Below are 112345 nucleotides of genomic sequence, written 5' to 3' on the forward strand. Positions count from 1 at the left end.
ATTTTTCATTATTCTACTCTGATTTAATTGGTAATAAATTCATTTCCCCAAGTTGAGTCTGTTTTGCCCATGCCAGTAGCTGATGAGTGATCTTTCCCTGTCCTTATCTGAACCCACACACTTTCCATTATATTCTCTTACCTCTTCCAACTGAGGAGGCGAATAATAGAGTAGCTTTGGTGGGTACATGGCATCCACCCACAGTTAACCCACTATACAGGTCAAGACAAAGCTGTGGGACATGTATGAGTGTGGCTTCACCATGTAACCCTCTAGTTGAGGTGAGCCATCTATTTCAGTTCAACTATTACTACATCAAGCTGAGAAGGGGAAAGGCCTAAGAGACCCTCCACCAGTCTTTAACAATAAAAGACACTTGTGCAAGTGACTGTCACTAGGGAACAGACTGAGGTAATAGGTTTTCTCCAGGAATAGGGAAGAATTTTGAATAGAAAGGTCCAGATACAATTTCGTTCTTGATGTATCTGAACCCCAAACAGTGGAGGATTCACATCTGAGCCAGGGGGATGTCTTCAGAGTCTTGCTTATGGAAAGGAGGAAAAGGGGTTTCCATCATCTCCTAGTTTAAAGTTGGTAGTAACTCTTTCAGCCAAACATTCTACACTGTGGGCTACGGATTCTGCTTCTCTGCTGAGCCTTACTATGTGTGTTTGACAGTGTAGGCTATGTCCTGTAAGGCTTCAGCTGACTCTTAAGGCAGAAGACTGGGAGAAACACTCATGACCTAAATCAGCAGACTCACTAGCCTCTGAGATAAAGCTCTGTTAAGAAAAAGTCCAGCAGGGATGGAGAACACCTAATAGTGTTTCCACAGACATTATTGTTTGCTAAGATACAGTCTGACTTGATGAGTTACTACCACTTCCATTGTGCAAAGAAATAGCCAAGCAGACTCTTTTAGAAGTGGATGCAATTCCAGTGGCTCCACTGAGATGAAACCTCCCTACCCCAGACTGGAATTTGACCAAGAGCGTGAGACACTGGCACGTGTCCTACAAAGACAAGACTCAGCAGCATCAAATCTGTGGCTGCCCCATCCCAAGTGTTCAAGGCCAGTTTGGAGAGGGCTTTGAGCGACCTGGTCTAGTGGGAGGTGTCCCTGCCCATGGCAGGGGGGTTGGAACTGCATGATCTTTATGGTCCCTTCAAACCAAAACCAGTCCATGATTCTATGAAATTGTTCAGTCAAACCTATGATAAGCACCTGATCGAAGTCATGCATGCTTAAAAAAAATCCCTTGAAAGAATGTTCCCCAACAGGTAGACAGTGCAGTAATGAAGGCAAGTATTTCCCTCAAATTATGCCAGAGGAGAAGTTAATTACTGAGGGAATGAGGGAAGAAAAGGATCTCCACCTCCTGCAATCTGAGAGTACTGTGCTATTTTTGCCTCTTGAAATCTAATTTCCATGAAACATTTCTGCAGAGTGCATATTTTCTGAACATGAATCCCTTAGCAGCCTTACTAATATAAATGCTGTAATTCCAGAAAGAGACAGTGCCCTGCTCCAAAGGCCTTTGACTGGGAAAGACGATTTCAAAGGGACCTGCAGCTCACGCCATGGCATTGTAAGTAACCACTGCCCAAGTGGGAGTCAGACTGACAGAGGGAGACCTAAAATCCCCACAGGCAGGTGGTGGGGAGGGCGTGTATTATCTCTAGTGGCATAGGGTTATAAATATAATATATAAAATATAATTACAACTCCACTTTGATTTTAATGTTCTCTGCCAACTCATCCTGATGGCAGATTCTGGTGTAACACAGTGAACAGCATTTGCTTGTTTCATTAGCCGGTTTCATTCAGTGGAGTTTACAATAATAATGACGTAATCTGCAGAGCATTTCTGCAAGTATCTGTATGCTTTGAGCACTGCCACTTGAACGTTCCCTGCTTCTTCAACTCCTCTTCAATATCATTTTTATCCTATCTGCACCACTCTTCTGACCTCCTGCCACCCAGCAGATTTCAGACAAACACTTGTGCTTTTCCCAACTAACCTCACATTCAGAAGAACAAATGTTTCAGATTGGCATGCTGAGACAGGGTCAGCCACTGTGAAGCATCTGTCTGAAATCACTGTGAACATTACCCTGGCAATGGGCTGAAATCCTGTCCCTGGGAAGTGGGAGTCAGGCTCAGCGTCTGCTCTGGAGACCACCACAACAGTATCACCAGCCGCAGGAGCTCTGTGGCTGCTGCTGTGGGAGACACTGCCTCCCACCCCAGTGTATCTATGGAGTGGGCTGGCTCACAGATGCCCTGGCTTTGCCCCAGGAAGATTGCTGCTAGATATCTGCAGTGAAGAACAAAACTCCCAGGGGTTTTATCATTGCCACTGAAGATGGAGAGAGATGCATGGCAGAACCCTGCTTCTAGTGCTGGTTTGGGGGGTGGGACTTGAACTCGTGAGCCTGTCCCACATCATCAGCCTGTGGTGCCATCCCATGCCTTCTGCCTTGGGAACGGAAAGAAAGCCAGCATAAGGGGACTGGTAGGGGATTGAGAACTTATTTGCTCATCACCCCATCATCCCTCGTTGTTTCTATGCAGCACTACATGAGGTTTGGACCTGTCAGCATTAGCCAGTCCTCTCCCCACAGGTGGAAGCCTTTTTCAAAGCATGCACAATATAGCAAGGGCTATGGTCAGGGTGCCAGTTCCCACAGTGGGCATTCATGCCTCAATCTCTGAAGAGCCATTGGCCAAAGGAGGAAGGAAGGAAAGCCCTTTCTATTGCTCCTGCAAGAGCAAGAAGAAAACAAAATTTGGTGCTGCCTTTTCTCTGAAGTTGATGTTAACCTTGGCATGAGCAACCACCCAAAACTCAGGGTCCTGCAGTTGTCTCCATTCTTAGGGGAAGCTGTGGCAGTCTTCTATGTCTTTGATGGATCCCTAATCATTGAAAAGTCTGGTTTTCCTGGATACCAGAAGACTCAAACAACAGGAGAGTACCCTCCGCTCAGAGCCTTGACTGAGAAGTCCCCCACCTCTGGCACTTCTTTTAGTGCCAGGCTCTCAGCACCTGTGATGCTGAAGACTTTCTCTGCTGCCTCCATTCCCAGTTTCTGCAGGCTTCCTGCTCTCCTCTCCCAGGCACATAAACTGCTCTTGCTCACACTGTGCCCTGAGCATGGCCCCCGTTTTAGTCAGTGACCACTGTTATTTTAGCTCTTCGATGTGAAGAGCTCTTGCCCTCTCTGTAAAGCTCTTGGAAAAAAACATCTTATGATCCTTATGCCATAAGGAAATCTGAAATATTACATACATTACACTAATGCCTCAGAGGCTCATTTACAGCCCTATTATAACTGCTCAGTGGTAACCTGGACATACATAGCAGCATGACTGTCATCATGGGCTATAATGTGCTGACCTTTGCAAACACAGCAGTTTTCACTCTCCCTGAAGCATAAACCAACAGCCTCTGCACAGAACAAACTCAGAGGCAGTGTTCATTACTGTACCCCAGAGCAATGCCTCTTTTCTCCTTTGGGATCTGGGTAGGGAAGACGTGCAATAAAAGGAATTACCCATCTGGATTCATCTGGTTTGTGGGCCATGTCTTCAGAAGCATTCCCCTACCAGGCTGTGCCAGCAATGTGCTACCTGATTCTACCTCACTCACATCCAGGCCCTTTGCATGCCCCGTCAACCAGCCATGGCTCAGGCTCTTGGTAGCACAGAACATTCCCGGGTCCACAAATAGCCCTCAGCATGCGACACCACTTCCTCTCTTCAGGAACAAATAACTCAGTGTGTGGATTCAAAGTGGGACACTTGAAGACTCTTCAGCGACTCCGCACATTGCAGGACCGAGCCCAGCAGCTCTGACTCACAAGTAAGACGGTGCAGCAGGTCTTGCATGTAGATGGCTGCCTTGCTCCTCTCTGGGAGGTCCCTGACCCCACTGCAGATAACTTAGGTGGACCTAAGGTGGGTCCTGGACCAACATATTTTGCACACCAAAGCACAGAAACGAAATGGCCATTAGAGCATAAATTGAGTGGAATCCTCAATGGAGAGAACTTCAGTGGAGGGTAGGAAAGGGAACCAGCTGTCCTGAGAGCACTGTGTCTTCATTCACAGGTCAGAGCCCTCACTGAGAGCAGGGTCAAAGGGATAGTGAGGTGCCCATGAGCCACAAAAAACAACACTTTTTAAACTCTTCGTGTGTTACATTTTCACAGTGCAATTTCTTGTAAACAATCCTATTTAGAGGCATAAATTGTAAAGTACCAGGGGAAGGCTGTTGGGAACGAGAATTTTTAAATTTCAATGGGCTTTGAAAGCAGAGTTTCTGCTTAAGACAAGCTCACACCTTTCCTGCAGGGAAAGTTGTATTAGAATGAAATCCAGTTGGGGTGAAAATGCACTCAAACCCAGAAACCCAGCTCTCAGCCTCAAAACTACCCACAGAAGTACTTTTGATTTCCCTTTCATTATTTTTATCTCAGCTGTTAACATTCTGCTGGTACCTCCATTTACATCTGAACTGGACATGTCCCTTCACTTAATTCTGTCTGCAGAAACAAAAGAAATACTCTTTCTCTTGGCAAATATAGGTAAAAGCAGAGTGCAGGTGCTCCTTGCAGATAAGGTAAAAAAGCAACTCCAAGTATTAGCAACAACTTATGAATTTTTAGTAGCTGAGTACCAGAAACCTGGTATATGAATACATAATTCATATTTGTCTTTATTCAAGCACAAAAATCTGGGTTCAGAGACAGGTTAAGTGACGGGATTTCCCTATTGTAAGAAAAGACTGCACTGAGGTTATGTTCAGGTCTATCGGACATGAGCATCTGATTTGTTTTGAGTTACAAGATCAAACAGTATCAAAGGAGGTGCCCATCTGGGGACTAGCATCTGAATTCCGGCTATGGCAAGAGGCCACAACAAGAACAGACTCATTTCTAAAAAGGTATAAACATGATTGCTCTGAATCACCCAACACCTTGACCAAGGCAACAAGACACACTAGGGTACAGGCATACCACAGACATCAGCCAAATCACACACATCCAGTGCAGAGGAGTAGGACCAAAACCACCCTGGTCCTCTATCCCACCTCCTCTCCATCAGATAAGACAAACCACGACATCCTCAGTTTCACCAGCACTGCTTCACTACGTGTCATGAGGTTTCTTCCCACCCTGGCAGCAGGTACTGCAAGGGGGCAAGCCAGACCCTGGCCCCTCATGCCTGAGCTCTTCCCACAGCACCAGTGTGGGTTTCCACTTCCCATATTGTTTGATGTCCAAGCATGGCAGGCCACACAGAGCTGACAGCTCACATGGTCTTATGCCTATTGTCTTATCCCTATAGTTTTATCACTTTTCTTCTGGGAACAGGCCAGGTTTCCAGAAATGATGGTGCTTTGGAAACCTGGCTCTCAAACCCAACGTGCCTGTTTCCCAGGTCTGGAGGACGGTGGGGGCCAGAGATGCTCTTTGGGTGGTTTGGGGGATATGAAAGTATTGTGTGAAGATGTCTGCTTCAAAATGACTACTCAGGGCAACTACGAAAGTTGCCCCATGGACAACTAGAGCACTGGTTCCTAAAGGCACGTGGCGAGGGATTTTTAAAACTGATTAGGTACAGATAAGTGTTTTACATTTGTGTGAGCCTCACACAGTGAATTACAGCTTCCCAGATCTTTTATGTGTTGCAGTCGAATTTCTTTTTTGATATTAAGGACTGCATTCTTTTCCTTTGTAATATATTTTTAAGAGTGACAAGAGATCGATAAAAACATGTAATTTAGGGATCTATAAAACCCACATAATTTAGCTTCATATATCATGCTTTAATAAAAGAAGACATACTGGTCAGCTGGTTTGCACGCAGGTATATGTATCTATGTCTCTGGTTCGGTTTATATTAGGCTTTGTACTTTTAAGCTCCAACAGCTATTTAACACTTGATTAGGAAAACCAAAATACAATTAAAATATAGCAATGTGAATCTCTTCTCCTCAGCTGCAATGGAAAATAACAGCCTGCCCCCGTTTTTTGCATGAGAAAGAAAGAAAAGGAAGTGTTAAACATAGAATCATAAATCACTCCCTATCCCTTGCATTTTTTATGGGCATTTGTTGCAGTTGCACAAATGAGCAGTGTTTTTCTATAGACTTTCCTCTGTAGGCCTGGATGACTGTGACAGACAGTCAGCAGCCAGCCTCATTTATAAATAACTTCTGGCTACTTAATGTGACCCTGCCTGGAAAGCGGAAAGCTGTGAAGCAGAGAGCCCTGATGCTCTCCACGGGGATCTCATTCCCCGCATAAAGAACAGAGCTACCAGCTAGACAGAGAGCTCAGAGCTGCCCAGCTGCTTGACAGCGACTCTGTGTATGGAATCAACCAGCCACACGAATCTGTCCCTTGATCACAGCCACAGTCACACCAGGCCAGTGGAAGAATCGAGGAGACAACTCTCCTTCTGTGAGAGTGAGTGGCAAGCTGCTGAATCACTCTGGCAGGCAGGAGTCAGCATGTCTAGGGGAAGGGAAAGTCAATGTCTCCTGAAGGGAATATTAATAATGAAAACCAAAGCAAGGACATTCAGGACTCAAACAGATCTTTACATTTTGTAAAAAAAAAACATTCCAAGAGTGGCTCCATGCACAAATTAATATTTCAGGAACCATAAAACAATATTCATTTTATATTTATGATACAACATTATTCATCCACTAGGGTTTCAAAGTGTTTTACAGCCGTGCACCAAGAAGGCATCTCGTTTGCTGTGAAATACAGACATCTTGTCACGGGACTCGTTGACAGGACCATCTAGGGCACAAGGGAAAAACAGCTGCCATCAAGGAAATCTGACAGAGCTCTGCCTTGCTGCTCCTCTTTTGCAAGTCTAGGATGAGCCCATGTACCTGCAGGAGCTGGGCTTAGGGAAACAAGGGGAAAAATTAGGTAGAGGAGCCACAGTTGAATAGAGAAGTTTTAGACAAGTTCTTATTGAAACCTGACTGGTCCAATGCAGGTAAATAAAGATGTAATAACATGCAAAACAGATCTTATCTTCCTTCCCCTCAGTCAGGTGGCAGAAGAAACTATAAATGTCTGTCAGAAGCAAATTCCTGTTTTGGAACTCAGAGCAAATCCTCAGGAGCCACCACCACTGCAGTAAGAAAACCACTATGGAGGAGATCCTCTCCCTGCTGGGGATCATCCCATCCTCAGAAATTGGAGGGGGGGGGCTTCCATTTCTTCTTCTCTCCACCCCTGACGGCCTTCCCCCAGCACAAGAAAAGGGATGCAAAATTAACCCTTTGTTTACTGGGGACACCCGCTATTCACCAGCCCATATATATATATATCCACGCCTTCCATAGACTGAGTTTATGTGAACAGTCAATTCAATCACTAACAACCGGTAACACCCTTCAGAAGAAAAAATGTCGAATGCAACACCTCTGCCACCAAACTAAATAATCCTGTATACATAAATATTCTTGAAATACAGAATTTGTATCAGAAGCAACAGAAGTTGTGATACAGGATGTGCTTTCTTGCAGTCTGATGTAGATTAAAAGTCAAATAATGCACTCTCAGAGACAGACACAGCCCCAAATCCAACTTTCCTCTCAAATAGAAGTACAATAAATAAAACGGGTGGCCAAAACAATCTACATAACTCCAAGCAATGCCACATATTTGTATTTTTCTTGTATTTAGGTATATCTGTGTCCATACACACGTACATAGGCATGAGAACAAAGATATGTTTACTCGGGGACGGCGCTTACTTTTGGTCTGTCTATGGAGACTGAGTATTTCTAAAATAACCATTAGAACTCAAGAGAGAAGGGAAAGGGAAAAAAACATTTAATTTTCATTTGGAAAAGGCTTCTGCTTATTGATAGGACTTCTTTTTGCTATGAAGTTGGCCAGGAAAAAGGAAAGAAAATGGTAGCTGCAGCTTGCTCAGCACAAATGCAAGCATAATTTGGTGGAAATGTATGTTAACGGGCATCTGAATCTGTTGATTCAGAGCATGGCAAAGAGCACACAACCTCCTATAGCTCTCTGATAAAACAAGGGTAACCAACATGTGCCACTGGAGGGTTTTCAACTGAGGTACACAACGAGCCCTTCTAGCTGTGTGTGGTACCCCAGACACCACTTGTAGCTGCTTGAGACAGACTTCAGAGTCCCCTAGGACAGCAAGCCAAGTGCTAGCACTGTTTTACAACCAGGGGAAGGATGCACCACAGAAGGAGTCGCCTTGTTAAAAGCTCTCAGCTGGACCCTGCCAGTGATCAGCAACCTGCTCTCCCAAATCCCACCTTCCCCAGTCTAAGCACTGCCATAGGCTTGCTGTCCCCCTCATGCCTGAAACTGCTCCTAATTTTATCGCACTGCTTCTATCTTTAAACATATACTCAACATACTCTTAAAGAAAGTTTCCCCCTACGCCTCTGTGTACACTGGGGTACCAATCACGTGGGTGCTATGTAGATGCTTGCAGGGTACAGCGGAGTATTTGGTGTAAAAATATCGAAGAGTTCAAAGGGGAGCTAGAAATCTATAAGATGAGCAAACCAGGGTAAGAGGCTAATTCAACAGAGCTTAGCTGGGACTGTGCAAGCAGCAGGGAGGCATTCCAGCTGTATCTGAGCTCCCAGCAAGATCACCTATTTAGTGGTATCATCTCACCCTAGAAAATTTCCATTGGCTACTCATGCCTCAAAACTTAACATTGTTCCCAGCTTCGTAGGAAAACAGTAAAATTGCAGGTGACAATTAACATGTACAGTAAAACTTCCATAGATGAGGAAAGGGATTGTGAGGGGTCTAGCCTGTATTTCAGTCCCAGTCCCATTCCCAGAACCTCTAGTAAATTACCGGAACAAGCATTTTCCAGCTCAGCGCTGTGATGCTCAGTTACCTGGGTGCTTGCATTTGTCATGACACACACATACCCAGGCACATTCTGGAAGGTGGGTCTTTCAATTCAGACAAGAAAATCTTTTAAAAGCAACCCACTCTTATAAAATAATAGCTCTCTGCCAGTGAATGTAAGCCAAGAACTCTGGGGACAGTGAACGCCTTAACGTTCATTTAACATTTGTCTTCTATTAAAATCCCTGATCACCCCATGGACTTAATCTTCCCAGCCATAAAAGGAGCCAACAGTATTTACTTACCTGGTTTGTGGCTAGAGATGTCTGCAGTAAAGGACTTGCAGAATGAAGTAATGAATGAAGAAAACCTTCTTGTCTGCCACAGTGCTCACCATCTGTGGGAGGACATAGTGTGAATATCATGTTGAGCAGCTGAGGTATCTGATAGACTGGTTTATACAGACAACTATGTAAATCACAAGCATAAGGCCACTGCTGAAAGGCTCTCCAGGTCAACTGGACATCGCTGTGCTGTCCCATTGGGACAAAAGGATGAGGTGGATGGGATGTGGTTGTGGGAAGAGGCCCTCTCTGCAGCACCAGCATGTCTGGGAGAAGGCTTGACACGGCAAGGCAGGGGAGCAGAAGTTATGCTGAAGAACAAGTCACTCTCCTATCTCAACACTATTGTCTACACCATGAAAAAAGTCTCCATTCCAGATTCCCTGATCAAGTTGCAGCACAACCATCATAATCCAACCACTAAGCATCTCTACCCATGCCTGCTCTCAGCTGATGCCTCTTGCAGGACAGCGATGTCCCTCCTGTGTCTCCCAAGGTAAGGGCAGGGAGCAGCACACACGAGGGCAGGGAGCAGATCTGTGCTGCTCCCCTGATGATCAAAGAGCCAATTAAGGACTGCCTTTCAGTGCTGCAACTCAAGCAAAAAATCAAAAGGCCGCACTTCACTCTATCTAATTGCCTTTTCCTTCCACGATGCTTGGCCATCAGCAAATACAGGAATAAAACATTATAACAGACAGCTCAGATATATCCAAGCAGTTCTCTGCTCTGGTGTCTGGTCAGTACTCAAATCCTTTTGCTCTTCTCTCTGTTTAACATGTCACACAGCCCACACACACAACCCCTTACCCTTTTTTAGGGCACAGAACCTCATGCACCCTCATCCTCCCCTGCCTCACTGCTCCTGAGCCTGGTCCACATGGCCGTCAACACAGGAGACAGGCAGCACCGCTGCTGGGCTTACTGGAATCTCCCTATCAAGCACATGACAAGCACAGCTCAGCTAATTCGTGCCCCTGCGGAGCATCCAGTGCCATCTGCTGAGCATTTATGTACTCTTCAGAGGATGGAGAAGGCTGTGTAGGATGAGCTGGGATCACAGGTAGGTCTGGTGTGGGACTGACCTCAGGCAGGGTCAGATGGCACTGCAGAACTCATCACAAACACAAATCCCCACACAGAGTTTCTGGTTACCAAACAAATAATTACTGTGTCCCTTTAGGATGTGTATAGCATGTGCCAGCACAATTACCACACGTGGAGCAGAAAGGGACGGTGCCATAAAACAAGAGTCAGTAATAAAAATTATCCCAGGAGGGAAGGCAGCGAGGGAGAGACCTTAGCTCCTCTTCTTCTTTTTTTTCCTTTCCCCATGTTTAGTCCCTTTCAGTTTCTCTCCCTCAGCTTCTTCCATTGTTTTTTCAATCACTGCACCATTTTTTCCACAGTCAAATATTTTCAGTGTTCTCAGTTCTTGACGGGTGCAGGCTTCTCCTTCTGCCAGGCAGGGACAGAAATGCTGGAGGGCAGAAGCACAGCCCCTTTCAAGTCGGTCACCCATGAAGGCAGCTCCAGATGACCCACAAGCTCCACGAATGCAGCCCCGTCTTGAAGCTTAATGCTCTTGTAAGGCTGCTTATGGTAATAGAACTCAGCGTTCACTATGAATAATCACAGATTTTATTTATAGTGACAAAATGAGAGGCCCTTTTATGCAATATTCACTTGGGTTACCTAGGTCAATAGCAGCCTAGTCACAATGACTCATACTGGAGAATTCAATATTTTAAACATAGCCCAGTTTCAGTCTGAGCTTGGCTTGCCTTCACTAACTGCCTTGATCTCATTTTCCTCCTTCCCTACCCAAAAGAGACTATAGTACTCAAAGTATTCCATGAGGTACAGCACCTGGTTCTTCTTATGCTCTCAGGCATGAGTCAGGGATCAAAGACACAGAAAGGGGTGCTCATGATGTCTTTTGGAAGAGTTTTGCCCAGTGATCTATAGAAAACAGAAGCACATGTGTAGGATGGGGCACTGCAGAGGCTCCCAGCTATGGTACCAGGACACCATCCCTGAAGGATCAGGTTGTTGCTGCTTTTATAGTAAAACCACTTGAGGACCCAGGCAGCTGAGTGATTCATGCAAGGTCATCAGAAAACCAAACAGAAGATCTGGGGACAGAGTTGTGAAGCTCTGAGTACAAGATCCCACCAGGAAACTGCCTGCAAGCTTTTACAGTTCAGACAACTGAAGAGTGATGCTGAAGCTTTTTGCCCCCCCCTTGACATGTAATGAATAACCTGTTCCTTTGGTCCAGGCACATGGTCCCACTTTTCCAGTGCAGCTTCAAAGAGGATGTGCGAAAGCATCCCCCACTAGAGGTATAAGGTGGTACAAGGGTTACCCTAAAGCAAAGGCGGGAATAAAAGTGTCAGCTAAACTGCATCATTTGGACTGGAGGACTTCCCTCATCAGGGACCTGGGAGCTCTGCCATGAAAAGCTCAGGCAAGCCATCAGAGAGGATTTTAGCTCTGTACAGTCAAAATCCCTAAAAACAACTGCAGTGAACTGCTGTGCACCGGTGTGCCCCCAGTCCTGGGAAGATCCACCCAGCCTTGTCCCATTATGTAGGAACAGAGAAAAGTCACTGCACAAATCCACCAGAAATAGTGGGAAAGGAGGAATGTAGTGGGGACACAATTTTTTATTATTAGAAATTACTTTATAAGCTTTCATGCAAGGATAAGCTCCCTTATTTTTAGCTTATGGGGTTAACTTGGGCTCTCACTGAACACGTGGACCCAAACCATGGGCCCGAAACACCTGACAAGTCAGGACAGATTAGGAACAGCCCTGTTGGAGTCCGCAGTGCCTCGAGGACCGCTGGAAGGCAGTTCAGACTCTGGCTCTGGCTGCCTCACATTGTGTTGGGGTATCGATTGACCCCTGCACTGCCAACACACTGCACTCTGGCACAACAGGCAACAGGGCCGTGTCCGCCCCAGGGGGTGGTGTGTGCTCTGCAACTGGCTTTTAAACATGCCATTCAAAAAGCTGCCTGAGAGCATGCAGCATGCAAGCCACCACCGCTTTTCACACAATCATAATTTCAGGGTGTCTTTCATTTTTCCCCCAGTAAAACTGGCCAGAAGAGAAACTACTGAGACAAGAACTGAATTGCTCTGATGGAAGTCTTTGCTGTTTAGAAGGCGCATTATTGGGACAATGGACTTAATAAAGTGATGCTTGTTTACATGACTTTTCCATTAGCAGAGGAGAATTTGTGGGAGGTGCAAACTTCCAGACATTCAATTTGAGCTCTTTCATGAAACATTTTAACTAAAGCAAAAGGGTGATTTACCACCTAAGCTTATTGCTCAGTAAAAGTAGATGAGAACATTTTAGGTGCAAGCAAGAGATCAAGCCTACACTTTCTTTTTACACATTGCAGTACTTAACAACACATGCAAACTTCTCTGTGTTGTTACCCAGATACAAACCCAGGCCGCAGTCACTATTTCCAGGAGGTCCGTGACAGCCCTACTAAGTCTGCTCATGGAAGGAAAGGCTTCACTCAGCAGTCTCTAGTTACAGGGCTGGTCCTTCAAAGGCAGCAGCATCTGTGTTGGTGAAGGCATCATGGCTGTATGCCACATGGCATCTTCGGCCTGAGCAATGCAATCTCTTTTACTAAAACGAAAACAAACCAAAAAACCCAAATGTTCATCTAAAAACTCAGGTAATCCCTCCACTATCCAGCAGAGCTTCTCCAGCAGGGAGATGTAAAAGGACTAGCCATTTACCCTGCAACCAAAACGTTGCTTACTTCTAAAAGAGCAACAACTCCCTACGTCTGTCCTAATGTGGGCAAGGTACTGTGAAAACAAAACTTTGTTAGAAGACTTGAACAACAACCTGTTACCCACCGTGTGAGACTCAAAGGGATTTATCATGCTCTCTTCTTGTCCAGCCAAACCTGTTTGGCTGCTGAGTAAGGACAGCTCTTTGCAATTTTTGAGTGGATGCGATAGCAGGAAACAGCTCTCTCCTACACTGAGAGCACTCACCTTACCGGGCATGACGGCTATCATTGCAGGAAAGGGTACATAAAACAAGACGAAATTGTAGCTCACCATACTGATAAACATGTTGACATGCTAGTGTGCTTTAGAGGAGTGCAATTGGAAACAGAGGTCGGAGCTGGTCAGGATGCTACCCCGTCTATCAGTATGAGAAGGCACTCATAGCCACCATGCTGCCACGTGGAAGCATCACTTGCTCTAAGTTGATTATTGATCCTCCATATAGCTGCTTCTTCTGCAATTAAGTCTCTAGACAGCATAGGGGAGAAAAATAACTTAGGAAACAAAAAGTATCAATAGCTGCTGCTGAAGCTCTGAATTGCTTTATAGATTCAGGATGCTGAAACAAACACCACATGCTTCCCTTGTAGAGAAACTATATTCTTACACAAAAAAAACACCTGGGAGTTAGATTACTTCAAATGGAGTTATGAAAGGAAGGAAGGAATTCATACCCTGGAGTTTAGCCTTTGAATGTATCTTTATAAATAACAAGTTCTGTTGTGGATATACTGGATACAGCAGTCCATGGCTGACTCTGCTCTCCTAGGAAGGGCAAACATGCTCTGCTCTAGCACCAACATGCATTTCAGATGGTCTGAGCAAAAGACCTGAGGCCTCTCAGTTTCCCTCTGCTGTAACTCACTTCTAATGATAAATTTGCACTGCTTCATCCCCAGGATGAAAAAGTGTGCATTTCTATCCTCAAAGCCCCTGCTTTTCCATACCAGCAGGCCAGCAGCAGTAATAGCTGCCATTAGCTAATAGCATTTGAAGCATCTTTATGGATCAGCTGTGAATTTGTCCATGACATCCATATATAACATAGAAGAAAGGAGCTCCCTGCACATGAATTTAAAAGAAAAAATAAATAATGTAGGAAATAAATCCAACCTTGGAGGCAAACCAAATACAAGAAAAATAAGTGATTAGATGACATCAGCATGGCCAGTGCAGTTCTCAGTTTTGAAGGACCTGGTGACTGCACGGTTCTTACATTTGGCATTATAAAGTAGAGAAATTCTGCCACAGGAAAAAAAAACAACCTTAATGCAGTTAAGATGTCCTCAGAGTAAATGAATGGATAACTTGATTTGTCCTGATGGATGGATAGACATTGTCATGGTTCACTTCATCTGACAGGACTAAGACTCATACATGGTACAAATTGATTCAGAAAAGAGAAGACTGCCGCGTGCTATTAATGCTATATTTGATCTTAATAACTATGTACTATAAACAGATTCTGGTGCATGGCTGCTTCAAGGGAAAAAATAGAGAAGCCCAGCAAGAATTAAAAATTCTCCTGGTCCTGCTCCCCTTCACTTTGAAGGGTGGGAATAATCAAGTTAATTCTTGTCCTGCTTTCCCCCTTTTGTTCTCTCCATCTACCCCATTACCACTGCACTTGGTGCTCTTAAAGGATTTCCTAAGGCAAAGGAAGGAAGGAACTAAACCCCTGCTGCTTGTGGCTTCCTGATGTTGAATCTAAACACTCTGAAGCTTAATTCTCCTTCCACCCTGTTTAGAGGAGGAATTCTGGTTTAGTTTAACCTGCTGTCATGCAAGACAAGCAGAGCTTTAGGATTCCTACACGCTCTGGCCACTTGTCCCAGTGGCATTGCCTGGGCATACAGAATGGCTGCATCTCCAGGGAATTTCAACAAGCGGTATCACTGAAGGGTAAATGCAAAGCAGTTAACCCTCCTCTCGAACACAAAACTTTGTAAAGCGGGAACATGGGCGGTGGTAATGTGGCGGCCAAGGTGACATCCTCCGCTCCCTCACCCAATGCACAGCACAGCACAGCAAAGGCTGGAAAACACATTCCCCAAGTTCCACTGGTAGGCACTCCACCTGCGGAGGAGAAGCATCCAGCCTGGCACACAAAGCCATGCCCTGTGTCCGAGCAGAGAGGGCTCTGCCCCTGGCCCTGCCCAGCACTTGCCATCCAAGGTGATCCTGGATGTGTCACTGCCTGTCCCTTTGCCAGCAGTACAGCAGCCTCCCATGAGAAATGAGGGGAAAAAAGACCTATTTGTTTACATGGGATCAGTCAATGGATGTTTGCCTTTTTTTTTTTCGCTCCATGAATAGCCCTTATTTCTTCTTGGGCGCTTCCTGCCAATGAGAGCAAAGGAGAAGGGAAACAAGATACAATCAGTGTGTTAGCAAAATTCACCCTTTGCCATCAGAAAACCCCTAAAGAGTTCGCTTTTTCTTCCATTACCCTTCTAAAGCAAACAATTGAATGTAATCCACCAGAGAGTGTGATTCATCATAAAAATCTCTCTGTCTAATCAGAATGCCCCAAAAGATTTTTGTCGTCTTATAATTATGTTTTAGCAGCGCTCCTTCCCAGCTTAAATGAACCAAGGCAAGAAATCCCTTGGAGTCCCACAGCCCGTTATCTGATGGGCAGCCTCAGTCCCAGGTCACAAAGCAGAAGTTAAAATTGATTTCATTACTGTCAAGGGCAACCTGTCTGATACCAGGTTATCGCACTTCTTCCCACCTCCTTCCGCTCTCCTCATCCCAGCACTTGTGGGCATAGGCACACGTGTGCTTACACACACTTAGCCCAATTTCCTTATCCATGTGGCGTATCTCCAGCAGATTTGGACACCTATACAGGTAGAGGCTGTGAGCTGAGTATATTTACTGAGAAAAATATTTAGCTGTAGCACAGTGAGCTGGAAGGAGAGGGAATCGGAAGGACATAATGAAGAAACCTGCAGCAAATTAAAAGGTAGAGTGGGTAAGCAAAGAAGAAAGAGCCCTTAACAAAAATGCACGGCAAATGGAGAAATGCAAAAGATTGTTTCTATGGCAATGTAAGTAAGACTGCAAAACTGCTGTCTGCGAGCAAACGTATTTAAAACAACACATGATGTAACTGAGGTAACGGTCTGTGTCGCTAATGGCAAAGCGATTTAGCAGCGCTGCGTCTCCAGCGACCTCCACCCCTTCACCACCAGTTGCAATGCGAAAGCACTGCCCTGCATTGTGGTGTCAGGGACCTTCTGCGGGCAGCGGTGTCCCCCCTCAGCGGCCATGGCCACGCAGCTCAGGCTGCAGGGCTGTCCCTCCCCACTAACACAGGAGGCCCCAAGGAGCAGAGCAGCCGATCCTTGCCAAGAAAAGCCGCTCTGCCCCGCTCCTGCTTGCCTCCAGCACTGCCCTGGAAGCCCACAGGGCTCCCAGCCACGCTGAGGTACTGAGGGTGTCAACATGGCAGCTTCAGCAAGGCCTCTCTGTCCTCTCACTCCACCGACTCCACCACTAGCACAGGGCCAGCCTGAGTGGGACCTGCGCTCCTCTCAGGAATAACCCGTGGCCTCCTGGCTGCTAACAGGTTTTCGGCAGAAAGGTGTGAATGTGGGGAAGGAGGGGACCTGGAAAGGGCTCAGCTGGAGCAAGGAGAGGGAAAGAGCTGCCATGTGCCCTTTTAGATGCTTTAAATCACAGACCATAAGAGAAGGCAGGGGACAAGATGGGGAAGGCAGTGATGCTCACGGTGGGGTTTCTCAGGCAGACAAGGCATTGAGGTGACTGTAGGAATGGACAAGAGTGAGGTCTGGGCTTGGCTGACAGCAGGTCCTGGGCATTTCTATGTAACGACATCTGCTCCATCGCTACCTTCGCTGCAGCACTGCTCTGCACAGGCAGGCAAGGGAAACAAGTCTCCCCACACACAGATCAGTCTCACGGCTTGACCCAGCCATGATGCCTTGAATGCTCCCTTCCTGAGCAGGTTTGAGCACATCTTAGACAGATGCTGAATCCCGAATTGAGCTGTGTTATGGGGTTTGCTCCTCTATAGCTCTTGGTGTCCCATGTCTCAGCCAGACCACTGCCTGCACCCTGCCTCTGGAAAGGGAAGATGTGCCAGGGCAAGCAGGGACAGGCACTCAAGCTAGCCCCAGTACAGACACTAACTGCCTCCCCTCTCACAGCACTAGTGCCATCAGTTCACCAGCGACCTGTTGAGCCCTCCCTGCAGCTTGCCTTAGATTGTTGACAAAAGCTTGTTAAGACCTTCAAGCTGTGAGCACATAATGTACTGTAAAATAAAACATTACTTTGTATGTGGTAAATTAGAATTAATTTTTAGGTCAAATAGACTGAAATAAAAGCTTAAAATAGAAGGGAAATGAACTCAAGTGCAGGCTGATGAGGCTGTTCTTAATCTGCTGCAAGGAAGGCAAGATTATCAAGAAGAGAAATCAGTGTTTCCTTTACATGTCCTTTCACAACGACCCTGGCTGCATTCTTCTGAAGACACACAAGTTTCCAAACCAGGATGCAAATAAGAAGTCATTCAGACATTTACCTCCATGCTCTGGGAGGCAGGTGGCACATGCCAGCAGCCCCAGCCCTCCCAGCCTGGTACACCAGCCCCTCTCAGTGACCCTCAGCGAGCCATCTGTGTTGTATCAGCATCAGAAGCAACAGGCAGAAGATGACAGGTGCACTTGTCTAAATTAAACGATGCTGAGTGGTTCTTAAGTGAAGGACTCCCAGTGTAAGATGTAAATTGAAGTGCAAAGAGATTGCTTCAACATACATTCTTACCAGTTTTGCTGCTAGATGCCCCTCTTTCAAGCCATGTGGCGTTTCAGTTCCCTAAACTTTATTATGCCTTATTTATTTCCATTTTGTGAACAGTAAAAGCAGTAACCTAGCACCTCAGGCACTGGGATGAGGCTTTGGAGAGTTGGGTCTGGCTTGGCACTGAACGTACAACCATGGTAATACCTTTATTGAAAAACCAAGGATGGTAAGTCCATGCTGCAACTAAATCCAGGGTATAAGAGCCTCATTGAGGCCCGTTGAGTGCTGAGGGCTTACACTGCTACATGCATTGCCTTTGAATCAAGCTCGGCTTAATTTTTTAACAGAAGCTTATTTACTCTTAGCGCTTTTCCATGTGCTATGCCACTGCCATTTACCAACACACAGTTGGTGTCAGATGTATTTCTCTGCTGTCAACCTGATTAAAACACTAGTGAATGAGGCCCTTTCCCTACAATCAGCCACCTTTGTTCCCCCCAGAAAAAGCTGTATCTGGATGTGGTTTCCACTGTATTAACCAAGTGCTACAGAGCTTTCCCATGGCAGCCCCTTTCTCCAAGAATGTTGCGTGGACATCACCTAGCTGTTTCATTCTGGCTGTCCCCTTTCTGCTAGGTATGGGAGCGTGCCCATGACCAGAAATTAATTACATGTGCAAGGAAGTGAAGCCAGGCTGGTGCCTGAAAAACTCTCAGCTTGTCATAACCTGCTCTTATTTCTCAGTGATCCAGAATTCACTTCATCCATACTCTTCCCTCCCACTTTAAAAGGCAAAGCTATCCTCAGCCTACTGCTAGGATAGGCTGAAAGACATATTTCCTGTTTACAACAAACACTCCAAATTCTCTTTTCTTCTCCCTTCAAGTTCAGGGTTTGTTTTGGTGGTTGAGGGGGGGGGGGGTCTTGTAAAAATGGTCCTTGTGGAAGCAGCCTGACAGCCCTGCTGGCTGAAATCTGCTGTTTATCCACAGAGAGGGAACGTTTTGTGCCGCCGAAGCTTTCTTATTCTCATCACCTACATGCTGCTAGTCTGCTTTGAAGAAGCACCTCTAGGGGTGAAAGCATACTTCTGTCTCTAAGCTAAATTCAATCCCCGATCTCTTTGCAGAGACTAACAACAAGGGAAACATTTGGCATGATTGATGGGAGCCAAATGAATAATTCATGGCAGATCATTTATTTTGATGAATTTTAGCCTCTTTTTCTGTTTGCAAATTGTCTGCAAGTAGCTTATGAACATCTCAAACGTATATGGCATTTGAAATTAACTGCTGGATACTTTCCGCAAAAAACTCCTAGCCTGTAGATTGCTCATGAGCCATTCAGCAGAAGCATTCCAAATTCCAGATTCTAGCCATGTCGATTAGCTTTGATTGCTCTCGAGAGCCGGAAGCTCATCCATGATGCTGGTATAAATGTGGAGGAACTTCACAGGCTGTGCTGGGACGATTCCAGGTTGACTTAGGTGTTACCAGCCTCAGAAGCTGCCCAGAAAAATATTTCTGTTCCCCAAGCAGGTAGGCAACATTTAAAATGAGGTGTCCTCAGTGACTGGGAGAGGAGAAAGTAGAAAATCATTTTATGCTTACATATTTTTCCATGAATCATAGAATGTTTTGTTCCAGTAACTCTCCCTGACAGTAAACATCTGTATCTTTAACATGCCTGGCTATCAGTCAGAAACCTGTCATTTTTACCTGATGCATTTCCCATCAGTTACCATGACATTCCCACTTCAAAAAATCCATTTGCTAAAGCAAACGCAGGACCAAGCTCACCATTAGGCTGTCTCAGCTCCACGCCAGCTTTGCTCCACCTAAGTCAGCGTCATAAAACCCATGGGATGCAACAGAGGACTGTAGCAAGGGGAAGTAGCTTTTGTTTTTATATTTTAATGACAGTCTTGTAGTAAAGCAGACCAAGAGAGGGCTTCTGTTGACAGAGTGCTATTTTGGGGAAGCAGAAGAAAGATCTCTCATTGAGCTAGATAAATCTGGATACATGCTCATTGAGCTAGATAAATCTGGATACATGCCCATTTTGTGAACACTTAAGTGATGTTCATCTGAGCCTAGTGGTCCTTGTGCTGAATTCTTGCTGGTTTTCTACGGACTGCTACATCTATCTTACAGAAGGCCTTAAATGGCCGAGCAGCTGGGAAAGCCTCTCAGTCTGTCACTCTAATCACGTGGAGTACATCCGAACAAACAGCCCAGCAGCAAAGGGCCAAGTCACCTGCCCCAGACCCACGGCTGTCAGCTAAGCAGGCAGATAACTGCCTATCTCAAAGCTGAAAATCTGACTAAAAATCCTCTCTGATCAGGTTCTCCAGCTTCAGCAAGACCGCAGCTGCTCAGGACACACTACTGCAAACGTCAGGGAACAACCCATCTGAGGTCTGACAGCTAGATGTTGGTTTTCTCCACACTACTCTGGCTGCGGAACAGGAAACTCTTCATCAGCATTAAGGAGCAGTTCATGCTGCTCCTTCTTTACCTTTCCACACCTCTACTCCTGAAACCAAGACCTGCTCCCAGCCTCTCAGCCCTTTTCCCATTTGCCACAGCCATGCTTTGCTGTATCATGCTTGTTTTCTAGCTCCAGTCCTGGTTTTCATCAGAAACCCAGGGACAGATGAAGAGGCAGGGTGACAAACACAAGCACCCTTCACTGCAACACCAACAGAGGCAGAGGAAGGTGCTGTGCCAGGGTGGGAGATGGCATTTCCTTGGGGCAGAGCATAAATTGTGTGGCACTCCCAGCCCACCCTACATTGGTGGCAGTCAGCCTTTTGCTGAAATACTTGCAAGCTCGTCACTGCTGAAGTCTTTTTGGCAGCCAAGTCTATATTTAAGACTCTAATCACAACCGCACATGTTGTAAAATCACCCTAAAAACCAATTAGCTTTTATCTAAGCTTATGTTCAAGGGGCAATTCAAGATGTGGGAGCTGGCACCAGCTCAGGGTCTGAGCCTGTGTCTCTTTGCCATGCATGCCATAAAAACAGTGGATGGCATGCTTAAAAGAGAACAAAATTATATATAATGGGAAATTAAGAGGAAGAACCATGGAACAGCCTTCATAAATTAGGTGGACAGGCAGGCTGTATTATATGTACATGTGTATGTAATCCAGTGGAATGAACTGCTGTGAAAATGCTTATTTCACTGAAGAGTCTTTGGGTGTTTTATTACTCACTAGTTTTATTTCATCAACGGGGGGAACTAGGGGGTGGGTTCTGTTCGTTTTGAGAAAAGTGCAGGAGGGAAAAATAAACCATTCCAGCTCATATAATTTCTGTAGAAGGAAAGGGATGGTGTGGGAGAAGGAGGCATTTGTCAGGGTTCGTATCCAGATCCATCACCAAGGTATTCTGTGAGTCTGTTCAAACACATTAGCTGTGTTACAGACGTCTACCATAATGTCATTGCGGAGGGCAGCCATACCTCAGGCCATAGGCTGATCTACAGCAAGGTCTACATCTAAGGTCCAGCAGAAAGAAAAAAATTCCCTCTGGAATTGAACTCCAGAGAAGTCTACATCTTGGCTTGAAAGATTCAGCACTCACCATGCTGGGAGGCACAGAGTTTGACTCAATGGCTCTTTGATCTCTTCTGGTCCTGTAATTGCACACTGTGAGTTTCTCAGCAACTGGACATTACTTTCCATGCAATCCTCTCTACAAAAATAATCTCTTTATTGGTCTGTAGTCCCCACTGGTCATATTTCATAACCCAAGTCCCCAGTGCTTCTCAGTGACTCCTGGTGCACTGAAAGTGAACCATAAAGCAGCTAGTGTTTGAACAGCTGCCAGGAAGTGCTCCTACTTGCAAGGATACTGGCTTGCTTTCCCAGGCAGTGGGTGCTTCATCTTTAAAATCAATCTGATGCATTGGCACAAGCCCAGGGAGTGTTAGTCCATCTGCTGCCTAACTCCCGGTTTGTTTGCAGAGCCTTGCCGTCAGCTGTTCAAATGCCTCTTTTTTCCCCTCCAAGGAATTTCCCTTTTTTTCCCCCTAGCCTCCACGAGGATCCCAATAATCCCCACTTTACTTTCTCTCTCTTAATCACCCTCCAGAAAGCTATGGAAAGAAGCTTAGGAGCACACAGTGCAATTAACACTACTTCTTATTTATCTGGCACAGCAAGCACTGTACCATGGAGTAGGTGAAGCAGGAGAAGCTCAGGTTTCCGAGGCAGTGTTTGGTACTATCAATCCCCGAGCTGAACACCATTTCTCTGTGGGGCTAGAGAATGGGATCCTACTTCCCACACTTTCCTCCCACCTATTGCAGAAATAAATCACTGCTGGTAAGAGACCAGTAGAAGACCCCATCAGTCACCTGCTGCCTCATGGTGGTCTCAGACAAACTCCTACTGCTTTGGCACTTCTAGCACAAACATAGCTAGTGCAATGAGCAAGGAGGTCTGGAACTATGAGGAAGTTAACGCTGCTGGTGGATGCAGTAATGTGTTCTGTGGCTGCTAACCCCCACTCTGAGGGGATATGCTTTTCACAGCCCAGTGAGTAGCTGGAGACCCACGAGGAGGGGCCTTCCAAGCCTCAGCCCTCTACAAAGGCTGTTAAACTGCATAACAAGTTCAGTGCCAAGCCTGCCACAACAAAATTCAGAAAGGCATCCACCACGTAGCACCTGGCTGAACCCAACTTTCTGCTGGAGGGATGGGGCTCTGCACCACACTTGACACACTGTCTCCATCCCTACCCTTCTTCATCACCTTCTGAATCTTACGAGAAGACCATGTCCCAGTCAGGTAAGATTTAGGGCTGTTCAATCTTTTGTGTGGAGCCCAAGCTAGCTGTACATGGCCTTGCTTGTTCCTGCCTGACCCTTTGCAATAATCCTTTGGGAAGAGCAGCAGCCAACCTCCTCCTGTTCTCAGTGCAGGGCAGAGGTAACCACCAGCATGGACAGGCACTGCCTGCAACCCACAGGAGAACCACTTGAGGATGGGACCATTTTCTCTTTGGGGCTTCCCAAGGTCACTGAACACCCACCCTGGGACAGGGGGAGAGATGGGATAAGCTTTAACAGCATCCAATTCCTCTGTCTGTCCGTAACCCCTGCCTCCCGCTCACGCTGTGAGCAAGCCGTACGACACAGTGTTTCTGCCCTGGCTTGCAGTGGTCCTGCTGCCCCAGCCCTGAACAAAGACTCCCATTCAGCCTGGACTGTGCAGTGGTTTAAAGCTACAGATAAACATCTACCATTGTTGCCAGTACTGCAGCCCAAAGAAATTAAATGCAAATTGCCTTTGTTCCCGAGCACAGACCCCCATTTCTCCAGCCCTAGGAGCCTAACAAGCACCCTCTGTGCTTCCCATTTGTTCTTCATGTATCACCTGCTTGTCAGATAATACCCAGCAAGGCTGCGGGATTTAGTCTTGGTCGCAGCCTGCTCGTGTGCAACAGCATAAAGATAATCTTTTAGGGCTGTAGCTAAGCATATATCTTGTGCAGTGGGATGTATTTCAAAATGAAAACATCAAAGATCAGGCAGCAGGTCAGCAGGCAACACAGCTAAAGTACAGCAGGCTTCCCACTCATAAGGGAAAGATACCACCGCTTCGAAGCCTGGCCATCCACAACTCCTCCACAGCTGGGGCAACAGCAATACCTTGCCTCCAAATCTCAATGCAAGAAATCCTATTCCTCCAGCCATTGTCCCTTGTATCCAGGAATAAGAGGATAAAACTGAGCCAATGAAAGTCAGGCTTGAGATCAAAGAAAAATTTCCATGACATTAATCTTTAAAGGTAGGAAATAACTTCCTGAGGATACTGAGAAAGCTCCAGTGTTTGGGCTGCTCTATCCTATAACAGAAGAAAACAAACAGCATGAAAAAAAACCAAACAGCCAAACCCCAAAACAACCCAACTTTCTGACAGTACAGGTGATACACCATATAATTTAATGAGCTTGGTTTGCCAAGACGCTTCTAATGTATCAGAGACATCCATCTTGTGAGTCCTCTGAATATACACATCCCTGGACGCTCCCAGAGCTCCACTATGATCAACCCAATTTCCTGCAAGCGCAGTCTGAACCCTGCCTACTGCAGCTCTGTCTCCTTCTTGTGGTTGAATCACAAATACTGCCGAGACAGTTCAGCCTCTTGATAAGGAGATGGGTCCCCCAGCTCACAGTTCTGACACTTGATTAGCTGCTACAGCTCAAGAAGACACTGCTTATCTGCCAAGCTGCAGTGGCAGACTGCATACATACTTAGCCTGTCACAAAAGTGAGCTAAAAATGTGTTTGCTTAAATCTTTTTCATTGCAGCTTACGCAAATGCACTTTACTTCATGTTTGGTCACAGCGCGCTTGCCTGAGCCTCCAGCTCATAGCAGGTTGTGTATTTAGATCCACACATCCTAGGTTCAAACCTAGATGATGATGATGATGCCTAAGGCCATGACGTTAGATCAACACAGGACACAGATCTGCACAGAGCTGGCAGTAAGACTAAGGTTTGTATTTTGTATCAGGCTTATCACCACCTGATCAGCTCTATCCACTAGCAGCCTTCACTTACCTCTCTAAAGTAACAGCATTCAGGTCACCAGCTTTGCAATTTGTGAGCAGAAAAATCTCTGATTTAGAATAGATGAAGCTCTAATTGGCTGATGCATAAAATTAGAAGCTTTATTTTAAATAGCCAAATATGGGTTTCCCCCCACATTTAGAAATCTTCATCATCTGCACATTATTTCACCAGCTTCCTCAAACACACATAGATATTTGCTCTCCCAACACACCAAGGGAAAACTCCATTTCCATGAGTCAGTTCCTGGTAGAGAACATAGAGAGCTGGATAGTCCTCTGCCAAGTGGAAACGATTAAAACCACAAATCAGCTAAAACCATATGGCAACAAAACATTGGTGCTTCTCCCGCTCCCTATAAGGGCAGGGCAGAGTTTTTGCAGATGTCGAGAAGCTTTCCCTGGCCCACAAAAAGCAGATTAGCGCATTTAATCAACTCTTAGCTGCGGAAATACCCGACCCAAGACAGGAGGAGCAAAAGGATCAACACAGTAGCAGGGCTTCACACAAACGGCACATGAAGTGTCATCAGACTGACAAGTGGCAGGGCTTATGATTTTCATACTGCTGCAGAAGCTAGAGAAAGTGAAGGCATTGCAGAAAATGCACGTTGAAAACAAGAGTTGAAACAAGTTGAAACATTTAGAGCAGTAAAGTGGTCTGCTATAGAAGCTGACTTCCCCTCAAGCGGTCTTACGTACTACATTCACGTCTCAGACCAGTTTAACATCTCAGAAGCCTGAGAATTATGGACATAGTCACCATATCTGACTGAGAGAATATTTCACACCCAGTACTGAGCTGCAGCTTTGCTTTGCTTTTAACAATCACAATAATAGCCTGTATTTTGGGAACCCAAGGAATGCTGTACAACAGGCAAGAATTATTTCTGTAATCACTAGACAAACAGAGGAAGTGCACGAAGGGGTGAAATACTGCAGATGCTGGGATACAGCATTTAGTTAGCAAGGAGGATAAGCAGCCTGACAAGAATGACCCTGGCAGCACCAAGAATTAGAACCTAGGCAAGATGAAGAGCCATGAACCTAGGTATCCACAAAAGCTGAGCACAAAGCCACCTCAACCTTTGATCAGTCAAAGAACAATGGAGAACATTACCTTTAATAAAGGCTACAACGCAAGGAGCCTACACTTACTACATCCCAGGTTAAAGTTCTATTGCTAACCAGCCACAGTTGGGTAAGGCCCATTTCCAGTGGTAAACACCTTGACAGGGAAGAGTAGCGTACCTTGTGGGAACCCAAAGCAAGGAGAATGGAACCACCCACACTATAACACACACCACACGGTCTTTAAGACCTGCTTTTCAAAGCTCTAGAAACCCACCATTCCAGCTAATACCTGTCAACTGCAAGAAATTAAGTTTCATTGTGGCCTTGATCACCTGCAGCCTACATAGGCCTCAAAAGAAAAGGAAGAAGGGGCTATCACAGCACTGCTTTTTTGTCTTAACCTATCTCATTTTGCATTTATTACAAGAGACAGCACCCTAGCTGTCTTTTGTAATAAAATAAATACATTCTTGAAGTACTATAAATAGAAAGCAGGGCAGACTTTGCTTAGAACTGGGTTTCACTGGGGATCTCTACTCTGCTGTCTTCCTGCATGCTTTCACTTGAACTTTTCCTACTAGCTTTGAAACAACAGCCCAAACCAGACTTGCATCTGAACCTGTTCCAAAAGGATGGACTCCTAAACTGTCTGGTTCCCAAACAACAGGTTGGTATCATTGCACCTAAAGGTAATGAAGCTTAGTGGCTCACCTCATTTCAACCTTTCAAACAGGATGAAAGCTCAGTTCAAGCTACAGAGAGGAAAATGCATCACAAGCCCTGCAACCATAAACTTCATTTTGCTGCAATCCAGTTTCCCTTCCTCCTTTCTCGCTCTTGCTGCAGAGCCTGAACAAGTCCCATTTTTGTGCTGAAGCCCAAGGCACATCTTTGCCATCAGAGGTTTGACTGCAGTGTTTCTGCAATTCTTTGGCCAGCTTTAATCAAGGTAGCTGGGATGGCAGTACCTCCAGTGCCAGGATAATCAGGACTAAAGGGAAGTCAGCACCCCACCCAAGGCAATTCCCAGCCATTCTGACTTTTGAGCTTTGGCACCATTTGCCAACAACCAGTTTTCCTGGTGCTGGTGCTGTGAGTGCCTGCATCTGCAGGACAGCCCTACCACTGGGCAGGGTGGGAGGTTTGCAATGGGGCTGAGCTCTACTCAGAGTGTGCAGGACCAGCAGTGCTCTGGAACTTCAAGGGCAACTCTGTGCATCCCCTTCAGGTACTAATTTGACTTTCACCAGCCATATTTGCTCAGCCTGTGTGCCAAGGACCGCTGCCCAACAGTAGAGACCAGAGAGTGCAGGAGTGTTAGCTTCTCTGCAACTTGGTATTTGATATTTAAACCATCTTCCCCAGTAGCTTGGGATATTGGATCAGGCTCAGAGCTGCAGGGTCTAAGGTGAGACTACAGCTCTGCTGTCCTCATGCTGCTGTAGGGAAAGTGGCGGAGTGGGATTGATAAAGCAAGCCTATGTGCTTTGGTTAAACCACCTGAAGCTCTTCCACCTGAGTGCTGTGAGAAGCGACTGCCAGTGGTGGTGGTGGTGTAGGCACTGCTCTCATCACAGCAAATAAACTCTGGTCACTTCTCAATGCATGTGTTCATCTCCCCCATCCCCTTCATAGCCTGCAGGCAGTCTGTGGCAAACTCTACAGAGCCAAAGGTGTCAAGAGGAAGAGTTGAGCTTCTGTGACAAGCACGCAGGTGGTTAGGAAGGATCCTTCTATTCCTATGACCCCCTCCTGTCACAAACACTTCTATTTTAAGTCAAGGTTTTCTCCCTTCAAGATCTTGGGCTAGGTTAGCTTTTCCACTAAAAGAGGATGCTGACAAACACCTTCCTGGTCTGACAAAGTCTGAGGGAAGCTGTGGGGGTGTCAAAGCCACATTAACTGAAAGAGTTCTTTAAAATATACATATAATATTTGCTCCGTTTGGCAAACCGCTTTCCATCACAGTGGTACAGGCAGGCTACTTGAGCTTTCAATTAGGAACTAAGAGGTATAAGAAAAGGGCTGATTCTCCATGCTTTAATAAAATCTACATTTCAGACTCAGAGCATTCATCCTGTATGCCATCAGCTGTAACATTTTACTTCCTTACTGCTGTATGGAACTCAGTAACGTAGCTATTTACAGCTCACTGCAAATCTGTGTTGCTGGAGAACAGGTCCTACCTATGCTGGGGGGGGAGTTGTTACAACCTCCTCCACCGCATTAAAGAGCCCTCCCAACACGTCATCTGTTGCCCTGCAGAAGTATTTGCATACCAGAATTGAAAGCCACCCCTCAATCTCCTTTCTGAAGGCTACAGTTCATATACAGTGGCTAGCTTCCCACTTTAAATAAATTATATGTATTTGCAAGCTTAACCAATAAAATATTAATAGATTGTATTATAATTAACATTAGTGGTATTAGCCTTGTTGTTCTTTTCCTGACGTTGGTTTAATAACACTGCTGAGATGCTCTACTTAAAGCATGGATAGAACACAACTCCTGCCCCTGAAGAGCTTAATGTCAAAAATTTGCCTTTGCAGAAGATATGTTGGAATTACCCCCAGGTTATTGGATTTGCTACAGCAGTAACTATATTAAGCTCAATGGACTGTGATGGAATACACAAGAGGTATGGCCATATGATCTAGTAGTCCCTCCTGGTCTTAAGCCTGTGAATCTAAATAAACAAGACAGAATGAAGACAGAGGTGAAATCACTTAGCAAACAGCAGAGCCTAAGATGCAAATCCCCAAATTCACAGTGCAGCATCCCCATCCCAGCCATTAAGCCACTAACCAAGCCTCAGAGCTTTTCTGGGCCATGTCCTCATTGAAAGAAAACATTTTGTGTCCTTCCACCAACATTTACTGTGAGAGTAGGAGCAAAACAGTATACATATGGTAACAGATACACCGTATGTGTGTTTGTGTGTGCTTTGAGGGAACAACAGACAATGCTTGAAGGGTAAAGATGGGGAAGGAAAGCAAAATTTCATTCACTTTGGATTACAGCTTTCAGTGCCTTAAACCCCCAACAAAGTTATTCATTACCTTCTTCCACCTCCTGGCTCCTGCAACTTACCCACTCTGAAATACTCTGCTAGATTATCCTGGTTCTCATAAAAACACCTAAGATATCAAAAGCATAAGTGAAAGTCAAACCTTCATATAGGCTTTCTGCACCTTGTAATTCCAAACTATTTTCATGTTCTCCTCTCCCGCAGGTCCCATTCACCCATGAGCTCCTGTTTTGCATGTGTGTGTTCTAGCATATATGTTGCATAGCTGAGCAATTACACACAGGTTAGGGTGGAAGGAGGAACAACGGCTGCACAGCTGCCACCTGGAGCAGCAGGGGTAGGTGGAGTTACACCTGGAATGAAATCCCTCCTCTCCTTTCACAGTGCAGCCTCGTTTACCTCAGACTCTTATTCTTCTCATCATCCCTGTTCTCTTTCATGTCTTTGCTATTAAAGTTATTAGGAAAATTATTCATTCAATTGCTTGTAGAACCTGCCCAAAGATAAATACATTCAGCTTAATAAACCTTGTTAGCAGGAAGGAAAGGGAGAATGCCTAATTAATGTATGACTGATTATAAAGAGCTTTCAAGATGGAAAGTGCCATGAGCTCTAGGGGCACATTTCTGCCCTCTGAAGTCCCTAGGAATCATGTTCAGAAGCTAATTCCAAACATTACTGCTACTACAGTGTGGCAGGGGAAAACATGCATGTACCACAACAACTCCTCAACACCGTGGATCTGCATAGAGAGATTAACGCATCTTCCAGATACTGCCTGTGTTAAGATAACACAGCTCCCTATTCTCCTCCAAAAACAGGAACAGAGGAGTGCCAGGAGGAGTAATTTAACACCATTCACCCATGCTCTGTGGATACATGGCCCAGCTGTAACAGAGCTACACTTACCTAGAAATAACAGATTGAAACTTCACACCTTGGAAGCACAATACTACCATTTCTTACCACTCACGCTAATGGGTTTTCCCCAACTCTTGCTATGCTAATAACCTCCCCTCAGACATGAGCTGCTGGGACAGTCCCCTTGATAATAGACAGAATACAACAGTTCTGGTGATGCTTTTAGAAAAATAGCACCTTAGGGCAGAAGTGGTGGCAGAAATACCATGATGGATGAATGATAATCCCTAGCTATTGCAGGGAAAGGCCAGGCTGGTCAAAGATTTCCAGCTGGTGAAGTTTCCACGGCTCAGGAACAAAAGTATTTCTCCTCATCTAGACAATACAGCAAAGGCTGAGATCATAGAATCATAGAATAGTTAGGGTTGGAAAGGACCTTGAGATCAAGTTCCAATCTCCCTGCCGTGGGCAGGGACACCTTACACTAAACCATGTCACCCAGGGCTCTGTCCAACCTGGCCTTGAACACCACCAGGGATGGAGCATACACAACTGCCCTGGGCAACCCATTCCAGTGCCTCAACATCCTAACAGGAAAGAACTTCCCCCTTATATCCAATCTAAACTTCCCCTGTTTAAGTTTGAACCTGTTACCCCTTGTCCTACCACTACAGTCCCTAATGAAGAGTCCCTCCCCAGCATCCCTGTAGCCCCCCTTCAGATACTGGAAGGCTGCTATGAGGTCTCCATGCAGCCTTCTCTTCTCCAGGCTGAACAGCCCCAACTTTCTCAGCCGATCTTCATACGGGAGGTGCTCCAGTCCCCTGATCATCCTTGTGGCCCTCCTCCGGGCTTGTTCCAACAGTTCCATGTCCTTTTTATGTTGAGGACACCAGAGCTGCACACAATACTCCAAGTGAGGTCTCATGAGAGCAGAGTAAAGGGGCAGGATCACCTCCTTCGACCTGCTGGTCACGCTCCTTTTGATGCAGCCCAGGATACGGTTGGCTTTCGGGGCTGCAACTACACACTGAAGCCGGCTCATGTTCATTTTCTCATCGACCAGCACCCCCAAGTCCTTCTCCGCAGGGCTGCTCTGAATCTCTTCTCTGCCCAACCTGTAGCTGTGACTGGGATTGCCCAGACCCAGGTTTAGGACCTTGCACCTGGCATGGTTAAACTTCATGAGGTTGGCATCAGCCCACCTCACAAGCGTGTCAAGGTCCCTCTGGATGGCATTCCTTCCCTCCAGCGTATCAACCGAACCACACAGCTTGGTGTCATCGGCAAACTTGCTGAGGGCACACTCAATCCCAGATCTGAAGAACAGATTTGCCTCTTTCCTGCCATAGGAAATCTGCCTTTACAGCAAAGGAAAAAAAGTCGCTTAGGAAGTCTCTTAGATGTCGCTGCACAAACAAAATATGAGCTGCTAATAACAGGTTTCTTATGCACATTGCCTCTGCATGTGGTAGCAGGAGGCACATACTCTCGGCTCTCATTATGGGCTTAGGTTATGAAAACTTTCATGGACTGTTTTAAAACGTCACTCTGCAGAAATCAGGTACTAGCAGCTCACATTTGCATAGCTGTCTCCTGAAAACACTGAGCAGTCCCGACATATCCTGGAAAAGCAAGTAAAGCACACACTAAAACAATAGCGAGTTTCACATGCGTCTGGTGGGAAGATAAAAGGGGATGAAATTATGCTGTTAGTCTATATGTTTTCTGGTTATCACTTGTGATATTTGGAATAAACCAAACAATGCTGCATCACTCATCTCAGTAGCAGTTAAAACAAATAACTAAATAAAATCTCAGTTCACCTCGGTACCCACAGAGCATTAAACATTCTGTAAAGCTCACAAATCCCTTACGAGAAAGACTCATGTCTGTGCCAGAGCCCAAGGCAGGTAAGGCCTCAACAAGCAAAGCACAAAGGTGACCTGCAGGAGATGCAGGAACAAAGCCACACCAAAGCTCTGAGCTTTACTCCCAGCCTCTGGTGCTCAGGATCATCTGCCCCCACAGGCCTTGTGAACAGGAACAAGCAGAAACACACTTGTGTACGCGCACACCGAGCTACGCTCAAGTGGCAATGTGTTTTGCCAGGCTAAAATCGGCATCTGTTTGTTCTAGCATCTCTTCTCACGTGGTAAGCACTGATGGCTACTTTCCCTGACAACTACTCACTGGATGAGGAGTAACAAATCAGCCTTCCCTCCATAAGTTAATACGCTGTCCCATAAAGCTGAGTCTTTTTTGCTCAGGCCATGTAATTTACTGGCAGCAGAAGCTGATCAAATTGTCATTTATGGATTTGTCTGTTTGTGACCCCACATGAAAACTGGATTTTTTGGTAACATGGTCATTTACTCTTCCTCTCTTTTCCTGGGATAGCAACAAAACCCAGACCCAACCATCCCACTCGCTGAGGTTACTGAAGGGAACTCCCACATACTGCTCTAAAACCGGCATGGAAAACTAAACACAGATCAATCACTTCTTCCTGCAGTGTTGTTGCTTCTCCCACCCACCGTCTCTCGCACCTGGCAGCGTGTTAGGACAGCGAGTGCCTGCTCACAGTTCACACTGCTGCACACATGCAGGCCCGCCACTGAAAGAGGTTTCTAGGGGCTTTTAAGATGCACTGGAAGTGCACTTAAGTGCAACTTAAGCAAGGGGTGTTTAAGATGCACTGGAAACCAGGAACAGCCTGGTTTTCAAAGTTGCCCTGCTGTCAGCTACCAAGAGCTTCTTTACCTCTTTTAAGCTTCCTATTCCTACTCAAAATCAGATCATCAACAAAGTCATCTCATCAGCGAAGAGCCTTGGCAAGTCGGATTACATTGCAGACCTCCATTCCTACTCTTTTTCTTCTCTCCTTTCCTGCAGCAGAAGCAGCTCATGGTCTTAATCCTTAGGACAACAATGTTCAGCTTTGTGCGTGTTCCTGAGAAGCCCCTGTGAAAGCCTGCAGAACCAAACCCTCAAATGGAGGCTGCAGAAATTAAAGCTGAAATGGCACTACAGTGACTTCCCTGCTGGAAGAGCTGATCAGCTGTGGAACTTCTCCCTCCAAGAAGCAATTCTGAGCCTAACTGCCACAAAAAGTAATCAAACCAACAACTGCTTCAGGGCAGAAGTTGGTCTCCACCAGTCTTAAAAGAGGAGCCCAGAACAACGTGTCAGAATAAGACTTTTCTGACGCAAACTACTCTACACCTAGAAAGGACCAAGCAGCCACTGCTAGAAAGTCACTGCAGGCCTGTACCTCTTGCCGCTCTACGCTTGCATTAAAGATGCCTACAAAAGACAAAATGGATTTTGCCATTTTCATTCATTGCCATCTTTAGAAATAGGTACAAAAGTCAGCATGCTTCTTTGTGAGGAAAGGGATGGCAGTACAGTGTAGGCATCTGGAGTACCTTCATTTATTCTTCCCAAATCGTCTTGCAGACGTGTCAAGGTGTTACCTAAAGGGCTATCCTAGACTAAAAGCTCTGGGAAGGTCACAGGGACATACTTTCTTTCACAAACTTTCCAGGCTTTAAAGTCACAAACAAAACCCAAAGAAACCCTTTCACACTTAAAAAAAAAAAAGGAGGTGAATACAAATCAGCAGTGCTCCATAGCAAGTCAGGTTTCACTTCCACTTGGCTGTGACTTCAATCTCACAGGGTTGGTATAACAACAGGAGCATCTTCCTTTTTGGAAGCTTTAACCATATGCAGAGTACTTCACTGATCACAGAGCAGCAGATGCCAGCCCTGCCGGCAATGATACGGTGGCACTTCTGTATGTTTCTGATGGAAAACTTCAAGCAGTAGTTTCGCTGAGAAAAAAAAAGGAATCACTTCTCTATGCTTGCAAACACTGTTCAGGACACAAATGCAGTTCTCCACCTGCATGGCCAGAATCTGCTTCAAGTAGAAAAACAATTGCTGTAGCTTAAGGCAAGTGTCCTTACAAGTGTGCAACATGCAAAGATTACAGAATCCCACTATAGCTTATACTATAACTTAGAGTCACAGATAGATTTACTAGGTTGGAAGGGACCTCAATGCTCATCTGGTCCAACTTTCCTTGGCAAAAGCATGATCTAGACAAGATGTTCCATCAAATCTTGAAAGTGTCCAGTGTTGGGGAATCCACTGCTTCCCTGGGGAGATTATTCCAATGGCTGATTGATCTCACTGTGAATAATTTTCTTGTGTCCAGCCGGAATTTCCCCAGGACTAATTTGTGCCCTTTATCCCTCATCTTTTGCATATGACTCCCTGTGAAGAGGGAATCTCCATCTCCTTTGTGGCCACCCTTTAAATACCACAACACAGTGATAAGGTCTCCCCTAAGCCTTTTCTCAAGGCTGAACAAATCCATTTCTCTCAGCCTTTCCACACATGGCAGGCTTACCAGTCCTCTGATCATCTTTGTGAACCTTCTCTGGACCCTCCCCAGCCTATCCCCATCTTTTTGCATAGCAGGAACCAAAACCAAACACAGCTATTTCAAGTGTGGCCTGACAAGCGCTGAGTAGAGCAGTATGATTTACTTTATCTCTGCTGGTGATGCCCTTGCTGAAACCAGCATCCCTTTGGCCTTCTTTGTGCAACAGCACACTGTTTACTCATGCTGAGCTTGTTGTCTACCAGAACCCCAGGTCCCTTTCCACAGAGCTTCTGCCTAGCTAAGTAAAACCCTGTAACATGTGCAGGGATTATGTTTTCCCAGGTGCAAGACCTTATATTTGTCCTTGTTGAACTTCACAAGGTTGTTAGCCCACTCTTCCAGCCTATCCAGGTATTCCTGCGAGGTGGCTCTCACTTCCAAAGTGCCCACTTCCCCACCCGATTTGTATCATCAGCAAACTATTACCACTGTAGATATTTAATGGTTTGGTAATAATGACATAGGGAGCTCTCAAAGTACTCCTTTATTCATGCTATTATGTTTTAACCCATATAGGAAGCTATGGAAGGAGCCTTCTGTTATCCAGCAGCCCTGGACCCACATCAAGAAGTATACAAATAGGAAGTTCCTGATCTATTTCAAAGTCGAAGGGAAGTACTCAGTACATTGTCTCCTGCCAGCAGATATGAATAGGAAAAATAACTTCTTTCTAACCTAGTAAATCATCTCTGCTATCTTACATCATCATCTTTTCTTGCATTTCTATCCACAGCAGCAGATAAGTCAAACATCAAGCCTCACCCCCAGATAAGTAGAAAAAATCAGCTGATTTTCACAGCAACTATACAAAACCAAGGGACAAATAAACCCAACATGATCTCTGCCAGCCATGACTGCTCTTCTTGCCCATCCTGTCTCTCATTTTATATTTGAGCCAGTTTTGGCACAGCAGACTTGGGCACTGCCACTACACGAATAACACAGGCTGAGACACAGGCTGAGCCTGTGCAGCACAGCCAGCACAGGACCAGCACAGGACCTTGATATCCCAGCCTGTGAGCTCTGCCTACAGGAGGTATGGCTGCTAGCACAGCAGCAGCCAGAGAAGCCCTCGGAAGAGATGCACTTATATCAACAGCTGGAAGTCTGGCCAAGCCTGTGTGCAGGACTGTGCACGACTCGAGTGAAACAAAGGTCTCGATGCTGTCCCTTAGCCTTGAGACGGTGCTTCCTCCAAACCTTTTACCTTCCCGGTGCTCAGAGCTCTTGAACGAACCCAACCCAGAAGGGACTCCTAAATGGATTTCAGAGAGTGCTTTTGAACCCTTGCAGGATGTCGCCATCGTGTGACCAAAGAGGAGCACTGCACCCATGTTGGAATGGACTCCATCAAACAAAGCATGCTTTCTCAGCAGCTGGTCCTCTGCCAGTGACTTAATTTATTCTAGCTAAAAAAAAAACCCAGAGCAGTTCTTGGACAAAGCCCTAGGATTAGCAAGTGAAACACAGCCTTCCTTTTAACCCCTTTGTAACTTCTACATAGAAACGCTGCTTTGTGTTCCAGAGCTCTGCTGCTTAGCCTGGAGAAGGAGGAGGGAGGCCTGGGGGCAAGTGGCAGTTGCACAGCATATTTGGAATAAAGGTTTAATTGTGGCAGGGTTTCAAGTTTTCATTCATTCAAGCACTGTGTCTCTGTTACAGTAGGAGTCTGTTATTTCCATTACCCCCCTTCAGTTACTCGTTTTCATTTCCAAGCCAAGAAGTTAATACTGATAGAACTTTTAAAGTTTGCATTAATGAAATAAAACTCATACCAACTCAAAGAGTCTACCTCCTTTACAGCAATGAGTAAGCTGTTATTTACTCGGTGGTCTACACTCAGAAGCTTTTGAGCTATGTGTGTGGCTTGCAACCATATGGCTTGACACTTAAGACACCAGAAATGCTACCTCACTTCCTTCCTCCCCCGCTCCAAACCTAGCACTCCGTTTTATACTGTTCTTTCCAGATCATCTCCCAGTGCTCATAACCTTCCTTCCTGCCTTCCTTTTACTACACTATTAACTGCCTTCACCCTGGAGACCCTCTCCCTTTGTTGCCCATTGGGCTGCACCCAGTTTACACACATTTCCTTTCTGAGACCCGCTTCTCTGTCCCACTGCCTGGTGGGGCAGCAGTAACTGCCCTTCCCAACACTGGCCCACATCAGCTTTTCAACTTTGAAATAAAATACAGAAATGGCACAGTGGTGTACAGGGTCCAGCTTGGATGGAGTTACCTTCTTTGCAGTAGCCCACCTGGTGCTGTGCTTTGCATTTGCATCTAAAACAGTATTGGTAACATACCACTCTTGGGGCTACTTCTGAACAGCGCTTGCACAGTGTCAAAGCTTCCTCTCCAAGCTTACTGTTCAGGATGTAAGGAGGATCATCTCCAGTCCAAAGGATGAAGTTTAGCCAGCGCAGGAGGCTCCAAATGGCAAAGCTGGAGGAGGTGAGCAAGCAGAGGTAGCTGCCCCAGGGCAAGGACTGCCCAGGAGCCACCCAGGACCTGATGTTCCAGCCTAGCCATGGTCCCAGTGGAGGTCTGTAATGTGCCAGAAGTGTCCTGCCAAGGCCACAGCCAGCAGGACAGTGCAAAAGGACCATGTAGGGCTTTATGTTAGACAGCAGCTGCCAAGCTAAGCTATGCCATGCTCCTGCCCCAGATGCCCCAAGGTCCAGCTCCACTTGCCTCCTTGTAGCTAGCACAGCCTGGCTCACTTCCCTCCCCTGTGCCATGTGGAGTCTTCTGCCTGAGCCAAACCTCATCCTTTGTACCTTGCTATGAGGCAGATGGAACCACTAAATGTGTAAGCCACAGTCCAGTCTCCTTTACCCATGTGCTACCTATAGATTAAAGCAGACATCACGTGAGAGTACTGAGCTCTTTCTAGTTGTGTACAAATGTGAATATTGTTTTACCACTCACTTAAGAGTTTACATCTTTAGTCTCTATCGTTTTCAAGGAACTACTGTAGTTTAGCTAATGAAAGGGAGCTGTTTGATAAAGCTTCTTACAGGCTCAAATGTGATTAATTTACCACAGTTTATTAAATTACTGTCAGCTGAGCTGCAGTAAGTCCCAGGGCTTGCTCTTAAAGTGAATGCAAAACAAGCAGCCTCAACTTAGATCAAAAAAGTCTCAGATAGGTCTTGGTAATTAACAGGCTAAAAACGTACACTGAAAGTGACCACAGCCCAAACGACTTAAGTGCAATTGCTTAATGACAGTCAATCGACCAGAGTTCGAAGCAGTCAGTCTTTTTGATTATCATGAGATCACAGGATAATACAGTTGGGGAGGAAATTCAATAGGTCAGACCAGGTTGCCCAGGGCTACACTGAAGAGCAAAACCAAACAAGCAAAGAGATACAAGCTTTCAAATGTTTTACTGTATTTGCACAGTTCTGCACAGTAACCTACTGCACAGATTTCTTCAGTAACATAATGTAAAACAACAGGTACAAAAATAAGCACTTTGAGTGCTTTAATCTTGCTTACTATGGAAGAGAGAGCAGGAGTTATAACCCGCAGTGGCTTTTACACCAGACTATTGCTTCCAGAGGAAAAAGCACCATGGATGTGCTAAAGCCTAAAGCCTGACATCTGGTACCAGGCTGCAGCAAGCTCCCCAGGGCTCCCAGCAAGTTCACTGGGGGCCAGCATAGGTACAGCAGGACCAGATCTAAAGCACATCCACCCTCCCCGCTCCCCTCTTTCCCATTTGAAGGCTAGCTGTACAGTGATACATGCAATCCATATTTAGAGGACCCTCTTCATACTTGATCTCACTAGTCATCCCAAACCAAATGACAACTGAGGATTTTCTGAGCACTGCAAGATCAATTCACAACTGAAGCACCAGGCAGGAACTGTCATGCAGTGTACTTTTCCTCCCCGTGTTTTCTTGCTTTGTGGTAGTGGTTGTAATCATTATACAGATCCTTAAAGACCTCCCTTACACCTGCTGGTAGTGACGTATTTAAGAACTTGATGTCCCGTTCAATGCAAAGGTCAAGGATGTGATATATCCCTTCTGTGAGATGTTTCTTCACAGCTGGGTGCAAAGTCACCTACGAGAAGAACAAAACTGCATTACGCTTGAAGACAAAAAGGCAAGGAAAACACTCTTTCCACAGTGAGTAGAGATGGAACGCTGACAACATGTCATCCAGTGCATCAGACCATCTGGAACAGCCCACTAGATAAAATCTGAGACTTTGATGCAGTATTTTCCTGATCTTTGCAAACATGTTTTGCAGAACAAACGTGCTCCTTAAAATAGGACCCACAGAAGTGCTGCTACTACACACATCAGTACTGATCATCTTGGAATCACATGAAATCCCTTCAGCAGAAGAACTGTAATTAAAAAAAAAATCCAAAATACTTGTGCTGAATTACACAGTTCAGTAGATTCTGTATGTCTCATACTAGCTGTATGCTCCTAAGTCTCAGTTTCAGATGAGCTGTTCCTTTAGGCTACATTGAATAGTTAATCAATTTTAACTTATCACTTAACAACTTGTTATTTATCTAACAATTTATAACTCAGGACTTCAATGTACAAGCCTTAATAAAAGGAACACTCAAGAAGCTCAGGAGATGTGCACTTCCTTGATCTGCTTTAACATCAGGAAGCAGGTACTTTCCTGAAGTCATACAGAGAGTTGAAGGAATACAACGAATGACTCAGGACTCAGTGCCCTGCTCCTGTCATTACCCCTGCCCAACCCAAAAACCAGCAGAACCACCACTACAACCAGGAACATCAACACTGACTGTGGAGTCCTCTGGTGCTCCAGGCTAACTGAAATCTCTCCTGTGCTCACAAATCACTTGCTAAATACTTCACTGCCTGAAACAGTGCTGGCCTCCAGCATCATCACATTATTTTTGCCACAGATCCATGTCTTATCTTCTTTGAATCCCAAAATTCACTTTATGCCTCCAGACCTAAGCCTCTGCACTCCAGGCCTAATGAAAATTACATAAAAAGCTGTCATTAAAATTCAGACTTCTTTCTTCCTGAGGCAACTAATAAACTTTGTGCTAATGAAGTGCACTCCTAATCACTGTGACAGACTCGTGCTCTCTTCCTGCCCTAAATGTAAAACAGCTAGTATACATTTTATTAGACCTGCTAACATAGCTGAGAAAAACATATAGCAGGCATTAAGGCACATAAGCGTTTCTTTGGATCTGTGACCCTGAAGAGTTTGCACGTCCAAAAGGTTGTCTTTTTTCCCCTCTGTGTCATTTGATCTATTGGCTGGTTATAGCAGATGTTATTTCTCCCTACATCATGTACTAATTTAACAGAACAGTTGAGCTTCACAACTCCCAGTGAATGCACTGGGCTGTGATCTCCCCTCCTAAGACAGAGAAATGACTGCAGAGAACAAGGACAGGAAAACCCACAGCTATTGACAAGATGGACCAGATGTCCCACTTGGGATAAGCAGATACCTCAGAGCTGCAGTTAATGGAGCTGCATCCCTCACTTCACAAATTAATCTGGACCCATGCCTTATTTGTGCCCTTCTTGCTTTGCCGTGCAGTTTCTATAAACACCCTCCAATACCACTACGGGAAGCAGAACCACAGAGTTAAACAGCTGCCACTATTGGCTGGCAGTTAATTATGCTAGTAAGTGTTTTATGGTCTATATAGTTAGCACAACCAATTTGTCAAGCATTACAGAGCTCTTGATGTGAGACATTAAAAATGTGAAGAGGTATTTCACTATTGCTGAATTAAGCAACAGTTCATAGACAACAAGGGAAAAGCATTGTCAACAGTATGAAAGAGGCTACAGATGCCACCCAAGCCAGCAAGGAGTCTTTCTAGATTAACACAAAATAATTCACAAGGATTTTTTATTTCCTGGTGTAAAGAGGAAGTACTGAGGGAACTGTTACTCAACTACTTCAGGAGTAAGCGACTGTTTAGGCCAGCAGCTTTCACCAGTTTTAGCTTGCACACCCTTAAAAGGGTTCCAGTAAGTGTGCAGATCCCCATATACAGACTTAAACCTAACAACATGTTTTTCATAGTTACCTTTGATGGACCCCGAGGGTTTTCAGACCACAGGCTTAAAGCCACTGATCTGGACTCAGACAAGATGAATGGCTGAAAGAGTTTTTCTCTCCCTCTGCACCACAACATGAAAGACGCGTAGTGCCCCTCTTAAGACAGGCATGCTGAGGCCTCTCCTTCCTCTGAAATCCATCAATTCTCACTAGTCTAATTAGCAAATAAATCATCACCTACTTGTGATCTATCTATTCTGTCAGGCAAAAAACTGTCACAGCATCTGGTGGCTCACCACACCAATTCCCCTCTCTAAGCCCAGCGGTTCCATGCGTACATTACTGATCTGTGGTTCCAGCTATCATCCATCACCTCCATTTCCCACTGAAAGCATCGCACAAAACTTTCCTGGAAGTCTCATGAGACTTTGCACTCCTGCTAATACTGAGGTAAGTGTCCTTTCAACCTGAAAAGGTCATCTGACAATCTGAGTCAGGCGTTCTGACTTACATTCAGCAATGAAAAGATTACAGAGTTCAGAGACAGTTAAATAGAGCAGAAGTAGCCTTAACAGTAATTTGTCCCTAGTATTTCCTGAATTACTATGTTTACTACGTAAACACTAACCAACTTATTTGGAATGCTAAATAACATGGCTGAAACCTGATATATCCCAGGTTATGTCAGGCAATAGGCTAAGGCAATAGAGAAGACAGCCAAGTTTAAGCTCAGTAACAACCCTCATGGTTAGTTACACAGGTTATACCGTAAGCTTTCAGAAACACAGCACCAGTTAGGACATTTTTGTGGTAAAAGAGCCTAAAAACAGAAACCGAATTCCTTTCTGTATCTCAGCCCATGCCCAGGCCAGAGCCCCAGATAACCAATTTGCAGTACTTGCAACACAAAGCAGCATTCAAACTCTGGTGAAATCTAAATCCATTAGGCTGAACAGAACAACAATTTGAACTTAGGTCTGAACGTGAGAAGCTACTGACCTGTCTCTGGCATCTGTAATAGCAGGGATAGCTGTTTTTAGTAAGGACTGGAATGATAACTTTGGTTCCAAATGAGAATTACTGAGAAGGTTACAACTGTCCAGGTTGGGAACATTTTCTTCCATCCACTTACTCATTTAGACTGGATTAAAAGGCATTTTCCAAGAAAAGTTTTCTCCATTACTTTGTCAGATGGAGCCCTAACTGCTGTAAGTCCTGGACAACTGAGACTAGCTGGCAGAACCTAACCACTAGATGAAGACAAAGGAAAGCAGTACTGTAAATAGGCATTGCATTGTTTTGCCTTAGAAGAAACACAGCTCACACCTTTAGAGACTTTTCCGGAGCTGGGTAAAAAAGATTCTCAGGAACTCTTGCTCAAAATAAGAGTCTCAGTCAAACCTGTATCCCCATGAGACATAGCAACATTTTTCACTTCACAGATTTATAAAACTTAACACAATTGCCTCTGGAACAGGAACTCCAAAGCTGGCACAACACCATGGCACTTTTGAGATGAATGAGAACATGTTACCTTCTGCAATTCAGTCACATACTGAGCCACAATGAAAGCAGAAAACACAGTGAAGTCCTCCATTTCTGCAGCAATATGAGTATACATCCGTTCCACCAAGTGTGCACACCTCAGTATAACTTCAAACTCATCTGTGTTGCCTGAAACAGAAAGAGAATTGCAGCCTGGTATTTGAGGCTTAAAAAAAAACCTAGGAAAATAACCCAAAGAATCACCCAGTCTTACATGATTCTTGAACTACACGAAGCCAACACCAATATGCCCACTTTATCTTCTTTTCTTATCAAGCTACAGCTGAGAGGCCCTCACACCTCCACAACACACCATATGGATCTCTTACAATGGTTATTTTGTAAGAGCACACTGAGTCCAACTCCACATGCAGCGCAAGGCAAAAAGTACGTTATAAATGCTGAAGTGCTAAAAACAGCAGCTATGGTCCCTTCCATGATTTAGTCCTAACCTAGCTCTGTGGAGGAGAGAACAAAGAGACAGGAAAATTGCATTCTCTATCTACAGAAAATCAGAAGACATATCTTAGAATGTCTGCTAAGACACTCTTAGAAACAACATAGTAAGAAAGATCTATAGTAACAGAGCTCTATTATGTGGAATATAGCAGCAGAAGCCACTTTCATGTGATCCTTTGTGAAAACAGAACAATCTTGCAAGGACAAACAGCACTTTTTTCAACCTGAGGATGCCACATACCCATAAGTTTCCCATGACCCTTGCCTTATGTAAACATATTGCAGAAACAAGCAAATTCTCAAAGTCTGGCACCAATCTTTCCTTCATTTCGAACACACAGACATATCATTTAATCCCAACTGATGCTTCAGATATGTGTAATGTTCTGGCTTTATGCTTAGCACAATGGTGACAGTTCACGTCTGGAGTAAACATAGTTCCAGTCTCAGGAGACTCCATTTAGTAGGACTGACCTGGGGCTATAATTAAGGCAATATTAGCATGTACCACTAGAGTTCACAGCCACCATGCTTTCAGGCACACAGGTTGATAGGAAGAGCACAGCAAGCCTTACCAGTTCCTGTCTACTTACCAGCCAGGCAGTGCAGAATACCTTACTCATCAAAAGCAGTGCTGTCTGAATGCAGCTCCACAGAAGTTACCTTCATAAGCCCACAATACTACAAACCTCAACCTCAATTTTACATAAAGGACAGAGAGGGCTAACAGTTTCAGTGCCACAGCCAAGTTTTGAGGACTTTGCTTCTGGTGTCAGACTGCCCTGTTCTGCATCTCCTCTTCTAGAACATATATAAATTACAGTGTGTATATATAATGGAAAAGTAGAAAAGATATGGTACCTCTGTCTCCTTTCTGACGTCCTTCATGCATGACAGAAACAACCAGACGATGGAAGCTGTTCAGAAAAGATGGTGCTGCTTTCAACAGCACCTGCAAAGACACAAAATAAAAACATCTGAGATTATGTAGATTAGATATAAGGAGGAAATTCTTTCCTGTTAGGGTGATGAGGCACTGGAACAGGTTGCCCAGGAAGGTTGTGAATGCTCCATCCCTGGCAGTGTTCAAGGTCAGGTTGGACGAGGCCTTGGGTGATGTGGTTTAGAGCGAGGTCTCCCTGGCCATGGCAGGGGGGTTGGAACTTGATGATCTTAAGGTCCTTTCCAACCCCAACTATTCTATGATTCTATTCTATGATTCTATGTAGTAAACAGAGCGGAGAGGGTAGAGGTATGCCACTCCATAGTCTGAGGGAGATGAACTCCTGTGAAGGAAACTATATAGCTTATAGAGCTGTCAGGAGCAGGGACGATCTTTTCATTCGCATCCACACAGTATCTCGCACATGAGAATCCTGGAATAGAACTGCAGTCCTGGCCATATGCAAATATAAATAACAAGTAAACGTTATATTAGAGTTACTTCATTTCTCCAAAGCAACATTTGACTCAGTACCCTAATGTCTAGGGAACTTGCTCTTGCTGGTAGAGACCCTGTGCAGCCAGATTCACAGAACACAGGGTCCAGTAACACTAGATTACTGCATGAAAACAGCCTGGCTAGACAGCTTTCTACCACAGGGTTTTTGTAAGGCCATTTTAGCAATATGTACTGCTTTGCTTTTTAGAATTTGACATTTCTCCATCTTTCACTTTCTTCACTCTCAGTCCTAATATAAATGCACGAGGCCCCTTTCCTTTTTTCTTCTACCTCTGCCTACATATTCCATGTATTCCTGGTATGACTTCACTTTCCTATGCCAGAAGGCTGACAAGAACACCAGGATGGTACAATGCTTGAAGGTCACCAACTTCTAACATGTCTAAGCCCTGTTTTCAAAGAACTGCAGAATCTTGATCTCCAGTGAGAATGAGATACTAAAGCCTGAGCCATCTGTGCTTCCAGAAATCCATCATTAAAAAAGGGAAAGTTTTCTTCTAATCTAGCATCAGATATTGGTAAGCAATCTGCTGCCAAAGACCAATAATGCAGGCATAAATCAAAGCAGGAGAGCAACTGAAATTATGTGATATTCAGATTCTCAGCCTTTTAAACGACAGCTGATACAAAGCGCTTTCAAACTATCAGGACAAATTTCAAAACCACTGTTAAAAGAAATTCGTCATCACAGGCCCCTGTGCTAGTTCTTTCTACGTTTTCCCCCTCCTCCCACCCCGTCACAGATATACCTTTGGGTGACATTGCACAATAGAGAAGAGCACTTCATGGACTCCCAGGAAGACACCACGATAGTCTTCTGTCTTCAGATGATCGAGAGGGACCGTTAGGAGAATGCTGAATGCCAATGCCACATGGTGTGGATTTATGAGAACCCCTTCTCCTTGCCTCAGCAGAGCTGCTACAGTCTCTAGAACAGGTATGACTATGGTGGAAAACAGTGACTGGTCCTGACAGGCCTCTTTGGTTTGCATCTACAAGACAAGAAAAAGGTAAGGAGGAGCGTATTAGCCACCTGTGACTAATACTCACAGACCAGAAAGCCACTGTGCTCTGACTTGAGTCCATGGAACTAGACTGGTGCAAGCTGGACTGGCAGGCAGAGTTTGCACTTTAACCATTTCCATGCAACTGCACCCTGGGTGAGGGTGACTATGATGCATTTCAAGTGAGCATTGATGAGAGTGTGGAACTGGAACTACTCCCCAGTCCCCTGACAACCAGGACCTCTTTGCACCTCCTCACATGAATGTACTGATGCTGTTCTCTCTTTTACACATAAGCAGAAAGTGCATGCTCATGAGTCCCAGGCATTGCAAGGCAAAGCTCAAATAAATTCTGGTCTATAGACACCATCACCACAAGAGAAGAAAAGCTCTGTCACTAAGTTTGCATGTTGTACACATGAAGGACAGGAAACTTGGGTTTGGTTACTTTCAGTTTCATCTCCCCTTCATAATTCAGTGAATTTATATTATTTTTTTAATATGAGTACTCTTTTCTTCTTGTTTTGCTGCTGTTGGCTCCTACTGTGACATGCGGCTGACAGTTACCTTCTCCTTTGGCCAAGAAGAAGGACAGGAAACTCAGACTTTATCCTCTGCAGCCTAAAACGTTTCTCCCAAGCTCCAGATTACATGGTGCAGTCCCAGAGAATTAACGATAGTAAAAAGGGATGACCTACACACTGCACTATGGGAGCAGATTTACTTAAGGAAGGAGGAGAGAAAAAGGCTAGACCAAAAACAAAAGTGCAGGTGAATCTGGTGTGGATTTGGTTAGTATCATAACATTTTTGCTCCTGTATGCCTCTGTGCATGTTAGATGTAACCACTACAGACTCCAACAAATAAAAGTGATAGGTAATGAAGTTATAATAATGAGATACTTACAGCTAAAGCTGTGATTATCTGTGGGCTGGCAAACCAGAAAGCTTTCTCTTTGTCTCCACTTAATGGGCAGCTGAGCAACAATTTGGTTAGCGTAACAGCTGACAATACTTCCTGCAGAAAGCAGATTGATAATCAGTCACAGGTACAAGATGCACTGGCTCCTTTCAAGTACACAAGAGCTCTTCCAAGGGCAGTGGCAATTTTGAGCATTATCAGAGGCTTGACACATGCAAGTCCTCCCACCAGCACATCACTTTGGAAACTGTGAAGCAAGCAGCAGCTCAACAAAATTCAATATGCTGAGCGGCACTGGCCCAAATGTACTGCATGCTACTTTTGCTTTAGAATCCACTTACTGTACAAATAGGCTTAACTGATTTTGAAGAAAGGAAAGCCTTCAGCTGCCACTGGGTAACAGGGGGTAGCAAAAGAAATACAGGGACACCAGTACACTACACACTAAGAAAGCTGCATTTAGCCGCAGGGCTTTTTTTTTACTTGCTGATTGATAAAAGAAACATATTACAAACTACACTCAGGTGGCAGGAATTACATTCACAGTACATGAATTCCAGACAGACTCGGATATAGACATGTCTATTTCAGGCATATTCGTGTCTACCTTTAACAAATAAGAGCCAGATAAAGCACTAAGCTTAATCCAAGTTTCATTCTCAAGTCACCAAGCTTTCTATGGAGAATACAACTGGCTTTTTTGCCAAAAGTGTTCCATATGTCACCACAGCTGCTTACGCTGCTCTGGAAAAAGGCATAGTATGTAATAAGCTACTGAATGGTATCTAGTTATTACAGATTAAAAGTCTTTATAGAGACAAATACCAAAAGCACTGGTGCAGTTTTGGTTTTACTTAAGAATGCCAGTATTTCTGCAAGTGCCTTTAACCCTGTAAAGAGCCACAGGCAAACACTGGTTAAACTCACTGGCTGCTAGGATCTGTTGAGCAAGAACTCACATCAGCAAGTATTAAAAAAGAATGCTCCATCCCTGGCAGTGTTCAAGGCCAGACTGGACAGAGCCTTGGGTGACATGGTTTAGTGTGAGGTGTCCTTGCCCATGGCAGGGGGGGTGGAACTAGATGATCTTAAGGTCCTTTCCAGCCCTAACTATTCTATGATTCTATAAGAATCCAGCATGGCATTTAGCATCACAGCTATGTGACCTCTGCTGACAATACACAGAATTAACAGTGCCGAGTCCTTAAGCTGGACAGAAAGTTTTCCAGCCAGTTTCCATGATCTTTCCACCTCTCTCAATTTACAGAGGAAAAAAAATATATAATTTTTTAGGGTGGTGAGACACTGGCACAGGTTGCCTAAAGAAGGGGTACATGCCCCATCCCTGGCAGTGTTGAAGGCCAGGTTGAACATAGCCTTGAACAACCTGGTCTAGTGGAAGGTGTCCCTGCCCATGGCAGGGGGTTGGAACTACATGATCTCTAAGGTCTTTTCCAACCCAAACCATTCTATGATTCTATGTCCAAAACGTATCTTGCCCCAGTCATCAAGCCATAGCCATGAAAATTAATTTGACCTAACCACTGAACATGAAGCAGGAAGAGGGAAACATATTTATCAGATGTCATTCAGCCAAGGAAGTTTTTTTCAAGATACAGACAACTGAGGAAAGAAGTTGACAATAAACTAAACTCATGCCTTACTTTAGCCCTCTGTTGCCAAACGTTCCTCATTTCAAGTCCCTGAAGCACCAGCCTCATTATGGTATAAAACTCCTCATCAGAGCAGTTTCCCAGCAGCTGGACAAGCACCTCTGTCAGCTCCATCTCCATACTTTGGATCACCTGGGTTGTGATTGCAGGACCTGCATATTCGAGAGGCATAAACATGTCTTAATCAATTGCCAAGACAAGGACTTCCACAGGTAAAACCAGAGTGAACTGAACCTCAGAATAGCTCTGTGAATACCTTTTTAACACTCAACTGCATACAGGGCCCCATGCTTTCCCTTTACCTCTGTCCCCACAAATGCAGTTACCTGCTATTGTCAAGTATTTCTTACCCTAGGGTTTGCAAAGCAGTCACCATACCAATCGCAAGCCTTCACTAGTATGGAAACACTGCAACAAAGCATGTTCACAAGCCAACAGAGTAGGCTAAACAAGGCACAAGGCTTTACTACAGATCCTGCCAGAAAACCATGACATGTCACAAAAGCATTAAGCTGACGAGTTTAGCTCTCTGCTGATCATAAGTCACACTCCCCACCTACTCAATTATTACTATGTAGACAGTCCTAGATGAACATATCTTAAATGATTCTGAAGGTTTGTTTTTAAGTTCCACAAGTATCCATAGGTAATGCCAAAAGTGCTCTTCAACAGCAATCTGTATTTCACCTTATTAAACACTTATTCATCAGAATTTCTTACAGCTCTTTACAGTGAATAATTATGTCTCCAGGCTAAAGCACTTTACCAGTTTTCACTAATAATGTGAAGCACACGATAAGACAGGAGAAGAGTCAGCAGAAAAATTACAGCAATTGATACATCCTCCTGGTCTCTAGTTCTAATGTGAAATCCTGGCTCTTAGTACCCCCACTGGACCCCACAAAATGCTGAACGATCAGAATGCAGGCCACGGAAGAGACAGACTAAGCCTCTGTCTATGAGTTTCAGCTCAAACTCAGCTGTGCTAATTCAAGGTCAGATTTTCCATGGAGAGCTGTGCTTTGTTCCTAACTACCTAATACCAATATAACATTGACATTATGACTGTAGTTCACTTGAGCAGCAGCTTCCAAAGTGGGGTATGCACACGCGAGGGTGTGCACAAGATAATCCATTAAGATGCATGAACTATAAATGAAATATCCTTCATAAATAAAATGAAATGTAAAAATGGTATTTATTTCATTTTTATCTCGTGCATGCTTTGTAACGCATCTGGCATACTAGTAGTGTAGCACATGCATGTAATTTACAAATAAACATACACTGAGGCTGCATGCTCATGTCATTTTTGGAGAGCATTGCACTAGAGCATGTTAGCAGTAAGCTTGACAAATTCCAACTGTCTGAAGAAGTCGAAGAGAACAGTTATGCCTGTGCTGTGTTCAGTTCACCTCTTGTTCTGAACAACAAACGTAAAGGAGCCATTAAGTCACACAGCTGGCAAGAGAAGTTTTACATGTAATTTCTAGCCTTGGCTCTTCATCTGAATGGGATAAAGGCACTGATCAGCCAATCTCCCACAGCCTTTATCAGAATTATGGGTATTCAGCGCCCTTAAGTAGGCAACTTCCATTGTCCTACAACCTTGTCTTATCGGATACAAAAAACAGATGAGTATTTTAATGTAAGGTCCTCCAAGATCCTCAGATAAGCCATACCAGATCTGCCTTGGTCCATATCAGCTGCTTCAGTGGTGCCTACTATATTGACTCCACGAGTAGGACACTGCACCTTCAGCCCTACATGCAGAAGCGTTACCATGTTCCCGTTACTGTCAAAATGCTCTACAGGGATGAGCAACACAGGACCTGAATTTATTAAGATGTTTACATCTTCCGGAGGATCATTACCGAATTAGATGGTGGCTGTGGTCCAGGTACCACAACATTGTCTCCTTGAAAATTTTCCTGTTATGCATTTATAAAAGGATAGCCTACTGCTTTAGCATAAGTAAATCAATACAGACTTTTGGAAAGCTCTATGGTTTCCTAAATGGCTTTTAACTCGCCTCTGCACTGCAACATTAGCAAAGGAAGTGGAGGAAAGGAATTTTCATACCAGTGAGAAGCTTTTTTATAGCAAAAGCAACGGTGACGGCAGTTTCTTTTCCAGGATACAGCTCTGGCAGTGAGCAGAAGACTGTCAGGAACTGCAACGAAAACTGAAGGAACTGCAGATTATCCCCTGCACATGACAGCTCTTTCAGAATCTGCGAGTAAAACTCTCGGTACAGTTTAATACGGGGTTGCTCTAAAAACCCACTGGGCTCCTTCTGCCAGCCCTGGACAGCATGGCTCAGATCTGCTTTAAGAAGAGTAGTGACAGATGGTATGAATGCTACAGGCAAAGGCTGGTTTGGGGTGTTCCTCTGAAGCCCTTCTTCAACAGTTCTGACCATGTGCAGAACTACTGGCTCCAACAGAGCAGAGAGCACATCCGCAGAGTGTGGCTTTTTTTCTGGCAGCTGCTGAAGGTAGAGCGTGACGACATGACACAGTGTGGTGAATGCCATGAGCAGTAACTGCCCAGCTGCAGGATTCCCATTTCTCCTGCCTTTGCTTTGGGCTGCATCAATGTCCGGCTTGCAGCTCTCCAGGAAAGACATGAACTTTTCCAAGTTGAGTCTCACGCTTTGCCTTCTTTCAATAATCATCTGAAGGAAGTTTTCCAAAAAGGCCTGGACTTCCTGGAGATACTGTGCCCAAACAGGAGCAGTCAAGACATCAGTGAAGAATTTGCTAGCTGTAAGCTGGGAGGTCATGACAGCCTCAAGAACATCGCTGGCATGTAACACCTTAAGAACAGAGTTGACGTTCCTGCCATCTTGCAGGCACCTCAGAAGGTGGAAGCAGGTGCTTAAAAACTTCAGCAGTAACGGCTTGCTGCAAGAAATTCTAGCCCTGGTATTGGCCAGCAGGGACAGCAGCACCAGAAAACACCGGGTACAGTCAGAGGGAAGAAGACTGTCTAGTTTCAGAAGAGAAGCAACTTCCAGGAAACCCAAGAAGCTCTCTAGGTGGCTTTCTTTCAGGATGACAGGGCGGCCGTTTTGTGCTAACAATACTATACACTGGGCAACCTTCTCCAGTGTCTTCCAAGACAAGCTGACCTCATCCTTCAGCAGTTTGTTTTCTAACGGTGCTTCCAACAGGTCAACAGGTCTGCAGCCAGACAGGATTTCCTCATGCCAAGGGATGTCACCTGCAGACAGCTGTTGAAGTGGCAGATCTACTGAATCCCTGGCAGCAGTGGACAACACCCTAGTGAACTGATGAATAAGACTGGTCATAAAAGCACAGTGCAGGACCTTCATTTCTGGGAGAAAGGAGCTATGCATCAAACCAAGAGATACCTTTCCAATGCTGATGGAAGGCTCCTCATCTGTGGCAGCTTCCTGAGCTTTGGCCAATACTAATGTCTCTAGAAGCAAATCTGCAATGTACTCTACATCTTTCAAGGATATATATGGCAACAGGATAGTCAGGTTGGATACAATAAGGTGCCAGTGTGCTGTGGGGTAGGTGAGATCATTTATTGCGATGATATCTCCATCCCATGGTTCAAATTCTCCCCTGCTCATGCTGGATCTCCCGGACTCCAGGATGAAAGCTGCAGCATGCTGCAAGGCCTGTAGGTCAGCTTTGTTCTGCATTAAGATCATCTTCATTTTCTGAAGCGTCAGCAGTTCTAAACAGTGTTTACTAGTGGAAGTAAAACTATTTGCAAGTTCCATTACTCTGTCCCAGCACTGCTCCTCCACACCAGGGAAGAGAGCTGAAATGCCCCGGTGCCCTGCAGCAGGTTCAGTAACAGCATCAGCACTTCCAGCTCCTGGAGATACATACTTACTGCAGCTAATACCAAACAAAGTGTCTACTTCAACCCAAGTGTAAATAAGGAGGAGAGCGGAATCACTAGCCTTTCTTAGCCAAAGGTCTGACTTCTCTTCCTCTCTCCTGTGAGCCTGCAGCAGCTCCATCAGTGGCTGAATGACTCCCTTCTGTATCTTTGCCAACAGACTCTGAGTGCGAAGGACCACAGGGGAAGGAGTGATATCATCTAGGCTTCTCATGTTGAACAGAAAAGCATGCAGCACCGAGCACACTGACAGCAACTTCAAGGATATGTCAACTGACCCTTCAACAGCAGGAATGATAAGGGTCTGGCATTTCTCCACGAAGAGACACAAAATGTCCAGAATCTGGTTGGGTGGCAGTTCAAGGAGGCACTCACGAAGCTTTACTGTCAGGCCAGCAGAGAAGACAGGCAGCCTCAGTTCATCAACTGCTGGCTGGCAGATGACTGTCAGCACCTCCTCAAAGAGCCGTGGGAACTGTCGCAGCTTGGAATAAGTCTGAAACATGGTGTTGATGAGAGTCTCCTGGGGCTTCTTTGTACGTAGCTCAGAGACCTTTGCATCAATCCAAGCTGAGGCCACTAAGTCATCCAGGTCTGGCTCTAATATAAGGTGGTTTAATGATATCAAGAGTTTGAGACACCTGAACCAAGCAGGGATGGAAGCCTGGGAGTGCCTCATCAACATCTGTGCTAGCTTACGGTAAAACCCAAACTGTACCTCCTTGTGCCGGATACGGTCACTGGCAATGTTATAGATATCATTGCTAAGCACCAAGCTCAGAAGCTGTTCCAAAGCAAGCAGCTCTGTGCTCCAGTCCACAAGGGAGAGTGTATCCTCCCTGATGCTCTCCTGCAAGCCAGAGAGCCTGAGACAGCCAAAAAGCCTGCTGAACATGTGGAAACACACAAGGTGGTTTTCTGCCTTACAGTATGAGTCCAGAAACAGCTTATATAGCAATGACACTGACCCAGCCACAACAGCTCCATGGAGGGCAGGTTCACAAAAGTCACTGCCCAGCTTGGTCTGCACTGTGTTGACTGGTAGCAAAAGATTTTTCAAAGCTCCTTTCTTCTTCTCCTGGAGCTCCTGTTCTGGCAGCAGCTCCTCTTTGTAGGATGAGAAAAGCTCAGGCTGGAATAACCCAGCCTGCAGCAAAGTTTCTACCTGGTTTCGGATTTCCCTGTTCAGGTGCTGACGCACGTGGTTGTCATCTGCTTGTGTCCAGCTCCTCGCAGTCATCAAGTGCCTCAGGAGCAGACATGGCTGCAGCAAGTGACTTGTCACATGCCCAAACACACGATTTGGGTTAGTTTGCTGCCTCTGGATCAGGAGGTACTGAGCAAAGGTAAGATGGAGGACGCTGAACAACTGGGAGCCCACAGCATCGTCAGAAGCCAGCTGCTGACATGCCAGCTTGGAGAGGTTGCTGAGGAGATCAACCAAGAGCTCGCATTTTGCTGTGTAAATGATGGAGAGAGAAGGAGTAGAAAGGATGCCACTGGAGCAACTCAGCACTGTGTCAATGTTTTGCTGTGTTTTTTGAGAACAGGCCTCTGATAACCTCTTATTTATGACCTGCAGATTAGGAAGAAAGAAAAACCAAACAGTCACTTCTGCACACAAAGATAAAGCTCATCATAATGAACCAACACCACCTTCTGTGAGCTACCACAACTGATGCTGGGTTTCTCACATCATAGGTCTCAAACTAGAAGCTCCTCTGGTCACAACTGTGCCCCTGCATTTGTTTGTACCACAGGATGAATGAGAAAGCCCTCCTTCAGTATCAGTGCTGCTGGCAACAGCCTAAGATTATCTACACTTGATCCTAATAACTGATCTTGTGGAAAGGGAGTAAGAAGAAAAACTAGAAATTTCCTCCCTTTTTGCAAGGCCCTCAAACTTCTGTTCCAAACAACGAAACCCACACACAACACACATCCCACCTTTGATACAGGAAGCTTATTCAGTAAGAATGCCCATGACTAAATAATCATTTTTATATTTTAAAAAGAGAGAGCTTCCTATGCTGATGTGTGGAACGCGAAGGACTGCTCTTTCTCCCCTCTGAGGGTAAAGAACAGATATAAAGAATTAATGTTTACTTAAACTTGCATTTCCCTTCCTTTTCTCAATCTTTGTGTTGATTTACCTTTGATCCCCTTTACTCCCTTTTCTCACCTCCAGATAATCTTGTCAGCAAACAAATTCAGTAGCAATTTACAAATCTACTTCTATTCCAGAGTTAAAAACCTCATTTGTCTCCTTAAACCTTGTAGTGGATGTTTCATCTCCTCAACTCAAGCCCCCCTGGATTAAAAGACATCCTCAAATTCTTTGCACTGGATGCTTTACCACCTCTGTTCTTGGTCTTTAGGGTACTTTGGTCTGTCACCTTCAGCCAGACAGGTGTTCACCCTCAGACCATGTTTAAATTTGGCACATTCTCTATGTAACATCTCTGAAGCACAGATTTCATCCAACCAATTCCCTGTACCTCACAACTCAATTTCTGCAGATAAAGCCAATCTTCTCCCTCTTTCTTCCACATCATCACAACTAAAAGCGTCATTTTCCCAGTCATTTTCACTGTCTTTACAAGTTATTTCTGTATCCAGGAAGCTGAATAAGAAGCTACACTTTCTGGTTCAGTTCTAAACTGTAACTGAAGTCTCCCCTATGCACTTTCATCTGAGGCTATAATAATGCTATGATTAAGATCAATAATGATTCAGTGCCACCACTGCTCAGAGTCATCATAAGAAGTAGCAGGGTCTGCTGGACAGCACGTCACAGTGCACAAGTATTCAAGCCCAACACACTGATGAGCCTCACTGTGAGGGAAAACAGTCTCTCTCCCTAAGACTTCCAGGCTAAACAGCAATATAAGCACCAAATAATATAGAAGAGCAACATATGGAACTAAGCCTACTGAAATACTTAGACCAGTTCACTGAAGAAGTTAAAGACATAGAGGAGAATTATTCTTATACCACTTTGCCAGTTTTTGCCTTACTGCTGCACAAATACAAACTGTATTGCAGAACAGAAACAGAGAAGTTTTCAGTAGAGGTCCTAAAAGCCATCAGATTAATTATTATATATTTCATGTAATGCCTGACACTGTGAGGAAGAGTCCTACACTGTAGAAAATACAAACATCTATCTAGCACTTAACAAACATCCCCAGTTTTAGTTACCTGTGCAATTGAAAAACTGAGACCAATTGTCTTCCCACTCTTTAAGAGATTCTGTAGCCTTTTACTGTGGATAACGCTGTCCAGATAAGCCCAGAGTTTCTCAACAACTTCATCTTCCAGTTCAAGTTTCTTATTGTAGCATGAAACCAACACATGGCTTACCCAATCGAGTAATACCTGTTAATAAAAGGGAAAAGAAATAATCTTTAATAACCCCCATGTGAAAATAAGACAAAAGTAACACCTCTTCACAATTATACACCTGTGCCTTGAGAACTGCTCTGCACCCAAGCAGGACAGGCTCTGAACAAGCACAGAAGTTCACTCTTGTAGGCTGCAGTTCTTAAGAGCCTTCATTCTAAATCCACTGTTGGCCTTGTATCAACTCAAAACAGCTCTCAAGAGACAACATCCTAAGGCCCCTTCATCAGGGCATAATTCTGACAGCCAATACTGATTAACCAATACAGTCTTTTAAATAAAAACATAAAGAATCAGATGATTTTCACTTTCTGACAATTGGTATTCTTTTCACATTCCCCCTCTTCTTATGTTTAAATTCACTACCTAGAAATTCAGGCCTAGGAATTTAGCTATGTGCAAAATGGAAAAGGCTGAAACATGCTAATTTAAATTACTGATTTAAAAATATAATTATGGTGTACGTTTAATATTCCAAGTAACTGAAATAACAAAAGACGGGTCTCTGATGGTGAACAAGACCCCACAAAACTGCTAGGGTGGTGGAGCAGCACACGACACCCCTCCCTCGGGGAAACACTGAACAGACCCTCAGGAAACAGGCTCAAACAAACAGTTTGAGGGGACAGGGTGGGTTCCAAGCAAAGGACACCAAACCACCTCCCAATAAGCAGCCCATGAATCCACAGCACACTCTACACATACACAACAGGTTCAGAACACCACAAAACACATGTCTACTGGCAGTCAGTTCTCCCACCCTGAAGTTTTGTTCTTAACCATGACCAGAAGCATCAGACATCGGACTAGAGCATCCCGTACGGGATATAATAACCAGTGTTAATGACAGCTGTGAAGACAGTGGTTTTTCAGCTATCCCAGAGACACAATTCATGCACTACCCTCTCTATAAGAAAGATTTTCTCCCTGCCCTAATGCAGACCTTCCTGCTGAAACTACTTGAACAATGATGTTATGAAAACATTTTGTACCACCACACAAATCAAGAGACACCACATCACAGCCATACTGGCATAACTACCGAGGGAGGGTCAAGAGCTAGGCCTGGATTCTATGAATTAATTCACGCTCAACAGCAATTAACTACTGGGAATTTTTGGGTTTTCCCTTCCGCCGCTTACCATTAAGAGCACTAACCTGTTCTTTATTAGGTAGAACACACTGGTGGGAAACCCACGCAAACCGCGCTAGCTTGAGTTTATCCTCCCAAGAAGTCTTGGCACTTTTCAGCTTCAGGTAAATCCCGGAGTAGATGGCTGCCATAGGGGCCGGCACGGCAGAGGCTGCGAGTCACGCCTGAAACACACCTCACATGAGAAGGCAGCACATCGGACGGGCGGCCCTGCAACCCCAGCCCCTTGCTCACGGCCTGACCACCTCGACCGCCTCTCCCTGGGCAGGGCGGCGCAGGCCCCGCACACCCTCCCCACCGGCGCACACTTCCTCCCTCACCCCAGACCCCGGCTCCCCTCACCGGAATACCAGCACGGCGCGGCCCTCACCGTGCCGCCGGGCGCACGCCACACGCTCTCCCCGCCTCCCCTCCACCCCGGTGACCTCTGTCCCCGCCAGGCAGCCACAGCCGATCGCCGATCGCGGAAGGCGGTGTGTGGGGCGCCCGCACCCATTGGCGGCTGGAGGGCGCCTGCGCGCGGGGCGGCCTCAGTCCCGCTCCCCCCTCTCCGCGCCCGCCAGCGGCGGCGTGTGTCAGCCAGCCATGGAGCGGCCGCCGTCAGCCGCCGCCGGCCTCCGGGCACCGCCGGCCGCGCCAGCGCCACCACCACCACCGGCACGCAGGGGAGGCGGCGGCGCGCCCGCCGGCAGCGCCTGGCGCCGCTGGGCGCAGTGACAGCGCCCCCCAGGTCTCGCCGGACCCTGCCTCCCGCCGCCGCCGCCGGCGATGCTCAGTGAGTGGCAGCGGGCGGGCAGCGGGGACGGCTCAGGGCCACGGCCACTGCGGGATCGGGGTGAGGGAAAGCGAGGGGGGGCAGTGCCGGCTGGCTGGCGGCGGGAGCGGGCCCCGAGAGTCCCGCCGGACCGCCTCGTGGCGGAGGCCCGCAGGCCCGGCCCGGCCCGGCCGGCAGCTCCCGGGAGGCAGGCGGGCCCTGGGAGGAGGCCTTGGGCAGGGGCGCGGCTCTGGGGACAGCCCCGGGTGGGGACGAGGTTGGACTGCTGCGGTGCGCCCCGGGGGTCGCGAGGTGGACTTTTCTCTTGATACCCTCGTCTTTCCTTGGGCAGTGCACGGGGTTGGTTGGCAGCTGCTTATCGCACCGCGCGTCCCCTTCCCTTTTCCCTGCTTCTCCGTATTCGTGTTTTCATCCCGGTAGGGGAAGAGTTTCGCTGTCGCGGCCCCTCCGCGAACCCTCCGCCGCTCCCCATCCGCAGCGCTGACCGGGCGGCGGCAGCAGCGGTCGCGGCAGCCCCTGGAATGGGTGAGAGGCACCGCGGGGCCCATGGCCTTGGCCCCTGCCCACCCGGTGGTCCCCGGGCCCGAGCTTCTGGTCCGGCAGCTGCATCCGAGGAGGCAGGGTCAGGCAGTGGTCAGATCTGCGGGCAGGAGGAGCGCAGGGGATGAAGGCTTTACCCATGGGTGAAGCGCACTGCTTGGCTCTGTCTGCAGGGGGGAGTTAGAAAATACGTTGTGGAATTGGAAAAGCTTAACCCCGACCTGGGCCAAACACAAATGGATGCAGGCTCTTGTAATATCACAGCTGTTTTCTCTCTGCCTCTGCATGTGAATGTCACTGCTTTGGAAGAAGCCTTCTCCCTGGTCCCTGCTGTCTGTAGCACTTTCCCTATTTTCCACCACCACACCGCGTCTCCTTGTCATCTTGTCGTGTTTGGTTGCCTGTGTTTCTGAACTGCAGCCGCTGCATGCATGATGTCCCTTGGCTCGAGGTTCGTGGTTGTCCTCCTTTCAGTTTACCCTTGTTTTATTTATTTTGAAGTCTTGTATATTTTAGCTTAACCTAACGTCACAGCGTGATTTAGTGTTGTCAGTATTCCCCAAGTTTCACCTGTCATGGTGAGGGTGAAGTACCATCTGTCCACAGCTGAGGCTTGAGACACAGTTCTCAGTAGAGAATACTCAAAATGTGCTTCTGTGTGATGTTTTATTGGTTTATTGTTTCAAGATTGCTTGTCCTCGGTTCTTCTCTGATGCTGTCTGGTCTTTCCCCACTCTATTGGAAGTAAGACACTGCTGTCCCAGTGTCAGGACAGGAATGCAGAGCCCTTAAAACAGCATTTCCAAGACTAGTTTTCAAGTTCTTTGCTGTATGTCTGTACTGGTAATGTTTCAAGCCCATGGAATCTGCCTCAACCTATACCCGAGGTGTAGCATAGGCAGGAAATGAATTTCCAGAGCTAATTTCCCACATCTTTAGGAAAGAGGAACTTGTGATGTGTTGTGTATGGTCAGGTGCTGCTCAGGGTTTCTTCTGTGGTTTTGGTTCCTCAAAAAAAAAATTAACCTAATATCCTTTTTCATTTGTGCTTCAGTTTGTGACACTGCAGAAGATGCTGCATTGGAGCTGTGCAGATCCCCAGTGTGATCTTTCTTCTCTCTTCCCTTAAGTATTTTGCTTATCAGTAAAAATAGTTAATGGCATTAGTATTTATTGTCCTCTCTGGCTGTTTGAGAAGAATGAGGCAGCTGGGACTTTTGACCAGTTGCTTCAAGCTTTCTGCAGGCATGGACACGGAATGCTGGATTCAGTTTGTTTCATATATGAGAGATTATCTTCAGTGATGAGAGCTAGAGTTTTATATTAATTGGAGGCTTGCCCTTTTTTGCATTTAAATTCTGCATCTTTGACCTGTTGTGAACTGGCTCAGCTTGAACCCAGCTAAAGGCATTTTGGCAGGCCGTCCTTATGTTTATGGTATATACTAATTTTGAGGGCTTGATAAAGAATATTTGTAGGAATGCTGCTTTTACTCCTCTTGCGCTTTTCATGAATGTTTTCCCTGCCTCTGTAACATAGCTCTTTGTGAAGTTCACGGTGAAATATATAGGCAAAGTGAATGAAGAAACAAGTACCTGAAATGAAAGTAGGGGTGATGGTGTGTCTGATGCTAACGGGCGTTTCTTGGTGAAGATGAATTTCCTGTAAGGTAGTTCCTGTTCTGTCACCTGGGAATAGGGAAGGAGATACTGCTTGTAACACCTACTACTGTGACTGCCAGGAGTACACAAGGTATGTGAAGGGAGCAAGAAACTGTACAGATGGCATAAAGCAGCTGCAGACGCCACCTTGCTAGACTTAGCTAAAGAAACTGGGGCTTCCCTGTTATCCCTAAAGCTCTGAAAAAGCTCGCATTTAAATCATCTGCCAGCAACTGCTCCTTTCACAGGCCATTCTCTCTTGCTGCTAAAATGTCAGATCCTGCTGTTAAAATTTGCAGTCACTGCCTTTTTTTCCTACCATTTAAAATTTACCATTTTCTCTGTTCATCATCTGTTTGTTCAGCAGCTTAAAAAGGCTGATCTCAATGCTGCCCTTGTTTGTCACTGTCATTTCAAAGGGCCCTCTGGAGTTCTGCATCTTTCACATGCCAGTTTTCGGTTTCTCTGATCCATTATGAGTTTATGAAGAATTACCTGTACTCACCAAATCTAACCTGGTGCAAACTGATCCCATAACTGAAGCAAAACAAAAGAATGGGCAAGGGTATTTCTTGATGCTCTCTCTTTGCAATTAAACCACAGACTTGAGACGAATGTGCTCAGTTCTGACTGACTAAACCACTTCAGAAACATTTAGATTAATCTGTTCTGTGCCATTTGGGGAGTGAATTTCTTTTGGATTATAAATCAGATGAACCAATCTAGATGCAAATTCTCCAAAACAGTTTCTGGACTTGAAATCTATGAGATATCACCTATGCATCTATGAAAGCATCTCAAATATAATTATGTTGCTACCCGAACCTAAACTGTACAGCAGAGTGCATGCAGAGGTGGACTTGGGCAAGTCACTTGCACCGGAGTCCATGCTGCTGGCTGAAATGCAGAATGGAATGTAATACATTGTGAAGCTTAGTTAAGGGTGTTTTCTAGGTGGGTACTAAGATGCTGGTACATTCCTGTACCTTTCTTCATGATCTTCATTAAAGTTCTATCTTCCCTACAGTTTTGTGCAGCAGAAGTGTTGTATTTGAGGCAGTTTAAGAGTCAGATGCAATTTGTTTAATTGCAAGGAAAATGAAAAAGAGGTTTGGTTTTGGAGTGGAAAAAGTTGTGGTTGAAACTCATTTTAATAGGTCTCCTTGGAAATGCTTTGAAAACTCCACTTTGCTGATGTCCCTTCACCACAGTTATTTCACCTGTGAGAAAAAATGGAAATCTTAAGGTTTTTGCAAAAGCATGAGGGTGTGCAATGTCATGTATCTGTTTCCAGTAACTTTTGCTCAAACTTTGCATCCCTGTCTGCTTGGAACTTCACAGAGGGCTTATTGTTCTACCAACTGGGATAAGCACTAAAATGTGCATGGATATTCAAAAAGACTTCACTTGCAATCATTTTTAATGCTGTGATTTTGTGGGAAATACAGTTCATGTAACGGGAAAAGGGCATCCTTTTCTGTGTCTCTGAGAAGTTGTGTTTCATCAGATTTTAGCTACTCAAACCAGAAAGCATGCGCACTTGTGGAACACATGCAACTCACTGGTAGTGGAGCCGTACTGTGTAGATTCAGGCTTTATCTGATACTCTGATAGAATAAAAACATTCCTTAGTTATACTTTATTTAAAGCCTTTTAGGTTGTCTAAACCTATGTGTAAAATCAATGGCTATTGCAATGTAGTGGTGGTGGTCAGGGACTACTCAAATTGCAAGGGAGTGATTGCCTTCATCGTGGTGACGTTTATTACAAGCCACAGGCTAAAAGCATTGGGCTTTCAGTTTTGAGATATTACTACTAAGTGGTGTCTGTGAGGACTTTTATAGGAGGGAATTCTAGATAGATGGGGGCAGGTGAAAAAGGCAAAAGGCTCTGCTTTTGGTTTAATTTCCGTTTACTTTTTTTTTTTTTCTTGGGGATTTACCTGACTGAAGTGCAGTTGGGTTTTCGGTTGGTCAAGCAGAGGAGTCAGACAATGACTGAAGAACACCAGAACAGCCACTGTAAAAATGCAAGGAGAAACACTCCTTTTTCATGAGCTGTTTTTAACAAAACAAATGCTGCAGCTCACCACTGCACTTTTAGTCCAGAGTCCTCAAAAGTGTTTTTGATTCCTTGGTCACAGTAGTGGAAATAGGCAGCAAAATATCTTCAGGGATTTGATTCAAAGTATTTAGTTACACCTCAGTACTGAGAGGCAAATGCATAAAAGGTTTTTCTCTTATTTCAGTAATGAAGTTGTTTGACTTCAGCAATGAAAATACTGAGCTGTTTGTTTTCTATCAGTTTATCTTAGCGTATGGAGCATGTTTATTTTAGCATATACCTACCCAGCAAGAGCCTCATGATCTGTTTCTTTTCTCTTGAGGTCATGAAACGCGTACGCACAGAACAGATTCAGATGGCAGTGTCCTGCTACCTCAAGCGCCGTCAGTATGTGGACTCAGAAGGTCCCCTAAAACAAGGGCTGAGGCTGTGTCAGACTGCTGAAGAGATGGCAGCTAATCTCACAGGTGAGGCTGTTGTATTTTCCACACATGGTTCTTTGCAGAGTTGTGACAAGTGTGAGTATGTACATTGCTAACTGTGTGAATTTGTCTGCATACATGGACAGCTCTCCTTTTGAAATAAATTTCCCAGTGTGAAGTTGGAGTGAGATAGGAACTTTTGAACAATAAAAATATATATGAGAGTGTAACAATGTGAGATTTCTGGTTAGTGAAACAGCAAGCTGAAATGGGGTATAGGAAGGGCATATGTCAGTGTAGTGGAAGATGCTTATGTTGTATCCCAAAGAACATGAAGTCTAGTGAGTAGTGGTGCGTCGGGATGAAGGTGAGAAGAGCCTAGATGAGGAATTAAGTGGAAGCATGAAAATCTGTTGTACTTTTGTACTCCAGGAGGGCTATGGCATATGAAATGGCAGTGATACAGACTGATTTCTTTCTCTGCTCTGTCCTGGGAAAAAAAAAAAAACAACAAACAAAACATCCTTCAGCGGGTGAGACAGTTTATTTCCCTCCATGCCCTTCTTCCTCTTTCTTAAAGGCTTTGGAACCCTGCTATACTACTTGCTTTTCAAATTGTGTCTGCAACAGTCTTCATAGTAATTATTTTGGTTACAGCAAACTATATTATTGCTTGAGCTTGTACAAATATTGAAAGGATGCAAGCAACGTAGAGGTTATAAAGATTAAATTTAATTGTAAAACTGAGAAAATACTGGGCTGACCTTTGGGTGAAAATACGAGGAGGAAATGCTTTTGTAACAAAATTCTTAGATTGTGACAGCATCCCAGGCTAAGAGTGATGGAGACCTTAGTTACTGGTGGTACAACTTGATTTGACAAAGCATTAGTTGCTGTATAACTCTGCTTGTAACTAGGTAAGACTGGATGCCAAAATAGCAATTCCCGCCTCTATATTTTGCCATAGTTATAATCCAAAGATGAGTGACTGGTGAGTAAATGTCTAGGCTGACTTTCTCAGGGGCCTGAAGGAAATTGGGTAATATTTTGTTGTTACAAGTGACTTACATTTTAGTACTTTTCATTTCCTTGCTGTTTTCAGAGTAACTATCGGAAGTTTGTTGTAACTCCCTGAAATAATGGGGGAGGAATGAAACCAAAGTAAAATGTGAAATTATTTTTGATGGGAGATTCTATGGGAGAGGTGGGTAGAAGGGTCAGTGTTGAAATGGGACCAGAACTTGGGGTGAACCATGCTAGGAAGGAACAGAAGTGTCTGAAATAGGAGAGATAAATTGGATTTCAAGCCCTTGCGTTTGCATATGGCATCATCCAGGAAAAAAAAATGTTTCAGGAAAGAGTGTGAATGAGTGTCTGATTGGGTTTTGTCTTTTTACTAATCTTCCACCAAATGTTATTACTAAATTTCTTACTAGTCTGTGTGCTCGTGCCAGTGCAAGGGTTTTGTGGCTGGTGATTCAGAGCTTAGTCATCAGTTTTCATTAGAACTGAAAATGGACTGTTCTCATGTATTTAGCTGCATATGACTTGTCAAACATGCTCATAGTAAGCTGTCAGTAAGTATACTGCAGTTCCATGAATAACTGTTGAAAAAGAAAATCCCAGTTTATACTTACTCTGAAAACAGAGTCTGAAAATGCTTTCTGCTGCAGTCATGTTAGTTTTGCAGATTGATTGAAAACTGACCAGATTCTAAAGCCTTCATTGCTTTATTTCAGGGAAATAAAAGGCCATCGTATTTTTGTTTTTCTTTGCTTTTACAATAGGTGACATTGAAAACTGTCACTAAACATTGTTGAGTTACTGTATGTGCATGCATGCAGTCTACTTTTCTCATGCTGAATATTGATTACACTACATTTCAATTCCAAATAGCAGTGGTTTTTACTTCAGCTATTAAGTAATACCAGTATGTGAGGCTCAAGTTCTTACTGGCTTTGGGTTTCTGAAGCAGCCAGGCTGTAGAAAGCAAGTACACTGTATCTCTATCTTTCAACAGGTTGTATTTGTTTATTTCTAAACTGATTAGAGAGAAGATAGGGTATTGGTGCTGGAATCTATTTGTTCTTTCCCACGAGTGGATGATGAACACAGTCCTCTGTTTCCAGAGGTGAATTCAGCTTGCCCTGGAGAGTTGGTAAACATTCCTCCTGTATTTCCATAAGCTCCAGGAAGACAAAGTGTCTTACCAGACAGAGTGAAAGAGAAAGGGGAGAATAGCAACAGGCTGCCTGTACACCATGTGCTGATCTCTTTCTAATTAGCAGCACTGAGATGAGCTGGAGGCTGGCCTATCTCTCTTTAGCATGCGAACATTTGATGATGTTGTTTATAGACTTCCAGGGCTGTCAGAGTTGTACCTCTGTGCATGAGCCAAGTGCTGGAACAAAAAGCGATCAATTGGGAGTAGGAAGGCAAAGAGCGAGGATGTAAAGCATTGGGGGGGCAGGGGAGACTGAAAGAAGTTGAAGTGAGAGTAATGAAAACAGGTTTTGTGGAGGGGAGAATACTTACAGATTTTTAAAATGTAGGAAAGGGAATCAGTGAAATTCTTTGCCTTTTCATGCTTTTAAAAGAGCAGACAAACATATGGGTTATCATTTTGTAACTTGTGTTTAATCACTAGTATTTGTATATGCTGAGGTTATGTTGGTGGGTTCTGTAAACTTGCACAAAGTCCTCTGTTGGATTCTGAGCGGTTAGCAGGAGAGCAAAGGTTTCGTGCTGGAGAAGCCAGTTCCCTTTCTAAATAGTTCAAAACCACTTTTACCAGCACTGATACTGATTCTGAAAATGATTTTAACACCATTGCAGGAGACCTTAACAACTGGAGACCTTAACGAGCTGCCCTATAACCAAAAATACTCAAGGAGGAGGACATCTTCTGATTAAAAATTACTGTGTGTTTGCTTAGAGATTCAGTGTGTTTTCACCACCACCTCTGGAGACTAGAAAATGATAATGATTGTCATTTGTTGTAATTAACAATGACTGGGACAAGGAATTTGAAACTCTGAAGCAGTGCCACTGCAGACCTCCTTTCCATGATTACTGATGGGCCCTGCTGTAAAAGAAACTTCGTTTTGGAGGATTGGAGGTTGCTTTCCTCATCTTTTCTGAGTGCAGAGTAGTAAAGCCACTGAGTATCTTGTAGAACTGTTAAGTGATCTGTGATGGTGTTACTCTGAATTTCTTGGGAAACTTAAAAGTATATTCTTGGGGAAGCAGATGAGTAGCTGAGAGTTTTATGTTTGTTTGGCTTTTTTTAAGTTTTCAATATACTTTCTCATTCACGATCTGTCTAGGTACTTAATGCCATGTTTAGATGCTTCAGACTATGCCATCCCTGGACACTTTGAGAGGTGAAATGTTATCTCATGGCTGCATTACCTTGGATCTCATGAGCAGCTTTGTTTCCGGACACACATGCAAAACTCCTTAAATCCCTATTTAATTGTTACTCATTTTATTTCACAGTCCAATCTGAATCTGGTTGTGCCAACGTGGTGTCTGCAGCTCCCTGCCTGGCAGAGCCACAGCAATATGAAGTACAATTTGGACGATTACGCAATTTTCTCACAGGTAAATACCAGGAAGCAAAGGAAAGTAGATGTTTGGGGGCTTTTTTGTCATTTCAATGAGTAAAGGACAATATAATAAAATTTAAAATCATGTCTCTAACAATCTTGAGTTCTAGTTTACAGATTTCAATTAATGCAATTAAAAATGTTTATTTTTGTTATTGTTGTCTGAGTGCTTGAGTACCTTTGGCTTTTGTAGATAGCTGACTGTTTGCCCTTTCTTATTCAAACATTTGGTCTTTGTAGATCTGCACGTACAGGACAAGAAGGAAGATTAGAGTGCTTTATGTGAAAGGCAGGTAATTTAGAAATGAGTGTGCTTTTCTGCTGTCTCATAGTGTAGGTTTTTAATTTTATTCATAATCGACTTATTTTTATGATGGTCTAGATTTTAAAGGGAGAATGTTCCCTTAAATCTGGAGGTATATGATAGAAAGTAAAAAAAAACTTCTGTAGTGTGATGCAGAAGACAATCATTATTTTTCTTTTTTTATATATATAATTTTTTAATAATAATAAAACCAGAGGTACTCCTGGGAATGTCCTTATTTTTTCTAATAGTCCTAAATGTGTGAAGAAGAAAGCAGATAAGGTTTTTACATAATAGCCCCAAGGAAAGTGAGGTTGCCACTTCACCGGCCTTTGGGCACATCTACGTTTGTCCAGTGTAGGGATTTGATCCCAGTGTGCATAATGCTGTGATTAATGTTCCTGACAGTTGTTGAAGGGAAAGGGAAGAAGGGAGGACAGAGGCAGAAAATACTGAAGTCTTAGCCTTGCCTCCTTGAGCACTTCAACACCACTGCACTTTAGTACTGGAGGTAAATCCTTATGAGGAAGTGCTAGGCATGGTTTTGGTGTTCACATTGAGTGTTTTCATGGTTTTTGTCTGTGTTGCTCAGATTTCTTAACACACATGAACTGCTTCTGTTTCTGCAAGGGAGTAACCTCCCAGCCAGCCACAAGGCACAGCGGGACACTTCCCATCTCTGTGATGCCTGAGGAGTGGGAAGGGGACTAGGACCACTGAATAAACTAGGAATTCTTCTAGAAGTTTCTAGTTTAACAGGCTGCTCAAAGCAGGGCAAAATCACGGTTTGATCAGATTGCTCAAGGCCTTGTCCAGCCACATTCTGAAAATCAGAAAGTGCAAAGATTGTTCTGCACCTCTGGGCCCCAGCTGCAGGGCTGAGTGATTTGGTATTTCCCTTGCAGCAGCTTGCCTGTTGTCATCCTTTCACTGAGCACCTCTGAAAAGAGGCTGGCTCCTTTTCCTCCAAAATGTCCCACTGGGTACTGCAGGCAGCAGCTGGATAGCCCCTTATTCTTCTCCAGGCTAGACAGACCCAGCGCCTGTAACCTCACTTCTGTTTTCCTGGGTGAACGTTTTCTTCATTCCTGTTTCTGCTGACTACCCATCTGTACTCTGTTTTCCCCCACTGCAGAGTAAGGTCCTTTCCCATGTTACATTTCTAGGAAAAAGTACCTGCTGGCTGCTTACAGCTTTTACTGCTCAAGGACCACTGATTTCACTGGTTTTGGCTCAGTTTCAGTGGGACAGAAAGGAAAATGATGCCTAAGTGTGCAGATACGTAAATACACCACACACACTCTGTAGTTACTCATCTAGAAATGGAAGAGAAGCATGGCATGGACCAGAGAAAGTCTGGAGGAGTGCTCAACAGGAGAGGAAAAATAACCTAACGAAAGGGGGAAGAAATAACCTAATGAAAGGGGGAAGAAATCTTGCCTTGGTGGTGGCAGGAGGGAAGTACAAGTTGAAAAGCAGCGATACTGTTTGAAAACCAGCAGTGGTGTTTGAGGATCAGCAGTGCCTGTTTTGTTCCAGTAATCTGGACCATGTGGTCCTCTGGTAACTCGTTGTTGTGGCCCTGTATGTTGCCATGGTGTTCTGTGGCAGTGCTCTACTCCTTACAGCAGCAGCCAGCTGAATGTGGGAGGGAAACAGCCCCAAGAAGCTGATGACAGATTAGTCTCTGGAAGGTACAGCACAGCCTCACAGGGAGTTTGTTACACTGTGTACTAGGAATTACTGCTGGGGTTTGCACATGAGCAGGCACAGAAATAAAACAAGAGCACACAGCTTATTGCAGTACATTTTGCAAACTAGCTTCCTTAATCCTCGGACAAATCAGTTCCATCCAAAGCACCACATGCAAGTTTTACTGAAGTTGAAAGGGGGGATAAAAGCCACCAAAGTTCAGGCCCACACAAGCCAAGTAAATAATTTTGTTAAATACTATTTTAAATATAATGAGTAAATTTTAAAGTCCACTTATTGCAATAAACAGAGCACATAGTTTTCCTTCTTAAATAAATGGGGAAATTTCAGTTCTCATGTATTTTATAAGGTGGTATTTTAATAGCTGGCCTGTGCCTAAAAAGGGGTTTGAAATCTCTGCATTTTGTTCCGAGAAGGTCCCTCACTGACTTGTGAATCTCTGTTCAGATCTGTAGTAGGTATTGTGTATCCCGTTTAGGTTGCAGAAGAGCTTTACTTGGATGCACCAACAAAAGTCTCCTCTTGTTTGCTCTCTGATGCCACTGTCAAGGTTTCTTGCAGTAGTTGTCCTTGGTCTGTTTTATTCACAGAAGAAAATGATTGAGAAATCATTCACAGTTTGTTGCTGTTTTTTATACAGATTCAGATTCTCAGCACAGCCATGAAGTGATGCCTCTTCTGTATCCCCTCTTTGTCTACCTCCATCTGAACATGGTCCAGAATGGCCTAAAAAGCACAGTGGACAGTTTTTACAGCCGCTTCCATGGCATGTTCTTGCAGAATGCCAGCCAGAAGGATATCATTGAGCAGTTGCAGACTACCATGACTATTCAAGATATCCTGTCCAACTTGAAGCTCCGGGCTTTTCTGGACAACAAGTACGTCATCCGCCTTCAAGAGGACAGCTACAACTACCTTCTTCGCTACCTCCAAAGTGACAACAACAATGCCCTGTGCAAAGTCCTGACCTTGCACATCCACCTGGATGTGCAGCCCGCCAAGAGGACTGACTACCAGCTCTATGCAGGCGGGAGCTCCTCACGCAACGAGAGCAACGGCCTGGAACCCAGCGATGTGCCAGCTTCCATTCTGCAGAATGAGGCAGCGCTGGATTTACTGCAGGACAGCATCAAACGTGTCAAGGATGGGCCCCCTTCCCTAACGACCATCTGTTTCTATGCCTTCTATAACACAGAGCAGTTGCTGAACACTGCAGAGATTTCACCAAATAGCAAGCTGCTGGCTGCTGGGTTTGATAATTCGTGTGTGAAGCTGTGGAGCCTACGTTCCAGGAAGCTAAAATCTGAGCCCCACCTCGTTGATGTGTCCCGCATCCGTCTGGCTTGTGACATCCTGGATGAGGAGGTCTGGATACCTTTCCCTGTTCCCCCTGCCTCCACCCCTTTTTGCTTTAGGCATGCATTGCGGAATATCTTGTCTCCAGGGACTCTGAGGCTGTTCCACAAACTTTCTGCCTTGACACACAAAATTTATAGCCTACTCTTGTCCTTGTTCTTTCCTGTGGTGTTTGTAAATGGTGCAGTGAGTTTGTGTTCGGGTCATAGTTTGCTAGTCCGAGGTGCCAATTTCCCAGCTGTCCTTGAACAGATGGCAGTACACAGGCAGCCCTGTAAGGGGAAGGCTTCCTTCCCTGAGGAGCAAAGAGCCTTCTTGTGGCTGGGAAGATGAAACAAGGACATGCGGGCAGTAAAAACACACTGGTGAATGAAAACTAGAAAGAAAGCAGCTCAGAACAACCAGTCAGAAGGGTGGAGAGATGCAGGAAGCAGAAAATAAAGACAAAGTAAGGAAAGAGCCAAAGGGGGCTGGTCTGAGGCCTGAGGAAGAAGGGATGCCTAAGTGCAAAACTGAATTTCAGTTATGACCTTACCCAGAGGTGAAGAGTTAGCATTGAAGAATTATGCAAAATTTCTCTGTCAGGGAATCTGCAGTGTAGAAACTGCAGAGGCTTCCCACTCTGGAGTGCTGGAGACAAAGGCTTTGTGTGCCTTCACATGCCAGGCTAGATGGCATCTTCTAGTTTACTGGGATGTTTTTTTCCCCTTCTAGTCACACCCTTCCTCCCCTCTTGCCGTAGCTGCCCACGTAGCATCTTATATCTGGTTAGAGATCAGAATTTGTGAGTCTTCCTTTGTTTAATCACACCCTTGGAGGGGGGGGAGTGGTGTAACATCCTTTTTTCCACTGTTTTTCTTCTCACAAAAAATACCTAGTGGCAGGGTTCTGTTTGTTTTGGAAGAATATGGAGAGCTTGCAGGATGGAGACTTATATGGTTAGGGATTCCTTTGTTAGTCAGCTTGAGAAGGAGAGGCAGGCATCCAGGTGAGATAGCTGACTGCTCCCCAGGTTAACCCTTTCTGCAGAGTGAGCAGGTAGGTGGGTCAGACTAGCCCAAGATAGAACTATGGACTTGTTTTCATTATAAGCTGCAAGAGTGCACAGGACACGTGACTGTGTATTGCCTGCCATGGAAACCAAATGTCAATAACTGAAACAGAGGAGAACTTCTCTGGTAAACCAGCAGGTCACCTCCTCTGGCTCCAGACTACAGAAAAGCAAGATACTTGCCAGGTTATCAGGAGTGCCTATTAGCTTTTTTTTTGGCTCATAGACAGATACTTGCATATTGTATGTGCATTATGAAACAGCCGTGGAAGCTTGAGTACAAATGGCTCCTTTGTTGGCTGTTTCAATATTTTGTGTATCCAGCAGTATTTGTCACAGATCTAAACCCAAAAACTGGTCAAAGACCAGCACAGATCAAAGTCATCATTGCCCTGAATAACTTCCACTACCGACAAAACAAATAGTGACCTGATCAGGAGTTCTGAGTTAAGGGAGGATACCAGCCTGAACAGACTGCTTGTTACATCTCCCAAATGCCTGTTAACCACAAAGAAAATGAATTCCAGTATCTGGGAGTCCTAAGTGAAAATACACAGGGACCCACAGGTGGGAACAGACCAGCACCTGCTTGGGTTCCCCAGGAAATGGAAGCCACAGATACCAAGACAGACCAAACAAGACCATCCTTGCCAGGCTGCAGTCATCATTCATGCAGCTCAGTCAAACAGGGCCTGTGTTTCAGAGTGTCACTGCAGTCTGATCAGCAACAATTCACAGCGATAAACCTGATGAAAACTGACAAAAACCAGAAATTCTGAATGTGCTTTGATACTGCTTCAGTGTATTCTCTCAATCTGTGAGGATATTAAGCTTGGCTGGGTTTTGTAAGGTTTCTTTTGGTAGATTTCTGTATTGTTTAAATAGCTTTGCATACTGTATTTAAATAGTAGTGCCTGAAATAATCTTCAGCTCAATTTCTGATTTGCTGCAAGCAAATAGGTCCTTTCTATGAAGATACAGAAGTCTAAAACTGTGCTAGTTTCAGTAGATCTTGTTCAGAGTGGCAGTAAAGCTACACTATTGGGTTTAATATCTCTTTGTGTGTTTATATATGTGTGTATATATATAAAAATGAGGTTGAGACTTGGCAAAAGTGTTAGAAAATAACTTTTTTTTGCTAGTCCATGTAAAGTCAGTGTCCCTAAGGTTAAAATTATTTACTTGGTCTAGATTGATGAATTTTGCTCAGTGTGATGCTCCAGTGTACTTCACCAACGTTGTCTTGCTTTCTGGGGTAGGAGAGGCTTACTATTTCGGGATAAAGTAAATCCATTTTCTTTATAGTAGCATCTCACAAATGCCACTTCATAGTCTCTCTTACTTAAGGTCCAACAATTTTACAGCTATGCAAGTGGATGTATTGTTTGTCTCTGCCGTTTTGCCATGCTCATTGCTGGTACTACGTACATCAACATCAGAAAATACTGCTTATTCCAAGCTGCAAGAGTGGCAGTCTGTAAGTTTTGTGAAGATGAAAGACTTGACCACATTCAGCTCTGCTTCTAAGATTCTGCTTTTAAGTGGCAGTGGTCCTTCAGGTGGTAATGGGCAGGGATGATGCTGCCACCTTGGTGAAGGTCAGATGGAATTCTGGAAGGAGTAGTAAGAAATGTCCTGTAAAGAGAGCCTTATCTGCTCCCTTATCTTTTCCTGCTAGGAAGCTCCCTGCTATAGGCAGTTAAGGGACCTTTCCTCTTGGCATCTTAAAAGCACTGCAGGATGAGATGATGAAACGCAGGAAACCTGTTACTAGTTAGAAAAAGGGAGGGGACAGGGTGGGATTTCTTGGTGTCTTTCAGGGGGGGTTGAGGTTATTTTTGCTTTTTGAGGCTTGCTCGTTCCCTTGAGGCATGCTCCGGATGGAAGATCAAGGTAACTTTTGTTAGCGGGACAGCGTTTGCTGCTCACAAGGTTAAATGTATCGGCAGTAGATTTTTCTGGGTCCAAGTGACTGTCATGCAAAATCCATTACTGATTTAAGTAATAGCTGAGGCAGTCTCTCCATAGGTATATAATTGGAATGTATCCTGTGTAACAAAACATTCCAACATTTTTAGTCTTTTCAGTTTCTTAATAATGTCATTTTTGCAAGTCTTGTGCTTGCTCAGGAAGGCTTCCTGTTCACTGTTATTTTTTAGCTCACTTTAGTAGTGTTGGTAGGTTTTCCAGTTCTGTTTTATTACTTAAAATCTGTCCTAATAGTTCTTATTTTCAAAATGGGTAGTTCAGATAATAAAAGGTAGCTTTTAGTGTGTGTGTAGGTTATTGATTAAAAGGGGCTTATATAGCTTAAATTTCTTGTCCATTCCAAGGAAATAGAAATCATTTATGCTAACCTGGAGCTGCAATGACTTCAAAAGCAGCTAATGGATATCTGGGTAGTGCCCAGTGGTATGTTATATCCTGGAAGCATACATAGTGTGTGAAATGGAAATCATGAAAAAATGTTAGGAAGAGAGATTTTCTGCCTTCCTGCTGATTCATAACGCAGGTTGTAACCTTTCTGTAGCTGCTGCAGATACAAATCTACATGGTAGTAGCTGTGGGATGAAAGGAATAGTGTGCTTGATCTGACAAAGAAATGAGGCTTGGTTCTGTTAGGCAGTAATTCAGTGCCTGCACTTCCAGCTGCTTTGTTAATCTGGTCAGCAGACTGACTGCTGTAGGGAGGAAATGGAAAAATGCAGTGACTCAGAAGCATTGTAGGTATACTGTTTTCAGTGAGCTGTAACAGCAGTGTGCAGTTGATGTGTTAAGTGTGTGTCAAACAGAAGTCAAAGACAAGATTTATTACACTATGACCCTATAGGAGTTTGGTTTTGAATGTTGCAGAGGCATTGCGAAATAAGCTGCTGCTGTAATGTAAGAAAAGAAGAATAGGTACTTGTAAAAGAGAAAGAATATGTGCTTGCACACAGCCCAAGTAGTCCTGTATGAATCTGAAGGCAAAAAAATAAGTATGTGGACTTGCAGAATTTACAGAAGCTGTAGTACATTATAGGTAACTTGAATGGGCTTCCACTGGTAACCTGTGTGAAGTCTTATGGCCATAATTAAATAGTATAAAATGCTGCAGGTATCAGCCTCTCCCTTTAATGTGGTATCATAACCTAGAGATGCTGTGGATTCCAGCAAGCAATGCTCTATCTGAGGTAGAAAAAGCAATTTGAATGAGAATGGGGCTTTGCATGCTAGAGCCTGCAATTCCTCTGCCTCACCTCCATAGCACAGATGAAGTTGGCTCCCAGCCACACCATAAAACTCCCATGGGCACTGACTGCTCTGAAGAGAATTAGCATTGCTAAACATGGCTTGCTGCATACTACTGAACATGCAGTTGAGATGGAAAAAGGTAGTGAGCTAGCTAAGCTCACCTCTGATGGGAGATTTGAAACCACTGGAGAAGGGCTTCCAGCATTGTTGTTAAGTCTGAAGCAGAACTGTCTGTGGGTCGTGAGGTCAGAGGAATGAGAGACTTCATGTCAGCCAAGACAGCTGCTCAGGACACATTGAGTTCTGCTGGTCGCCAGCAGTCCTGCAGCCCTAGGGAACCGAGTTTCCTCTCGGGGCAGGAAGTGCTCCTTCTGCAGGAAACAGGCCAGTTTGTGATGATAGATGTTAAAGGGGCTGCTCACAAACAAAAGGGTGTCACGTTGAGTTTGATGAGCAGAGGTTGTCCATGGAGGAATGTTACTGATTCAGTGCTGAGGAAAAGCGTCTCCCTGACAGCCCTGAGGAAGGGTGGTCTCACGCGCAGATGCACTCCAAGCCATAGTTATCTTGCACTCTGTCAGTGAGACCCCAGCTTGTCAGGCAAGGGCACCCTGAGGTTTGTTGGAATTTGTGCAATTTGTAGCCTTTGAACATCAAGAGGTGCTACTTGGGTAGAATTTCAGAGGCTCTTATGCTCCATCAGGAGATTCCTTTAGCACAGCTTACTGAACAGTCTTAAAATGTGAACGCTTTTACTTGCTGACTATCTGCCCTGGTACTTGAACTGGAGAATTACAGGATAAAAAGGTTTCCAGTGCCATCCTTTTTGTGGTTATTCATCTTCTCCTAACCCAAAATAGATCCTTTGACCTAAATAAGCTGCCTATATTTGCTGTTCTTGAAAGCTGTTGAAGGGTGAGGATGTAAAAGCATCCTGGTGGAGCGTGCATACAGAAATAGATACTAAAGCCTTACTGGTTTCTGTTCACATGTGGAGCTAAGAAAGAACATCCAGCAGATAGCTTGTCAAGCATGCTTGGCTTTTCCATCTCCTACCTTTTGTTTAAGACATCTGTGTTTCTTTTTCTCTACTGCGAGATTCACTTCCAATAATGACCACACCAAAAGAGCACGTGCCAAGATCTGTTTCAACATCTTACCCAAATGCTTAGTAGAGAGCAGACAGGGAATAAGCATATGCTTTGAGCAAATGGGAAAATGACATTAAATACTTTTTTCCCTATTTGCATACAAACCCAGGTTAAGGTGCCTTCTGCAGTGAGCATAAGGCTACCCAAAATAAAGGTAAAAGCTTTATATAAAATCTTACCTCACTATCTCTTCACCATTAGCTTACATGTAACGAATGCATTTGTGTCTCAGAATGTGCCATGTCTAAAATAACTTCTTCTGTTTTAAAACCCGCCTGTTTTCCTCATGGTGGTTCCTGTATTTGTTAAGCAGATAAACATGCTTTCCTTTCTTGTTTCTTTTTCTCCTGCTCGACCAGGAGGAAGAAGATGACAGCGCAGGCACAGAAATGAAGATCCTGAGAGGACACTGTGGACCTGTGTATAGCACGAGGTTTCTTTCTGACAGTTCAGGACTCTTATCTTGCTCTGAGGACATGTCCATCAGATACTGGGACCTGGGAAGTTTTACAAACACTGTGCTGTACCAAGGACATGCCTATCCTGTCTGGGACTTGGATATCAGCCCCTGCAGCCTGTACTTTGCCAGTGGTTCCCACGATCGCACTGCAAGGCTCTGGTCGTTTGATCGGACGTACCCGCTGCGGATATACGCAGGCCACTTGGCAGATGTAGACTGCGTCAAGTTCCACCCCAATTCCAACTACTTAGCAACAGGCTCCACGGATAAAACTGTGCGCTTGTGGAGCACTCAGCAAGGCAACTCGGTGCGTCTCTTCACTGGGCACCGCGGTCCCGTGCTAGCGCTCGCCTTTTCTCCCAATGGTAAGTACCTGGCATCAGCAGGTGAAGACCAGCGGCTCAAGCTGTGGGACCTGGCATCAGGAACTCTTTACAAAGAACTGAGGGGGCACACGGACAACATAACCAGCCTTACTTTTAGCCCCGACAGTAGTTTAATTGCTTCAGCATCGATGGATAATTCAGTCCGGGTCTGGGACATTCGGAACACTTACTGCAACGCCCCTGCAGATGGGTCTTCCAGCGAACTGGTTGGTGTATATACCGGACAGATGAATAATGTACTGAGCGTACAGTTTATGGCCTGTAATCTTCTTCTAGTGACTGGAATTGCACAAGAAAATCAGGAACATTAATTTTTCTTTTCTTTCTTAGGGAAGCGGGTGGGTGTATTGAATGCCAGAGTCCATTGGAAGCTGAGATTACTGACTGTGAAACACTTTTCTTCCTCTGCCCCCTTGAAAGGCACGTTCATGCAAATGCTTTAAAATGTCTTGCCTACAAAAAGGCATGTGCTGTCGAATGATATAAGGCAAAAAGGAGGAGGGATGAAAATAATGTATACATTCTAATCTTGTACTGGTAGGGATGGGGAAAAGGGCAGTAAATCCAGTAGCTTGGGGAAACCAAAAGCCTAGTCCAGACAAGTGAAACTGCCAACCAGATAAGCTGCTGACCTGCACTTAAACATCCTGCATTGATTGATGGGCACATCTTACCTACTGTTAACTGAGGCTTGAGTGTGTGGAGAACTACTGGCCCAGTATTTTTTCTTTTGCTTTTCTTTTCCTGGTATTGCAGAGGACCAGCATTTTAAGACCCTTCTATTAAAAGAACGTTATGTATTTTCTACAGTGGTAGTGGTCCTAAATATTACAGCTCCCTATAGCACTTCTGGAATATTTTGGACTAGCTAAGTAGAAAATAACATCTTTCTTTTTAGTAAGTGGATGGAAATCTGACCTCAGTTGGGGCCCATCTCTGCATTGGAATTTGGGTCTGGTTCCTGGTACTAGCTGTGATGTTTGTATTTATGTACTATTAATTAGGAATCTTTCTGAATCTGGTTGCACTATGTTTTGAGGATTGGAGGACAGTGGAGGTACACTGGTGGCTTTAAGGGTTGCCTTGTCTGGAGGAAGGGCACAACAGAACTGAAGTGACTGAGCTTGGACTCCTAATGGAAACAGGGCATGTCAGTCCACCACTGCACCTCACAGAAATATTTCCGTAAATGGAAGTTGGCAGTCCAGGGAGAGAGACACACATACAAAGTGACATGGGTAAAAATAGTATTACTAAATTATTGTGTGTACACGGAGGCAGCTCTGCCAGTGTTGGATTTTTCTCAAAATGTGGCAATATCAGTTTCATGAACACTTTGTGAGATAAATCATCAGCATTTACAACGAGGATCTGCGGAAAAAGCACGTTCTAGTTTGTAATTTTGAGAGATTAAATATTTCTGCTTTCTGGAAAAAGTTATTTTGTATTTTGTTTTCTATTAAAAGCATTTAGTTTAAAAAAAATAATAAAATAAAAAGTTTGGTCCCTTTCTGGGAAACTTGCTCTGACTTGCATGGGAAGGAGAGGGCAGGAGCTTGCTTGGCGCTTGGAGACTGGATCTAGTGGTCTTGTTCACATGGTGCCTGCTGGTTTGATATGCCCCTACTTTCCTTCTGCAGAGCTGTCTTGGCAGGTCATGGAGTTGGGGTACTGACACAGCTTTGTAGGTCAGCTGAAATGCATGTGGAAGATCTAGGTATCCCCTGAGATTGACACTGTGCACCAGAAGGCCTTGTTCTGTAGCATTGTGTGACCTTTACTTTGTGGTTTAATGTTCTAAAATACCTCTTTTGAGTAAAGGTACAATCCTCATGTTTTCTAGGCAGGCTGTTGGTATTAAATATTTCCCTTCAGCTTCCCTCAGGACTTCTGGACCTTCATGAGATAATTCTCTTGAGAACATCCGAACAACTTAAGAGTTTAGATGATGGCTCACAATTGCCTTTAGTCTATTTAGATGTTGATAAATGACCAAAACCTTTTATCAGAAACGTGTCTGACCTTTCTGAGATTAGCAATAGCATGTGCTGCAGCCGAGCTCTAGGAGAGCCAGGAACACCTCTGTATGCTTGGAGTTGAATGGCACTGCTAAACTTCTGATGGCTCTATATCAAAAGTGTGAAGAAGTTCAACAATCCCAGATTACAATCAGGCATTTTGAAGTAAAACCCACTATGGCAGATGGTCGTCTTGCTAATGCTTTCTGCTGTACAGGTCTCTAGAGAAACCTTTTCCTTCAGATCTAGTGAGCTGATACTGCTCACCAAACTAAGCACATTATATTCTTCAGCCTACAGTAATCTCTGTGGTGGTTTTGAGGTTTTTGCTTGATTCTGTACATTCTAGCCCAAAGATTTCATTGTGAAATGACTGCTCTTATACCATAGCAGAGTATCAAAGTGCTTGGCTGAATGCCTGTGTGAATACCTAGGAAGGATATGGCTCACTGATGTTCACTGGAACTCATTTAGATGTTTGTTGCCATGTGTCCTGAGCACTGTTTAGATTTAGAGCAGCTGGACTTTTAGTGGTGAAGTAGAGCAAACAGTAACCGAAAGGGAGGAAATAAAGCTGAGAGGAGCAGGGAACAGTTTCCCTTTGACATCTTATTTCTGCAGTGGAATTGGGGTTTTTTATCAGTTTGGTTATTCTGAAGTGTTTTACATACAAAACTGACAAAAGTAAAGAGACTTTGGAAGCAAATCCCATTGTGTGTATGTAGGCTAAAAGATGTAAAAGTCATTTCTGAAGTCTTGGGAAAATACTGTCACTAACAGTGCACTTCAAACCTATGAACTTTTTTGTACTGTGTGGACAGTTTTTGGTGCACATGGAATGTAAATGTTGGAAGGCAGGAAGCCAGGAAATAATCTAGACTATAAGAAATGCCTGCAATTGACTGACAGCCCGAATTTCAAAGCAAAGGGGGGTGGGGGGTTTGGGGTGTGGAGAGTATGAGTGGGAGGAAGGAAAACCATTAAGTCTAGTAAAATTTGGACCATGATCTCTCAACAACTGTGTAGTTCAGAAATAAGTCTGCATTTGCACAGATCCCTTCCTTACTCTATTTTAAACATGTATCATAAAAAACACAAGAGCATTTAAAGTGGCATACTTAAGCACTTAGTAAGTGTCATAGAAGGGACTGTTGCTGCTTGCAAGTCTGTGCATTACAGTTCTGAGTCACGTAACTGGTTGTTCCTTCCCCTGCAAACCTCTGTTTGCTTCTTATGCCTCCTGCCTGATGCACAGTGCACTGAGACCTGCATGGTATCAGCCAGTGGCTAACAGGAGGTACTCTGGGAAAGAAGGCATATAGGCAGTGATCCTTACATGGTTTATATACTTCTGTCTTCTCACAATTGTGTTTGTTCATTTGGAGATGTGTTGGTTTCTCTGCAATAGCCACCGATGGATTTAGTTCCTGTTAATTTTGGCTCATCCCATTTATTAATCAGCTATATACCTGTTGCTACCACAGTTTGCTGCAGCAGGATATTCTACACCTTGATTTTATGAGGGCTTGGTTTTGACATCCATTATCTGATAATTTTGTTCTATTCCCTAACCTTGTGAATTGATAAGTGAATACAAAATACACTTTCAAAAGGTGTCAGGTAGTCTGGGCCATAGTAAATATAGATAAAACAGAGGTACAAGTCCATGCTTAGTCACTGAATGCTGATGAAAGGAAAAGTATATTCCAACAGACTGCTACACCCATTCACAGGTCTATGTTAAAGTTGCCCTTCCCACTTTTAACACTGGCATTTCCTGAGCAGCTGCTGCCACACTGTTCAATCTAAACATCTTAATGTCCCAAATGGTGAAATTCATCCTATTCCTTTGGATTCTGGCTCCTTTGTGAAAAGCTGTCCCTTGCAAGTGTCTTTTAAATCTAAAAACATTTTACAGATGTGGTATTTCCATTAGAGATCCTTTGGGTTCGCCAAGAAAAATAAAAAGGGCTTCAGGCTACTTCGCTAACCTTGTTTCAACTGTTGTTGACTTTGTTAGTCCTCCAGGCTTAGTGGGTTCTTCAACAAAGTCCTGAAATGGCCTTCCTTCTGAGTGGTGTCTAGTTGCTTGCAGTGAGCCAGGCTCTAAAACTGTACCATTACAAGACACCGATGTGACAGTTAAATAAACTGCCCAGACGTCCCTCGCCAAAGACTATCCCATCATGCTGCATGCTAGCTATGGGGCTTATAAAAGTACTGGCTAGGAGCCCAAGCTGACTGAAAGAACAATGCTCACCACACTCAGTGTATTTCAAATACAAAATACCGGTAAAATTTGGACTGGTAATCTTTTTTTAACAGTTTTAAACAGGCTTTCTGTCTGCTGGACACTGCTCTCCAACAGCACCAAGCAGTGGCTGTACAGAGAAGGTGATATATTCCAGGTGCCCAGTTTAAGACAAGGTATTATCTACTGCATCTGTTATCCTGCAGAAATATTCTCTTGGGTCGGTGAAATTACTGAACAAGGCAGCTGTGGAAGGTGTTTCTGTAACTTGGTATCATAGGTGTTACTCTACAACTGAACCATGTTTGCAAACAGGAAAAAAGATGAGCTTCATTAAACAGGGTTAGACGAGGAAGACCTCTTCAGAAGCCTGCTTTATCAGTAGCCCTGCTTTCCTACCTAGTCCAGACTTTTGCAGTTCCACTTAGGATATAAAAAGGTCTTCTCTTTGCATAGGTTTGTGTTCTTCAGTGAAGTCATGGTCCTCTGTTTGTGACAAGCCTGATAACAAAAACATTTTAATATACACAGCCAGGGGATCAGCTAAGAACCAGGACTACAAGGTATTTGGTGCTGTACAAGCATACCAGCACATCCTCTGATGCTTTGCCTGAAAACAGAAGGAAGAAACTCCACTTGAGTTGCTCTGCTGTCAAAGGTGGGAAGTCTACCTGTATTGCTACCCCAGCTCTGGAGAATGGGGTGGGAGGTGGAGCAGGACCTATGAGTGTAATGGCACACGACTAGGATCATGATGGTGTACACTTCTATTTCTTTGCTCTCACTTCTTCCTCTCACCCAGCAGTGAGTTTCTGTTCACACTGCTACACATCATATGACACCACCAACTCCAGCAGCTTTGGCAGGGTAGTGGGGCTGGTTGGGTGGCTTTCTGAAATAATCAAGCTGCCTTCCTTGCTTGTATATTGCCTGTAAATATTTCCTTAATCAAGCCTGGGTTTTGTTCCTTTGCTTAGGGGTGGTGGTTTTGGTTTATTTAAGGTTTTTTTTTCCTGTGCTTAAGGTTGTGAGGTAGGCTGTAGCATAGGAAACTACCTGTTTCCATCTGAGAGAAGCCTTTGATCTTGTGATACTCTTTGGGATTTTGGGGGGATATCCTCCCCCCCCCCCAATTTGGAAGGTGCCAGATCAGACTCTACTTTCTTTTACACTTACGTAAGCAGGCTACCTAGACAGCAGTGAATGCCATAGCTCTATACAGTGACACAGCAATGCTCCCGCTGAAGCAGCCAAAGGCTGCACATGAGTGTCAGGGAAGTTCCTAAAAGCAACCGATAGAGCAGAGGTAGGTGGACACTAGGAAGATCAAGCTGTTAGATAACCACTCTTGCTAGAAGGAGTTTCTTGGTCTCTGGACAGTAGTGATAGTACCTGTCCACTCTGATGTTGCCTTAGGCCAGCCCTGGACCTGGCTTCGCAATAGCTAATGATGCTTCATATGTAGTTCATGGAGAGGGAAAGGACAGTGCAAATAAGGGCAGAGACTGCCACATGCTTGCTACAGTGGTAAACTGGGGTCATGCTGTAAGACAACTCCAGATAAACAAGTGCCAGCTGCATCTGGAGAAAGGCCATTTGTCTGGCATCCAGAAAAGCATAGCAGAACTCACGTAATGACAACTTGCCCTTTAGAACTAGCACAGATCCTTCCAAAGCTGCATGTAGTCAACACCAGGAATCAGCCAAGCCCAGACCATTAGCCTAGGCATCCTGAGGTCTGGGGTTGGAAGCACAAATGCAACTTTGTAGTACTTTAGCGTAACACATCACAACTTCAATCCATTGCTGGAGTTCAAACACATTTGCACAGTTTTGCTCTTTTTTTTTCGTATTGGTGAGCAGTTTAGCTGCAGACTTTATGTGCCTGACCCACTGCTGCTGCTTTTGCTATTCTTGCTTAGGGCAATAGCAAAGCAACATGGTAAACAAACTGGAAAAGAATAGCCAAAATTTTAGGCGCTCTCTCCCCTCCTGGCAACTCCACTCCATTAGTGCAAATATTCCCCGACCACTTAGGATGACTGTATAACCATCTGTGAGTCGGGGGGTGGTTGTGGTGTTTTACACTACTTTTCCCCAGAAGCAAAGCCTAAACCAAACTGGAACATAAAGCTCTGCTGCATCTGAACTTCCCTGTTTGTGTCTGTAAAACTGTTCAGATAGTTTTATTGTGAGAATGTGGTGCTTCTTACCTGCCAAATCTTATCAAGAGATCACCTCTCCCATCTCGGTGACACCTACGTGCAGGGATGTCACAGCCATAGCTTGCACTCCTCACTGATCGGGTTGTGTGTACTCCTCTGGCTGGGTTGCACTGTGTCCTTGTCAGTGGGAACTGTGTTGCCTCTCTTCCACCTGTGTCCTCCCCTACATTCACTGGGTTTTCTCTCTTTACCTTCCAGCACTGTCACAGGCTTGGCAAGAGCCTCATCCCTCAGCATTGCACTCAAGCCAGTGCTCCAGGCCGCAGCTGATCCCCATCCCCTGGGGATGGCTGGGGCTGGTGTGGTGGATGCCGTGTGTACCTGCGGGCAGACGGAACAGCACTGGCCCCCGGGGGGCACCATGGCACACAACCTGCAATGGCGGGCGGTTTCCCACAGGCCACAACAGCCTCAACTAACCGTCCCTCTTATTAAAGAAATATCATTGTATTGGGTCTTTCCCCACTTTATAGAGATATCTCCGAGTTCTGCCACAAAAAGCCTCTTTGTTCAGAAAGCGCAGGTTTAGTCGGCCCGAGGCCGCCTAAGGGTGCTGAGCGGGCCTCCCCACAGCGAGGAGCGAATTAACCAGAACCACCAAAACCGCCCTAAAACTGAGAGAAAGAAAGAACGGGAATTTGTTTGGGTCAAGATTTCCACCCCTCGCAGGGCGGAGGCCGAGGTCTCTTCTACTAAGGCCGGGCCTGGCCGCCCTGTCCCCCCGCCTCGCCGCTCGCCCCAGGGATCGATTGGTCGCGCCTCTGCGCCGAGGGCAGCTCGGGGAAGCCGGAAGCGCCAGGAAGGTCCCCGCGGTGTTCTGCGCGGGGAGGCCGTGCGAAAAACCGCCTCACGCTCTGCCTGGCGCGGGCGGCTGAAGGGAAGAGGCTGCTGCCCGGCACTAACGAGAACGTGGGGTGAAGGAAGCGTTAATGCAAAGCCGGCGAAGCCTCATTCCCGGCGCCCGTGGAGCGCCCGCACGGGCACTGCTCCCAGGGGCCCCGCGGTGAGCGGCGGCCTCAGCGCCCGCTGGTGGGGAGGCTGGGTGTAAGAGGGGAGGAAACCCGAACGTCTCGGGTGGAGCTGCTGCCCTCGCAGCGTGGGTCCCAAAACGTTTCAACCATCCCCCGAGGGCTGTGAGGAAGGTTTATGCTGATTTATGCTCAGGTATCAAGGGAAACTGCTCCGGCAAGGTGGTGGTTTTCCCAGGGCGAGGCTCCATCCCTCAGCAGGCTCGCTGGGTGTGCTAACCCCTCCAGTTCCCTAAACGCTGGGAATTTGGCTATGTCGTTTGTATTCGTGTTTTCTCGTTTTAATATGATTTTATTCATTCACAGACTTTGAAGTGTGGTTGTTCAAGGAGTACTCTTGCAAAACACATCTCACAAGCTGATGCTTGTGAGAAGCTTGTCTCAGGGTTTCTTAGAGTTGTGGGTATCACTAACTACAGCAGACTCCACAGGGGAGTGAATAGGACTCCCAGTGGGATCAGGTCCCTGCTGTGGCTTCCAGCACTGCACGGCCTCAGGACAGATGTATTCCAGTGACCCAGTTTCCTTAAATCATGGTTAGGGCAGCAGGTTCTTTGGAAGATGGCTTGTACACTGAGCAGTAATACATGAAGAGGGCAGGAACAGTGAAAGGCTGTTCATATAGAACTGACAGGCTCTGGTCTGAGTGTGGGCATGTAAGCCATGTTCGTATGGACCTGGTAGCCGCTAGCCTATGGGGTAGGTGAATGGTGTCTCTACAGGCAGCTCTCTGGCTGGGGGCTTTCTCTTGTCCAGACCAAGACCAAACCTAGGGACAGAGGCCATGATGGCTTGAGGGGCAGCCTGAGCTAGCCTCCCCTGGTGTGACCTGCGTGGGCCAGGCAAGGAGGAGCAGGGGAAAGGGGCATGGTCCCTGCTTCCTTCTCCCGGGGTCGGGTGCCTCAGCTCCGGGCTCCGAATCAAGTGGAGCTCTGCTGCTACTGGGTAGGGCAGGGCAGGCCCAGGCCCTGTCGCCGACCTCTCCGGAAGCCACGCGGTGGCAGAGGGCGCTGGCCGGCTGCTGAGGCGCGGCCAGGTGGTCGGGAGGAGGCCGACAACCGCGGCCTTATCAGCTCGCTGCAGGCCGGCAAGGGCCTGGGCCGCTGGCCCATGGGCGGCGGCGGCGACGACTCGGAGGCGCCTCCTCTTGCCGCAGACCCGCGCGGCGGGGACCGGCTGCAGTAGCAGCAACAGCGCCGCCGCCTCGGCTCTGCCGCGCCTGCCGCATGGCGGGCTACGCGCCGCGCCTGCCCTGGCTGCTGCCGCTCCTGCGGCGGGCGGCGCCGCCCCCCTGGGCCCGGGCCGCCGGTGGTGCCGCCGGTGGTGCCGCCGGCCTCCGCGCCCCGCCGCGCCCGGCCAACAGGTGCGGGACGGCCTCCCCGTTGCCGCCGCCGCTGCTGCTGGTACCGGTCGCGGCGTCATGCCGTCGCCTCCTTCTCCCTCCCGGGGCGGCCGGCAGCGGCCCGCGCTTCCTTAGCGCCACCGCGGGAGCGGAGCCTCCGGCGCCGCCGCCACGGGGGGCCGCGGGCACCTCGACGCGCTTTGAGGCTCGGAGGCTGCTGGCCCTGGCGCACCCCGAGCGCTGGAGACTGACAGGTACCGGCCTCGGTCCGGGGCTGCCGCGCCGAGAGCCGGCCTGGGGCTTTGTCCGAGCGCGGAAGGGGCGGGGGGTAATCGCAGGGCTGCCCTGGCCCCGGCAGGGTGTTCCAGGAGCCGACGCGGGCGGCGGGCCCATGCACTGCAGGGCGGGGGTTCCTGCCCCGCCGCCCGCCTGCACAGGGCACTGCCCGGAGCGGCCGTGGTCGCAGTGAAGAAGGTCGTGTTTCCCTCCTGGACCGGCACAAGGACAGCATCTGAGCCCAGCGTGGAATCTTTGAGCGAGCGCTCGATACGTGTAGCAAGCTAAAAACATGCATTCCCTGGCCCTCTTACCGTATGTTAATTACTGGTGGGTTTGAAAGGAAGGCAAAAGTTTGGGAAGTTACAGAACTCCTCCCTTTTGCCAGTACTGTTGGTTAATGCCTCTGTGCGTGTTCAGTGCTGGCTTCACAGGCAGCCTGCAATAAACTTGGGCCTGAGACTATACAGAATTAAGTAAAAATGGGAATCCTGAGCTTACTAAAAAAAAAAAAAAGGAGTCCTGTCTCTCAGGAATTTCTTAACCTAAAGCTTTTGTAGGATGCTTTTAAAACTATTTATTTAATTATAGAGTCTGTATGGCAAGGGCAACACCATGGTTGTATAAATTGTGCCCTTAAGAGTGGTATTATCTACAAAGAGTAGAAACGAACTTTTCTGGATATTGGTTCTCATGGGGATAACAGGATAATAGTTGTTAGTAAGAAGCCATTATTACATGGTTTTGTTTTTTCTTAAAACCACCTTTATTGGTGAGCAGCACGTGTGCTGTCACAACAGTGTGAGGCCTTTGAAGAACCCTGGGTAGTTCACATTCAGTGGGTAAATGGTGTTGGAAAGAAATGAGGTGAGGTAGGTAGACTTACATAAAGAGGTGGTTTGAGAAATACTAAACACCTTGACAAGGTTTTCTTCACAGTGGATGGTTACAGAGCTTTGTGACATGTTGGCATGATGTAGCGGAAATATTTTGGATCCTAATTATTTTTTATAAGAAGAATTATTTCTATGCCAAGCCACCTGTTTTATGCAGTTAATGCCACTGTCTTGGGTGTGCAGAGTAAAAGCAGGGGAAAACTGATAGGACAGTGGATGCGGCTAGATGGACAGGGGAAGAGTTTAGTCCTCAGGTAAGGCTTCAGTCTCACTCAGGTTTATTTTTCTTCATTGGATTATGGACTAAAAAGTCAGAAGCACTTTGCTAGTAACTGTGATGTTCAGTCTGTTCATATGTTGGTGAAGAAGTGAGTATCTGACCAATAGGTTACTTGCTGATTTTACTATGGTGTTCTTTGTTTTTCCCCACTGAAATTGAAATAAATCAATTATTTTAAGCGTGGCTTTTAGATGCCAAAGGCTCCTATCTAACCAAGAACTTAATTTAGTTCCCTTTGCTGGCACTTGCTGTCGATTTGCTTATCACAGGCACGGTACTGTATATTTGTTTTAAATTAAGGCTAAATATCCTTAATCTGTGCAGCCTGCTGATAGTTTTATCTAAGTAAATGGACCATCACAGTTACTGAAAATCAGCTACATGAAGTTTTGTCTTTTGAGATAACAAAATGGCCTGAAATAAAGTTTAAAAAAAAATAACACAACAGTTTGATGATATCAAATTATGAGGGCATAAAAAATGCACAAATGTAATAACTGCTTTTCAGCATTCTGCTGGTCTTGGTTCTAGGAGAGGAGTGAGTGGATTTATGTAAAATTCTTCTTCACTATTAGCAACCTACTTAAGGGAAAATTTGTGTTGTTTAGTTAAGAGGCAGATTGGAAAATCTAGGAAGAAAAATACTGTGGGTCATTACAGAATACCAGGAATAACAAATGTGTGTGAAATACCTTCTGGGTGGTTGTATGGAAATCACATCTGGCCATTGTATCTAAAATATGTTAAAATATGTTCCATTTTGTTCCTATTGCATCTTTATATTGAGAAACTAGCTTTTCAAAACTAAGTATTTCTGTTTTCCCTTCATTCAGAGAAAGAGGAGGGTTAATGGTTTCACTGTTTGAAACAATGAACCAAGGGTAAAACATTTAATTTCCTCTTCAAGTCCACATAACCAGTAAGCAAATGCTGTGGGATCTCTTAAGAGCCTTACAGGTGCTGTTTTGTTCTGCAAGAAAGTTGAGCTTTTCCAGGTCTTCCGCATTTTATATACCCAGTATTTGGTAACATAGGTGTATAGCGTTACCACTGTGAAGTGACAGAAACATTTTCTGTGATCCCATGTGCTGTAGGTCATGGTATCCTGCTCATTGAAATTGTGCATTAAAATCCACGGTCACATAAGGTGAGTTGCAGTGATGGCCTGGGGAGCAGAGGGTGTTTTATAAGGAGGTTGAGCAAGATGAAGTTCATCCACTTGGTCTGGTGGGGAAACAGTGTCAGCTGGGGAGGTGCAGATACAGAGGTGAAGGTGACCTGCTCCGGTTGTGACTGGCACCAAGAGACAGTCGTATCTTGTTTTAGGCAGGGTCTCTTCACCATCTGCTGGCTCGGGATGAAGTGGTGTGCTCTGGCTGCGAGTTCCAGTGTGCTGGCATGCAGCACCTCTTGCTGTGCTCTTCTTGCATAAGGAGGTTCTGACCCTCTGTAGGCTCTTGGGAATGAAAAGAAATGCACCAGATACCATACTGTCCAAAAAAACCCGCAAACCCCAAGGATCAGTGTAATGTGTTCCGTGTTTCATACCCAGTTACTCCTAGAGCCATGTAGAGCTGCAAATACATTTTTAATGGGACATGTGTGTTAAATTTTGTTTTTCCAATTTAAAGTGGTAAAAAGATGGCTAAATACTATGATGGGAATTGGCTCTCTCAGTACCCACAGTTTTGTGTGGGGAAATTAGGAGTTTGTGAATTCTGCTTAACAAAGGAGAGAAGTAATTTTAGGAGTTCTCTGGCTGATCCTGTACAGTCAGGTCAGGTAAACCTGTGTCTTCAATTAAATTCAATTCCCAGGGAAGAGGACAGGGCTATTGTTGAAGTTATTAAATCCTGCTGTGTGTGAGGCCACAAAAAGTGCCTTTTCAAAATGATCCCTTTTATTTCCTCTTGCGTCCTCCTTTTTTTCCCTTGTGAGAATCTGTCTTTTGCTCTTTATCCAAACCACACTCAAAGGAAACAATAGTTCTATTGAATTGTAAAGTAAGCACAAAGAATTCTGAAATTTTTAATCCAGTAGCAAAGTATGCCCTTTCCCTGTGCAACACTCCCTGTGCACTGGGTAAGGCTGTTTTGTACACAGGTCTCCTCTACAGATGTGCAAGAAATGTTATTTCAGAAGTTTTATATTAGCATTTGGGGCACAATTAGTAGTAGTTGTTTTCCTATAGGTTGAAATTTGCCATGAAATTAGAAGAGCACTGCCTTATTCATAATCTGCTTTTGCTGTATTTTAAAGTTACACCGCATCATGAATTTTCTCATCCCTGAATGAGAAATACTGGAGTGCTGTAGGTGTATCTTTTAGTTTATGATAAGCAATAAATGCCTATAAAAATAACTGTTAAAGGCAATAAATTGTACCTCAGACTAGCTGCTTTTGAGGTGTATTCTTTGGAATGTAGTTGAGAAACTGTTTTGATAATTAGGGATGATTGGGGTAGTGAGCAGCTTGATTTTTTTTTTTTACATCTACTGATGTAGAACACATCAACTGTAAGTATTGCTACTAGAAAGTCATGCTTTCAGTTATTTATACTCGTACAGGCTGACATTTCTTAGGTGAAACACTTGAGTAGGAGTATCTTTGAAAACTTCAGTTATTTTAGGAAATTAAATTGAACGGATAATATGTGTTTAGTTTGTAGTAACACGGTTTCATTTTGAAACTTGTTCTTCCAAGCTTTGTAGCTTAAGTCTGACCATCAGCAGGCAGTTGGTGCACTGTTAAGGGTATGTTTTATCCCCTCCTTTTAAAAATTACTTAAAGGCAGATGATTACATCTCTGAAGAATTAGTTTTCATACAGACATTTGTACCATTCCAACCATGACAGTGAATATATGATCAGTTCTATAGTGTGAGCAATGGGAAGGAAGTTAATGGGAGCAGAAATGGGGCATAGCATCACTGGTGTACTCTGTTCTTTGAAACCTGGCTTGAACCCCATTGTTGTAAATCTTGCTGTTTCTGTGCAGTGACCCAGGAGCTGGGAAATCCTTGGCCAAAATTTGGGTTGACCTCTCAAGTACATGTGGTTCACTGGGTTTTATTACTGTATTTAGTTACTGTAAAGTGGTTCTGCTTATCTGAAAGCAACTCAACAACCACACTGGACTTGAATTTTCTGAAGGCAATTCTTGTGGTTTTGTAATCTGTGTGGTGTATAAAGGGGTTCTTTACTGACCGTTTTCTCATGTGCAGCATGCCTTTTCTGGAAGTCTAATAGGCTACACTGGGCTTTTTTGTTGGCTCTCCCCGTAGTTTTCCTATTGATTTTGTCAGTATGTGGTATGAAACTCACAAAAGGTCCAAGCAGCCCCATAGCTCTATCACAAAAACATTGCTTTTCTGTGGCTAGTTGGTGGCAGTTCCTTACTTCAATTTGATGGTGAACTGTTAATGGAGCTACTTGGGTGAAAGACGTTGGCAGAAGCAGCAGCTGCTGACCACTGTGATCAGCTAGGTGCTTACAACTTAATTCCTCTGCAGACTGTTTTTGCTACACTATTTGTGTACATTGTGAAGATAGACGGAATTGTAGCTAGATTTGTCTGACATAGAGACTGTCTTCTGCGCAAGATAAGCACAAACAAGTTAAAGGCTTTAATTGTAAAGGCATGGTAAAAAACATAAAAAAAGAAGCTGTACTCACCCTGCAAAATGAGGGTTATTTTAGTACTTTCCAGAGTCTGGTGATTGGAAACTTAGTTTTATGGCTTTTTATGGCTGAGGAAATCAGTGCCATGAGAAAATGCAGTAGAAATTTTGAAGTACGTTGTCTTTGAAACAAATTACAGTTTTTAAATGTCTTCAACTGAACTCTGTGTGTAATTAATGATTTATGCTGTTTTAACATGGTGTGATAAAATACAGGAATTAGTAGTGTTTTCCTACTTTTCCTGAGTGACCTCTGTGCTTCTGCTGTGTCTGAACTACAGACTGGTGCATTTTCCTGAAACAGTAGTCCAGGGAAGCTGCTGAAAACATTCTTTCTGAAGAGAAGGTGATGATACTTGCTTGCAGTCAGAGTCAAGCCTCCATCTTTGCTTTCAAGCGGAGGTTTTGCACAGCTCTGTGCAGGGCCTCCATAAGGCTGTGTGCCATGCTGCCTTGTCCTCCAGCTCTCCTGTGCAAAGCAGCAGTCTTACTTTCTCTTGCTTTTTGGGGACTTCTTCTAGTCACTGTGTGCTGCTCTGCCTGGAAGGACACGTCTGTTGTTAAATATCTTCTCTGAAACCTGTTTTGAGAATCCTTCTATAGCCTGCTCTGGGAAGGCTCCTTGATACTTTGATTGCTCCATAGCAGAAGAAATCCTGGCAGGTCTGTCCTGTTTGATCATAGAATCCTTACTGAGGAGCTACCAAGAGTGACATCTGTCAATCATGGACACCTGGTGACTCATAGAGCAGCCTTTCTTCAAGGTGATAGACTTCTTCCATAAATTGCATCATACAAGGGTTCTGAGCATAAGGGGTGCCACCAGCTGCTTTTCTGGGGCTCATTCCTATGATGGTATCTCGCTGTGCCCTCCAACCCCTGGACACTGGTCTTGTTCTTGAGATATTATCTCAAAGGTATTGTCTGTCTTGGTTGTCCTGAAGCAGTTTTCTGCAACTGTTAATTTCTCGAAAGTGTTGTATAATCCTGGTCAGTCAGATGACCCATAGTATGCCATGAGCGGTCTTAAAGATGTTTTCAGTAAGTTGTGTAACTGTATTGTTGTTGTACCAAAGAAAACAGTCTTTACCGTGTGAAAACCTGAACTGCTCTTTTTGTGCTTAGAAAAACCCCCAATGAAACAAATTAAAACCACTACAAATTCAATAACCACATCAATCTGTCTATAGAATATTGCTATAAACATTTTCTAAAAACTATGGTCGTCACTCGAAATAGTAACTTGCAAGATTCAGTGTATTGACAATACCTGCAAGTTAAGACAACTCCACTCAAAAAGCAAGCTAGCAGCTTTCCAAAATGCACCAGGAGTGTGGTATACAGCCATGCTATTGGACACGAACTCTATTTTTCTCTGAGCCCCGTATTACAGTTCTTCTTAATAATGTAAGGAGGATGATTCCCGAAGGTTCTTCTTGCATAATAATAGGTGCAGTCCAAATATCATGTAAGGATTTACTTTAACACAGAAAGAAAACCACACCACTCATACCTAACCTAGAACCGTACAGAACATCCTTAAGTGCTTACAAAGTATTCTGGAAGAATATTCTGTCTTGAAATAACTATTTGCAGAACTGACTTCCCAAGGTTGATACCAGTCCTTCAACATCCCTGTATTAATCCAAAACAAATTCCTTGTGGGCCAGGATTCACCAAATGGAAATGGAATTTACCTAACCAATAAATGTAAACTGTATCAGTGCATCTTCCTTCCAGGAAATAATAACTGAGGTTAAATATTTATGCATTTGTGTTTAAAAAGCCCTTTCTCCTACAGGCTTGCAAGTCTTTTTTTGGTTTTGTATGCTTCCACATACTGTACTGGGTAAGGAGGATACTCTGGTAAGAACCAGCAGAATTAGAAACTTTCACTCCCTTGGCAGTATTCTTGCATGTAGAAAACTGATTTATGACTCGTTGGAGTCACTTAGTCCATGTTGTGCTGAAAGGCTTCTGATAACTCTGCCTAGTTACTGCTTGTAAACATCCTGGTTTACCAGCTGGTGACCAGTTCCTTGTCCCCAAAATACATCTACTGTGGAGTGAAGTTGCATATCTGCTGTCGAGAAGCAAGCTCACATTAGCCTTAACAGAGAGCATGCTGATCTTCATGGTGATAAAGACATCACTTTGTGCGATGATCTGGATTTCTGATCACTGCTCAGCTGCAGCTGGAGACAGCTTGCCTTGTCTTTGCTTCTGTTGCCATTTTGATGTAGCCCTGCTTTTATCAGTTCCACTGATCTGCCTCACATTTTCTTTATTTTCATCTTACAGCCTACAAAACAGCTTGATTCTAAAAAATAAAGCTTCCAAAATACACTCTTGTTTAACATCATTCTCTAGTTAACAAAGTAAGCTATGTGAAACTAATACTGTAAAGTTTACTGTGACCTTTTGTTCTGTCAGTAACAACCTTCAGTGTCCCAGAAGTGTCTTCGTATCTGGTTGCTGAACACCTTGTACTCCTCCCTTTAGCCAGTTATCATAATTACAACGCTTCTTTGAGTGAGGAGATAGGATGAGTGTTTGCAGGGTCCTGTTTCTTCAATTAGTCAACAATTAAAAAAAAGAGCAACACTGTGGCATCTGTGCTATTTTCTAGTTGTTCTGCTGGTATAGTCAAAGTTGAGAGTTTCAATTAGGGAGCCTTATTTTGGATGTGATTTGGGATTAAATTGATAAAGACAGGTATATTGCTTAAGGGCAAAACTGTAAGTGACATCTGGATTATATAAATTTCATCTTCAGGACTGCACTGGTCTGATACATCATTGACACTGTCTAATGTTGAAGTAGCTCAGTCTTCAGTCTGTTTATATACTAGTGTTTGATTTCAGTTCAGTTGAGGCTGTTGGAAGTAATTACAATGAAACCCATGTTCGTTTGAAGCATATCTGAAGATAAATCCAAGTCAGGAAGGCTGTACCACTGGAGAGAGCCGTACGGGATTTTTAGCCATACAGCCCTCTTCCTTTGGTGGATATTTATAGGTACAGCTCATGTGTCCATTTCCATCCATAATAGAAATTGTTATGGATGAATTGGACTAGTGGAGACTGAGCTGCTGTGCAGCACTGTGCTTACAAGCAATGCTTTTGACCATGTCCAGCTGCCTTATATCACAGGAGATGGCCTGCCTTTTATTGGGTTTTTCCTACTGCTTCGTAGCTTGAATACACTAGTGCAGCCAGGTTGTTAACAGGGTCACTCTTTTGAAGTTTTATCTAGTAAATAATGATTATGAGATGTGGCCGTGGCATGGACCATGGATGTTTGCAGCAGGAAGTCTTTCCCTTACTACTATGGCCTCTTATAGTTTCTGTAGATTCAAGTTAAAAGATCCTAGTCCTTTATCTTTTATGTGCTTGCTAGCCTTAGTGTAACACAATGGGAAGATTGCAAACAAATCTCGAATAGGACCCGCAGGCTGCAGATTGAATGCAAAAGGAAGGGTAGAGCTTGTTTGGGCAGTGTGTGCAGCTCTCCCAGCACTGCTGTGGGGCACTGCAGTGGAGATGCAGAGAAGTGTTTGTTTCAGGTGGTAGCAGGTATGCATGTTTGGTACCCTGAATTCTTAATCGTAAATACACAGCTGTGTTTATACTTCAAGTAATAATGGAAACAGAACTTTCCATGTGTTTGTGGAGGTGATAAGAGGCATCAAACCTTCTGTGACAGATGTTAGAAATACTGCTTACAATAACATGCTGCTGGAAGGCAATGCTGTCTTCCTCATAGAAGTGATACAAGCTCAGTAGAATGGAACACTTGGGAACTTCAGTATTTTCAGTACAGTGTATTTTTGCCTTTAAAGGCATTACCTACTCGTATTTTCTAGCAATCCTGTGAACGGTTGCTTCAGGTGTGGGACTGGCTGTTGGAAGATCATGCTGTATAAATAGCATTGTTTGTTGTGGTTCAGTGGTTTTCATATCAAGTTTTTTCAGTTTTCAATTAAGATGGGATTTTTCCTAGTTCTCAGCCTTCCAACCTGGGCTTGCCTTTTCAGAATCAAGCTGTGTTCTTGGCTCAAGAAATTGCTTTGCAGATGAAAGTTCAAAAGGCTAAGTCTTGGTCTAGTGCAATTTTCATACTCTGTCATACATCTTCAGACAGCTACACAGGTTGCTCCATGGGTGACCTTGCAACTGGAATTCAGGAATTCTGCTCAACAGTGCATGTGCTTATAATTCAAACTTCGCTATTTTTCTTATAAACCAACAACAGTAAAGAGTAAAATAAAACAAATGTATATAAATTTTGCCAGTCAAGAGTAAATGTAGTGCTTTTTTGTTGTTCCCCCCCCAATAAAATTGCATGTTTTAGTTCTCAGATCAGAATTTCAGTCCATTGCTGTATCAGAAATAGGCAGTTGGAAGCTTTAATACAGTAACAAGCATGCATAATAAAACCCAGAGTAAACGGGAGCTGAAGGACTGTGTGGGATATGTGGAAAAGGTGGTAACTGTTAATGGTCTCTAAGGATGACATCTCTGAAAAGTTAACCTTGTTGGATGGTGGTGTGGAGGGTTAGACAGGAGAAGTAATTGCAGGACTTTGACTGTATACAGAGGCTTTCAGAATCTTAAAATGTGCCTTGCCTAATTTAATTTATACAGTGACTTAAAATACCCCATTCAGAACTGGGCCTAAGAGAAGGCTGATTATTTAAAGTGGCACTCTCAAGTTTAATAGAAATGTCAAGCAAAGAATTATTTCAAATGTACTATTAATGACCTTGAAAATTCAGAATAATTTTCCTTTCCTTTTCCTTGTTGATTTGCAGCTGCCGTTGGCTTTCTGACAGTTTCCAGTGTCATTACCATGTCAGCCCCTTTCTTTCTGGGGAAAGTTATTGACATCATTTACACAAATCCCAGCGAAGATTTCACGGACAGCCTGACCAGCCTGTGTGCCTTGCTGAGTGGAATCTTTTTATGTGGTGCTGCTGCTAATGCTACTCGTGTCTACCTCATGCAGACTGCAGGTAAAAGCAGAAACAAAAAGCACTACTGAGAATCATCTTAATCATCTTTTTTTCACAGAGTCAGGATATCTAGTAATCTGAAATAAGATCTTGGCACTGGCTGAGAGATCCTCTTGGAATCAGTAGCTTTTTACCAGATCAAAGGTAAACTAATAGTGCAAAGATAAGGATGCTGGGGTAATTGTTCATTCTTATTTACTGTTACAGGACATGTCAAAGCTCACTCTCTTCTGGTATATTAAAAATCTGTAACGTGACTTGTTCAGTGCTGCATAATCTTGTGATTTTTATGTTGTTGGTATCTGTGCGTATCATGGTCCTTGTGTGCCATGCTTAACTGGCTTCTGTTTCCAACAGGACAAAGAATTGTGAAACGTTTGAGAGCAACCATGTTCTCCTCTATTCTGAAGCAAGAAATTGCTTTCTTTGACAAGACGAGAACGGGAGAGCTGATAAACCGCTTATCTTCAGATGCAGCCCTTTTGGGCCGTTCAGTGACTGAAAACCTTTCAGATGGGCTCAGGGCAGGAGCGCAAGTATCTGTGGGGGTTGGAATGATGGTATGGTGGTCTCTTCCCTGCTTGTAACTTCTTGGAGTTTCAAGTTTGTTTCAGTCATATTAGGCAATGTATGAGTGTGATTCAGTCCAGAAAGTGTTGTGTGATCTTTAATACAAGTATATTTCACTGGTTATCCACTGTAACTTTTATGTACTGCTTTGCAACACATAATGTGCCTGTAGCCACTTGATGTTTACTCACAAGCCAAAATATGGTTAATGAAGTTTCAAATTAACTACTGTTTCTGCCCAAATTTATCAAGGAAAGTATAGCAGACAAATAGCTTAACTGTTCTTACTGAGCAACTGGTCTAGTGGAAGGTGTCCCTGCTCTTGGCAGGAACTAGATGATCTTTAAGGTCTCTTCCAACCCAAACCATTCTATGATCCTCTGACATTAAAATAAATGATAAGGTTTCTGTGGCCATAGGTAAAATAGGATGTGAAGGGCCTGATGTAAAAGACATTGAAGTTGGTCGATTCTGGTTAAAGACTCGGTGAGCAAAGGCAGCACTGAATATCAAATTACTGGTGAGGATTTTGTAATTGTTAGTCTTTCTGCTTTAGTCCATCAGCAAAGAATATATTTAGGTTATGAAGTATGTTAATGAAGGCTTCAGTGCAGTGCATCTGTTAATACTCCTTGGTGGTCAGTTAGTTTGCTTAAAAATTTGATTTCCCTGCATGTTTTCTGTGGAATTAATTTTGCTATGCTTATCTGAGAAAAGATACATCGGTGGAAATTATCTTAAGTGAGGGTGTAGTAATTCCTGCTGTCTACCTGGAGTTAAAAACAGATAGCAAAAAGTCTCCTCATAAAAATAAGCTTCCAATATTGATGTTTTTAGAAACTGTTAAGAGTTTCCACTGTGAAGCTTTAAAGCTTTAATACTTTTGTCACAGATAAAAATTATGCTTCTCTGTAGTTATGTAAGCAAATAGAGTATAAAGTTTTATCTTACCATACATTAAATAGAATATAAGGCATTCTGCTCAAAAATGCTGCCATGATACTGTGTTAAAAGGTGGACTATAAAAGCTTGCCCAGAAAGTTTATTATGAAATAATTATAAAGCCTGTCAAGGAAGTAATCTTTGAATTTTTCTGGAGATTTTTGTTTTCAATACAGAAAGCAAGATGAAATGAAACCACATTAAATCTTATTTCAATGAATCTTATGAAAATAACCCATTTAGGAGCTTTGATGATGACTGTTACGAGTGATAAGGTTTTACAACAGGAAATTAAATCTATTATTCCAGGTTATGAGCGTTCATGGGTGTTGGGGAGCACTGGTGATCTCCATCTGTTTCTCGGTTACCCAGAAGTAGTGTGTGATATTTCTCTACTCAAACTTTCTGTATTACACCATCTATTTAAAAGTTGTGAAAGCAGTTTAGGAGCTATATAATAGCTTATGTCTTTCAACATCCCCAAGAGATTTCCTGGTAGGTTTCTTTACTGGCAGGTTAAGAGACTTGGCTTAGACCACACAAAGAACCAGTGAGAAAGCTAGAAATGAAATCCAGACCGCTTTGCTTATAATCCTTTGTTCTAACCGTGGGACACATCCCAAGTACTGTGGTGGAATGGTTATTTTGCCTGGAAGAAATAAAACATGATAAATGAAAGCATGGCAGCTCTAAATTAAAATCCTAGTAGTTTTAGAGAACTCCGGGAAGCGAAGTTGCACTTCAGTGCTCAGTGGTTGTTTTTAATCTGAACCCTAGCCCCTGACACTTACCTTTTTCTTCTAGTTTTTTGTGTCTCCTAGCCTGGCTGCATTTGTTCTGAGCATTGTGCCACCCTTGGCTGTCGTGGCTGTGATTTATGGAAGGTACTTGCGAAAACTTACTAAATTGACCCAAGATTCTCTTGCAGAAGCAACACAGGTAATCTTTTAACAGACGCTTTCTAATTAACTTCAAAGTTGCTCTAGTGTATTTAGGTTAATATCTCTGAAGTTACAGATCTTCTGAAGATAATTGTACTGTTCATTGCCCCAAGCCATGCTAAGCCTGTCTGTAGTTTTGCACCTGAATAGCATGAAAGGTAAATGTCAGTAACACACATAGATCTCACCAACAGCCATGCTGAAGTTGTCCGTAACAATATAATATGGAGGTGCCAGGCACTGAGAATTTGGAAACATGGGAAAGGTTAAGGAGGTTAGGCTTTAGCTTTGTGAGAGCATTAAAAAAATCAATCTGTGAAGTCCTGTGTTATTCGGTACCTGGGTTTGAAAAACACTTTTCTTGGACTATGGTTATCAGTTTGAAGCCATCAGAAGCATCCTAGCTGGATCTGTCTTTAAAGAAGACTCTGCTAGCAGCTCTTTCTCTGGAATGAATCTTTGATGTTTGACTTTATTGTCAGCTCTTTAATGTTTATGAAGCTTAACATTACTTAAACTTCTGTGGGCATCTTAACACATACCCAGATAACTGGGAGGAAAATACAGGAAGCTGTTGATGCTGTTGTAGAGGAGCCTCTTTTGGGTTTTCTGACTGTGCTGAAATAATACTGCAAAGCGCTATCAGAGAATAATAATGATGGTGACCTTTTCCTTACCGGCTGAGGGTGGGGAAACATCATTAGAAAGCATAGAAATATAATTAGGAAAGATCTAGCTGAAACAGCCACACTTGTCATCTGTTTTAAACTTGGGGTGTCCTTTGTAGGACTTCTGCAAATTGACTGTGCCGAAGGAAGATTAGCCCTCTTCTGCTTATCTTCCTCGTCCTGTGTTGAAGGGAAGCTCATATCTTCATAAACTGGGTGTGGGACTTCACGCGAACAAGCAATTTTAGTGTTCTGTTAAATTTTCAGGTTGAATGGGGGATGGAAGAATCAGAAGTATATGTTTTTATCACATACATATTTCTTATTACATATATATTTTTTTACTCACAGAAGGAGGTTTTGTTCTTTGTTATACCATCACAGTGCCTATTACAAGTTAGCATAATAGGTTACAACTGCGGTAGTTTTAGAATTAATTCCCAGTGTTGCTTTGATCAGCTGAGTGGAATTGTTTCACGAAATAACTGCAGGCTTTCTTGCGTGATTTAGTATAGAATAGTCTTTATTTTTCCTGTCCCCATCTTGTTATTGCAAGTTTTGTGAATAGTGATTTTCTTATGTGCTTTGTTCACATCAAATTATGGTAGGCTTTTTTTAACCCTACTTTTATATTTTCGTATTCCAGCTAGCATTTAAGGCTATCTTGAAGTTCTTTTTAAACTGCCTGGTCAGGCAGTTTACTTTTATCTTAATATAATTAAAAATAAAATAAAATTGGGGGGGTGGGAAGAGCAGGCATGACAAAGTTCCAGTGGTATCCAAAGGAATGTAATTGGAGATTAGTGTATGATACTGGTTTAACTTTCAAATGTTCTGTAATATGAGCATTCCAAATTGTGTGTCTGTGTATGTTTGTTTTGTTCTTTGCTTTAATGTAGTTAGCTGAAGAGCGTATCGGAAACATAAGAACTGTTCGAGCTTTTGGGCATGAAGTGGCTGAAATGGAGAAATACACAAAGAAAGTTGATTACGTGCTACAGCTGGCTAAGAAAGAGGCACTCGCTCGGGCAGGCTTCTTTGGAGCAGTAAGTATATTTTGGTGGAAGTAAACCAACCATGTTATGCCAAGTGTCAGTTTAAAGTTGATGAGGATACTTATAATCCTGCAAATTAATGAAGTCCGTATAAACTGAACTTACATAAAACTGTGGGAAGGCTGGACTTAAACCAGTCTAAAGGAATCTGTGGGGTGCACAGGTGGGGGAGGAAATGCACTTTTGCAAACAGCTTGCAGGGAGTTTGCTTAATGGTATCCTAAAACTGCAACGTAACTGCAGACTATCAATTCTTCTCCTTTAATGATGGTTGAGAATAATGTTTGGTTTCCTTTCCAGCTTGGGGGAAAAACTCAACCAACCAAAAAAAGTATTATTGAAACAGTTGTTCAGTGTCAACTGGTTATTGCCTTGGTTTGCATTAGAACTGGTTTTGTTCAGATTTAACCCAGTCCTCTAAAAATCTTAGATACCTCTAGTGTAGGAATTCTTTTATTGGAAGGAAAATTCTGAAATAATATTTTAGAGGATGAAATTTAAGATGTATGTGACAAAATCTGCCTTTCCCTGTTTTTCCTTAGAGCGGCCTTTCTGGAAACTTAATCGTCCTCTCAGTCTTATACAAAGGAGGATTATTAATGGGCAGTGCCTACATGACAGTTGGTGAACTCTCATCTTTCTTAATGTATGCTTTCTGGGTTGGAATAAGCATTGGAGGTATGGAATGAGAAAACAGATTTTCTTCAGTTCAAAGTGTTACAGTCAGTATGGGGGTGGGAGGGAAGAAACCCTTAAAAGATCTGTCTTCCTTTAAAAGTCTCTTCCAAATGATCTTCCAAAAAAATCATACTTTTTTTTTTTTTATGAAGAGGTAATTAAAATTTATAACTTCATTTAAGCCTTCCATTTTCCCAAGTCAATACAGGGGTTATTTATTTCAATGTGTGTATGTGATGGACGCATATTACTTTCATTTTCTTTGGGTCTAAATGAAGATAGTTGATATTTTTTACAAAATACATGTGTCAATGTTAAACATACTGTATTTAGAAAGGCTTGCAGAATTTAGCTGTAATTCAGTATAGAGTGTTTTGAGGTGGAAGAGTTAAAGAAGGTGCCAGCAGAACCCTACATTATGGTATTTTCAGGTCTTCCTTACTGCCTTCTCCTGGAAGCGCAGACTGTGTAATCTACTGGCCCAGAAACACACTGTTAATCTTTTTGACAGAGCAGTCTTCACTACTGCATACAGGCAAAAATGAAGATAAGGTACTTTGAACCTTACCTGATTGGAAGCGTTCTTCTTTAAAAATGAGACTGTTACTTCTGATAGACCAGCAGGGCAATGCAATGCCACTGTACTCTTCTAAGTCTAAGCCTGTTACCACGAGAAGCACAAAGATGCACCTGAGGGCAAAATTCACAAAACCCACTTCCTTGAATATCAAAGTTCCAGTGGCACCCATTCCAACTACTAAACCCCTTTCTTCTCCGCTTAAATCACACAAGTTTGGTCAACAGATACCTGGCACTTTGAAAACATGGGACAAAATAATGTTAAGTAAATGAAAGATTAGGTTAGAAGCACTGATAAAAGGTAACTGAATTAACTTTTATTTGCTATAAAACCATGTTTTTAAATTCTACTTCAGATTATTGAAGAATATAGTTTTGCACAGAGCTGAAGTGAATGTGTCTTGCCACAAGAGGCTTGACTTCCTTGGTGCCTCTATAAGGCATATAAATCTTGCAAGTGCTAAGTCTGCTTAGTGTATGTCATCATCAGTACATGCAGTGAACTGTGAAGCTCATTGCATAATTTGTGACTTTGCCCCTTTTTTATCTAACAGTTTGCTGAACATGGGTTATAAATATTAAAAAGCATTTTCTAATTAGTATTTGCTGTCTGTATTGCATATACTGCTTTTTCATGAGTGGTTGTGAATTTGCAAATCTCAGTGTCCGAGTCTTGAGGTGCTCTGTGAGGCCTCCTCCCCTGTGCCCTGCTCTAGGATGTAGATGCTTCGGCTCTTTATTCCAGGCAGCTAGCTCCTCACCATGGCTAGGTGCTTCGTGTCACAAGCTTTCAGATGGTCCTCAGCAGCAGCATGAGGAAATGTCCTGCCTACACTTACAGACTCACGACCTTGTGCTGGGCTTGTTGCTCTGCAAGAATAAACCAGTAAACCTATTTTAATATACCTTGGGTTTTCTACTCTCCTGAAATCACTGTTAGCACTATAGGCATTTTAAGGTGGAGGTAGTTTATTCTGTATGTTTATTCTGTTGGAATTCAGAGAATCTGAAATTGGTTACTCTATTTTGAAAGACACACAAAAAATGAAGAAATAAGACACATTTATGTCTTACTGCATTTTTGGTTCTAGGTTGGTTTCTGGGTTTATTTCAGCCAGAAAGCCCTTCAGCCAAGCCAGCTCCAAGATGATTCACACAACTGCTAGGAGCTGGGACCCAGTAGTACACGCAGGCCTTGTCTTTAGTTTTTGCCATATCCCATAGTATTTGAAGCATGCTGTCTTGGGAGACTCATTTCTTTACGTTGTTCATTCTCCACATAGCTTCTCAAACATCAGGTCCAGCTTTGGTTTTGTGCCCTCTCTCCCTGGGGCTTATTCAGCCAGGCTCCTCTGTACTAGTATAACCCTGTCTGACAAAGAACAGTGTTGAGTGCTCCATTCTACTGAATGCTTTTGAAAATACAGCTGGTTGTATGCAAGGCTGTTTCGCTAAAGCTGGAAGTTGTTCTTGCTGATAGATGGATGAGAAAGAGTTACTTTGCTTTTGAGTATACACAAGCTTAAGTGTATTAATGTTTTCTTTTTTCTTGAGATATGTTTGGTTTACAAGTACAAGTAAAAATGGTGAGTAAGGGTTATTGGTAGCTCTCAAGTGAGACTTAAATGGGATTTAAATTAGCATGTTTGATAATGTGTTGGAGTAAAAGATCCCCTACACATCTGATGCTTCAATGGCTGGTGGTGAAATGTATAATGCTAATTTTATGTCTCCTATCTTCCATTTCATATGGATACATAATATTGTTCTGCCTTTTTTTAGGTCTAAGTTCCTTTTATTCTGAGCTGATGAAAGGACTAGGCGCTGGTGGACGTCTGTGGGAACTTATTGAAAGGAAGCCCCAGCTTCCATTTAATGGTGGGTTCTTGTTTTTTACTATTACCATCAAACTGAACACCTGGAGAAGAGGAGGGAATCTGGGAAAAAGAAAAGCAAAGTAAATTATTTGTTCTAGGAACAGCAGGACTAGTGAAATCTTGATTGCTACTGACGGGTGTTTGTGTGTCCTACCCACAGTTACTGTTTAACCAGACGTAGGCTGGTGCCATCATATGCTGTGGCTCGTTGGGGGCTACTTGTGTGTTGCATGTGGAAAGAGTTCAGGGTTTTGACTTGTATGTCTTTAGCATGAGCAAACACTATTCAGGTGGTGCCCTGGTGCTGGCAGTTTTCACAAAACTGGTAGGAACTTCATCAGTGAGACTCTGTCCTTTGGGAATGCAGCACTGCTGTCTGATTAGTTTGCTTTGTATGGCTATGTGTTGCTGGCATTTAAGAGGGCTTGAAGAAATTGTTTCTTTGTCTTATTTATTATAAGCTTGTTCTAGTAGTGGTAGTCTTCTGAGGTAATTGTTTCTATCAACCACTGCGCTCCAGAAAGAAGCTGGTTGTATTTAGTTTTGGCAATCATTCCTTCATGGTGGTTTGTTATGTTATTTTACAAACTGAAATTCTAGTTTCAGTGAACTGTTGCCTAGGAGGAGTTATGCCTCTGATTGGTCTTTGAATACACTGTTGTCCTGAATTTATCAAATACACTCTCATAAAAAAAAAAATAAAATCATAAAAACAGGCATTAATGCAACAAATCTAGCAGCAGCTTTATGCCAGTGACAGCCTCTTCTTAAAAGCTACATAGCAGGTATTGGAGAGGGAACTGTTCTTGTTCTAAGAGAAGGGTGTTTCAGGCGACTTTTGTGGCTTGGTGAAAGGATAGGAAGTGATTTGCAATGTTTATCTTTTTTCATGTGTTCTATGGCAACAGGACTTTGGCCCGCAATAATGCCATTTTGTTTCATCGCTTCTCATTGGAAACATTTAAATTGTTTATGTTTTAGAATTCAGCTAATTCTACCAGAAGTGAACATTGTTAGTTGTTAGATATTAGCAAGATGCAAATTCTCCCTCTTGCTGTAGGTTTCCTGCTGGTGAGCAACCTGAATTGCATTCCAGAATGAGTGGTCTACCACACAAATTCAGTCATGGCTGAAATACAACCACTGTGGTCCTGAATTGTGGCTTGCAGCTATCCCTACATTTAACACAGAGATAAAATATTTATTTTGGGCATCTGTAAAGTGTATTCCAGGAGGGCTGAGCTGATTTTCATTTCTGTTCATGTTTCTCTATTTTATTATTTGTCGTATAGAGGGAGTCACATTGGGCAAAGACACATTCAGAGGTGCTTTGGAATTCAAGGACGTTGAGTTTGCATATCCAACACGTCCAGAAACATCAATTTTCAAAGATTTTAGCCTTTCCATTCCAGCTGGCTCTGTTATGGCTCTGGTTGGTTCAAGTGGTACAGGGAAATCAACTATTGTATCCCTTCTGCTGAGGCTGTATGATCCTATCTCAGGTATGGTTTTTGTGTTGCTCTCATTCATGACAATTGATGCTTTGCATTTCATGTACACCTTATAAGCAGTCGGGGTTCCTGTGCTTGAGGTCCTAATGTGATTGTTCCACTGATGCACTGTGCTTCCTTCTGGGGTGTACACTGCCTGTGTGGCTTTGCATTTCTGATCCATCAGTATGTGATCGCCAGGGGTCATTGTTCTCAACTGTTCTTTCTGCCTCTTTTCAGTACTTGTCAAACACACTTGACTTTACTGTTCTTAATTTAAGGTACTATCACCGTTGATGGCTTTGATATCCGTCAGTTAAATCCACTGTGGTTCAGAACAAAGATTGGAACAGTGAGTCAGGTGAGGAAGAAAAGTAATTCTAAGTCAATTAAATAATTTTGTGTGATCAACTAGCTGTGCCTCACTTTGCTTCTTTTTGAAACTCCATAAGCTTACTCCTCAGTGAAACCCTTCCCTCTCACCATAAGTGCTGTTGTGTGTGCTTTGTTCTAAAATTAAGTATTGAGACATAGTCCCATTTTTCTGTAGTGCATTTTTACACAATCACAGCATCTCAAAGTGTTGGCTTAGAAGAAAAGTGTGTATGTGAAGACTGGGAAGTACATTGTTGCAAATTGTATAGGTATACAATCTTGATGTTTACTATGATTTGTTGAAGAAAGTAACACAAAGCTTAATATTTAATTAACATTTCCTATTAATGGAAATTACCAATCGTATTTTACACAACCATTTGGAAACTGACCTCCTGTGCTCTCTGTTGTTGCCAGGCAAACACAGTTCCAGTAGGAAAGCATAAAAATAGAGCACTGTTGTCATTATTCTTGTAGTGTTCCCTCTGTAGCAACCCCAAAACTGGAAATACAGAGAAATGTTCAGTGACCTCTTAAACATAAACCACTTGACAAGCTAAAATATTTATGTTAGCTCTGTCATCTCCCCAGATGCTTCATAGTGTAATTAACTGCTAGGTTGATGTCCTGGTTAAAAGCACCTGGGTAACTGGGTATATATTGCATTTCAAAACATCTACTTTAGGCAATAATGCCACCAAAAACTTTTGTGCAAAAATGCTTTTCCTGTGGTCACATTAGCATTTGTCTTTTTGAATGTTTGTATTCCACTGAGCTACCTGTAGGAGCTTCATACTGATATTTATACTCCTTTGCAGGATTGAATTCAATTAATTCTAGTTTACATATCTGTTTGGATAGAAAATAAACTAGTATTGGGGCTTTCAAGTGGGATTTATGTTATTTGAGATATAGACAATACATGCATGTAACTACAGATCTACCATATTTGTTATGGGTTTTAATTTCTCAGGAACCAATTCTGTTCTCCTGTTCCATTGCTGAAAATATTGCCTATGGTGCAGAGGATCCTTCTATGGTGACTGCAGAGGAGATTCACAAAGTTGCTGAAATAGCTAATGCTGCTAGTTTTATCAGAGATTTTCCAAATGGGTTTGACACACTAGTTGGAGAAAAAGGTGTTTTGCTTTCAGGTACATCTTTATATTGCTTATTTTTAAAATCTTGATTCTATAGAGTGAATTAAGAATTCCATCACTTTTTTGTTACCAGTTGTTTCTCAAAGTCATAGCCTGCCAGCAGTGTTAAAAAAAACAAACCTCTTTATCTCCCTTCTTGCCCTAAAGTCCATGTGCCTAATTCTGCTCAGCCCATGCATTCAGTTAGAATCACTTCACTTCTGGTTTCCTATTTCAATTTACTGAGCTCTTCCCCCCAGGTGGACAGAAACAACGAATTGCGATAGCTCGAGCTCTGCTCAAGGTAAGGCAGCACCCAAATAGCTATTTAACTGCTCTGTGGGGAGGTGGAAAGGGTTAAAAAAAGAGGCAGTCTTTCAATAGGAAAGTTGAAAAAACATTTTTAAAAAGAAAATTATATCTTTTACAGCAATGAGGAAGTTTAAAAGGGTTGAGTGGACTAACTAAAGAATTTGCTTATGTAAGTGCTTCTTCCTATCTTTCTGATAGTCCTTGCCAAGACTGATAGTAAATCATTGTATAATGGGTCACTTTCAGAAGGCCAGGTCAAGGATAAAGGAAGACTTGAGAAATGTGGTGCTAATAAACTCATATATGACACTTCTGTCCTTGTGTTCAGATCCGAATTGCTCCTACGTTGATTTTTCTCAGTTGCAACTTACTAGCTGTATAGATGCCCTGTCTTGGCTTTGAGGGGAGCTGGTCTGGATTTCAGGACAATTGTTTTGGGCACGTTTATTCCTTCAAGGGTTGGCCTTGATCTGGTTTTGGGGCAGGCTCTGTGCTGCACGAATTTGAGAAGACTTCTGAGGATCAGGAGGACATGAAGCGTGGTTCAGGGACAGCCATGGGGCCTTGCAGGAGGCAGTTTGGTGCTGATGCTCAGCTGGAACTTCTGGCCCTTGCGGAACCCACCTTACATTTACGTTAAGCTGCATATGTCTCTCTAGCATCTTAGCATGACCAGTTCTGCTAGATTACTAGGAATTCTTCATTATGCCAGTTCTCTTTTACCATAAATGCTGAAAAGCTTATTGCCTTTCATGTCAAGTACAGTTCATGGGGGTAGAGACTTTATTTGGGAGGAAAAAAGAAGGCTGTAAGAATTGAGTAGTTGATACATATGTGATTGGGAGTGCAGTGGAGTCCCCTTTCTTCCAGATAAAGTCTAAACCTTTCCTCTCAACTTTATCAAGGAAGTTTGGAGTATGTACTGTAATTCAGAAGAAGCTTCTTAGGGATTTGAGTGTTGGCATTTTTTGTTCGGGTTTTTTTTATTTTATTATTTTATTGAATTGGGAAGAATTCTTGAATGCTGGTTCTTAAATACTACGTATTTCATCTGCGGTGAAATACTGCTTATTGGTAGGTCTTTGCTATTTCTTGTTACTAGACAGTTACATATAGCAGACCACAAGCAGAGAGTAGCTGAGCCTCTGCAAAAGATTCACAGAAGAACAGTAAAGAGGAAATCGAATTTCTGACTGCAGTGCTGCCAAATATGCATTAAAAATCATATCCCACCTTTCGTTTGTAATCTTTCAAATAGTACCAAGTAATAATATTCTGTTACCTCACTTTGGAAAATCGGAGGACGGAGGAGTTTTGTTTCTGTTTTGTCCTCTTAGTATTTAGACTTCTTAAAAGTAATACTTTGAATGACACTCAGTTATCTTGATGAAGTAAGTACACTTGGAGTTTTAAGCTGTATGAATGCTGTTCTCTACTGATATAAATACGCAGATCTTGTCTAGTTGTTATTATAACTGATTTTCCTTTCTCCTTCAGAATCCTAAAATTCTTCTGTTAGATGAAGCAACAAGGTAAGAAAGAAAATAATTAGAAACTTAGACATTACTTACCTGCAAAACTCACATCTGGGAGGTGTTCTCTATTCTTTCTTTCTCTGCATGCCCTTGCACAAATTATCTAGCCCCTTATTTTTGTCTGCCCACAAGAATGTGCTTTCTAGAATGTGTGAATTGGTTAGGAGACGTGTGATAAAAGCTGCTTATGCCACGTGGAGAGGATAGCTGGCACTTGGTGTTGTAATTTTTGGTGCAGTTAAATGTGTAATATGGAACTTGATTTTGAATCGTCTACTTCAGGCTTTTTTGTATCTTTTAGTTTGAATTAAGATCTTAATGTGAGAGATGATTACACTGCAGTGTAACTTTTTTTTTCACTGTTATTTCTCCATGCATGTATTTGCATATGAGAATGTAATGCCTGTAACTTGGATGCGTGCTCTAAGCATATTCACAAAACTTGCCTGCAGTTCCTTTGATTTGTATTCACCAATAATAGCAAGAGTTTGCAGTTTTAGCAAGATAAGCCTAATGCATGCACAACTAACGTGTCTGAAAATAACAGATACCCTCCTCTCTCCCCTCCCCACTTCCTGTTTCTTACTAGTGCTTTGGATGCTGAGAATGAGTATCTAGTGCAAGAAGCTCTAGACCGGCTGATGGAAGGGAGGACAGTCCTAATTATTGCTCATCGTCTGTCGACTATTCAGAATGCTGATTTTGTTGCAGTTCTTGGTGAGGGCAAAATTCTTGAATGTGGAAAACATGATGAACTACTTGCAAATCCAAATGGACTTTTCAGGAAACTAATGCAGAAACAAGCTTTTCTTCAGAATAGTGATGCTTTTGCGTTAGATTTACAACCCAGAGAAAAGGGTGTATTAAAAGAAAATGTATGAGAGAATATATGAATAATGGAAGCTTACAAACTACAAAAAATATAACTTATGTTTCACTTATGTAAAGTAAATGTTATATTTTTCCAAAATGTACAAACTTAAATGTGTTTAAACTTTTTATTGAAAGCTTTTTAATAATTATTGCAACTTTTTAAAATGTCTGTCATATTGAGATAATTTCAGCATACAGATTTTTCTGCTTTTTGTTGAGACCATTTAGAATCATGTTTGCTATAATGCACTGTATGTTGGTGTGCGTGCTGCATTCAGTATTTTAAGGTTAATTAAATGACAATCTTATCATTTTCATATCATTCTCTTCCCATTTCAAGGAACTTTCTATTTCTATGCTTGTCAGTAGTCTTAAAATGCACGACACAAATGTACTCTGAAATTTCTGACTTTGCCACTGCACTGTCCTTTCAGTTACCATTTTGTTCTGAAATGTGAAAGTTGATTATGATCCCCATCTACAGTTGGTGTGGAGAATTGCACATAAGAACACAGAGTATGGAAGCGTAAGTTGGAAGAAAGTTCTTTAAAACAAAACTCCAACAAAAACAAACAAAAAAGGCAACCAAACAAAAATCCTACCTGACTTTACATATAAGGTCAAAGGAAGTGTATCAGTATATTGTCAGCATAGGAAAATCTAAAATTTGCATGCATTTTCTTCCCTTCTCCGTTTTCCCAGTTCTTTAGTTTCACTTCCTAAGATGATATCCAAAAGAACACATTCATACCCATATATGAGGTTTTTTTTCCTAAGGCATGTGTCAGTTTTCTTACTGTTACTTAAGCTCTCATTGATAGAAATCCAGGTTTTGCGTAACTGCTTTACTAGAGCAACTACTAAACTGCCTTCTCAAGGATAGCTAGTAAAATAATAGCATTACATTAATCTGAGTAACTGCAGGAGGGTACATTTGGCAGGAAAGAGTAGGGTTCATGTTCCTAATTTAAGAATCTCTTCCAATAGAGTCTCTCTAGACTTTCTGAAGATGCAAAACCCCACCAGGTAGTTAAAAAAAAAAAAGAAGGCGAGACACTTCCCGGTCACATTAAAACTAATCTATGCTAGGAAAACTTGTTGCTGGAAAACTTTATTAGCAATAGGTATGATATCTACTGTAGGGCAAGCTAAACCTGTTTATCTAATGTGCCATTTATGGCACTTTGTAGCACATAGTGAAAACGCTAAAGAGATCCCTGTGCTAAGGAATGAAAATAAAATCACACCCAAATGTAATTTTATCTTCTGATAATAGTTTTACTAGAAGCAGATACTACTGACCCAGTATTCTGTTTCAGTGTTGACTACCAAGTATTCTCTTTAGAATGGATTTAGAGGGGATCAAACTTTAATCCTTACTCATGTAATCTCTCCTTATGTGAGATGCAATGAGCCTTGATTTGTGTGTTTACACAGGTTACAGGAATTACTTGCAGCTGAACTGAATGACTGTCTTTTTCTGGCTGTTTTATGTCTTTTGTTTATTAGTTGTTCTGGCAGGCACTACAATCCACAGAAAGGTATGAAAACCTATGGAAAAGCTCTATTCCACACCAAGGTGAATGTCTGTCATAACAGGTACACTGGTAAACAGACTATTCAGTTTAGAGCCACTCAATACTCCTTGGAACAAACCACAGACCTCAGTAAGGTGAGGAAACAAAGTTTGTAGTCATCTGCAAGTAGAAAGCTTTGATGGACAGTTTCAGATTTGTGCTTTACACGTGTATAATGTATGTGGTGCGTGCACATGGCATGCTGTATGCTTCCACAGCAGCGCTAGCCAACTCTGGATATGGTTTCATTTTGAACTGTAGCTAGCTTAGTGAGAAAAAAGGTGTGAGAAAGAGAAAAATCAAGTAGTGCATTATTTTTGTTACTAGAGTTGAAGAACTTCCTGTCTAAGGTGGAAACTGTTGGTGTATAGCCACTCTTTCAGCACATTTTCAGCTGTCTTGAATGGGGAGAATTGTGTCCGATTGCTTACGGGGCCCTAAACTCATGATGCAATGATCCAGTAGATTGGTACCCTGACTTATTAGGGACCTCTGTATTCTGTGAGCAAGACATTACATTTCTTAACCTATGAAGAAGAAAATGGTAGTGATCTTTTATACACATCTTTGTTTAAACATCTCCATAGAGATGATAGAGATGTTTAAACATCTCCAAGACATACTCCACCAATTAATGAGAATTCATAATAGAGCTGGCTGCTATCCTTTCAAACTAATCTTTCTGACTAGGTAAGCAGTTTTTTTTGTGGCTAGTCTATTGAAGCAGTGTTTTCTACACTGTGTTTCAATTCATCAATCAATAAATAAAAAGCAGAAGTAGAAGCAGTATCACGCCTGTGTATTTTGAAGTTGTGGCTATAATAAAGCCCACTATTTCCCTTCTGTTCAAGACCCCACTAGTATTGTCAGAATTGCCTGCTGGACATTCACCTTTTCATGTGAAAAACAAATACCACATGAGTCCAAGCTGAAGAACTGGTTAAGTCTCTAACCAACATCAGCATAAACGATTTGTGTTGAAAATGAAATTTAAACGTTGAGTTGTATCTTCCACCTGAAGATGGAGCTTTTTACATGGGGCTGGGACTGCAAAAGGAAGCCAAGTAATTCCGTGAGGATGTGTATTAAAGTGTATGTACAGGAGTCACACAGCACAAACTGATTGCTCATGCTGCATCATCTTACATATTTTAGCAATGAGATGTGAAGGGGAGTTTTCTGTTTTTAAAGTAATTTGAGTGTCAACGTTCATGGATGTTGGGAAGTGTGGATGGCAGCTTGCCTTTTACTTAGTTTTTCCCCATTTGCTTGTTTGTGTGTGCACTATTTCGTTTGATTTGATAAAACAATAACGTGATGAGTTAGCATTGCTGCATGGAGTGTAACAGAGAAGGCTATACAGAAGGACACTACATTAGTGTAATGGTATACTGATACTCCACTAAATGTTCCTGTTTTGCTTTTACTGTAAATCAAAGCAAAAGGTCATTTGCCGCGGTGCACAGCTCCAGAGAGGAGCCTTCAGCCCCGGAGCGCGGGGAAAAACCGGGTCCAGGAACCTCAGTTCTGAGCGGCGAGAGCCACCGAAGGAGCCTCGACCCTCCGCCAGGAGCCGGCAGGGCCGGTGCAGCGAGCAGACACTCAGGGGCCGGCGCCAGGAGGGACGGCTCCGCCCTGGCCAGCGGAAGCCCGCCCCAGGGAGCGCGGGAACAGCGCTTGGCGAGGAAATTGGCGCCGGCGGCGCGAGTGGGGAGCGTGTGGGGTGAGGAGCTCTGGGAGCTCTGCTCTGGCTGCCCCGGCGGTGGCAGCGTCGGCACCAGGCAGAGCCGATGAGAGGGGAGGCTGCAGCGCAGAGCTCGGGGTGCAGGAAGTGCCTGCCCTGGTCTGGTGAGGCGAGGGTGCACAATGGGCAGGGCTGCGGCCGGTGCGCCCTGGTGGAGGCCCTACCGCAGCAGGGGCTGAGCTGCGGGACGCTGTCTATAGCCTGAAAGATGTCAGGGAGGCTGAGAGGGCGCTGCACTGCTTGCAAGGCCCAGACTGCAGAGCCCACAGGCGTCTACCACAGCACATAAAAGGAGGACAGCAGTAATCCGGGGAGCTAGTAACAAAAGAAAACAAACAAAAAAAAAAAAAAAAAGGGAGAAAGAAGACAACTAAAGGAAGGGGCTTCCTTCAAAATCCAGTGGTCCCCACCCAGAACCGTTTCACAGCTCTGCAGGGGGCTACCAAGGAAACACATGCTGTACCAAATGCGCATCCCGCTGATGCACCAGTAAAGAGCATCACTACTGGTGCCACCAGGAGTAAGTGGCGGGTCATAATAATAGGGGACTCTACTTTGAAGGGTGCAGAGGCTCCCATCTGTCAGCCTGACCCAGTCTTGAGGAGGTGTGGTGCCTACCAGGGGCTTTTATCAGGGGTGCTGCTGAGAGGCGCCCTGGTCTAGTAAGTCCTGCTGACTGTTACCTACTTCTTGTGGTCCATGTGGGTGCCAGTGACAGCAGTAGCCTGGAGAACATTACGAAGGACTACGGAGCCCTGGGAGAGGTGGTTAGGGGCTCTGGGGCTCAGATAGCTTTTTCATCAATCTTCCAGGGCAAAGAGGAGGACCCTGAAGAGGCCAGGCAGATTTGGCAGGTTAATAAATGGTGAGAACAGTGGTACCATAGTCAGGGGTTTGGTTATTTAGAACATGGGACTCAGTTTGGGAGGCCAGGTCTACTGGAGGCTGGTGGAGCTGGTCTGAAATGGAAGAGCTGCTTTGGTAGAAGGCTTGCCAGACTGGTCAAGGATGCTTTAAACTAGATGTGTTGGGGGAGGGAGGCATCATTCCATCCCAGCACTCCCAGTCACTTGCCAGCACCTATAGTAAATGCTAGGAGCAATGTAGAGAGAGTACAGCTGCTCCAGCCAATGAGCTGGCTTCATTTGGAGCTCGGCTCAGATGCCTCTATACAAATGCCCATAGTATGGGGAATAAACAAGAGGAATTAGATATCTGTGCATGGCTACAAGGATGTGATATCATTGGCATTACAGAAAAATGGTGGGGTGGCTCCTGTGACTGGAGTGTTGGAATGGAAGGTTACAGGCGGGAAAGAAAAGCCAGGCAGATGGGGAGGGGGAGTTGCTATTTACATCAGTGATTGGCTGGAGAGTATGGAACTCTGTCTGGGGACAGGTGAGCAGTTAACAGAGAGCTTGTGGGTCAGGGTCAAAGGGAGAACAGTGACGGGGGACATTACTGTGGGGGTCTGCTACAGAGTGCCTGATCAGGAGGACTGGATGAAGCGCTCTATAGACAAAAAGTTGTGGTCAATGGCTCAGTGTCCAGCTGGAGACCAGTAATGAGTGGCATCCCTCAGGGACTGGTGTTGGGACCGGTGCTGTTCAACATCTTTGTCGCTGACATGGACGGTGGGATTGAGAGCACCCTCAGCAAGTTTGCCGATGACACCAAGCTGTGTGGTTCAGTTGATACACTGGAGGGAAGGAATGCCATCCAGAGGGACCTGAACACGCTTGTGAGGTGGGCTGATGCCAACCTCATGAAGTTTAACCATGCCAAGTGCAAGGTCCTATACCTGGGTCGGAGCAATCCCAGACACAGCTACAGGCTGGGCAGAGAAGAGATTCAGAGCAGCCCTGCGGAGAAGGACTTGGGGGTGCTGGTCGATGAGAAAATGAACATGAGCCGGCTTCAGTGTGCACTCGCAGCCCAGAAAGCCAACCATATCCTGGGCTGCATCAAAAGGAGTGTGACCAGCAGGTCGAAGGAGGTGATCCTGCCCCTCTACTCTGCTCTCTTGAGACCTCACTTGGAGTATTGTGTGCAGTTCTGGTGTCCTCAACATAAAAAGGACATGGAACTGTTGGAACAAGCCCGGAGGAGGGCCACGAGGATGATCAGGGGACTGGAGCACCTCCCGTATGAAGATTGGCTGAGAAAGTTGGGGCTGTTCAGCTTGGAGAAGGGAAGGCTGCGTGGAGACCTCATAGCAGCCTTCCAGTATCTGAAGGGGGCTATAGGGATGCTGGGGAGGGACTCTTCATTAGGGACTGTAGTGATAGGACAAGGGGTAATGGGTTAAAACTTAAACAGGGGAAGTTTAGATTTGATATAAGGAAGAAGTACTTTACTGTGAGGGTGGTGAGGCACTGGAATGGATTGTCCAGGGAAGCTGTGAATGCTCCATCCCTGGCAGTGTTCAAGTCTAGGTTGGACAGAGCCTTGGGTGAGATGGTTTAGAGCAAGGTGTCCCTGCCCATGGCAGGGGGGTTGGAACTTGATCTGAAGGTCCTTTCCAACCCTAACTATTCTATGATTCTATGAAATGAAGTTAAAAGTGTGGAAACAGGTACTCATACTTCAGTATTGCCAGATGAAGCAGTTCATCTCCATTTCAGGTTCAGTCACATTGGACCACAGTCCACATAGAAAGCTTAGTAGTCGTCTTTTTAATCAAAGAATGTATTTTTTGAAACCAATGGGTAGTTTTAGCTACTTCTATCTTGACTAATTAGCTTAATTGATAGTATATATTCCCCAAGTAGAAGGTACACATGTACCTTCTGAAGGGCGTTTTTCATACAAACCAATGCAGTTTTTTCTTACCATGAGAAAATTTAGTTCCCCTTTATAAAAGGGGAACTAAAAAGTTCTGTACCATTG

General features: G+C 44.0%; 2 protein-coding genes across 4 annotated transcripts; one reads left to right on the forward strand and one right to left on the reverse strand.

The window, feature by feature from the left end:
- Positions 1-37203: 37203 nt before the first annotated feature.
- Positions 37204-55894, reverse strand: URB2 (URB2 ribosome biogenesis homolog). 2 transcript variants are annotated; one of them, XM_061378822.1, is made up of 10 exons: positions 55792-55894; positions 55372-55530; positions 54013-54189; positions 49012-52387; positions 46921-47081; positions 45242-45352; positions 44081-44323; positions 42731-42821; positions 41400-41539; positions 37204-37906 (listed from the first exon to the last, which is right to left on the reverse strand). In XM_061378822.1, exons 2-10 carry the CDS (start codon positions 55495-55497, stop codon positions 37709-37711), a joined length of 4623 nt encoding a protein of 1540 aa, XP_061234806.1. In that variant the 5' UTR covers positions 55498-55530; positions 55792-55894; the 3' UTR covers positions 37204-37708. The 2 variants fall into 2 exon arrangements, with proteins under 2 accessions (XP_061234806.1, XP_061234805.1); XM_061378821.1 differs by having other exon boundaries at positions 55737-55825.
- A 4509-nt stretch (positions 55895-60403) lies between these two features.
- Positions 60404-106450, forward strand: LOC133225788 (TAF5-like RNA polymerase II p300/CBP-associated factor-associated factor 65 kDa subunit 5L). Of its 2 annotated transcripts, XM_061378571.1 has the most exons (16): positions 60429-60873; positions 64327-64431; positions 67094-67818; positions 73605-74070; positions 92901-93101; positions 93459-93661; positions 95418-95552; positions 97122-97268; positions 97820-97955; positions 100317-100412; positions 101704-101913; positions 102183-102262; positions 103250-103430; positions 103676-103719; positions 105225-105259; positions 105852-106450. In XM_061378571.1, the coding sequence occupies exons 1-16, from the start codon at positions 60660-60662 to the stop codon at positions 106141-106143; spliced, it is 3270 nt and encodes a 1089-aa protein (XP_061234555.1). In that variant the 5' UTR covers positions 60429-60659; the 3' UTR covers positions 106144-106450. The 2 variants fall into 2 exon arrangements, with proteins under 2 accessions (XP_061234556.1, XP_061234555.1); XM_061378572.1 differs by lacking the exons at positions 92901-93101; positions 93459-93661; positions 95418-95552; ... (7 more) ...; positions 105225-105259; positions 105852-106450 and adding an exon at positions 78817-79644 and having other exon boundaries at positions 60404-60873.
- The last annotated feature ends 5895 nt before the right edge of the window (positions 106451-112345 follow it).

This window comes from Neopsephotus bourkii, unplaced genomic scaffold (genome assembly GCF_033783945.1).
Source record: "Neopsephotus bourkii isolate Nb327-2 ecotype Australia unplaced genomic scaffold, CSIRO-AGI_Nbou_v1 NB_1767, whole genome shotgun sequence".
Taxonomy (NCBI): Eukaryota; Metazoa; Chordata; class Aves; order Psittaciformes; family Psittacidae; genus Neopsephotus; species Neopsephotus bourkii.

Excerpts from the sequence above, each read along its gene's own strand:
- URB2 (XM_061378822.1), bottom strand. The coding sequence starts at position 55,497 with ATGGCAGCCATCTACTCCGGGATTTACCTGAAGCTGAAAAGTGCCAAG. Across the intron at positions 42,822-44,080 it reads TTGTGCAATGTCACCCAAAG|GTGCTGTTGAAAGCAGCACC; the intron begins GTATATCTGTGA and ends GTGTCTTTGCAG. Across the intron at positions 37,907-41,399 it reads ATGTGACTGAATTGCAGAAG|GTGACTTTGCACCCAGCTGT; the intron begins GTAACATGTTCT and ends TTCTTCTCGTAG.
- LOC133225788 (XM_061378571.1), top strand. The coding sequence starts at position 60,660 with ATGGAGCATGTTTATTTTAGCATATACCTACCCAGCAAGAGCCTCATG. Across the intron at positions 64,432-67,093 it reads ATTACGCAATTTTCTCACAG|ATTCAGATTCTCAGCACAGC; the intron begins GTAAATACCAGG and ends TTTTTTATACAG. Across the intron at positions 103,720-105,224 it reads TAGCTCGAGCTCTGCTCAAG|AATCCTAAAATTCTTCTGTT; the intron begins GTAAGGCAGCAC and ends TTTCTCCTTCAG.